The sequence below is a fragment of the Phyllobates terribilis genome, unplaced genomic scaffold (genome assembly GCF_046119375.1).
Source record: "Phyllobates terribilis strain yellow unplaced genomic scaffold, ASM4611937v1 Scaffold_9__5_contigs__length_417890890, whole genome shotgun sequence".
Lineage (NCBI taxonomy): Eukaryota > Metazoa > Chordata > Amphibia > Anura > Dendrobatidae > Phyllobates > Phyllobates terribilis.
Window position 1 is genome coordinate 208,643,779 of NW_027362769.1, and position 144,179 is coordinate 208,787,957.

At 46.0% G+C, this 144,179-nt stretch overlaps 1 protein-coding gene across 2 annotated transcripts; it reads right to left on the reverse strand.

The window, feature by feature from the left end:
- Window positions 1–16,634: 16,634 nt before the first annotated feature.
- On the reverse strand, window positions 16,635–79,543 carry LOC141162013 (uromodulin-like). Of its 2 annotated transcripts, none has more exons than XM_073647628.1 (18): window positions 79,420–79,543; window positions 78,683–78,763; window positions 77,584–77,628; window positions 61,829–61,984; window positions 60,428–60,666; window positions 59,751–59,873; window positions 50,513–50,690; window positions 45,499–45,636; window positions 41,822–41,836; window positions 40,860–41,660; window positions 39,096–39,200; window positions 35,620–35,828; window positions 32,644–32,801; window positions 31,782–32,027; window positions 23,428–23,590; window positions 23,231–23,309; window positions 20,109–20,144; window positions 16,635–17,481 (listed from the first exon to the last, which is right to left on the reverse strand). In XM_073647628.1, exons 2-18 carry the CDS (start codon window positions 78,753–78,755, stop codon window positions 17,414–17,416), a joined length of 2,832 nt encoding a protein of 943 aa, XP_073503729.1. In that variant the 5' UTR covers window positions 78,756–78,763; window positions 79,420–79,543; the 3' UTR covers window positions 16,635–17,413. The 2 variants fall into 2 exon arrangements, with proteins under 2 accessions (XP_073503729.1, XP_073503730.1); XM_073647629.1 differs by having other exon boundaries at window positions 79,424–79,487.
- Between the last annotated feature and the right edge of the window lie 64,636 nt (window positions 79,544–144,179).

A 144,179-nucleotide genomic window follows, 5' to 3' on the forward strand; every position in this document is an offset into this window, starting at 1 on the left:
TTCTTTGAGAAGTAGTGCCGACTGGGCATCTGGTACTGGGGCACTGCGACGGACATAAGGTCTCGAAAATCCTCTGTGTCCACCAGGCGGAAAGGCAGCATTTCTGTAGCCAAGAGCTTGCAGATGGTGAAATTCAACCTCTTAGCTTTCTCATGGCTAGGAGGAAATGGTCTTTTACTTGTCCACATCTGAGGGACCGAGGGCTGGCTATTGTGCTTAGACGGGGTTGATAAGGGTGTCCCCGGCAAACTGCCGGTCTGTGAGGAAGATGCAGGCGGACATGTTAGGTTGCCTTGATCCAAAGGTGGTGCTATCGATGTCGGACAGCGCTCAACACCAGCTGGTGTTACCACCTCCAAAGAAAATGATGACCTGCCAATCACGCTGGCTGTTGCGGGTAAAGAGGTGGCAGGTCTGCGCCCCAAAACAGGTGTGACTGCTGTCCCCCCAGTCACAGAGGATGAAGAGGCCGCGGATGCACAAGATATGGCAGACGGTGGTTGGCCCGGCCGGCTAGGCCGCATTGTAGCACACTGAACTTCCCACTGCAACTTATGCTTCATGTCCATGTGCCGGTTCATGCATGAAGTACTCAAACTATGTATTTTTTGGCCTCTACTTAGCTTTTGCTGACAAATGTTACAGATAACACGAGTTGGGTCATCTTTATCGATCTGAAAAAATGCCCAGGCTATGCAAGGCTTAGCACCCATGCGACCTGAAGAGCCACCACGACTTGTGGTAAGAGGCAGAGTTGTGTTTGAGGATGCAGTTGTTGACGTGCTTCCAGTACTACGTCTCTGTCCAGGAAGGCGCAACCTGACCTCGTCGTCACTAGCATCTTCCTCCACCTCCTCTGCTGACCTCATCTCTTGGCTGACTGTGGGTTGACAGTAAGTGGGATCTCCAACCTCATCATCATCACCCTGTGCGTTATCACACCCGTCGTCCTCAGAGCCAACCTGTTCCTGCCCTGACAAAAAACTAAAGTTGTCGCTCCAATCAGGTATTTGAGTCTCATCATCGTCTTCCTCATTGTCTCCACCAACAGGAGTTACAGTTTGGGAATGAGGGTCTACATTATGGTCAGAACCTTCTGCGTCTGGTCCTGGATCCGACTCATAAAGATTCTGGGCATCAGTGCAGATCATTTCCTCGTCTGGATTCACAGAAGCGCTGGAGTCGACCTCTGATTCCCAGGCTATAGTATGAGTAAACAGCTCTGCAGACTCAACCATCTGTTCTACCTCATACTCAGACGGGCAGCTGGAGATTTGGGAGCTGTGAGGAAGCAAGTGCGATTGGGGTGACACCTTTGAGGACTGGAGTATTTGTGATGTTGAAGTTGATGTGGAGGAGAGCCCACTTAAAGGAGCACTTGATATCCATTGAAGCGTCTGCTGTTTTTGTGCCTCATCTGGAATTTGTAGCGATTGGCGTGGCCGTAAGAAAGGGATCTTATCACATTGTCCGCTAAAAGAAGTAGACATTTTAGTTTGGCTGGAAGACGGTCTTTCTTCTGCAGATGTTACTGTTGCTTTAACACCTACCCCACGGACACAACCTTTTTTCCCCTTCCCAACACGCCTATTCCCCTTTCCACCAGCAGCAGGCCTTTTTCCACTCATTTTGGTGGTTAACTAATTCACAACTCTGGAGTTGTTTGCACAAAAAAACAATGGATGGTAACCGAGCAGAGCTGAGTGGCCAAACTGTGGTATTAGGCCAAAACTATTGGCTGGGTTAGATGGAGAAAAAAATTATATTCGATTTGCAACCTGATGGAGGTCAGTATAGATGGACTAATAGAAAAAGTCCCACACACAGCTAGAAGCCCAAATATTTTTTCAGAGGTAGATGCAGAAAAAAAATATATTCAGTTTGCAACCTGATGGAGGTCAGTATAGATGGACTAATAGAGAAAGTCCCACACACTGCTAGAAGGCCAAATATTTTTTCAGAGCTAGATGCAGACAAAAAATTATTTTGAATTTGCAACCTGATGGAGGTCAGTATAGGTGGACTAATAGAACAAGTCCCACACACTGCTAGAAGGCCAAATATTTTTTCAGAGCTAGATGCAGAAAAAAATTATATTCAGTTTGCAACCTGATGGAGGTCAGTATAGATGGACTAATAGAACAAGTCCCACACACAGCTAGAAGCCCAAATATTTTTTCAGAGGTAGATGCAGAAAAAAATTATATTCAGTTTGCAACCTGATGGAGGTCTGTATAGATGGATTAATAGAACAAGTCCCACACACTGCTAGAAGCCCAATATTTTTTCAGAGGTAGATGCAGAAAAAAAAATATTTTTAATTTGCAACCTGATGGAGGTCAGTATAGATGGACTAATAGAGAAAGTCCCACACACTGCTAGAAGGCCAAATATTTTTACAGAGCTAGATGCAGAAAAAAATTATATTCAGTTTGCAACCTGATGGAGGTCAGTATAGATGGACTAATAGAACAAGTCCCACACACAGCTAGAAGCCCAAATATTTTTTCAGAGGTAGATGCAGATAAAAATTATTTTTAATTTGCAACCTGATGGAGGTCAGTATATATGGACTAATAGAGAAAGTCCCACACACTGCTAGAAGGCCAAATATTTTTACAGAGCTAGATGCAGAAAAAAATTATATTCAGTTTGCAACCTGATGGAGGTCAGTATAGATGGACTAATAGAACAAGTCCCACACACAGCTAGAAGCCCAAATATTTTTTCAGAGGTAGATGCAGATAAAAATTATTTTTAATTTGCAACCTGATGGAGGTCAGTATATATGGACTAATAGAGAAAGTCCCACACACTGCTGGAAGGCCAAATATTTTTTCAGAGCTAGATGCAGATAAAAATTATTTTTAATTTGCAACCTGATGGAGGTCAGTATAGATGGACTAATAGAGAAAGTCCCACACACTGCTAGAAGGCCAAATATTTTTTCAGAGCTAGATGCAGATAAAAATTATTTTTAATTTGCAACCTGATGGAGGTCAATATAGATGGACTAATAGAGAAAGTCCCACACACTGCTAGAAGGCCAAATATTTTTTCAGAGCTAGATGCAGAAAAAAATTATATTCAGTTTGCAACCTGATGGAGGTCAGTATAGATGGACTAATAGAACAAGTCCCACACACAGCTAGAAGCCCAAATATTTTTTCAGAGGTAGATGCAGATAAAAATTATTTTTAATTTGCAACCTGATGGAGGTCAGTATAGATGGACTAATAGAGAAAGTCCCACACACTGCTAGAAGGCCAAATATTTTTTCAGAGCTAGATGCAGATAAAAATTATTTTTAATTTGCAAACTGATGGAGGTCAGTATAGATGGACTAATAGAGAAAGTCCCACACACTACTAGAAGGCCAACTATTTTTTCAGAGCTAGATGCAGAAAAAAAATATATTCAGTTTGCAACCTGATGGAGGTCAGTATAGATGGACTAATAGAGAAAGTCCCACACACTGCTAGAAGGCCAAATATTTTTTCAGAGCTAGATGCAGACAAAAAATTATTTTGAATTTGCAACCTGATGGAGGTCAGTATAGGTGGACTAATAGAACAAGTCCCACACACTGCTAGAAGGCCAAATATTTTTTCAGAGCTAGATGCAGAAAAAAATTATATTCAGTTTGCAACCTGATGGAGGTCAGTCTAGATGGACTAATAGAACAAGTCCCACACACAGCTAGAAGCCCAAATATTTTTTCAGAGGTAGATGCAGAAAAAAATTATATTCAGTTTGCAACCTGATGGAGGTCAGTATAGATGGACTAATAGAACAAGTCCCACACACAGCTAGAAGCCCAAATATTTTTTCAGAGGTAGATGCAGATAAAAATTATTTTTAATTTGCAACCTGATGGAGGTCAGTATAGATGGACTAATAGAGAAAGTCCCACACACTGCTAGAAGGCCAAATATTTTTTCAGAGATAGATGCAGATAAAAATTATTTTTAATTTGCAACCTGATGGAGGTCAGTATAGATGGACTAATAGAGAAAGTCCCACACACTGCTAGAAGGCCAACTATTTTTTCAGAGCTAGATGCAGAAAAAAATTATATTCAGTTTGCAACCTAATGGAGGTCTGTATAGATGGATTAATAGAACAAGTCCCACACACAGCTAGAAGCCCAATATTTTTTCAGAGGTAGATGCAGAAAAAAAATGTATTCAGTTTGCAACCTGATGGAGGTCTGTATAAATGGATTAATAGAACAAGTCCCACACACAGCTAGAAGCCCAATATTTTTTCAGAGGTAGATGCAGAAAAAAAATATATTCAGTTTGCAACCTGATGGAGGTCTGTATAGATGGACTAATAGAGAAAGTCCCACACACTGCTAGAAGGCCAAATATTTTTTCAGAGCTAGATGCAGAAAAAAATTATATTCAGTTTGCAACCTGATGGAGGTCAGTATAGATGGACTAATAGAACAAGTCCCACACACAGCTAGAAGCCCAAATATTTTTTCAGAGGTAGATGCAGATAAAAATTATTTTTAATTTGCAACCTGATGGAGGTCAGTATAGATGGACTAATAGAGAAAGTCCCACACACTGCTAGAATGCCAAATATTTTTTCAGATCTAGATGCAGATAAAAATTATTTTTAATTTGCAACCTGATGGAGGTCAGTATAGATGTATTAATAGAGAAAGTCCCACACACTGCTAGAAGGCCAACTATTTTTTCAGAGCTAGATGCAGAAAAAAATTATATTCAGTTTGCAACCTGATGGAGGTCAGTATAGATGGACTAATAGAACAAGTCCCACACACTGCTAGAAGCCCAAATATTTTTTCAGAGCTAGATGCAGAAAAAAATTATATTCAATTTGCAACCTGATGGAGGTCAGTATAGATGGACTAATAGAATGATGCTATGCCCAAAAGATTTTACTTCACTAGGTGCAGTAAAAAAATTGGTATTCTATACACAGTTGGTATATCTTGCAACACAGATAGGCTACTCCACTGACTAACACACTCTGCAATAGGCCAAAAAGGATTAGCTTTGCTAGATTCAGCCAAATGCTGTGGAAAAAACTTGCACAGCACTGGCACAGACCTGCCTGGCAAAAACTGATAGGAACTGATGTAACCTAGTCCTGAAAAGGACTGCAATTACAATTAGTCTTTACTCCCACAATCTATCTATTTAAGAGCACAGACCTGCCTGATAAAAGTCGTAGGAAATGCTGTAACCTAGTCCTTAAAAGGACTGCAATCACAACTATTCCCTACTCCCAAGCTATCTGTAGATTTGTGCGAAAATTGGCTTGAAATTAACAAGGTATAGCGCACACAGCAACAGCGGTGCCGTCTAACACGCAGCTGCAGCAGTGAGAAAATGGTGGCGACGGGGAAAATGGCTTGGTCTTATAGGGCAAGGACATGTGACATACACTGCCAATGACACATGCCCTTGCTTGTGTGAAAAACAGCAGTTCGCTCCGTGTGTGCGCTGCTGATAGGCTGACAGACTGCACCTCCCCACTGCAAATGCGGGAAAGAGAAAAAAAAATGGAGATCTTCATTATTCCTGCAGAGATCCATCCCCTGCCCCTCCCCCCACCCCGCTGTACACTCAAACTGCGTATTAACATTAATTTTCATCATTACTGAGAAAAAATCCAGTTATGATTTTGGTGCACGAACAGTTATCGAACATAACCTCGAACAGCCGAATTTTTCTCACATCGTTCGTGTTCGCCGAACGGCTCGAACACCGCCCAATACAGCTTGAATTTGAGATTGGCGAACAGTTCGAGTAGAACAACGCTCATCTCTAATACTCACCTTCCGATTAGTGTTGAGCCACCCCCGTAGTGTTCGAGTTCGGTTCGGTTCGTCGAACACCCGTGTGTTCGCCGAACTGTTCGTCGAACTGTTCGTCGAACACCTTCGAACACCGTTAAAACCAATGGCAGGCAAACAAAAACACATAGAAACACATAGAAAACATCTTCAAAGGTGTCCAAAAGCTGACAAACTGCTCAGAAGACACAACTAACACATGGAAAAGTGACAAGTACATATAGTCATGCGAAAAGAAAAGAGGTGGAGGAGTAAAAGGAGGGGGAGACACAAATATAGGCATGTCATGCCCTTCTAAAATCCAAAAAGTGAGAAGCCGACACGTTCAGTCCGCTCCTGCCCGTGCCACCTCCGTGTCGCCGGGTTTGTGCCAGAGCCGCGGTGAACCCTGACGGCCAGCCCCCCTCTCCCAATACTGGTGCCTGTCCGCTGGTGGGTCGAGCGAGCCCCCCTGTGGTGGAGGCAGCTCTAAGCTTTTTAATTTAAATTGTCTCTCTAATTTGAATGAATACACTTTAAATCCATTTACAAGGATCTATTGGAGGGCAAGTCTCATGCCAGCAGCCGCGTAATTCCAGCTCCAGTAGCGTCCACTAAAGCTGCTGCAGTTAAAAAGCTTTTATAAGGATCGAGCTCGGCTGTCCACCGCAAGGCATCCTACTGCCAGTCCCAGCCCCTATGCCTTGGGGTGCCTCCTGATGCTCTTCACTGAGTATCCCGTGGTCCCGAAGCATTTCCTTTGAAAAAATTAAGTGTCCAAACTACAGGTGGTGTAGCTTGCTTAACAGCCGGGATAATCCGCTGACTAGCAGACACTGCTACTAGGCACAAAGTATTTCCTGGGCTAGATGCAGTTAAAAATTTGTAATTAGATACTCTTGTTGGATGCTGAGAAAGCATTCCATAGAGTCTCCTGGCACGCCATATATGATTCTCTTAAAAAGCTTGGGGTAGGGGTCTAGGGGACCCTTTTATAGCCAAAATCACGGCCCTGTATCACAATACGTCACCTAGGCTGTAGATGAATGGAACTGTAGCACCCTGAGTTCTCGGTTGCTACAGAGGTATTGCACCTCACCCAGAGGTGTGATATCTCACTCTCAGGTAAGGATGGAGTGTGGATCAGGACCCGACACCTGCATGCATTACACCACATTGCCGTGGGGCAGGGCGACCAATATGCCTCTGAGATGGGCACGACAGTCCCTGTCCCTGGCTGGAGTGGGTGGAGGGAACACTGAGGAAGGGGAACCCTGTAGTGCAGGAGCAGGGAGGAAGCAGTTCCTGGGTGCATTGAGAAGGGAGTATAAAAGGTGGGCACCATCTTAGTTCAGTGCAGAGAAGTCTGAGCAGAAGTGGCAGGGAGCAGGGGCTCTGCATGAGCTCTGCTCCGGAGGCGGGCCTAGTAACAGAGGCCCAGGCCTGGAAGAGGGAGAAGGAAGGAAGAGGAGCGGAGAAGGCTCCAGGAACGAGGAATGAAGGGATCCCAGGGGTGCGGACGGGCGAGTCGCCACCGCACGCCCGAATCCACCTGCGTGGAGGGGTCAGGCCAAAGGGGCAGACCGGTCCCCGAAACTAGTGGAGGCAGGAAACGACCCTCAGCTAGAAACCAGAGGCTCTGACATTTTACGTGGCGCAGCCCCTCGCTACACCCGCTAGGAAGGCACCACATAGGGTCAGGGAAACTGGCGCCAAGTTTACCAAGAGGAGGCCCGAGGCAGCCGGACAGAAGGGTTGGTAAGAAAGGCCAGACAAAGGACACACAAAGGGGGTCCTGTGAAGCGCTCCAAAGTTATCTGGGAGTTGTCTGAGCCCCTCACCTGGTGAGCACAGTACGACGTGGGCAGCCGTTACCTGCAGACGTGGTCTGGATAATAAGAACTGTGAGTAAAGGCCCTGGACTGCATCACTGACTCCGTGTCGTTACTGCTGCTGCCCTGCACCATCACCCCCATCCTCCGCATACACTGCCCTGAGGCTATACTCCTCCCGTGGGGAGTTATGCTACGCTCTGCTGCACCTACAACACCAGCCTCAGCGGTCTGCCCTGCAGCGGCGGTTCACTCTGACCGCAATCCACGGGTGGCGTAGTCGGACATTTAAACATCAAAACCACATAAATAGTTCCGCCACTGGTTTGACCACCCTGAGCCACGGAACCGGGTCGCCGCCACGAAGACTACAACCACCAGCATTCACCAAAAAGGGTCCGGCTCCGGGTGTCCTAAGGCCCAGGGGGTGCATCAGAACATTTTCATCACCTTTCACAATCACCAATGGGACAAGGCAGGGATGTCCTCTGTCCCCTCTCTTATACATCCTAGTGACGGAGCACCTGCCCTCATCAATTCGCCATAACCCCAATATTAGGTGTATTGAGGTGGGAGGCACCGAGTACAAGTGCTCTCTATTTGCTGATGATGTCCTAGTATATATCACTCAATCACATATATCCATCCATGCTGTTATGGCTGAAATAGATCACTTTGTTACATGGTCAAATTTTAAAATCAATGCAGCGAAGTCTGAGGCCCTCGATGTCTCCCTCCCCAAATCCATATAGGATTCCATCCAGTCCAACTTTCCCTTTGCCTGGCCCTCACAGGGTATCAAATACTTAGGAATTCCTATTCATAGAGACCTCTCCCATCTATGTTATCTTAATTTTGGGCCCTTTATTGAACAACTACATACAGACCACGGTTGGCAAGTTAGAACTGTAAGATTCACTACGTGAACCACTGGTGTTTTGTGAAAAAGCACATGTACACTGTGTTCCAAATTATTATGCAAAAAGTGTTTAGGAGTGATAAGGGAAGAATTTGTTTGTTTGTCAGTTAAACTCATTGATGGTGATGTGTGTCAGGGCTCTTTATATCACTGTAAGCAATTGCAGACACCTGTGCTAATTAGTTTGGCAGGTGTGTCCAATGAAAGGCAAGACTACTTAAGAAGGCTGTCTCACATTATTAAGCAGCCTACACTGCTACACTGGGAAAGAAAAAGGATGTGTCGGCTGCTGAGAAGCAACAAATTGTGGAGTGTTTAGGTCAAGGCATGACTACAATCAACATTGTGCGATGATCAGGATGAAGTGTCTTGGCAATCAAGAAGTATGTAGCTGATTCACAGTACACACGTGTGCGTGCTGATAAGGGCAAATTGAGGACTCTTTGCTACAGGCAATTACGTCAGGTTAAAAGAGCAGCGGCAAAAAAGCCTTGTCATAGCAGCAGACAAGTTTTTGAAGCTGCTGGTGCCTCCAACGTCCCCCGAACAACAAGATGCAGGGTCCTTCAGAGGTTTGCAGCTGTGCATACGCCATCCTGTCGACCTCCTCTATCCACTTCACACAAGCAGAAACGGCTCCAGTGGGCTAAACATTACATGAAGACTGATTTCAAAACTGTTTTGTTCACGGATGAGTGCCTTGCAGCGCTCGATGGTCCAGATGGATGGAGTGGAGGATGGCTGGTTGATGGACACCCCACGCAAACATGGCTACAGCGCCAACAAGGAGGAGGTGGAGTAATGTTTTGGGCTGGAATCATGGGGAGAGAGATTGTCGGCCCCTTTAGGATCCCTGAAGGCGCTAAAGATGAACTCCATAATGTATGTGGATTTTCTCAAACAGCACTTCCTGCCATGGTTCAAGAAGAAGAACCGTGTATTTCACAGCAAGATCATTTTTTTGCATGATAATGCACCATCTCATGCTGCACATAAAACATCTGCATCTCTGGCTGATATGGGCATAAAAGGGGACAAACTTATGGTGTGACCCCCATGCTCCCCTGACCTCTACCCCATTCAGAACCTCTGGAGCATCATCAAAAGGAGTGTCTATGATGGCGGGAGGCAGTTCACATCTAAGCAACAGCTCTGGGAGGGTATTCTGTCCTCATGCAAAACAATTGAAGCAGAAACCATCCAAATCCTGACAAATTCAATGGACGAGAGAGTTCAGAAGCTCCTTTCGAACAAGGGGTCCTATGTGAAAATGTAACATCACCTAGAATAAAGTTTTGAGTTGAAAACTGTTTGATTTCAGTTTCTAATAACCTGCTAATGCTTATAATTTCAAAAATGACCATTTTTTTGGTCTTTATTAAAATGAAAAGGTTGATCGAAAAGTTTGGGGGATCTAAGAGTGTGGCAACCCAGTAGTCATGATTACTTCGAATTCTGACAATATGAGGGTCATGTTGCAGGTAGTGCAGCAAGAAGGCACTTATGTGTCTTGCGCATCTCGGAGCCCCAAAATTATTTTCCGGGCTAGATGCAGCTAAAAATTATTATTAATTTTAAATCTGGTGGAGCTTAGTATAGATGGCCTAATAGGATCAGTGCTGCACACTGCTACAAAGCCCAAATTATTTTCCAGCCAAGATACAGATAAACATGATTAGTAATTTTAAATCTGGTGGAGCTTATTATAGATGGCCTAATAGAATCAGTGCTGCACACTGCTACAAAGCCCAAATTATTTTCCAGCCAAGATACAGATAAACATGATTAGTAATTTGAAAGCTTAAAACGGTTGGTAGGGTGATTTTAACCAATCATCAAGCTTTTACTCTCCCCAGGATGACACAGGGGTAGAAAAGTCGTTTCGGATCCATGATTTGTTCATCTTTATGAACGTCAGTCTGTCTACATTATCAGTGGAGAGCCGCGTGCCCTTATCTGTCAGCACACCACCAGCAGCGCTGAACACACGTTCAGACAGAACGCTGGCTGCGGGGCATGACAAGATCTCCAAGGCGTAAGTGGCTAGCTCCGGCCATTTATCCAGATTGGAAGCCCAAAAAGAGCAAGGGTCCAGTGACACAGTCATGGCTTCAATGTTTACTTGGAGATACTCCTGTACCATCATCTCTAGGCCTTGACTATGTGTCAGACTTCTTGTCTCCTGTGGCCTTGCAAAGGATGGGCTAAAAAAGTGGTGAAATGATTCCGCAAAATTGATGTTACCAGCAGATACTGTGGTTCTGTTACGGTTTGAGTGCTGAACACTTGACGGTCCCACGGTTGGCAAGTTGGAACTGTGAGATTCACTACGTGCACCACTGGTGTTTTGTGGAAAAGCACATGTAAGATTCTGCAACAGTCTCTGCTGATACTCCTGCATGCGTGCATCCCTTTCTATGGCAGGAATAATTTCGGCAAATTTACTTTTGTACCGGGGATCTAACAGTGTGGCAACCCAGTAGTCAGGATTATTTCTAATTCTCACAATTCGAGGGTCATGTTGCAGGTAGTGCAGCAAGAAGGCACTCATGTGTGTTGCGCATCCAGGAGCACCAAGTCCCTGTTGTGTTGGTGGTGAGGTAACAATCATGCTTCCTTCCTCTGTCCTCTCCCCCCAACATCGCACAACAGAAATGTGATCAAGGTCTCCCTCATCTGATGAGTCTTCCATCAGTTCGTCCTCCACTTCTTCCTGGGCTCCTGCACCTTCCTCACTAGTTTGGCTGCTACCATGCGCCCTGGTAAAACCATCTCCCCCACCCTCACATGACTGCCGCCTTGGTGCTGCCGACCGTCTGGACCTTGCAGATGTTAGCCCTTCCGCATACAACTCCTCCTTCTCTACTTCCTCCACCTCCTCTTGTGCCACCACCTGACTCCGAATTCTGTTTAACATGTGCCCCAGCATGTAAATCACCGGAATAGTCATGCTGATAATGGCATCGTCAGCATTAAACATCTTCGTCGCCATTTCAAAACTGTGCAGAAGGGTGCATAGGTCCCTGATCTGAGACCACTCCTCCAGCGTGATTTGCCCCACCTCTGGATCTCGTTGTCCCAGGCTATACGTCAGAACGTATTGCACCAGGGCTTGTCGGTGCTGCCACAGTCGCTGCAACATGTGCAGAGTTGAATTCCACCGGGTAGGCACATCGCATTTTAGCCGGTGAAGTGGCAGGCCCAACGACTTCTGTAGAGATGTAAGTCGCTGAGCTGCGGGATGCGAACGGCGGAAGTGAGCACACAGCGACCGTGCCCTCTGCAGAAGGCCATCTAGTCTGGGATAGTGGGTTAAAAATTGCTGGACAACCAGGTTCAACACGTGAGCCATACAAGGCACGTGTGTGACATTGCCCCGGCGAAGGGCCGCACCCAGGTTTGCAGCATTGTCGCACACGGCCTTCCCTGGTTTCAGGTCCAGTGGAGACAACCGTTCATGAAATTGGTTCTCCAGAGCTGACCACAACTCCTCAGCTGTGTGACTCACATTTCCCAGACATTTCAAAGTAAAAGCCGCCTGATGACGTTGAGTCCTACTGCCAACATAGTAAGGAGGTGTGCAGGATCCCTTCTGTGCAGTTAGAAAGCTTGTGGCATGACCAGACAGGCTTTGGGTGCAGGTGGAAGACCGAGAGGAGGTTGAGGAGGCAGAAGCAGTGGAGGAACTTTGACATAAAGAGGATTGACGCACAACTCGTGGGGACGGCAAGACTTGGACAGCAGCCCCTTGTCCTGCTGTCACCATAGTTACCCAGTGCCCAGTCAGCGACATGTAACACCCCTGTCCATGCCTACTCGTCCAAGTGTCTGTGGTGAAATGCACCCTGTCACACACAGAGTTTCTCAAAGAAGCGGTGATGTTGTGTGCGACATGCTGGTGGAGCGCAGGCACACCTTTCTTTGAGAAGTAGTGCCGACTGGGCATCTGGTACTGGGGCACTGCGACGGACATAAGGTCTCGAAAATCCTCTGTGTCCACCAGGCGGAAAGGCAGCATTTCTGTAGCCAAGAGCTTGCAGATGGTGAAATTCAACCTCTTAGCTTTCTCATGGCTAGGAGGAAATGGTCTTTTACTTGTCCACATCTGAGGGACCGAGGGCTGGCTATTGTGTTTAGACGGGGTTGATAAGGGTGTCCCCGGCAAACTGCCGGTCTGTGAGGAAGATGCAGGCGGACATGTTAGGTTGCCTTGATCCAAAGGTGGTGCTATCGATGTCGGACAGCGCTGAACACCAGCTGGTGTTACCACCTCCAAAGAAAATGAAGACCTGCCAATCACGCTGGCTGTTGCGGGTAAAGAGGTGGCAGGTCTGCGCCCCAAAACAGGTGTGACTGCTGTCCCCCCAGTCACAGAGGATGAAGAGGCCGCGGATGCACAAGATATGGCAGACGGTGGTTCGCCCGGCCGGCTAGGCCGCATTGTGGCACACTGAGCTTCCCACTGCAACTTATGCTTCATGTCCATGTGCCGGTTCATGCATGAAGTACTCAAACTATGTATTTTTTGGCCTCTACCAACAGGAGTTACAGTTTGGGAATGAGGGTCTACATTATGGTCAGAACCTTCTGCGTCTGGTCCTGGATCCGACTCATAAAGATTCTGGGCATCAGTGCAGATCATTTCCTCGTCTGGATTCACAGAAGCGCTGGAGTCGACCTCTGATTCCCAGGCTATAGTATGAGTAAACAGCTCTGCAGACTCAACCATCTGTTCTACCTCATACTCAGACGGGCAGCTGGAGATTTGGGAGCTGTGAGGAAGCAAGTGCGATTGGGGTGACACCTTTGAGGACTGGAGTATTTGTGATGTTGAAGTTGATGTGGAGGAGAGCCCACTTAAAGGAGCACTTGATATCCGTTGAAGCACCTGCTGTTTTTGTGCCTCATCTGGAATTTGTAGCGATTGGCGTGGCCGTAAGAAAGGGATCTTATCACATTGTCCGCTAAAAGAAGTAGACATTTTAGTTTGGCTGGAAGATGGTCTTTCTTCTGCAGATGTTACTGTTGCTTTAACACCTACCCCACGGACACAACCTTTTTTCCCCTTCCCAACACGCCTATTCCCCTTTCCACCAGCAGCAGGCCTTTTTCCACTCATTTTGGTGGTTAACTAATTCACAACTCTGGAGTTGTTTGCACAAAAAAGCAATGGATGGGAACCGAGCAGAGCTGAGTGGCCAAACTGTGGTATTAGGCCAAATCTATTGGCTGGGTTAGATGGAGAAAAAAATTATATTCGATTTGCAACCTGATGGAGGTCAGTATAGATGGACTAATAGAACAAGTCCCACACACAGCTAGAAGCCCAAATATTTTTTCAGAGGTAGATGCAGAAAAAAAATATATTCAGTTTGCAGCCTGATGGAGGTCAGTATAGATGGACTAATAGAGAAAGTCCCACACACTGCTAGAAGGCCAAATATTTTTCCAGAGCTAGATGCAGATAAAAATTATTTTTAATTTGCAACCTGATGGAGGTCAGTATAGATGGACTAATAGAGAAAGTCCCACACACTGCTAGAAGGCCAAATATTTTTTCAGAGCTAGATGCAGAAAAAAATTATATTCAGTTTGCAACCTGATGGAGGTCAGTATAGATGGACTAATAGAACAAGTCCCACACACAGCTAGAAGCCCAAATATTTTTTCAGAGGTAGATTCAGATAAAAATTATTTTTAATTTGCAACCTGATGGAGGTCAGTATAGATGGACTAATAGAGAAAGTCCCACACACTGCTAGAAGGCCAAATATTTTTTCAGAGCTAGATGCAGATAAAAATTATTTTTAATTTGCAACCTGATGGAGGTCAGTATAGATGGACTAATAGAATGATGCTATGCCCAAAAGATTTTACTTCACTAGGTGCAGTAAAAAAATTGGTATTCTATACACAGGTGGTATATCTTGCAACACAGATAGGCTACTCCACTGACTAACACACTCTGCAATAGGCCAAAAAGGAATAGCTTTGCTAGATTCAGCCAAATGCTGTGAAAAAAACTTGCACAGCACTGGCACAGACCTGCCTGGCAAAAACTGATAGGAACTGATGTAACCTAGTCCTGAAAAGGACTGCAATTACAATTAGTCTTTACTCCCACAATCTATCTATTTAAGAGCACAGACCTGCCTGATAAAAGTCGTAGGAAATGCTGTAACCTAGTCCTTAAAAGGACTGCAATCACAACTATTCACTACTCCCAAGCTATCTGTAGATTTGTGCGAAAATTGGCTTGAAATTAACAAGGTATAGCGCACACAGCAACAGCGGTGCCGTCTAACACGCAGCTGCAGCAGTGAGAAAATGGTGGCGACGGGGAAAATGGCTTGGTGTTATAGGGCAAGGACATGTGACATACACTGCCAATGACACATGCCCTTGCTTGTGTGAAAAACAGCAGTTCGCTCCGTGTGTGCGCTGCTGATAGGCTGACAGACTGCACCTCCCCACTGCAAATGCGGGAAAGAGAAAAAAAAATGGAGATCTTCATTATTCCTGCAGAGATCCATCCCCTGCCCCTCCCCCCACCCCGCTGTACACTCAAACTGCATATTAACATTCATTTTCATCATTACTGAGAAAAAATCCAGTTATGATTTTGGTGCACGAACAGTTATCGAACATAACCTTGAACAGCCGAATTTTTCTCAAATTGTTCGTGTTCGCCGAACGGCTCGAACACCGCCCAAAACAGTTCGAATTTGAGATTGGCGAACAGTTCGAGTAGAACAACGCTCATCTCTACTTCCGATATCCTCCCGGTGTTTTGTCCACGCCGTCCGGTCTCTGGCAATGATCGCGCTGTTGTGAAGGACCTGCCATGACGTCACTGAGTCATGTGACCCATCACATGACTCAATGACATCACCATGGGTCCTTCACACCACCGCGAGCATTGCAAGAGACTGGACGGCGTGGACAAAACACGGGGAGGACATTGGAAGGTGAGTATAAACTTTATTTTTTATTTTTTACCATTCTTATTCTTTTTTTTAACTATTACTTGGTCACACTATATAAATCCATGCTGGTTGCATGGATTTATATAGTGTGACCAACTTGTCAAGCAGTTTCCAAGTGATGCTCAAAATCGCTTGGAAAACTGCTTTAAAAAATGCATGCGAAAACGCATGTAAAAACGCTTCTCTCTGGCAGAAAAAATGCATGTAAATCTGCATGCGTTTTTTTCTGCAAGAGAGAGGCGAAAACGCTCTGCATCAAATCTGCTACGTGGGCACATAGCCTTATTGTTGTCCATGATATCAGGGGTATCACATTCCCTGGAGAGGAGAAGAGATATTTATCCAGGACACAAATGTACAATATTCTCAATGAGAGACATAGCAGCGACTTCAAATTCATTTATGCAGTAACACCCATAGATTTCATTTTTTTAGTTTCCTTCCTTCTTCTGCTGCACAGCTTAAACGGAAAATTCTGCCTCAAATAATCAATGGTGATTTGTGTAGACATTGACTCTAGTGCCTGAATTCTGGAAATGCCATTGAACTCTGGACAGTGATGAAAATATATATATTGTTTACAGTGGAATGCTCCATTTAAGGTTTCATCAGAAAATATCCCCCTGTTTAAATAAAGTTTTTGACACAAAACATATTTTTAAAAAATTTGATAAATGTGTTTTTTATTTTATTTTGCATATCACTATATTAAAGAAAAACAGAACTCTTGCCCTTATCATGCTGCCCATTAAGTCAAGTATTTGATTAAAACTTCTTGATCTTTACAAAAGACCGTAAGTAGTCTCAGGATTACTATGAGAGGTAGCACATCTTTATACAGTATATAAAATAGGATCCACCACTCAAATTAGGGGATGGTCACAGCTCACCACCATTTCCTTTAAAGGGGTTGTTCGCGATTAGAAAAATAAAGTTGAATTTTTCCTTTTTTTCTGTGCTTTATCTTTATACAGCCTATCCTTATATTCTTCACCCTCCCCAAAAACCCTACTGATCGGCTAAATGTTTTCCTAGGCACAATTGGTTTATGTTGGAGAAAGTAGAAATAAATTAGTCTTCAGAGATTTTTAGACTCATGCATGTTTATTTCAATAGGGGAAGGGGAATACGTAGCTGTTACCATACATATCTTGTGTCCGGAAAAGTGATTGAAGGTGTCAACGCCAATCATGATAATATAGGTGGGTTAAAAAATTTTCCCTAAAGTGTATGGCCAAATTTAGGAATCTAAGACACAGACATGGGAGATGTTTTGCAAAGTCATCAACCAAGAGAGATAATGTTACAGGTGATTTTTTTCCTATGGACTAATAAATGGTGGCACAAAAAGGAAAATCTCTGGCCAACAAATATAAAGGATCTTTAATAGTATTGGTCTTTTCAGATTGTCCAGAGAGACCATTTGGGCTGAAGTCAGTCAAAGCAGAAATCAGTCTTACCAGTCTCTCAGTTCTAACTTATAAAATGTGGTCCTAAGCGGGAAGGGGGGGAGGGATGCTCTATAATAAGTATATGCTTTATAAATATGAGAATACAGAAAAGGGATTTCTTCATGTGTAAACTCCTTCAATTATATTCAATTAGTTTATGCAAAGTTGCATCTAAAATGTTTTTTTTATTGAATGAATGGTTTATTAGTATGCTAAGTACAATGCATAATTTTTAATATGTAGAACCTGCTTTAAAGCACTGATTAATAAAATAACAATGAATTAAATAATATCCTAGACTAGTACATAGTAGTAATATAAAGTTACTCCTATAATACGCAAGTGTACTGTACATAAGAGATGAGCATGGTGAGAATATAGAAGTCAGTCCAATTAATGATTCATCTGAAGATCTAACCAAACCAAATTTGGGCCATCAGCAGGAGGACAAAGCCAAAGAGCGCAGAAGATTCATGTGTGCCTGGAAAAAAAAAAGAATCCTTTTTATAGTAAGAATTGTAATATCTAATTTAGTTATAAATGTGTTTTTTAATAAAACACATTGTTTGCCTATCTGCAATATGACAAAATATTATATTGCTTTAAAACATCCTACTATATTTTATGTGCTTGGTCATCTACTACAGCACGGTGGCTCAGTGGTTAGCACTGTTGATTTGCAGCGTTTCAGTCCTGGTTTCAAATCCCACCAAGGACGACATCTGCAAGGAGTTTGTATCTTCTCACTGTGTTTGCCTAGGTTTCTTTCCACACTCCAAAGACATACTGATAGGGAATTTAGATTGTGAGACCCAATGGGGACAGTGAGGATAAAGTCTGTAAAGCGCTGAAGAATATGATGGCGCTATATAAGCATGAATAATAATAATAATACTACAAACAAACCCTGTTTATAATCTGATCCTGAACTCAGGAGTTCTTCCCTTCCAGTATCTTAAAGGGAATATATCAATAGAAAATGATCAATTGTATAAATCAGGTTTTTATGTATGGATTTTTAAATGTTTTTCAATTTTTCATATCACTATTCGTATTATTAAAAAAATAATAGGCCACACTTAGTTCTCCATACAGAATACTAGCTCCACATAGGGGTGGTGGTCCTGGTGTCGCAGGCCAACTAAAGCCAATCTGCGGGCCAGAGTTTGACACGTATGTGCTAGACTTACAATTTTTATTTTGTACATAATACTTATTGGCAATTTCGTTAGCATGCCAGACAGGATGAAAGGTGACAACTTACGTACAGTTGATAGCACAGGATCCACTATTATTATTAATTTTAGAGCACCATTGATTACATGGTGCTATACATAAGAAGGGGTTACATATAAAATACAAATATAAATTACAGTCAAGAAACTAACAATGACAGACTGGTACAGAGGGGAGAGGACTTTACCCTTGCGGGCTTACATTCTACAGGAATGGGGAAGGAGACAGTAGGTTGAGGGGTTGTGGCCGTTCCGGTGGGGGTGAGGTGGGTTATAGCAGGCTGTAAGCTTTCTTGAGAGGTTGATTATTCAGACAGCGGAGTTAAGGATGGACTGGAGAAGTGTGAGATTGTTAGCAGGAAGGCCACAGAGGATGATATTGCAGTAGTCGAGGCCGGAGATGATGAGGGCATGGACCAACATTTTGGTAGGTTGAGAGTTGAGGAAAGGAAGGATTCTGGAAATATTTTTGAATTGGTGAAGGCAGGAGGTAGTAAGAGCTTGGATGTGTGGTTTGAAGGGCAGGGCAGAGTCGATGGTTACTCAAAGTCATTGGACTTCCGGTACAGCGAAAAGCATTGTATCATTAATTATGATAGAGTGACAGAATGATCGATTGGGTAGGGGGTTTAGGTGAGATAGAGAAAAGATGATAAGTTCAGTTTTGACGACACTGAGTTTATAAAGCAAGAGGAGAAGGAGGATATGATAGATCTGAGTGTCATCCCCGTAAAGATGGTACTGGAAGCTACAGGATTTTTTGAATTGCCGCAGGCCAAAGGTATAGATTGAGAAAAGTAGGGGTCCCCTATTTGGCATGTGGAGCAGTGAATATTAATTTTCTTTAATAGCGGGCATACTGTTAGCTGCATCCTCTGACTCATGCAGCTTGTGAGCGATCATGTGTACCTGCTATTAAAGAGAATGAATATTCACTGCTCCCCAGGCCCATAGTCCTACACACCTCTGCACTGAAGCCGGCGCAGAGAGGTGGGTGAGTAGGACTATGGGTGTGGGGAGCAGTGAAAATTCATTCTCTTTAATAGCAAGCACATGTGATCGCCCAGCCGCTGCCGGAGCCGGTGGCTGTGGCTAACAGTGTGTCTGCTATTAAAGAAAATTAATATTCACTACTCTCTACTCCCATAGTACCGCGCGTGAGGAGCACTAAATATTCAGGCAGCTGACCTCGACATTTGGGGGCGCATGACAGTGACATCATGCGCTGCTTACACACTGCAATCAGCTGCTGGCAGCAGAACAGGATGCAGCGCTGTGAGGAAGCAGAGGGAAGGTGAGTAGAATCATTTATTTATTTATGGGTGCAGCATAATGGGGACTATATATACCAGGATGTGGATGAGGGGGCCATGTATACAATGATGGGGATGAGGGACCGTGTATACCAAGATGGGGGTAGGGGCCATGTGTACCAGGATGGAGATAAGGTGCCATGTATGCCAGGAAGGAGGGCCATGCATACGAGGATGAAGGGGGTCATGTAAACCAGGATGTTGGGCATGTATACCTGTATGGGGACATATGTACCAGGATGGGGATCATATATACCAGGATGGGGATCATATATACCTGGATGGGGATCATATATATCCCAGAATGGGGGATATTAGTACAGAATTGGGGGACATTACCCCTATAACAGTGTCAGCAGTTGTTCCCCCCATAACAGTGCGTCATGACCACATTTTTTGCTTCAATTTTTCTTATATTATCCTCCTCTAAAACCTAGGTGCGTTTTATGGTCTGAAAAATATGGTATACATACAGTACTTATATTATGGCAACAAAGAGAAACTGGTGGTAAAAGTGCAGATATTCTTCAGGAATATGTACCACTGAGTGTCATACTTACCAATACAGCCAGAAGGTGTAGTGCCTATTACTTCATCTGTAAAGTAATAGATACATGAATTATCCAGAGAGTATGAAATAAATTACCAAACAAAGAAATGGCCGGTGAATTGAAAAGGCCTTTGTATCTGGACAGACAACTCCCAGAAGAAAGGTGACATCTGAAGGCTCCTTCTTCATGATTAGGATCTGACATTCCCCCAGTAAGGCTTATTTAATTATTTTTTCCTGGATTACATGAAGCCCATGTAAATTTATTTATTTAACATCTTTTAGCTCCATCTCGAGCCATGAAGACTTGATGGATGAACACGCAGTAGGAAGATCGATCTTGTGAAAGCCTAGATAGGTCCACTATGTAAATACCTTTATGAAACAAATTTATACTTAATAAAACTGATTAGCTGATCTCTTGCCTCTGTATTCTCTGCTCATCTCTAAGCTAACACTAGTATGTGGAAAACATTTCTTCAGTTTTCACAAAACGGCATTCACCAATAGATTGCCACTAGATCAATTACAGTGGTGATCTGACCTCTGTGAAGAATAAACAAAGATATAGTGGGTGCAGAGGTAGCAGTCACATGTGGACCCTGATCTACTAAATGGCCCTCCTATCACATAATAAGTAGTGATGAGCGAGCACTAAAATGCTCGGGTGCTAGAAGCTCGGGTCGAGCACATTGGAATACTCGGGTGCTCCACCCGAGCAACGAGCCCAATGTAAGTTTATGGGAAACTCGAGCATTTTTCTGGCGGTCCCCCCCGGCGGTCTGCAGAAGGCCTAAGATTGCCCAAATCGATGGGAGCAGTGCTCAATTAAATGTCAGGCAGGCAGAATATATAGTCAGACAGGCAGGCAGGGTATATAGGAACACACTAGTGCCCTCCGATTTTCATGCACCCGTCTCTTTAAAAAAGCCAGCCGGCAATTCATCAGCGGCATACACCAGTACCCGACAATTTAGAACAGAAAGAATAGAGCATCACACATAGATTAGATAGATAGAAATATGTCAGTCACATATATAATAAGTACAGCGACAGTGTTGGTTACTGTACTTGTCATTTAGTGTTAAAAAAAAGGATTTATTAAAAAAAAAATTGGCGTGGGATTCCCCGTAATTTTAGTCTCTAGCGGAGGTTAAGCAGACGGCTGGGGTAGATGTTTGAAGCCTGGGAAGGGGGTGAAACCCACAGAGCTTCCCAGGCTACTAATATCAGCCCCCAGCTGAATACCTAGCCTTTACTACTATTTACTATTTTAATATCTAGCAAAGGCTAGGCAGACAGCTGGGGGCTGATATTAATAGCCCAGGAAGGGTGCCATGAATATTGGCCCCCTCCCAGGCTAGGAACACCAGCCGTCAGACGCCCCAGAAATGGCGCATCCATAGGATGTGCCAATTCTGTCACTTAGCCTCGCTCTTCCCACTGCCCTGTAGCGGTGTCAGTGGGGTAATAGGGCTGGGGTTGATGTCAGCTTATAATGCCAGCTGACATCAAGCCCAGGTTAGTAATGGAGAGGCGTCTATAAGACACCCCCATTACTAACCCCATAGTGAAAGTGAAAAAAACACCAACACCCAGAATAAAATCCTTTAATTGAAATAAACACACATTCCTTTAAAGTTCTAAATTAAACTCTAATAATAGCATTATAAGCTGACATCAACCCCAACCCTATTAGCCCACTGACACCGCTACAGGGCAGTGGGAAGAGCGAGGCTAAGTGCCAGAATTGGCGCATTCTATGGATGCGCCATTTCTGAGGCAGCTGAGGGCTGGTGTTTCTAGCCTGGGAGGGGGCCAATATTCATGGCACCCTTCCTGGGCTATTAATATCAGCCCCCAGCTGTCTGCATAGCCTTTGCTAGTTATTAAAATAGGGGGACCCCACGTCATTTTTTTTGAGTTCCCCATTTTAATAGCTAGTAAAGGCTAGGTATTCAGCTGGGGGCTGATATTAGTAGCCTGGGAAGCTCCGGGGGTATTACCCCCTTCCCAGGCTTTAAACATCTGCCCCAGTCGTCTGCTTAACCTCCGCTAGAGATTAAAATTATGGGGATCCCCAGGCTTTTTTTTTTTTTTTTAATAAATCCTTTATTTTGACACTAAATGGCAAGAACAGTAACCAACACTGTCACGGTACTTATTATATATGTGACTGACATATTTCTATCTAATCTATGTGTAATGCTCTATTCTTTCTGTTCTAAATTGTCGGGTACCGGTGTATGCCGCTGCTGAATTGCTGGCTTTTCATGTTTCACTGTGAACACTGTTCCCATCGATTTGGGCAATCACTGTAATTCCACAACCACCATGGCTGTGACATTACAGTGAGTGGCAGACAATCCCTGCATGATTGGTGTTCTAAATAGCGCCAAACATGCAGGACGAGGACCCGAGCTCCCGCCCGAGCATCTCGAAAGTCCTCGGCGAGCTCCGAGCATCTCGAGTACTGAGATGCTCGGGCGAGTACCGAGCAGTGGCGAGCATGCTCGCTCATCACTAATAATAAGTAAATAGTTACGGATTTGGCTTTGGGCCTAGAAGAACAAATTATGCTATTGAGTATACTTTAGCACCATGTTTTTTTTGGTCTCCACCAGAGACTCTCATTAGTAAAATGCAATTCACAAAATTTTCTTCTAAAAATTACTCTACGTTCATCAAGAACACGACAAAACAGTTGGTATCCTTTTAATTTTGGAAAAATTGCCTAGTTCCTCTGGATCACGGAATAAATATTGCTGCCACCAACGATGATGATTAGAATATACGTAGTAGAAGAAATCCATCTCAACGGTTTAAAATCTTTATGAACTCATGAGTAAGGGCGCTAAGTGCACCAGAAACTCATAGATGTTCTTATCTATTGACTAATGATGAATGTGGAGATGTTTTAATCACATACAAATAAAGTTGAAGATTTTATACGGTTGAGCTGGATTTCTTCGACAATATACTTTTCATCTTGTCCTTCATTCTGCACACCCTCCCTTTAAACTATGTCTCATTGAAGTGGTAATTGCAAAGTAGCATAAAAAGACCTTTCATGGGGAATCAACACTTTATAGTATTTGAACATTTTTATCATCACACAACTGATATACTGACCTTTACGACGAATTGGACCCAGACTTAGCTGATAACTTTTTTCAGCTGCTGAACTTTGGGACCGAATTCCAGAACATGACTGCAATAATAATAATGGTATCATTATTAAGCAATTGTTAGTTTTTTAAACTCATACAAAATGCAAACTGCAAAGAAGCAAAACCTAGTAAGGCACAATAATGCACAGTCATACTTACAGGGGCGCAGGATCCAGTAGTGACGTCACATAGACTTACAGCGCAGTGAATGTAGACATAGCTGTGATTGCCAACAAATTTAAACACTTGCAAAGACAGACGACCTTTTTTTGAAACACCATTTTCTGGTACGCTAATGGTTGAGTCTTGTTTGTTAGGACAGCTACAGAGGAAAGTAATACAAACACCAGTTACAGTAATAATCAATATCTGAAAGTATGAAGTTTTACTATGTCTAAACCAATATGCCTCTCAGGACCATACTCCTGTGGCATACAAAGAAGATAAGGGGCTTAAATGGACACTTCCAGCAAAATTTGTTATCCCTTGTTTAGCCGTCAGTCTGTGAAATGTCATGACATTTTTCACAATCACTGTAAACTTCTTAAAGGGGTTTTCCCACGAACTAAAGCTGATTTTAATCAATAGATCTTAGAATAATACACTGTGTTCCAAATTAATATGCAAATAATATTTTCTCAGATTTTCCCAAATTACCTATATGAATTGCAGTCATTGTAATTTTCCAGTCAAATAACTATTAGAGTACAATTGAAAGGTTTTTGTACAAACTGCCTATGATAACAGTATATTTTTTAAAAAATAAAAAACTCAAACTGCACTCAAAATGCATGTTCCAAATTATTATGCACAGCAGAGTTTTCAACTTTTTCATTTTAATAAAGAACAAAAAAATTTTCATTTTTGAAATTATAAGCATTAGCAGGTTATTACAAACTGAAATCAAACCGTTTTCAACTCAAAACTTTATTCTAGGTGATGTTACATTTGCACATAGGACCCCTTGTTCGAAATGAGCTTCTGAACTCTCTCGTCCATTGAATTTGTCAGGTTTTGGATGGTTTCTGCTTCAATTGTTTTGCATGAGGACAGAATACCCTCCCAGAGCTATTGCTTAGATATGAACTGCCTCCCGCCATCATAGACACTCCTTTTGATGATGCTCCAGAGGTTCTCAATGGGGTTGAGGTCAGGGGAGCATGGGTGCCACACCATAAGTTTGTCCACTTTTATGCCTATAGCAGCCAGAGATGCAGATGTGTTATGTGCAGCATGAGACGGTGCATTATCATGCATGAAAATGATCTTGCTGCAGAATGCACGGTTCTTTTTCTTGAACCATGGAAGGAAGTGCTGTTTGAGAAACTCAACATACATTATGGAGTTCATCTTTACCCCTTCAGGGATCCTAAAAGGGCCGACAATCTCTCTCCCCATGATTCCAGCCCAAAACATTACTCCACCTCCTCCTTGTTAGCGCCGTAGCCGTGTTTGCATGAGGTGTCCATCAACCAGCCATCCTCCACTCCATCCATCTGGACCATCGAGATCATTTTATGCATGATAATGCCCCGTCTCATGCTGCGCATAACACATCTGCATCTCTGGCTGATATGGGCATAAAAGGGGACAAACTTATGGTGTGGCACCCATGCTCCCCTGACCTCAACCCCATTGAGAACCTCTGGAGCATCATCAAAAGGAGTGTCTATTATGGCGGGAGGCAGTTCACATCTAAGCAACAGCTCTGGGAGGGTATTCTGTCCTCATGCAAAACAATTGAAGCAGAAACCATCCAAAACCTGACAAATTCAATGGACGAGAGAGTTCAGAAGCTCCTTTCGAGCAAGGGGTCCTATGTGCAAATGTAACATCACCTAGAATAAAGTTTTGAGTTGAAAACTGTTTGATTTCAGTTTGTAATAACCTGCTAATGCTTATAATTTCAAAAATGACAATTTTTTTGTTCTTTATTAAAATGAAAAGGTTGAAAACTCTGCTGTGCATAATAATTTGGAACATGCATTTTGAGTGCAGTTTGAGTTTTTATTTTTTAAAAAATATACTGTTATCATAGGCAGTTTGTACAAAAACCTTTCAATTGTACTCTAATAGTTATTTGACTGGAAAATTACAATGACTGCAATTCATATAGGTAATTTTGGAAAATATGAGAAAATATTATTTGCATAATAATTTGGAACACAGTGTAATAACTTCCACAATTGGATGGGTTTTAAAAAAATGTTCCTGTGCTAAGATAGTCTTATAAACATGCTCCTGTGTAATGGCTGTGTCTGACCGTGTACAGAACATGGTCTGATCATACCACATCTCCTGGGCAGGGGAGGAAGTAAAAGAGTATACAGACATTACAGCACGGGATCACACCTGATTCTTTCTGTGAGGTAAATTTCACTGCTTGTTTTTAAACAATGTTTTTCTTCAAAGAAAGAATCAGCTGTGATCCCCTGCTGTAATGTCTGTATACTCTTTTACTTCCTCCCCTGCCCAGGAGATGTGGTATGATCAGAACGTGTTGCGTACACAAGCAGACACAGCCATTACATAGGGGAACGTTTATAAAATTATCTCAGCACAGGAACATTTTATGTAAACACATACAAGTGTGGAAGTTAATAGTATTCCAAGATCTATTGATTAAAATGAACTTATATTTGTGGGAAAAAACCCTTTAATGTCCTTGGTGCCTTCAACTTTCTCCCTGGAAGCACAGCAATGACTTTCCAGCTGTGTGTTTGACTAGTTGGACAACCCCTTCTTGAACTAAATGTTTGGCCTCAATAAAATAAAAAAGCTTATACTCGCCTCCGGTGCTGGCATCATTCCAGTGGTGTCAGCACACACAGTCTTGGGGCTGTGATACGGTGAAATGTAATGTAAGGCTGGCGCCCAATCAGAGTTGGCATCACTTTATCTGCCTTCGGACAAATTGAACATGAAGAGGAAGTCCAGTCTACAGCTGATCTGTGACTTCCTCTTCATTTTCAATTTGACGGGAGGCAGAGACAGTGACGCCAGCGCTGATTAGGCGCCGGGCACCATGTGTCATGCCACCGCATCACAGCCCCGAGACTGCGAGTGCTGATGACGCGCCCCCTGGGCCATGGGGTCCTCGGTAGCCGGGCCGGTCGATGCTGGGGGATGTCACAGTGGCGGTGACCCGGTCCGTGACCCAGGGCGGTCAATAAAAGGGGTTTTAAAGAAAAAGGGGATAGAGTTTCTATTTATAATGTTCGTGATGCCACCTGTGGTATGTGGCTATATGGAGCCGCCGCTGCGGAGCAGGCCCTCTGGAGCTGTTGTTAATGCAGCAGAGTTGGTTCAGCTCTCCACAGGTAGAGCTTAGCTCCAAGGCAGAGAAGTGGGGACGTAATAGATGTTGCTGTTGTGCAGGGTGGTGCAGGGGATGATGGCGCAGTAATAATTCATAGAGACAGTGGGGTGCAGTCTTCAGGGTCATACTCCAGGTTACAGTTACTGGTGTAAAACCTCCCACGTCATCCTGTGTTTACTCAGGGAGGGGTTCAGCAAACCCACAGGTAATTCCAGAGCACCTACCGGGACCCCGTTCTGTGTGCCTTTTCTGGTCGACTTCCTGCACTGGCTCTCACCCTCCTGCCCTGCGCCTCACACCCAGTGTCCCAAGCCAGTGACCGCGGACCTTGTCGGGCGACGTCTTCTCTGTCCCCTGGGTCCTGTATGGTCACTTTTTTAGTGATTAGATGTGGCTGTTGGCTGCAGCACCTGAAATGCTGCACCCTCCAGTTATCTAGTTGAGACTTGAAGAACTCTGCTAGTTTAGGGGCTGGTCCCCTCTCTGGGGCCTGATCCTTCCACTCCTGGTGGGTTCGGGCGCACGGGTGGCATCCGCACTGCCCGTGCCCCTGAGATCCTTTCTGTTCTGGAGCCTTCCTTCTCACTCCTCTCCTCTCTGCAGTCTTTCCTGGGCCTCTCTCACTAGGCCCTCCTCCTGAGCAGAGCTCCTGCTGAGCCGCCGACGTCAGCGGTCACGTGACCTGTCACAGGACTAATGACATCATGGAAGGTCCTTTTACACCATCGCGAGACGCCGGGGAGCCAGGATGCATCATACAGGAGACCAGGGGACATCGGAAGGTGAGTATAATGTTTATTTTTTATTTTCAATTCTTTTTTTTACAGTTACTATGGTACCCAGGTCTGGAGGAGAGTCTCCTCTTCTCCAGACCCGGGTACCATCTGCACATTGAATTGCTTAATATCTGCATGTGCACATGTAGTCATGCTGATATTAAGCGATTCAATGCAAGTCAATGGCGGCAATTACGCTGAGTGTCCGCAAAATTAATGGACATGCTGCGGATTTTTCCGCAATGATAATCTGCAGCAAAAATTTCCGCAGCATGTGCACAGCACACGCGGATTATTATTGGGGACCATGGGGCACGTATTACCAAGCGTTTTTTAAGCGTTTTCGCTGCGGAAACTCCGCAGCAAAAACGCTTGAAAAACGCATAGTGGGCACGCAACCTTACTGTGAAAGCTGAGTTACAGCTCAGTGACAATACTTTAATAGACTACTTCTTTTGCTGGGAAAGGTGGGTCACAGCTCAGTGATAGTAACTTCTAAGATTGTGAGGCTGGGAAGGACGGATTACGGCTCAGCGATGGCATGTTCTATGGCTGCTCTTGATATGTAGGTGTCAGCTAAGTGACACTTTATTAGACTGCTGTTGATGGTGGCGAAGAAGAGTTGCATTAGGACTGCAGCTCAGGAGATGATGCTCCTATGTAAGACTGTAGGAGCAACAACAGAAGAGACTGCATCACACATGATAGGATTAGATACATGGCTCAGAACTCTGAATCACACATGACTGTATTAGATGCATGGCTCAGCAGATTGTGTCATAAAATATAGCATTAGATACATGGCTCTGTGGACTGTATCACACAAAATGAGATTAGATACATGGCTCAGAGAACTGTATCACACATAATGGGATTAAATACAAAGCTTAGTGGACTGTATCACACATGATGGGATTAGATACACTCTCAGCAGACTGTATCACACATGATATGATTAGATATACAACTTAGGGTGTTTTCACATTGCGTTTTGGCACCCATTTTTATGAACCCCCCACAAAACTGGATTTGGACTTATGAGCCGACAGGGCCAAAGACTCTAATGGTGCTGACAGAGCGAACGTGTGCTTTGACGTGCATCATTTTTGGTCTACTGGAGGCTGACACTCAGACGTAACAGACTGCGCTTGGGTGTCCATCTCCAGTAAGCATAAATGCCCAAAAATGATGCACAACACAGTCCACACTCACTCTGTCTGCACCATTATAGTCTATAGTCCCGTTGTCGTGTGTGACTCCTGACGCTCGCCTACCAGGTAGCAATGGGTAATTCCTTCCTTTGCTGCGGGCACGCGATCCTGCCGACTACGCCAAGTTTGTGAGACTCCTGACGCTCGCCTACTGTAAGCCCTACCCTGGGAGATGGGGGACTCGGAGCCGGGTCCTGTGATGTAGATGGGGTGCAGCCGTGGCCCGGACCCGCTCCGTGCCCAGGGCCGTCACACTAAAAAAAGAGATGGTACGGGCTTATCCGGGTTGAGTGGCTGATCTCCACTACGCCACCTGTGGCACCTGGTGAAGGCCACCAGCGCTGTTGAAGTCCGCTGAGGCATGGTGTTATCGCAGCCATCGTTGTTACTACTCCCCACAGGCGGAGCAGGGCCTCAGGGCAGAGGGACAGGATGGAGGGGGTAGTAGTCTAGGAGGTCTGGTGCTGCGTAGTACGGTGTAGTGCAGAATAAGAGTCCGGAGGCCATAGGGGTTAACTTCCAGGGTTTTTACTCACGATGGGGATGGCAGTAGGAAGGCGTCTCACTGCTCCTCGCGGAGTTCTGCGGTCACCAAAGACGAGGGTCCGACAACCTCCGAGTAAGTCCAGTGTTCAATCAGGACCCCGCACCAGAGTGTTCCTAGACTTCAGACCGGGTCCTTTCCTGTCTGTGTGTGTGTAGATAGGCCGGGTCTCCCTCTGAACTTCACTCAGAAAAAGGGTACGGGTGGCAGCTCCGCTCTTTCCGTTACCCGGTGGGATCCTATGGGCCTACCGGGCTTCCCTGACCAGGACGTGGAGTAGCAAGGTCAGGTATTGGGGGCTGGTACCCCTCTTGCAGCCGGAATCCCTCTGAATAGATCAGGTTGGCCAGGACAGGTGGCGTATACCGCTCCGTCTGCATCCCCCTGGGATCCATTTGCGGTGGAGCTACACTCCTAAGCTCCAGGCCTTCTTGGTCATGGTCCTTGACCAGGTTGAGACATACATTATCAGCAACCTGCCCCTCGACCCAAGGCCAGGGTACGAGGGCCGTGCCTCCATCCTCTGCAGGTCCACACAGGATCCACACTCAGGGAGGGAGATCACAATCAAAAAGAACAAGAACCAAGATGGCTGTGTATTAAATATGAAATTTACAGTATCACTAAAATGTGAATCCTCCACCCTCACCCACTAATTGGTTCCCCTATCTCTTGGTTCCCCTCTCTCCCAACTCCAGTAGGGGCAGCAGCTGGTGCATAATAGCCCCCTCTGGTGGGAGAAGTGTGGTGTTGGATGTGGAGGTGGGGTCCTGACCATCGCACTGTTCTTACCTCAGAGGAGGAACACTACACTCCATTAGAGAAGTGCAGCATCCCTGTGGCGGTCGAACCCTCAGGGGCGCCACATTCGCATACACCCAAATCCCGTTTTGCAGGGTGTTCAGATGTAAGACCCGACGGGAACAACGAACAGGTGCCAAATGTATTGTGAAAGCACCCTTAGCGGACAGTATGATGGGATTAGATACATTCCTCAGTGAACTGTATCACACATAATGGGATTAGATACATGGCTGAGCAGATTGTATCACACATCATGAGATAAGATAGATGGTTCAGTAAGTTGTATCACATGTAATGAGATTGGAGGATGTAAGGCTCAGCGGACTGGGTCGCACATGATAGGATTAGATACATAGTTTAGCAGACTATATCACACATGATGGAAGTAAATACATGACTCATCAGACTGCATCAAACATGATGGGATTAGATACATGGCTCTGCTCAGTCAGTGTAAAGCCTGATTCAGATGTCAGTAATACAGGGACATCTGAATGAGGCTTCGCTGAAGCAGCAGTAGAGCTTCATTTAGATGTCCCTGCTTTACAGACATCTGAATGAGGCTTTACACAGACTAAGCAGAGCTGAATCAGTATGAAGAGCACATCAGCCTGATATTTGCACTATTGTGCTCCGAACACTGTATTGACAGTAGCAGTGAGCATAGGTAAGGCAGCCTGACATTGTACTACGAGGCTACCAAGCTTCTCTAACCATTGTAAGAAGTTACCTCTACAGCCTTGTTCTCACTGCTCAGAGCAGGATAGCAGTGAATACTTCTTCCTACAGTGAGAACACGTCAGTAGCCTGGTATTTGTAGTACAACACCAGGCTGCTTGACCTGTGCTCCCGCCAATGCCCCTGACTGACTGTCACCGCTTGGTCAGAGCACATCTCTGGACTACAATAGAATGGTGCCTGGCTCCACCTTCAGCTGTGAACTGGGCAGTCCAGGTGTAAGCGCAGTTCCCAGCTGAGGCAGCCACAGTACAAGAGATGCGGTCATACACCGACTGCAGTCTCTTATGCCCAAAGGCTGACATATTTGCGGTGTGTAAGTGTTGAGCAAAAACAATTTACTCACTGGCAAATACAAATGGCAGCCCCAAATGGCTGCAAAAAAATAAAATAAAATAAATGTTTAAACAGTGAATTTAATTTTCTATTAAAAATAAATGACTATATAATCTGGCTTTTAAACTGACTTAAAAAATTGTTACTAGCAGCACTCTGTCCTTTGTAAACAGGTGGTGTGGTGCTGATGACAGCATAGGAATACTTAGGTAAGAAGAGGCCGCTCCCATTGCTATCCAACATATCTTTCTGATCTAATAATGGGTTACTAGGGGTATTGAAGTAAGAAGAGGCTGCTCACACTGCTGTCCACCCTGTCTATATAATTTAACACTTAGGCCATGTTCACACGTTCAATATTTGATCAGTATTTTACATCAGTATTTGTAAGCCAAAATCAGGAGTGGAACAATCAGAGGAAAAGTATAATAGAAACACATCATAACTTCTGCATTTTTCATCCACCTTTGGTTTTGGCTTATAAATACTGATGTAAAATACTGACCAAATATTGAGAGTATGAATGTGGCTTAAAGATACCAGGAGTGCTGAGGTAAGAAGAGGCTGCTAACACTGCTGTCTAACCTGTCTGTCTAATTTACTACTGGAGCGGTAAGGAGAGGCTGCTCACACTGCTGTTCTGCCTGTCTTTCTAAATGACTATACAAGGTATAGATATCTTACTTTAGTTATTTAGTTTTTCATTCCCAGAGAATTCCTTGATGTAAAGTAATCAAATTTTGCACTTAAATAAATTATTTAATTCAGAGATTATCAGTGAATACCTGTCTTTAATGATGTAATACTTCAAGGGATCATCTGCATTTGGTGAAGGCGTTGCGTAACATGTCCTCATTACAAGAACATACTCAAAAGCATCTCCTCCATGAACAAAGACACCAATGTACAGCATTGACTTGGTTGAGAGCTCAACTTCTGTTCCTTCATATGGAGTTACATAATTGCTGTCTTTATAAAGAGCCATGTATGCCGTGAATTGTCCAGTCCCTCCAACAGTGATATTTGTGGAGCTGTAGATATGAAAAAGTGAATATGTGCATTATACCATATTTAAATCTATTAAAACAATAGTGAAATAGAAAAAAATAAAAATAGTGGTTTTTTTTTTTAGAAACAGTCTATGACCTGCATGTTGTATTGCGGCTCAGTCCAATATGCTAGACATTTATTTCTAGACATATAGCAGAGCAGAACTGTTTCTGGAAAAATAAGGCTCCTTAGGAGCTCGTCATACACATTAGTCAAAAATCTTCAGAACCCATGGATTTAGGCCTCGCGACTGCTCCCAGACAGCAGATGTCAAGGAAAGGAAAGATTGGCCATGGTGAAATTTAATACACTCGATCCTTTGTTCCTGGCAGAGATAAGCAGCTGCCAGTTTACATTCCCTATGCATTTGTATGGCCAGCACAAGATTTGCAATTTCTATTTCCAGAAGACATCTAGTCTGCTTCATTTATTGGGGATGCACTCTACAGATTAAACCTTTTGCCTCCAAAGTAAATCTCAGAATAAAGGATGCAGTCTCCTCAACCATAACATGCAACTAAGCATCAACTTGCACTAAGTAGACCACATCCAAAATAAATAGGTCAAATATTGAGAAGAAAGTAGCAAATTAGTTACCTAAAGAATGGATTCACGGCTATGTTGAGACTGACCATCATGTCCAGCAGGTACGTACAATATATTGTCACACTCAGTTCTTCATCTCTTGTTATTAACCCAGTAGATTCCAACATAAGATATAGTCTGCTTATATAAGTTACATGAGTTGTATTTGCCTACGTAAATATAAGATATAGTCACTATTACTTTATGAAGAAGTGAATCAGAGGCTTATACAGCAGTGAAATGTTACATGAACTAATATAATTTACCAATATTTAACCGAATTTGTTATAATAAAGTTACAAACATTAAAATAAGTAGTAGATAAAAGCTAAAAATTAAAACTTTCCACATTTAGGAGTACCGTTTCCCAGATTTGTACAAAATTGCCTGGTCTTCAATTTATTTGAAAATGAATTTGTATCATCATTAGAGTAGAGCGAACACGAAATGTAAAGTTTGGGATTCGTACCGGACACCTAGTACACCCCGAACACTTGACTTCTTTGTACGTCTGTGTTACTGCTCGGGTTCAGCAGCCTAATAAAGCTTGTTGAAAGGCTGCAGCAGAGCCAATCAACAAATTTCAAGGCTGTGGGCACTTCCGATCCCATCACAGCCTTGCCAAGTAATGGCATGGCTGTGATTGGCTTGCAGAACACGTGACCCGGCCTGACAATGTAAAATAAATAATTAAAAAAAAAACTATATGCGGCTTCCTCTATTTTTATAACCAGTCAAGGAAAAGCAGACAGCTGTGAGCTGGTCTTATTATGCTGGGAAGGGGCCAATATCCATGAACCTTTTCAGCCTATTAATATCAGCCCCCAGCTGTCTGCTTTGCCGTTGCTGGTTATTAAAAATGGGGGAGACCCTAAAAAAATTACATGGGTCCTCGTGAAATGATGAGCAGTGATCGCAGCAATAAGTTGAAACAAACACTGATGTATATTACTCTACAGAGAAATTCATCACTGATCATGTTACATTTATAAAATTCAAGCAGTGGGAGGTCTGTTGTATACATCACATAGGAGACGCTGACATTGCTGTATACATCACACAGGAGACACTGAAACTGCCATATACATCACATAGGAGACACTGACACTGCCATGTACATCACATAAGAGACACCAAAACTGTCATATAAATCACATAGAAGATACCAAAACTGCTGTATATAGATCCCATAGGAAACACTGAGACTGCTGTGTATACAGTGGGGAAAATAAGTATTTGATACACTGCTGAATTTGCAAGCTTTGCCACCTACAGAGAATAGAGAGGTCTTTTAATTTTTATCGTAGGTACACTTCAACTGTGAGAGACTATAAAACTGTTACACTTCAACAGTAAGATAATCAAAAAATAAAAACCAGAAAATCAAATTCTATGATTTTTAAATAACTAAAATGCATTTTATTACATGAAATTGTATTTGATCACCTACCAACCAGCAAAAATTCTGGCTCTCACAGACCTGTTAGTTTTTCTTTAAGAAGCCCATCTACTCTGTACTCATTACCTGTATGAATTGCACCTGTTTGAACCCGTTACAAATATAAAAGGCACATGTCCACACAATCAATCAATCACACTCCAACCTCTCCACCATGGCCAAGACTAAAGAGCTGTCTAAGGACATCAGGGACAAAATTGTAGACCTGCACAAGTCTAGGATGGCCTACAGTACAACAGTCAAGCAGCTTGGTAAGAAAACAACTACTGTTGGCACAATTATTAGAAAATGGAAGAAACACAAGATGACTGTGAATCTTCCTCGGTCTGGGGCTCCATGCAAGTTCTCCCCTCGTGGGGTAAGAATGATTCTGAAAAAGGTCAGGAATCAGCCCAGAACTACACGGGATAACCTGGTCAATGACTTGAAGAGAGCTGGGACCACAATCTCAAACATTACCGTTAGTAACACACTACGCCGTAATGGATTCAAATCCTGCAGGACACACAAGGTCCCTCTGATCACGCCAGCACATGTCCAGGCCTGTTTGAAGTTCACCAATGACCATCTGGATGATCCAGAGGAGGCATGGGAGAAGGTTATGTGAACAGATGAGACCAAAATAGAACTTTTTGGTATCAACTCCACTCATCATGTTCAGAGGAAGAATAAGGATGAGTACAACCTCCTTCCCTCAGTAAGATTATTGAAGATGGGCCGTGGCTGGGTCTTCCAGCATGACAATGACCCAAAACACACACAGCCAGGGCAACAGCCCTGAAAGATCTGGAGAAAATCTGTATGGAGAAGTTGGCCAAAATCCCTGTTGCAGTGTGAGCAAACTTGGTCAAAAACTTTAGGAAACATCAGACCACTGTAATTGCAAATAAAGGTTTCTGTACCAAATATTAAGTTCTGTACTTCTATTCTATCAAATACTTATTTCATGCAATAAAATGTAATTTGATTGTGTAAAAATCATACAATGTGATTTTCTGGATTTTTTTTTAAGATTCTGTCTTTCACAGTTGTACCTATGACGTCTCCATTCTTTGTAGGTGGGAAAACTTACAAAATTGGCAGCGTATCAAATACTTATTTTCCTCACTGTATATCACATAGGAGAGGTGTGGCCTGCTGTATACACATCACATAGCATACACTGGGGCTGGAGTATGTAAAATAGGAGACACCTGAGGACATAATCCTTCAGTGCCGCAGCACTCAGTAAATGAACGCTGAGTGAGCATGCTCACAGTGCAAGAAGAAGTTGGATGGCCAACAAAACAGGTCTGCCGTTCCCCTGGTATCTGACTAGGGGCTGGAGAAAAGGTCATAAATGGCCCACGTGCTGGAGGTTCCCCACCACTTTTCTAAGGCAATGCATCATGTGCAACTAAGGCAGGGAAGAAGATGACCGGAAGCTAGACTAGAAATGTACCAATCACCAAGCCTCCTAAATAAGGACATAGTAGGGCATGAGCTACTTGCTCTATGAGTTGAAAGAAAAGTAATTAACTGTCACATACAATTATCTGAAGGCCACATGCTCCTGCACGGATTGGAGATGTTATAGTAATTGTGTTCATGCTCGGATCATCACGAAATCCAAAGCATTCGGCATCTTTCAGAGTAACGCTATTGGCATTGAAGTCCAAACCCGTCAGCTGACATTTTTGAAATACAGCTCTCATGTCGTAGACATCACAGGTCAGCGCAGGACGTATGGCTTCAAGAGCTACAACACAAAGAACATAAATGTTATTTACTTTCCATTCAGCTGTGAAACCTTTTCTTTCCAAGACCACAATGAGGATCCTTATCCTATGTTCCCATGATGAGCTTTTGATGTTGCAAATTTTCTGCAGCATTTCTGCATCCATTAAGTAAAATAGATTACTTGAATTTTTTCAAAAATACGCTGCGTCAAAAACTCTTTGTAGGAACATAGCCTTAATCAGACATTACAATTACCTAAAATGATTAAGACCCAGAAGCGGGAATGATCGCAATGCCGATAGGAAGGGAAATGCAGAAAGGACATAAACATGCAAACTTAAAAAGGTTTTTACATGTCATGAACTGGGTAAAAATGCAAAGTGCTTGAAAAAAAACAGACAACTTTGCAAATTACCTTTTATTGAAAATCTTCATTTTCAAGAAGGGAAGGATTTTTAATTCTATACTGTGTTCCAAATTATTATGCAAATAATATTTTCTCAGATTTTCCCAAATTACCTATATGAATTGCAGTCATTGTAATTTTCCAGTCAAATAACTATTAGAGTACAATTGAAAGGTTTTTGTACAAACTGCCTATGATAACAGGATATTTTTAAAAAAATAAAACACTCAAACTGCACTCAAAATGCATGTTCCAAATTATTATGCACAGCAGAGTTTTCAACCTTTTCATTTTAATAAAGAACAAAAAATTTTTTGAAATTATAAGCATTAGCAGGTTATTACAAACTGAAATCAAACAGTTTTCAACTCAAAACTTTATTCTAGGTGATGTTACATTTGCACATAGGACCCCTTGTTCGAAAGGAGCTTCTGAACTCTCTCGTCCATTGAATTTGTCAGGTTTTGGATGGTTTCTGCTTTAATTGTTTTGCATGAGGACAGAATACCCTCCCAGAGCTGTTACTTAGATGTGAACTGCCTCCCGCCATCATAGACACTCCTTTTGATGATGCTCCAGAGGTTCTCAATGGGGTTGAGGTCAGGGGAGCATGGGTGCCACACCATAAGTTTGTCCCCTCTTATGCCCATAGCAGCCAGAGATGCAGATGTGTTATGTGCAGCATGAGACGGGGCATTATCATGCATGAAATGATCTCGATGGTCCAGATGGATGGAGTGGAGGATGGCTGGTTGATGGACACCCCATGCAAACACGGCTACGGCGCTAACAAGGAGGAGGTGGAGTAATGTTTTGGGCTGGAATCATGGGGAGAGAGATTGTCGGCCCTTTTAGGATCCCTGAAGGGGTAAAGATGAACTCCATAATATATGTTGAGTTTCTCAAACAGCACTTCCAGCCATGGTTCAAGAAGAAGAACCGTGCATTCCGCAGCAAGATCATTTTCATGCATGATAACGCCCCGTCTCATGCTGCACATAACACATCTGCATCTCTGGCTGCTGTAGGCATAAAAGGGGACAAACTTATGGTGTGGCCCCCATGCTCCCCTGACCTCAACCCCATTGAGAACCTCAAGAGCATCATCAAAAGGAGTGTCTATGATGGCGGGAGGCAGTTCACATATAAGCAATAGCTCTGGGAAGGTATTCTGTCCTCATGCAAAACAATTGAAGCAGAAACCATCCAAAACCTGACAAATTCAATGAATGAGAGAGTTCCGAAGCTCCTTTTGAACAAGCGGTCCTATGTGCAAATGTAACATCACCTAGAATAAAGTTTTGAGTTGAAAACTGTTTGATTTCAGTTTGCAATAACCTGCTAATGCTTATAATTTCAAAAATGACCATTTTTTGTTCTTTATTAAAATGAAAAGGTTGAAAACTCTGCTGTGCATAATAATTTGGAGCATGCATTTTGAGTGCAGTTTGAGTGTTTTATTTTTTTTAAATATACTGTTATCATAGGCAGTTTGTACAAAAACCTTTCAATTGTACTCTAATAGTTATTTGACTGGAAAATTACAATGACTGCAATTCATATAGGTAATTTGGGAAATTCTGAGAAAATATTATTTGCATAATAATTTGGAACACAGTGTATAGTGTATAGTATATTGCCAAGGTTACTGACCACATTGATCCATATGGAAAAAGTCTTCGTTCCTATACTATATTTAGACATGTCAAATCACCTATTTACCTGGAGTCACCTGCTCTTACAGCTTTCTTTCTTTGTCATTCAGTCAATTATAATTTACATCTGCATTATGCAGCTTGTGGAAGTGAAGCACAAACATCCTAAATATTTTTTTTGCTTGTTTTTGAGTCTGTTAACTGATGCTCATTTGTGGAGATCCAACTGCCTGTTATGGGATCCGAGATCTTTTTCTACCCGGCTGCTCCCAATGTTCTGCTACACATTTTGGAGCACCAGGTTAATCTTCTATCATCACCCCCAAATGAATTGTCATCAGGAATCAGTAGTAGTTGTAGGGTGAGTGACACCAGCGCAAACTTCTGATGATGATTCGTTTGAGGGCGGTGATAGAAGCCATGGGGCGATGCTGGTGTCATTCACCCTGCTCCTATCACCACCTTCTGATGATGTCTCACTTCACAGAAGGCAGAAATAGAAGCAGAGTGTCAGCGCTGCACTCACCTCTCCCACAGCTTCCATTAGCACCATGGATCCCGGACATCTTCAGAGGGCGGCGATTAAAGAAACTGTAGTAAGTAACTGCAGCGCTGCCTCCTGATGATGTCCTGTTCCAGGAGAGGTGATAGACGCTTGCTGGAAGTGAGTGCAGCCCCAGCTTCCGGTGGCTTCCCATTTGAGACTCCTCCCAAACGAAACATCACAGGAAATGAAGTAAAAAAAAAAAAAACACATTTAGGGATTAGCAGGATAGGGATTTTATAATAAAGTATATGACAAAAGTTCTGGGGTGTAAAGATAGATATTCATAAAGGACATTTTAGGTACCGGACCAACTGGGTAGTCTGGGTCTGATAATAATTAACAGGTCTGGTCTGGGGTTTAATAGTAATTTAGGAATGACTAATTATATTTAGTCACACCCCTTTGTACATGTCACACTATCAAAAGGTAATTTTCATTTTTGGTGCAAATGTCACAGTGTTAAGGAATTTCCCAGGTAGAAATCACTGATATTGTACATATAAGAAGGTTTCTATAGCACAAGCGGTAATATAGCACAAAAATATTAGTCATTATTTCAGAAGGCTTTTTATCATTATGCCAATTATATCACTGGCTCAATCATTTCCCATCCTATGCAAGAAATGAATATCCAGGACATATCCTGTACATGTATCATATTCTCAATGACAGACGTACTGGAAACTTCAAATTCATCTTTGCAGTAACATCCATAGACTCCATCTTTTAGTTTCCATTCTTCATCTGCTGCGCAGAGCGAGTTATTAGTTGATGTGGATGGATCTAAAAAAGAGAAAAATTCTGCATCAAACATTCTTCAGATTAGTGATTGGTGAAAACTATAAGATGACACTACATGAATTTTGGAAATTTCATTGATCATTGGACTGTGGTGAGATGTTTCAAATGTACTTTCGCTCTAAAATCAGCTCCAAATATATGCCTGAGTTGTGTCTGGTATTGAAGCTTAGAGCCACTGAGCTGAATATGGCTGAGTTGTAATATCAGACATAATATGTGGATTCTTGAAAGCAATCACGTTTATCTTATCGTGTTGCTATCTGAAATGGGACAGCATAATGTAGGGAAAGAGACCCTGATTCCAGTGATGCATCACTTAGTTTACTGGGTGCAGCAGTTGTGATATACATTTTTTGATGCAGCAGAGCTCAGAAAGGTATTCCCACCCACACCATCAATTAGCAGCTTTCTGTGTACATTGTATATTGATAGTAAGCTGCTAATCAGTGGTGGGGCGGAGTTGGACCAGGATGCACATGGGCAGCTAGTCCTGTAGTGATAATTTCCTGCTGGTAAAGCACTTATTGAATTGAAACATCAGCACACAGCCTAATAAGTGACACATTGGTGAAATCAGTGTCTCAGCCCCTATCTCATAATGCCCTTAGCTTGAATAGCAAAATGCTGCTGACAGATTCCTTTTAAGACTCAATGGATGAAAAAAAGTTCAGACAGTCTATCTCCTACAGTTTTTACAAATGGGTGGAAAAAAGAGATGCAACACGGAGGAGACAATATAGATGACACATGAGAGAAACACAGTCTGCTTTACTTGGATATAAAATAGCCTTGGATGTGTGAATGTAGCCTTATTTGTATGTTCCACCTTTAGGCATTAAGGACACAGATAGTGGAGGGGGGAGGTTGGCAGGGTCCTGAACTGGAAATAAATAAAATGGATAATGGGTATCAACAGGACTAAAAAAGATGGTGACCCCATTAGGATAAAGATCCACTAAATAGATAATTATAAAAAAAAGGGAAAAAAATGATCCCACTAATCAATCCCATAATTTTCTATTTTCCAATTCTGCAATCAAAGTGAGAGATCAATGAAACATTCTACGCCTTTGTGTCTATAGCCATGGCCATTACTGATTCTCCCTATGTCTGGTGGTAGAACAACTTGCTGTACTAAGAGCCCTCCTCCATAGATCTGACTGCAAGAGGAGAAAATCATTTGAAACCACGCCTTTGCTTAAGTCCCACCCATTTGTTCATCCAGATGACTATGGAAGAGATTAGATAGAAATGATCTCCTGTGCTCTCCGCAGGGATTTCTGGTAGAAAGTGATGACAAGTCTGTTTTTTTTATCATTTATGTCTGTGTTCCTTTAAAAATCCAAATATGTATTTTTGACCTTTCAGTGTGTGAGATGGTAAAGGGGAAATTATTTGACTAAGGCCACGGCCCCACTATCAGTATTTGGTCAGTATTTGGTCAGTATTTTTTTTAAGGAATGGAAGTCAAAACAAGGCAAGGAACAATCAGAGAAAAGGTATAATAGAAACAAGTGACCAATTCTGCATTTATCACCCACTCCTAGTTTTGGCTCCCACTCCTGAGAAAAAATACTGACCGAATACTGATAGTGGGGCCGTGGCCTAACAGTCTTTATGAAAAAAGTAACTATTACCTACCTGTGCAATAGGACAAAGAGCATGCACCACTTGGGGTTCCTTCCAGTTTATATACATGATATCCTCCAGGACAGGCTCTTATCTGGACAGATGATGACCAATAACAGCAGGATCCCAACCAGCTAGCACACACTGATTGAGTCACTATACCATCACTTAGCATTGGATGTGTGCCACGTAACCACATTCCAGCATGGGTACCACAACCATTTTCTGGTGCACAACTTTCTGGTATGCGAACTCCCCCACTGCCAATAAAGCGATACCATCCATATTTGGAACTGTCACAGTTAGGCGAGTAATAATGCATATTGGATGTGCTTCTCCAGGGCTCATCGAGAACAATGTGGTTTGAACATGGATCGGAGCAGTGGTAAGACCCAAGCGATTTTATACATTCAGTCCCCAGGCCACAGACGCCATTTTTGCATTCATCAACTTCACAATGGAAACCATCACCAAAATAATTATTCGGACAGACACAGGAATAGTAGCCGTGGTAGTTACTACACAATGCAGATGGATGACAACTGTTTAGATCCGGACTGGCACATTCATCTAAGTCAACACAGCAGCCTTCTGAACTTAAGATGAAACCGCTTGGACAAGCACAAGTGTAGGAGCCAATAGTGTTTTGGCACATGCCTTCTGAGCAATTATTTGACCAAGAGTAGGCACATTCATCTATGTCCGAACAATTGAAACCATCTCCAATGAATCCGTCCTTGCAGTTACATTCAATGGAACCAAAATATTCTTCACATAGAGCATTTGGATGACATTTGGAACAATCTCCTGCAGCTGTAACAAAAGCAAACAAAATACTTTAGTGCACCTCTATGCACCAGAAAGGAACATATGTCGAATGTCCTCCTTATACCACTTCACACCATTCTCCTCCATCGTCCATCTTCACTCCTATTTATGCCTTGACTCTTAATGTCAATTATTGTAATACTTACATGAAATATTCGTAGCTGAAAAAGAAACAAGAAGAAGTTTAGTTTATTTATTACATCAAATTATATTAATGCATAATAATTTAATAAATATACTAGGAACTAAAAATAGCCTTGGCAAATTTATTGGCTATCTATTTGAAATACATTGTAAATACGCTGACTTGTTGTCTGGGGTCTGAAAATGTTCATTTCTTCCATGACTATTCTCCACCATTGGTCATGGGTTGGGTTGTTATTTTGTATGAAGGATAACCTATCAGCAAGCTAGGACTGGGCTACCGGAGAGCAGGTAAATCCCCTGGTGGACCACTGTACAGGAGTAGGCTCCCCATCCTTTGTATATGAGCAATAGTTGAATCGCTATATACAGACAAGACAGCATCCAATCATACATTTAACAAACTCCTCAGTTTATTGTTATATAGAAGAAAGGTAAATTTGTATATGAGAGTAATGTAATATTTGCATGTAACTGAACAATAACCCCAGAGTCAATGTTACTGGTGAGCCCTTGGTATTCCAGTCTGGCACTGCCTTTCAGGACAATTTATTAATTAACATGGGGCTTCAGTGCTTGATTCCTCTGTGCTGTCACATCAGATTACAACAAGACAAGTATCATTTTTATTGTTGTACTAGAACTTATACAATCAAACCAACAGTACTAAAACACTAAAGTAAAACATTAGTGTTTTACTCAGTAATAAAGTCGTCTTGACAGTTTCTTCCTAATTTGATTGAATCTAATCTGCAATATATGTGAAATAGTTACTAAACTACAATGTGTGTACAATTATTAGACAAGTGAGTATTTTGACCATATCGTCACTCTTATGCAGATTTTCCAACTCCGTGCTGTATACACATAAATGCTGATTGGATGAAGCAGATCAGGTGATGTGTATTTGTGTAATGAAGGAGGGTCCGGCCTAAGGAGATCAACATTCTTAATCAAAATGTTTGAATTATTAGGCAGCTTGTTTTCCTCAGGCAAAATGGGCCAAGACAAGATTTAACTGACTCTGAAAAGCAGGGTTGGACTGGCCCACAGGAGAAAAGGAGAATCCTCCGGTGGGCCCCTGTGTAGGAGTGAGCCACCACCCTCTTATATGAGCAGTACTTGACACAATATACTGGAATGTACAGACAAAGGCAGCATCTTATTCATATAACAATCTATCCAGTTCATCATTATATACATTGGTGGTTGAGGATAATGTCACATTTGCAAGTAGCTGAAAAGTAGGGCCGTGGAGTTGGTTACTGGTGGGCCCTTGGCACCTCATTCCGACACTGCTGAAAAGTCAACAATTGTTAAGTCTTACAGAAGGATACAGTACTCTTGAAATTGCTAAAATATTGGGTCGTCATCACAAAACCATAAAAATTTTTGTTGAAAATAGTTAATAGGGTGGCAAAGAATATTGAGAAGAAAAGACGCAAATTAACAAATTCTTTGAGAAGAATAAAATGTGAAGCGACCAGGAAGCCATTAACTCCCTGGAGTGCCCAGAAGTACAAGGTGTTAAGTGCTCAGAGACATGGCCAAGGTGAGGAGGGCAAAAGCCAACCACCAATTGAACCAGACACAGAAGGTGAAACTTCAAGACTGGGCCAATAAATATCTGAAGACAGATTTTCCAAAAGATTTTTTTGACTGATGATGAGATGAGAGTAACTCTTGATGGACCAGATGGATGATCTGGGGCTGGATCATTAACGGGCACAGACCTTCACTGTGACTCAGATGTCAGCAAGGTAGAGGTGTATTATTAAAGATGAGCTAGTTGGACCTTTTAGGGTTGAACATTTACTTAAATGAACTCCTAAACCTACTGTCAGTTGTTAGAAGAAACTTTCTTCAAGCAGTGATACAGGAAAAAGTCTGCATCTTTCAAGAAAACCGTGATTTTTTATATGCTGGAAATTACTCTCCAAAAAGTTGATCTTCAACAGATTTTGAAACTGACAGACGCCATGGATGGAAGGCTCATGATTAGCAGACAAAAGAAATTTGTTAGTGTGCATGAGGCCGATAAAACCTACGACATATTCTCCAAACAATTTCAAACTGAGATGTCCCCTGATTGAAAATCTACAACACTCACCACGACATTGAGAAACAGAAACACACAAACAACTATGGCGCTGCTTCTGGGAAATTAAAAAGTTTTTTTTTTCTAATATATATCAATGTAAATAGTGAGTACATAGATAGATGATAAGATAGATATATAGATATGTGGCACCCCAGGCCAGGTTGCCACAAATGTGATTAATCTGCGTCTGAGAGCAGGAGGGAGGTTCCCTGGTTAGGGACAATTAGAATGCCCCAGGCCTAATGTCCCAGGCCAGTAGGGGGAGCTGGCTGCCCTATAAAAGCTGGAACTGGGGCAGGGTTAGAGGGACAAGAACCCACTTCTGAAGTGGCCAGAAGGGTTTCTTAGAGGAAGGGACAGGTCAGCAGCAGCTGAGGAGTCCGTGAGGCAGAGGAGAGACTGCAAGCCAGGGACAGAGGCGACGAGAGCCGGTCCTGGCTGAGAATCAAGCTAACCGGACATTGGGATCCGAGGCTGTCCGGGTTATCATTCCCAGCAGCAAAGAACCAACCCACAAGGGATTTCAGGTCCCTTGGCCTAAGAAGCCTGGAGGCTCTGCCACCCAGAGGGACCAGTACAGTGAGGAGAAAGCAAAAGGTACCCAAGGCCCGAGTCGCAAGCCATACAGTACACGGCAAGCTCGGGGACGTGGGCTATTACACCACGAAGAGGGGGATAGTCAGAAAGAGCATAGAGAGAACGGTAGGTCTACACACTCACCCTGACCAGTGGGGCTCCCCCGAATGCTCTCAGAAACCCAGGCCCATTCCTAACCGGTACTCCTGTTGGGTCATTAATAACATCTACAATAAAGACCCAGAAATGTTTTGAAATGGGCTCTGAACTTTTACTATTGCGGCCGGCACTATCACCCCCAGCATCCACCTACACTGCCCTGAGGCTACACTCCTCCCGTGGGGAGTTATCCTACCCTTGAGCTGCACACCAACACCAGCCTCAGCGGTCTGCCTTGCAGCGGCGGTTATCTCTGACCGCAATCCACGGGTGGCGTAGTCGGACATTCACAAATCTATAAATAGGCTGCCACAACATTGGTCTGACCACCCTGAGCCACGGGACCGGGTTGCCACTACTACCCCCATCAGCACCGTACACCAGAAGACCCGGTTTCGAGTACCCCACGGCCCAGGGGGCGAGTCAGATATATAGAGATAAAGAAAAAATATAGGTGAAAGCCCAGGAAAAGCTAAAGGGAATGGTGGGTGCAAAGCCTCCCAGGTAAAACCAAACCTCAATTATATCCAAAAATAGAGAAACCACTCCAAAGTCTAAAAAAATAAAAATGACTTATTGGCCCGTGGTGAAAATGGCGACGTTACATTCCAAATGAGCTTGCGAAAGTTCTTTACTTGGAATGGAATGAAACGTCACCGTTCTCAGCATGGGCCAATAAATAATTTTTCTATTTTTAGACTCTGGAGTGCTGAGATAGATAGATAGATAGATAGATAGATAGATAGATAGATAGATAGATAGATAGATAGATAGATAGATAGATAGATAGATAGATAGATAGATAGATAGATTTACATATAATGGGAAAAGATAGTAAAATACCTTTCAACCCCTCCACTCGTAAAGAATATCGACTTCCTGCATATATCGCAACAGTCCAAATTCCATGTCCTGGGTTTTTCAGCAGATACATTGAGCCCCAAAGTTCTGCAACTATTGGTTTTAGTGGAGATTCAAGAGCTGCACATAAAAGAAATAGATATGTAACTATACATTAAATATTTTCTCTATGAGAGGATAGTCACTCTCAGGCCACATTCATGCATTAAGTTTTTGGTGAGTTTTTTTTCCTCAGTATTTGTAAGCCAAAACCAGGAGTGGAACAATCAGACGATAAGTATAATGGAAACACGTCACCACTTCTCTATTTATCACCCACTCCTGGTTGTGGCTTACAGATACTGATGTAAACTACGGATCAAATACTGAATATGTGAACGTGGCCTTATAAAAACAATTGCAAACTGTGTTGGCTAAAACAGACGCTCTTTCTTCACCAACCAATGGCAAAAATACCCTCATCAACATTGAAATTGCAATATCGGAAAAGTTGTGTAATTATAAAAATCACAAAATGGATACACATATTAATCTGTTAACGTTGATCTGCAAATGATGGCAAAATAGAAACAAAATTTTCATAGCAGCTGGATTTTTTCAGTGCCGAGTATATGAACGCCACGCAAAGAAATCTGCCCACTTACAGCCTTGTCTGCTATTAGTGAGGTTTTTAATGGTTGTCTGAGAAATTTTCTGCCATGCTGAATGCACTTGGTTATCAAGATCTGCTGCTGGCAGATCCTTTTGTATTGTTCCAGATGTGCCCGATGGTAGACAAATCCGGAGACCATGGTAGCATGTTTAGGCGAGGCAGGCTTCTCACAGTAGCACATGCCACATGCTGCCTGGTGTGGTCATGCTGAAAAAGCTACTACTGCCTTCAGCCCAATGATGCTTTTAGGATGAGCAAGCCTACTGTATCCCAAGCTCAAATGCAGTTTTAATGATTAGAATATGGTCATATTCCAAATATAATATAAAAAGGATTAAAGCATACGGCACAGCAACACTCATCTTAGGATTCAAGACTTTTATCAGTGATGAGGACGTTTTCTTCACTCTATCAGAGGCAAAAAACCACAACTAATTTGTCAGGAACTTCTAAATGGCAGCGGTGATCCATTAAGGAGCTCCTAAAAAATTTTTCATCTGTTTGCTCCAAATCTGCTCCAGACCTGAAGATCTGCAGGGAACCAGGGCCTTAGTTCCCCAATGGACGCTCAAGACACTAGTCACATATGCTGCTAAGAAAGCTGGAGTGCATTCTCTTTAAAGAGAGTTCTCACAAAGTGGTGTACCGGCTCAATAAAAAGTCCACGACACATACAACTCTCAGTGTGTGCACTCATACAGCACAGGTGACAAGTCTTTCGGGCAATTGTTGGGTTCTCAAAACTTACTCTTATCTCTAGGCCTGTCACATGGCAGAATTTTTTCTATAGCAAGGCTATAGCAGCTTTTGCTATGTAATCTGATGAAAGCATGAGGTAGGGGTTGAAACACTGAATTCAGCGATGTGTCACTTATTAAGCTGTGTGCTTGTTTATTTCTAATGAAGGTTTTATCAATAGGACATTCCTTGCTGTGATTATCTGCCATGTGAGAAATTGTCCAACCACACCCCTCCTGTGATTAGCAGCTCACAGTCAATACACAATAAACATAGAGAGCCTGGCGTGGGCGGGGTTAGCTTTCTCAGCTCTGCTTCCTGTTACATCTAAGAACTCAGATTGTGTCACAACTGCTGCACCTAGTAAATTAAATGATACATCTTTGGATTCAGTTTTTTTTTCTCTACATTATGCTGCTCTCAGATGAGGTAGCAAAAATCTTCTGACAGATTCCCTTTAAAAAACTGTCATTGATCAAAGGAGGGAATCCAGAGATTAGTGCTCCATGTTGTACCATGTACTTTAAAAGGAACCGATCAACTGATTTATTTTGCCCAAACATCATCTAACAGGGCCTGGCTGAATGTTTGCAGTCAGGTATACTTTTCTCTGATAAACTCATGTTTTTTGAGAAAATACTCTATAAATATTTGACGAAACAATAGCTGGAAGTGAGAATAGTCCAGTGCTGCCCCTGATCAGCTTCTCCCTGCACTGCTCCAGGTGATTGATAGGTTTCTCCCGTGTATGTACATAGGTAGAGACCTGTCAATCACCTTTAACCAGGGCTGGGTACAGACTAGTCTCATCTCTGGCTAAATCTTTACAGAGAATCCGTAGCCAGTTTTTTGCTGATAGCAGTATGATGTAGATGCGTCACTTACTGGGCTGCTCAGAGGGGTATATAGGGGGGCGAGCAGCTCCAGACATGTGCAGGGGGTCTAAGTCCGGCCGCCTAATGCGGCAGGCCGAAGTGTTCCTTTTGGCGGCTGCATTCTGCCGCCCCCCAGACTAAGAGTCGGCAGTTCTCTGAGCCAGCTGTCAAGCTGACAGCCAGCTCACAGAACCTGCAGCGCTGTGGCTCCCAGAGTCCAGTGATCAGTTGTACTTGCATCTTTCAGACATAAGTACACTTGAAGCTCTGACCCCCGGGTCAGGGTGATGTCAGCAGCGTGATCAGGTCATGTGATAACGCTGCTGACATCATTCGCCGGTGCAGCAGACAGAGGCACAAATTGGGGGAAAGTGCTCCACACTGGAGCTGAAGACACCAAAGATTAAATGTACCGGTGAGGAAGATTTAGTGTAACAGGGCTGAGGGAGGTTTACTGTGTATGGGTATTTACCATGTGTGGGGGGTATTTACTATGTGTGTGGGAGGTATTTACTATGTGTGGGGGGTATTTACTATGTGCATGGTAGGTATTTACTATGTGTACGGGAGATTTACTCTCTGTGGGAAAAATTTAGTGTAACGGGGATAATTTGAGGACTCAAGATTGGAGAGCAAAGAAGGGACAGGTGCAGACACAATATGGGGAGCGGGAGAAATTTGAAGACACAATATGAGGAGCAAGGGTTGAGATGAGGGCATGTATGAGAAGATGAGTGCGGACATAGTATGGTGAGTGGAGGTATAGGTGCAGACACAGTATGAGAAGTGAGAGGAAAATGTATGCGGACATAGTATGAGGAGTGAGGGTGATTTGATGGGTGCGGACAAAGTAAGGGGAGTCGGGGGGATGTGTGAAGAGGCAGTATGGAAAGTGAGAGGGTAAATGTATGAGGAGGGAGGGGGAGACAGTATGGGGGAGAAAAGTGTGAGTGGGCACAAAATAGAGATTGAGTAGTGTGGAGGGGGAGGTAGCATTGGGGTACAGTGTAAGGGCAAAGCCAGGAGGAGACAGTATGCCAAGGAGGGGGCGTGTGAAGGGAGGAGCACAGTATAGAGACTGGGTCCTATGGGGGGGACACAGTGTGAGAGGACAATGTGAAGAGGGGGGCCTAGTATGGCGAGGAGAGGGCAGTGTGAAGATCATGTACCATAAGTGGGACAAAGTGTGGGTCATATTTTATGCAGGGAATATAGTGAAGGGCAATTATTTACTCAGGAGCTCAGCATAGGGCAGATATTTTAATTGAGGAGCTTTATACTGATACTGCTATCTTTAAGGGCATCGTGTGGGATGAGCAGCAGAAGACCGGAGAAGTCTTCAGAGATGGACTGTGGATGAGAAAATGCGTCATGGAGTCTGGACAAGATGAAGAAAAGAAAGAGAACGACTCCAGAGACAAAGTCATCTATCAGGTACCTGGATATAAATGTTAATTGTGATACTGACTAATTGTCATATTTTTATCTATATTAGGAGCATTAAAGGGGTTGTCCAAGTTTGTGATGTCTCCGGTCATTCTATGTGACTGTAGACTTCTGACTTCTCACGGTGCACACTGCACGCTGTTAGGATTCTCTCGTGCCGGCGATTTACAGTACATACATGCGGTCATGAACCGAATAGACATGCATGGCCTCATTCAATGAAAATGAATTGAGTGAGGCCGGACACGTCTAGTCGGAATGTGGCCAGACGTATACAAATCACATACTTGTGCAAGGGAGAATCCTAAAAGTGTGCACTGTATGCGCTGTGAGAATTCAGAAGCCTGAAGACACAGAGTGACTGCAGAATTTCATCTCAAACCTTGACGAGACCTATAATTATAAAATGAAGCCCTGTAGCCAATCCTAACAGTGTGTAATATCCTCACTGTCAGGATTCAGCTCTGCTTGCAGGTTCCAGCAGTCATCACATGGCCACTTCACTCACATGTGGTTTTCATACTTCCGATCACGTGACAACGAGCTTCTCTTCCTGCTTCTCTGTTTTTCACTGAACATTGAGAGAATTGGGGAGAGCAGCTCATCGGCACATGACTAAGTGTGCAAATCACATGTGTACTGGGGGGGGGGAGGCTCCAAACTGAATTCTTGCCCCAGGTGCCAGAAAACCTAGATACCCCTCTGGGGCTGCTTGATGTGGTTTTAATAAATTAATTCTTTTATCTGATGCAGATCTAGCATTTCTCTGAATCCTGAGCTGTGTACAACCGCACCAACACCACTGATTGGCAGCTTTCTGCATACACTGTGCATAGGCAGAAAGCTACCATCTATGGTGGGGGCAGAGTTGTACAGAGTTCATGAATATAGAGGACTGTTTAGCAGCAGGATTACAAGTCCTCTAATGATAATATTCTGATGATTTTATTAAAGAAAACTACAGCAAGCAGCCCTGTAAATGAAACATTGGTGGAATCAGGGTCTCTGTCTCGACATTATGCTGCTCACTGATTAGTTGGCAAAACCTGTTGACAGATTCCTTTGAAAGTCTATTTCCTCTGAAACGCCAGTGAAAAATATGCCAGGCTGCAATGGTGTGGTTTGGGCGACATGAATCAGCGGACAATTCCCTTTTAATCTGTTATATATAGATATAGACATTGCATTTACATTACAGGTACAAAGCAATAATCAAAACAGATCAGCTCTAAGGGGAAGAGTAAAATGCTTACACCCCTTACATGTCCATAATTAGGGTACTTACAGTCAGGCCCCAATACTTGTATGGAATAGATCACCCCATCTGTGGTTATTATTACAGATGTAAAATTGTCTTCAACAGCAAAGCTTCCAGAATGAGATCCTTCAGTATACTCCCCAGAGAAGAGCCGCACCGAGCTGTTTAATGGTCTTGAAAGGGTGAGGTCCAAGTAATGAAAGACCTGAAAATGAGGCACAGTATATGGAGAAGTTCAGATAATAGGAGGCTTAGCCAAATCAGCATGGAACATCTAGAACTGGCAATCTTTGTCCACTTTTCCTTGCAATACCGCTCTAAATTTGACCAATTGGGTCATCTCCTCTGTACAGCGCCCTCTTCAGGCTACACACAGATTTCTAAATTGACTCTGGGCTCTGGCTGGGATATTCCAAAACTATCAGAGGAAAGTACTACATTTTTATCTTGTTCACTTTTTTTACTTTATCATTAATTACCAATATTGTTTCTTTTATTATTGCACTGTTTTGTATTTCAATTTTTAACTAAGGGAATCCCTTTGTTTGTTCGTATTTTTTATCCAGATATTTTTCAGTATATTTTAATTTCTTAGCCGTATAATTTGATGTTTTATTGTCAACCATGCTTTCAGTAATTCTATTTATATTCTAATGATTTCAGCAATTATATTTTTATTGTAATCATCTTCAATACAAAACATATATATATATATTTTTTATATTGGGTTATGGCATAATTTAAATTAATTAAATATTTATTACCCATATTATTATTTTTTTTCTGAGTGGCAATTTATCACTGCACCAGCAGATGGCACCATGTTACACATCATTTTTACCAACATGGGCTTGTTGCAAATATTTTCATTAATCACGTTAATACATTATAATAGACTATTATTTTAATTAAGTGATTCCATTATTCTAAATGCTGATCTTTTTGAACACTTTATATATTCTTTTGTGACTTTTTCCCTTCATCTTTCCTTTTTCAAACAGGTCACACTAGGCATCGGTGTTGTGCAGATGCAGGTCGTGTCGCCACTTCTGTAATGCGCAGTGCAATATTCAGGATGCAGTATTGGGCAGATGACATGCGTCAATGACAGTACCCAGCATTCATTATTGAGTGTATACTATAAAATATCGCAGAGGGCCAGTGGCATACCGGCAATCACGGTAGACCACGTGGCCACTATGGTGCCCGTGAGGAGCGGGGGCTCGTGAGTCTGGGGGGCCCAATACCAGTGTCCCCACCTTCTGGTAATGCATATTCAACTGTATCAGCATCTTGGTTACAGTTGAAAGTAGCGATGAAAGAAGGAGCCATCTGCTCCCTAATCCATTATTCTCCCTCGGCATCTGAGATCTGACGTCTCAGCGCAGCGGTCTTGATGACATCATTTAATCGCACCTGCTATACCGAGCAATGAAGATAAAGCTTCAAAACACTCGCTGCAGTGGGTTAACGAGGAGGAGATGCATTGTATTGTTTTATTTTTTAAAATCAGTGAGTACATTGTGGTGGCCAGAATACTGTATGAAGGACTAAGGGGAGTGCATTATACTATATTTAGGACTATAGGGAGTGCATTATACTGTATGGAGGAGTATGGGTGTGCATCATATTATATGAAAGAATATGGGGAGTGCATTATACTATATGGAGGACTATTGGGGATGCATTATACCATAAGGAGGACTATGGGGGTGCATTATACTATCTGGAGAACTATGAGGGGTGCATTATACTATAAGGAGGACTTTTGAGGGTGCATTATACGCTCTGGAGGACTATGAGGGGTGTGCTATACTATAAGGAGGACTATAGGTGTGCATTATATTATATGAAAGACAATGGGGAGTGCATTATACTATATGGATGACTATGGGCTGTGCATTATACTATCTGGAGGACTATGGAGGGTGCATTATACTATATGGAGGACTATGGGGTGCATTATACTATATCGAGGACTATGGGAGTGCATTATACTATCTGGAGGACTATGGGGAGTGTATTATACTTTATGGAGGACTATGGGGATACATTATACTATAAAAAGGACTATGGGGAGTGCATTATACTATATGGAAAGCAATGAGTGGCTATTATACTATATGGAAGGAAATCAGGCGTCCATTATTCTGTATGGAGGACTATGGAGAGTGCATTATACTATATGAAGGAGTATGAGTGTTCATTATACTATATGGAGGACTATGTGGTGTGCATTATACTATATTTAGGACTATAGGGAGTGCATTATACTGTATGGAGGAGTATGGGTGTGCATCATATTATATGAAAGAATATGGGGAGTGCATTATACTATATGGAGGACTATTGGGGATGCATTATACTATAAGGAGGACTAATGGGGTGCATTATACTATCTGGAGAACTATGAGGGGTGCATTATACTATAAGGAGGACTTTTGAGGGTGCATTATACGCTCTGGAGGACTATGAGGGGTGTGCTATACTATAAAGAGGACTATAGGTGTGCATTATATTATATGAAAGACAATGGGGAGTGCATTATACTATATGGATGACTATGGGCTGTGCATTATACTATCTGGAGGACTATGGAGGGTGCATTATACTATATGGAGGACTATGGGGTGCATTATACTATATCGAGGACTATGGGAGTGCATTATACTATCTGGAGGACTATGGGGAGTGTATTATATTTTATGGAGGACTATGGGGATACATTATACTATATAAAGGACTATGGGGAGTACATTATACTATATGGAAAGCAATGAGTGGCTATTATACTATACTAGATGGTGGCCCGATTCTAACGCATTGGGTATTCTAGAATATGTATGCGGCAAACCGGGCGCAATCAGCAGAGCGGTGTTTAAATTTGGCGCCAAAATCGCTGATTGGTCGCGGCCGGCAACCGCGACCAATCAGCAAAGCGGTCTTGAAATTTGACGACTAAATCGCTGATTGGTAACGGCCGGCGGTCGCGACTAATCAGCAGAGCGGGGTTTAAATTTTGTGCCAATAATGCTGATTGGTCGCGGCCAGCGAACGTGACCAATCAGCAGAGCGGGGTTTAAATTTTGCGCCAATAATGCTGATTGGTTGCGGCCGGCGGTCGAAACCAATCAGCAAAGCAGTGTTTAAATTTGGCACCAATAATGGTGATTGGTCACGGCCGCGACCATTCAGCAGAGTGGTGTTTAAATTTGGCGGCAATAATGCTGATTAGTCGCGGCCGGCAATTTGGCGCCAACAATGCTGATTAGTTGCGGCCGGCAACCGCGACCAATCAGCAGAGCGGGGTTTAAATTTGGCGCCAAAATCGCTGATTGGTGGCGGCCGGCGGTCGCGACCAATCAGCAGAGCGGTGTTTAAATTTGGCGCCAAAATCGCTGATTGGTCGCAGCTGGCCACCGCGACCAATCAGCAGAGCGGTGTTTAAATTTGGCGCCAATACTGCTGATTGGTCGCGGCCGGCAACCGCGACCAATCAGCAGAGCGGGGTTTAAATTTTGCGCCAATATTGCTGATTGGTCGCGGATGGCGACCGCGACTAATCAGCAGAGCGGGGTTTAACTTTGGCGCCAATACTGCTGATTGGTCACGGCCGGCAACCTCGACCAATCAGCAGAGCAGGGTTTAAATTTGGTGCCAATACTGCTGATTGGTCACGGCCGGCAACCTCGACCAATCAGCAGAGCGGGGTTTAAATTTGGCGCCAATACTGATGATTGGTCGCGGACGGTGACCGCGACCAATCAGCAGAGTGGGGATTAAATTTGGCGCCAATACTGCTGATTGGTCGCAGCCGGCAACCGCGACCAATCAGCAGAGCGGGGTTTAAATTTTGCGCCAATATTGCTGATTGGTCGCGGACGGCGACCGCGACTAATCAGCAGAGCAGGGTTTAAATTTGGCGCCAATACTGATGATTGGTCGTGGACGGCGACCGCGACCAATCAGCAGAGAGGGGTTTAAATTTGGCGCCAATACTGCTGATTGGTCGCGGACGGCGACCGCGACTAATCAGCAGAGCGGTGTATAAATTTGGCGCCAATACTGCTGATTGATTTCGGCCAACGACCACGATCAATCAGCAGAGCGGTGTTTAAATTTGGCGCCAATAATGCTGATTAGTCGCGGCCGGCATCCGCGACCAATTAGCAGAGCGGGGTTTAAATTTGGTGCCAAAATCGCTGATTGGTCGCGGCCGGCGGCCTCGACCAATCAGCAGAGCGTTGTTTAAATTTGGCGCCAATCTCGCTGATTGGTCGCGGCTGGAGTCCGTGACCAATCAGCAGAGCATTGTTTAAATTTGGCGCCAAGCTCGCTGATTGGTCGCGTCTGGCGTCCGCGACCAATCAGCACAGCAGTGTTTAAATGTGGCGGCAAGATTGGTGATTGGTCGCGGCCGCTATTTAAATGTGGCGCCCAAATTGGTGATTGGTCGCGGAGAGCGCGACCAATCAGCGAATCGTATTGCTGAGGACCGGGGAGCGGAATCGTATTAGAGAGGACCGGGGAGCGCCGCTGCCTGTGCGGCTACTTCCGCTGCGAGAAGCCGGGAGATGAGCGACTGCTAGCAGCAGAAGTATCCCGACCCGCAGCGCCGCTCCCCTGTCCTCCCTTGACACCCTAGCCGCTGATGTCCCCACAGTATCCGCATGGTGTTACAAAGGTCCGGACATTTGTGTTAAAAATCGCTGATTGGTCGCTGGCTCTGCCGGTGACCAATCACCGATTTGGGCGCCAAATTTAAATATCGGCCGCGACCAATCACCGATCTTGGCTCCACATTTAAACACCGCTGTGCTGATTGGTCACTGATGCTGGGCGCGACCAATCACCGATTTTGACGCCACATTTAAATAGCATCCGCGACCAATCAGTACAGCGGTGTTTAAATGTGGAGCCAAGATCGGTGATTGGTCGCGGCCGATATTTAAATTTGGCGCCAAAATCGGTGATTGGTCGCGGGCAGCGTCCGCGACCAATCAGCATAGTAGTGTTTAACTTTTGCGGCAAGATCAGTGATTGGTCGCGGGCCAAGGCCGCGACCAATCACCAATTTGTGTCACATTTAAATAGCGGCCGCGACCAATTGGATGTCAGCGCCGCTCCCCGGTCCTCCCTTCACACCCTAGCCGCTGATGTCCCCACAGTATCCGCATGGTGTTACAAAGGTCCGGACATTTGTGTTAAAAATCGCTGATTGGACCATGACATCCATGCGGCTAGGGTGTGAAGGGAGGACCGGGGAGCGGCGCTGACATCCAATTGGTCGCGGCCGCTATTTAAATGTGCCGCACAAATCGGTGATTGGTTGCGGTCATGGCCCGCGACCAATCACTGATCTTGCCGCAAAAGTTAAACACTACTGTGCTGAATGGTCGCGGACGCTGCCCGCGACCAATCACCGATTTGGGCGCCAAATTTAAATATCGCGGACGCTATTTAAATGTGGCGACAAAATCGGTGATTGGTCGCGCCCAGTGTCGGCGACCAATCAGCACAGCGGTGTTTAAATGTGGAGCCAAGATCTGTGATTGGTCGCGGCCGATATTTAAATTTGGCGCCCAAATCGGTGATTGGTCGCGGGCAGGGTCCGCGACCAATCAGCACAGTAGTGTTTAACTTTTGCGGTAAGATCAGTGATTGGTCGGGTCCGAAGACCGCGACCAATCATCGAATCGTCTTGGTGAGGACCGGGGAGCGGCGCTGCCTGTGCGGGTACTTCCGCTGCGAGAACCCGGGACATGAACGGGCGCTCGCAGCAGAAGTATCCCGACCAGCAGCGCCGCTCCCCAGTCCTCCCTTCCGCATGGAGGTCAGCGGCGCCGGCGGTCCTTCTGCTGCCACCGGCCGGGAGATGAGCGCCTCGCGTCGGTCATCTCCCGGCTGCATCTCCGTCCCGCAGATGGGTCCAGCGGTCGGGGTCCTTCTGCTGTTACCGGCCGGGAGATGAGCGCCTCGCGGCGCTCATCTCCCGGCTGCATCGCCGCTGAGCTCCGTCCCGCAGATGAGCTGCTAACGGCCGCCATCTTTTTTCAGAAATCCCGCGGCGCTGATTGGCTGCTGACGGACTAATGAGCGACGCGGGAATTCCAGAACAGACAGACAGACAGACAGAAAGACAGACAGACAGACAGACAGACAGACGGGATAAGACAATTATATAGTAGATGGAAGGAAATCAGGGGTCCATTATTCTGTATGGAGGACTATGGAGAGTGCATTATACTATATGAAGGAGTATGAGTGTTCATTATACTATATGGAGGACTATGGGGAGTTTATTATACTATATGGAAGGCACTGTGGGGCCCATTATACTGTATGGAGAACTATGAAGAGTGCATTGTACTATATGGAGGGCTATAGGGGACATTATACTACATGGAGGACAATAGGAAGTGCATTATACTGTGTGATGGACTATGTGGGTGCATTATACTATATGGAGGACTATGGAGAGTGCAATATACTATATGATGACAACGGGGTGCATTATACTACTGTATATTAAGGACTATGGGGTGCATTATGCTATGTGGAAGAGTGTAGAAGAGACCTGGGATCAGATTTCAGTCAAGACATGCTTGAATCTGATAGAGAGCACACCCATAAGGATCCAGGCAGTCTTGAAAGTGAAAGGTGGATTTACAAAATAATAAAAAATAAAATGTAAATTTTTAGGAGCAAAACAATAACAATGCAGTGACATAACAAGGATCTGCTTAACTAATCATATGCTAAATAATTGCAAGTCAAATTTATGTATGAGATAGCCAAGATGATTGTCTATAGAATGATGATAGTCTCACATTGGAAGCAGTAGTGGATGGTGATATAGTGCCTGAAAGTCAAAAGTTCAAAACATTGTTACCCTTTTGCTCATCACTGTATACAATGGGAAGGTTTGTGTGGGGTCCATCATACTGTGTGGAGGGTTGTGTGGGGGCCATTATACTGTTTGTAATGCTAGTGGGCTCCATTATACAGTGTGGATAGGTGTAGGGGCCATTATATTGTATGTAAGACCATTATACTGCATGGAGGGCTGTGTGGGGGTCAAACTTGGGGGATCATGCAGTGTTGACATCACAATACTTTGCTGGGGGAGTTGAAGGGAATTCACTGTGGGGATATCATACAGTGTTTGTGTGGCAATTTTGTTGGCATCATACTTTATGGGTGCAATGAAAGAGGAATCTAGGGGCATTAATAAGAGGAAAATAATTTTGAAAGGGCTGCAAAGTTGTGTGATATGCTCTTATGTGACCCCTCCAACTATTTTTTTTTGGGGAGGGGCGGCAACTAGAACTTCTGCTATGGGGCCCCCTGATTTCTATGTATGCCCCTGCAGAGGGCACTGCCCCTGTACCCTCTAATGAAGCTATACGCGAAACGCGCATCAGGGTACAGCGTAGTGTAAATCACTTTGTTCACTTATTATGGTGTGCAGTGGGTACTGCTTTATTTGTTGTTTCTAACTCCTTGTGATTATTGGTTCTCATTGTAAGGTTATTAGTTGCCCAGTATAATTTTTTTTTAAATGGCCAGATCATTGTAGGGTGTTATGCACAACATTATATTTAGAATCGTATATCGCTCATTTATATATTATGATTGTCTTAGTGTTCTTTTGTATGTGGTTTTTATTCTTGTACCTGCACTACTGATAAACTGTAATGATGGTGGCTGAATGTAACACTGGTGGGTTTGGACCCAATGCGCCATGTAGGGGCATAACTGTCTACCAAGTATTCACTATAGCCTCTGTTGGTGAGGATAGGATTTGCCACCGGTAGTCACCAGGTACCCCTCAAGGGCAGTCACTGGGTCTGCAGCAGCTGACTGGAGAGTCAGAGGCACGGATGCGAGGTACAAATAGATGAGACAGAGGCGTAGTCAGACAATCCGAGGTCAGGGCAGGCAGCACAGGTTCAATACACAAGATCCACCAATCACAATATATTATGTCACAGTTCTACTGCTCCACCTCCTTTCACAAAGAACTTTGCAGACATTCATTAGATGCTTCAATTCAAAAGATCGGGTGAGAGTTATTCTATTCTTCCTAATGTACATGCAAATTTCTGTAATAGCCCCAATGGCTAGTGAGATAATTGCAGTATTTCTAATTTTCATGTTTAGAGGCAATCTGACAGGTCCCCCATGCCCTCCAACCCACCAGCATTTGTGTATTTGCTGTTAAATCCCCTGCCTAACCAGCCCTTTACAGTGATTATCACATAAATACATGCTTGAAAAAAGTTTTTATCAAGTTTACTTTTCCTAACCTAATTAGTCCTTTGACTAGTTAATACGGTATTGTTTTCCCCTGACTAGTCACAGCCAATGGGCATGACATGCTTGCAGCTTTCTTTGTCCATGTCATTGCGCCTTTGAAGCCACGCAGTGAGGAAGCTGTGCAGCTCTGTAACTGGTTAGTTCCGCCGACACCGGGACAGCTGATCGGCGGTGGTGCATGGTATTGCACCCCCATTGATCAATAATTGATGACCTATACTAAGGATAGGTTGTCAATAGTGATGAGTGAGTATGTTCTGTCAACCCTTTCGGCGAGCATGCTCCAGTGCTCGCCCAGTATCTTCAGCGTGTTCGGCCGTTATGTTTGAGTGCATGATTTGCGACTGTTTGACAGCTTTAACACATGTGAGGAATGCCTAAGAAACAGGCATTTTTCACATGTATTAAAGCTGTCAAACTGTCAAACAGTCGCAAATCATGCACACAGCCAACTCAAACATAACACCCGAGCACACTGAAGATACTCGAGAAACACCGAGCTTGCTCGTAAATCTCGAGTAACGAGCATGCTCGCTCATCACTAGTTGTCAATGTTAAAGTAGTGGACAACTTCTTTAATGTATATTTAAGCACTGTTCACATGTCTGTTTGGCCATACTTTTTGTTCATTATGTGCTACTGAAAAGCGGAATAAGTGATCCATTGCATCAGTTATCCAAATGGAAGCAGCATTGCCCTATTCAGTTAACTGTTCACCTGGGTTCCGTTTTTTAGAACAGAAGACAAAGTTCTGAATTCAGGGCTTTATTTTCCATTCTAAAAAAAACAGCCAATAAACAGACCCCATAATATTCAATGGAGCCATTCCATTTCCATTCATTCCATTCGTTTCTAAAATGAAACGGACAAACGTAATGTCTGAACGAGCACGTGAACAGCGTCTAAATCACCCATACAGAATAAAACGTATAAACCGATGATTTACTTTATTCAGGTCTGACAGGGACACTTGAAAGACGTGTCCAAAACTGGCCGCTGAAATGTCTCTATAGATAAGGAAATCTGCATTATTTATGTTTCCGCACAGGCCGGTTATAAGGAAGAAAACCTGAAAAAGAAAGAAATATAAAATATTTTATACGTTTTCCTAATATAAATTATTCAATTATAGAATATCCAATTATTTATATTAATGGTATATCCTTAGAATTGTAGTGTTTGTAACTGATCTTAATTATTCTGCTGTAAAAAATCATCAGCGGCATTATCTATATATATGTAAACTTTGCCCATTTTTAGTGTTAAGTGAGCAACAATGAGAATTGACGCCCAGCTGATGTATGAAAGAGGTTTACAAAATTAGAAAAATAATGCAGAATTCTTTGAGAAACTGCACCATACCTGACCATGGGTTGGGTTAGGTATTACATCTTTGCATTACTGAATAGTGCTGTAATACCAGGCACAGCCTACGAACAGGGGTGGCACTGTTTCTGGAAGAAGTAGTCAAGATTTGCCAGAGAAAAAGACTGGGAATATAAAGCTTATGTACAATATTCATGACTTCACTGCAACTAACATGTCTAAGGAGGGAAAGTAATGTATAAGATAAGTTAAATCTATTATTATTACCGACAATGAAATACTTTATTATTGTTATACCTGAGATCTTGAGGATGCTAATAGTGAGTAGATTTGGTTTATCAGGGCCGTATCCCAGTAATCTAGAGCGGATGCATCTGTTAGCACCAGGATGAAAGAATTGGGTGGGGTGTTATCCAATGCCAGCTTAAGTCCTTGCATGGCCAACTCTGGACAATCACCACCTCCGGTGGCCACCAGACTGTTAAAGAAATCATCAAATTCTTTGTTTGATTGTGTTATCCTAACAGGTCCAACAGCTGTAAAATAAATGAGAAAAAAAACAATTAGAATACCATTACGAGGATTCTCACCTTGCATAAATTGTATCTGACTCATCTGAAGGTGATTCGTCACGTGAATGATATTGCAGTGAAATATATAATTCATGGCTCTATATAGGCTCAGATTACATCAGAAAATCCATAATAAAGGGTATAGTCAGACTAACGAAAAAAGGCCCTATATTTAAAAATTAAATTTTAATCAGTATTTGTTAAAATAGTTCATCGCAACTGTTTGTGTTGAGATGAACTATTTTAACAAATACTGATTAAAAGTTAATTTTTAAATATAGGGTCTCTATATAGGCTCAACAATCACTTTTATTTACTGTATTTATTTATTTTACTCACTTATATAGTACCATTTATTTCCACAGCACTTTACAGACATCATCCCTGTCCCCATTGGGGCTCACAATCTACATTACCTATCAGTATGTCTTTGGAGTGTGGGAGGAAACCGGAGAACCCAGAGGAAACCCACGCAGAAACGGAGAACATGTAAAAGCGTGTGATATTGACAGTGCGCTCTGTTGTCGGTTTGTCACTTCTGATCTGAGCTGGCAAGAGAGCGCACTGTCATTGTGCACATTGCACAATGACAAGAATCACTGGAATTGACAACTGACGCATGCTCAGTAGAGCAGGGACTAGACTAGTCCCTGAAACGAATGTCATTGAGATGCTTCATTTCAGGGAGGGGACAGAGGCTGCGGCAGTGAACGCAACCTCTATTCCCTGATGATGCTTTTTTTGAGTACCCCAGCATGCACTGGGATTCTGAAACAAAGCGTCATCAAAAAGGAAGTAGTAAAGCTGTTAGATAGTGTAGTTAGGAAAAGATAGAGATTTTTTAATTTATTTATATAAGAAAATAGATTAGATTTTGGCATTAAATAGATAGGGATTTAGGATGAAAATTAATTTGTGTTTTGGACCATCCCTTTAATTTGTAAATGTACATTGGTATTTTGCACCTTTGCAGGATCTTGGTTGTGATATTTTCAAGTATGCCTTATATGCTTTTTTAAACTTATTCAGTACTGATAATAACCTGGCTGCAAAGGTATTTTTAATCTAAATATAAATGTAAATCCAGTATTGCAATGTAAACCCAATGACAGTCATGGTAACATACTTGGATCATTGAACTCCACCATGGTATATTGGCGAACACCACAAGGGAATCGGGCAGTCACTCGTTCCAGGAGCCAACTGTTTACAGCCTTCAACTCTAGAAAATCATCATACATTGACCCTGTGGTGTCCACCAGATAAGTCAGGGATGATGATTCTGGAGGAAACAATAGAATATAATGGCGAATTCATGCTACAAAAGAAACAATGTTGTCATCTAAATATCTTGATCATTTCTTAGAATTTACATTTTATTTTTAACAATTTTAATATTATTATAAAGATCTACAATAAAAAATATATTTTTTGGCACCATTTTAGACAGAAATACTTATGTAAATACTTTTATACCAAAAAAAGCCAAAGCATTCTTGGAGTCACACCTTTATTGGCTATCCGGAAAAATTATATTTGCAAGCCTTTGAAGCACAGAGACCCTTTCATCTGGCAAGTTTATACACTGCTCAAAAAAATAAGGGAACACTCAAATAACACATCCTAGATCTGAATGAATTAAATATTCTCATTGAATAATTATACATTGTTCTGTACAAAGTTGAATGTGCTAACAACAAAATCACGCAAAAATCATCAATGGAAATCAAATTTATTAACCAGTGGAGGCCTGGGTTTGGAGTCACCCCTAAAATTAAAGTGGAAAAACACACTACAGGCTGATCCAACTTTGATGTAATGTCCTTAAGACAAGTCAAAATGAGGCTCAGTATTGTGTGTGGCCTCCACGTGCCTGTATGACCTCCATACAACACCTGGGCATGCTCCTGATGAGGTTGCTGATGGTCTCCTGTGGGATCTCCTCCCATACCTGGACTAAAGCATCCGCCAACTCCTGGACAGTCTGTGGTGCAACGTGACGTTGATGGATGGAGCAAGACATGATGTTCCTGATGTGCTCAATCGGATTCAGGTCTGGGGAACGGGCGGGCCAGTCCATAGCTTCAATGCCTTCATCTTGCAGGAACTGCTGACACACTCCAGCCACATGAGGTCAGCCATTGTCCTGCATTAGGAGGATCCCAGGGCCAACCGCACCAGCATATGGTCTCACAAGGGGTCTGAGGATTTCATCTCGGTACCTAATGGCAGTCAGGCTACCTCTGGCGAGCACATGGAGGGCTGTGCGGCCCTCCAAAGAAATGCCACCCCACACCATTACTGACCCACTGCCAAACCGGTCATGCTGAAGGATGTTGAAGGCAGCAGATCGCTCTCCATGGCGTCTCCAGTATCTGTCACGTCTGTCACATGTGCTCAGTGTGAACCTGCTTTCATCTGTGAAGAGCACAGGACGCCAGTGGCGACTTTGCCAATCCTGGTGTTCTGTGGCAAATGCCAAGCGTCCTGCACGGTGTGGGGCTGTGAGCACAACCCCCATCTGTGGACGTTGGGCCCTCATACCACCCTCACGGAGTCGGTTTCTAACCGTTTGTGTAGACCTATGCACATTTGTGGCCTGCTAGAGGTCATTTTGCAGGGCTCCGGCAGTGCTCCTCCTGTTCCTCCTTGCACAAAGGTGGAGGTAGCAGTCCTGCTGCTGGGTTGTTGTCCTCCTACGGCCCTCTCCACATCTCCTGGTGTACTGGCCTGTCTCTGGACACTACGCTGACAGACACAGCAAACCTTCCTGCCACAGCTCGCATTGATGTGCCATCCTGGATGAGCTGCACTACCTGAGCAACTTCTGTGGGTTGTAGAGTCCGACTCATGCTACCATGAGTGTGAAAGCACAACCAACATTCAAAAGTGACCAAAACATCAGCCAGAAAGCATTGGTTCTGAGATGTGGTCTGTGGTCCCCACCTTCAGAACCACTCCTTTATTGAGTGTGTCTTGATAATTGCCAATAATTTCCATCTATTGTCTATTCCATTTGCACAACAGCATGTGAAATTGATTGTCAATCAGCGTTGCTTCCTAAGTGGACAGTTTGATTTCACAGAAGTTTGATTTACTTGGAGTTACATTCTGTTGTTTAAGTGTTCCCTTAATTTTTTTGAGCAGTGTATATAAATGATTGAGACAAGACCACAACATTGAAAAAATGTTAAAACAAGACATTTTTACATATGGTCTATGGGGTGATGCATCCTAAAGATAAGCCAAGATAATAAAACTGAGATTTTTGTTACAGATGTAGTAGGGCTTATTACTTAAATTGGCCATATACAGTACATGGCTGTTGGCCGAACAATATTTCAGACAATCATTTGGCCGACAGCCATCTCGACCATCTGTCCCATATACAGGAGTGCTCGTTCAGCCGAGCACTACTGTCTTCTCCATGAGAAAGCTGCCAACAGACATAACTGTGAGTGACTTATCTACAGGAGAACAAAGCAGTCTGAAATTGACATCTCTCTTGACGATCAGTTGGCCCCCATAAACATTAGCGTATTGGCCGAACCTGTTGATATTAGCCGACATTAGTCAAATGGGTATGAGGGACTTTCGGAGTTTAATGATCTGGAGTCTGTCTGGTGGAGGTGGCGGAGGTGTATTCCCTTCTCCAATTTCTTATCCCAGTATGTAGTAGGTGTAATAATAATAATATTACCTTCAATTAGAAATGTAGTATAGTTGTTCTGATTAGCTATGTCTCTTTCCTCATGTGCAGGGCATTGCAGTAGCTTAGGTATCCATAGTTATGGCCACTAGCAACTAGCTAACTGTCACTATATCAGTGGTTGTAACCATGAATACCTAAGGTCCTGCAATGCTCTGCACAAGAGGAAAGAGACATAGTGAATCAGAAGAACTATACAACATTTCTAATTGGACATTTTTGCTAATATTATTACACCTACTACATATTGGGAGATGGAAATATCCCTTTAAATTCAAGTGTTAGATTGAGTCCTTTTTCTAACCATGTCTTCACGAGTTTTTCTCTCTCTATCCTTCTTACCCACAACTTACCAAAAAACACAGTCCACATATCCAACACTAAACAGGAGTTTACAATTACTAATGCCTTCTTCTGTACATCCTCCAATGTGGTGTACCTGATACAGTGTACAAGGTGCCCTGGAGGTACCTATGGTATATTGCGAAAACTAAACAAAAACTACAAAAGGAGGATGAATCTATACAGACATACTATAAGGAATAGAGATGACTGTTGGTTCTCATAAAGTTCTATGGTGAACTGTAACCATATCATTTCAGGAGAACTTGCAGCAGGATGTCTGTGTCGGCCTCTAGCTCCTCTACATTGAATTTTATTTAGCACCAAACTGTCATCTCCTGTCTCAGTAATGGGAAAATCTTTTTAACAGATTTTACCCATAAAATGAAACAAGCAAATTTTTCTGCTTTATGTTACAATATAACTTATTTTCATGTGGACTATTAATTTATGAAATAAAAATTAAAGCAATGGCTACTGTAACTATGACTAATGTACTTCAAGTATCCAAATAATATCCAAAAGATTTGTTTTAATAACTGAATAATCTGAATGGTGGCCTCAACCCTCAAGCAATATGACCTATTTTAATTTGGCTGCAGTGGCGTACCACCAATGGTGTCAGGCCACACCACTGCAATGGGGCTCGTGAGCTGAGGGGGCCCGGTGTCAGCACGTGCACCGGGACCCCCCTCCACCTGTCAGCACCCACCCACACAGAATGACGGAGGACCATGGAGGTGCATTATATTGTATGGAGGACCATAGGGGTGCATTATATACAGTACAGACCAAAAGTTTGGACACACCTTCTCATTTAAAGATTTTTCTGTATTTTCTTAACTATGAAAATTTTACATTCACACTGAAGGCATCAAAACTATGAATTAACACATGTGGAATTATATACTTAACAAAAAAGTGCGAAACAACTGAAAATATGTCTTATATTCTAGGTTCTTCAAAGTAGCCACCTTTTGCTTTGATGACTGCTTTGCACACTCTTGGCATTCTCTTGATGAGCTTCAAGAGGTAGTCACCGGAAATGGTCTTCCAACAATCTTGAAGGAGTTCCCAGAGATGCTTAGCACTTGTTGGCCCTTTTGCCTTCACTCTGCGGGCCAGCTCATCCCAAACCATCTCGATTGGGTTCAGGTCTGGTGACAGTGGAGGCCAGGTCATCTGGCGTAGCACCCCATCACTCTCCCTCTTGGTCAAATAGCCCTTACACAGCCTGGAGGTGTGTTTGGGGTCATTGTCCTGTTGAAAAATAAATGATGGTCCAACTAAACGCAAACCGGATAGAATAGCATGCCGCTGCAAGATGCTGTGGTAGCCATGCTGGTTCAGTATGCCTTCAATTTTGAATAAATCCCCAACAGTGTCACCAGAAAAGCACCCCCACACCATCACACCTCCTCCTCTATGCTTCACGGTGGGAACCAGGCATGTAGAGTCCATCCGTTCACCTTTTCTGGGTCACACAAAGACACGGTGGTTGGAACCAAAGATCTCAAATTTGGACTCATCAGACCAAAGCACAGATTTCCACTGGTCTAATGTCCATTCCTTGTGTTCTTTAGCCCAAACAAGTCTCTTCTGCTTGTTGCCTGTCCTTAGCAGTGGTTTCCTAGCAGCTATTTTACCATGAAGGCCTGCTGCACAAAGTCTCCTCTTAACAGTTGTTGAAGAGATGTGTCTGCTGCTAGAACTCTGTGTGGCATTGACCTGGTCTTTAATCTGAGCTGCTGTTAACCTGCGATTTCTGAGGCTGGTGACTCGGATAAACTTATCCTCAGGAGCAGAGGTGACTCTTGGTCTTCCTTTCCTGGGGCGGTCCTCATGAGACCCAGTTTCTTTGTAGCGCTTGATGGTTTTTGCAACTGCACTTGGGGACACTTTCAAAGTTTGCCCAATTTTTCGCACTGACTGACCTTCATGTCTTAAAGTAATGATGGCCACGCATTTTTCTTTATTTAGCTGCTTTTTTCTTGCCATAATACAAATTCAAACAGTCTATTCAGTAGGACTATCAGCTGTGTATCCACCAGACTTCTGCACAACACAACTGATGGTCCCAACCCCATTTATAAGGCAAGAAATCCCACTTACTAAACCTGACAGGGCACACCTGTGAAGTGAAAACCATTTCCAGTGACTACCTCTTGAAGCTCATCAAGAGAATGCCAAGAGTGTGCAAAGCAGTCATCAAAGCAAAAGGGGGCTACTTTGAAGAACCTAGAATATAAGACATATTTTCAGTTGTTTCACTCTTTTTTGTTAAGTATATAATTCCACATGTGTTAATTCATAGTTTTGATGCCTTCAGTGTGAATGTATAATTTTCATAGTTAAGAAAATACAGAAAAATCTTTAAATGAGAAGGTGTGTCCAAACTTTTGGTCTGTACTGTATATGGAGGATCATGGAGAGTACATTGTATTGTATAGAGGACCATAGAGAGTGCGTTATATTGTTTGGAGGACCATGGGGAGGCATTATATTGTATGGAGGACCAGGTAAAGGCTGGAAAGTTGTGAGATCTGCTCTTCTGTGACACCGACAATTATATAAATGGACAATTTTCAATTGTTAATTTAAAGTATATACAGTAATTGACCCATAAATTCAACAATCTCATTGCTAATTAAGACATGGGATAGGCATTGAAAGATTCTCAATTGACGGTCATAAAGCAAACAACTAGAAAACAACAATGGACACTAAGGACCACTTTGAATCAATTTTAACTAATTTTGGATATGGATAACCTGAAACATTTGCAAATGTATGCTTTTTAATACCAACAAAATGATGACGGCACCTCATTTAGCATATTTTAACTAAAGAAGAGCGAGTGGATCAAAGTCTAAGCTAATTTGTGCAAAATTTTTAAGAATTCCCTGAAACCAGCAAATTTGAACAATATGGCATCTGTTTAGTGAAAATTACTTTAAAACCATAGCCATTTTAAGCATTGCTGGAGATTGTATCAACCACATGACCTCTGCAGTGGCCATTTGGGCTTCCTAATAATGCCTAGTAGCTCTTCATCATGTGCTATAGCATAGCCAATCAGTAGGGACTGTCATAGCCTGTACAAAAGTAGAAGCAGGGAATGCAGCAGCAATTTTGTGGTAAACCTGGATAGTGAGAAGAAATCATAGGAGGACACAGCACTGCAGTGGGTGCTCAACTTATACAGAAATCCATCATCCAGGTCTTCTTCTAAAAATGGTTTCTGTTGAAAATCTTTAAAATCCACAATATCCCACGCCAATGAAAGTAGCAAATGAGTTTAGACAAAGTCTAGTCTAAAAAACTTTACTAAAGAATTTGTCTGAAAGGCGTTTCATTGGTGCTGAATATTGTGGCTGTAGCGCCGGCGTCCCTGCCCTCTGCTAGGCAGGGACGCTGTTCCCCTCACCTCTCTGCTCCGTGCCCGGCGTCCTCCTCCCGCTCTGCTGGCAGCGCGCGCTCCTTCCCGGCCACTGTGCTTAGGGCGCGCGCGCGCGCTCTCCCTCCCTCTTAAAGGGGCCGCGCGCGCCGTCCTAAGGAGTCCCCGGCCAATGGCCGGAGGACTTCACCATATATAAGGCACCTCCTCCAAAATGGAGGTGCCCGAGCAATGTTGTTGCACTGTTCACTACTCTGCTTCAGCCCTCAGGTCCCGTTGCCAGTTACCTGCCAGATACCTGCCAGATTCCTGCCAGCTTGCTGTCTTATTCCTGCCTGATATTCTGCTACCTGCCTGCTAGCCTGAGGTCCGACGGTCTGCCTTACAACTCCTGTCAGTCTGTCTAAGGACCAGCTTGCCCGCTCACCTGGGAGCGCACATCAGCTACCTGCCTGCTTGCCTGAGGTCCGACGGTCTGCCTTCCAACTCCTGTCAGTCTGTCTATGGACCAGCTTGCCCGCTCACCTGGGAGCGCACATCTGCTACCTGCCTGCTAGCCTACCTGGAGGCTCCGCCGTCACGTGCAGTGACCACCTGCCTGTCCAGTGACTCCTGCCCGCTCACCTGGGAGCGCTCATCTGCTGCCTGTCTGCTAGCCTACCTGGAGGCTCTGCCGTCACGTGCTGTGACCACCCGCCTGTCCAGTGACTTCTGCCCGCTCACCTGGGAGCGCTCATCTGCCGCCTGTCTGTTGGTCTTCCTGGAGGCTCCGCCGTCACATGCTGTGACCACCCGTTTATCCAGAGACTCTCGCCTGCTCACCTGGGAGCTCACGTCTACCATCAGCCGCCACAGGTCGTACCAACCCTTTACCCAGAGACTGCCCCGGTCACTTGCCGTGACCTCCTGCCCGTTCATCCAGAGACTGCCCCGGTCACTTGCCGTGACCTCCTGCCCGTTCATCCAGAGACTGCCCCGGTCACTTGCCGTGACCTCCAGCCCGTTCACTCAGAGACTGTCCCGGTCACCTGCTGTGACTGCCTGCCCGTCTTCCCTGGTCGCCACCCGCTCCCTTACAAGGACCGCCCCCTTGTATAGTAGCTCAGAGGTTCCGCCTCCCAGACCCGTTACAGTTTGCTCGGGCCATGGAACCCGGTGGCACCCAAGCTCCCTCGCTCTCGGACCTGTGTCATGAACTGTCCCGTCAGAGGTCCCAACAGTAGTCCATCCTGGGTCACCTGCGGAATGTCAATTCTCGCCTGGACACTCTGACTGCTCCGCCAGCAACCTCCGCCAGTGCCAGGACTCGCAATCCGGCAACTCCGCTGTCCACTAATACCATGGTATCCTACCCCGGACCCCGGCTTTCTGCACCTCCTCGCTTCGGAGGCGACTCCGCCCAGGCTCGGGGCTTCATAAATCAGTGCACCCTGCACTTTGAACTCCTGTCCCACCAGTTTAACTCCGACCGGGCCAAAATTGCCTTCATCATGTCCCATCTCACCGGGGAGGCCCTGGCCTGGCTAAATCCTCTATGGGAGAGAGGAGACCCCCTGGTGTCCGACTTGCCTGCCTTTCTCACGGCTTTCCGGAAAGTCTTCGACGAACCCGGACGGAGGACCTCATCCGCATCATCACTGCTACGCCTCCGTCAGGGAAGTCTCACCGTGGGCCAATATGCCATACGGTTCCGTACCCTTGCCTCGGAGCTGGCCTGGGATAACGACGCTCTGGTATCCGTCTTCTGGGAGGGTCTGTCCGGCCTTTGTTGAGCTGATTGGTATATATGTAGCTTACCACGGGCCTAGGTGGTCTGGAGTTGGGACCCGGTCCTATTTGTCTACCCTTTTATATGCATTACTTCAACTTTGATATACAGTAAGGTTTTTAATATAGGCAGTATAGGTACCGTCCCAATTTAGGGTCACCTTGCCGCTGGTGGGACGGCTTGTATACTTTTTTTGATCAAAAATAGTTCACTAAGTACCCTATATTTATTATGCAACTTTGCTTTACATTTATATATAATGATGGTAGGGTGTGAGATATATTTTTGTCTTTTGTAGGTTTTGCTTCTTTTTGCTAGTGTGAACATGCTCCTATTTCTTGCATGTCTACCATCTTAGACTTCAGTTCACATTGCTTGGTTTTTTGTCTTGTTTGCATTCTGTGCAATTTAAGGGTGTGGCATCCCCTTTGTTGAGCTGATTGGTATATATGTAGCTTACCACGGGCCTAGGTGGTCTGGAGTTGGGACCCGGTCCTATTTGTCTACCCTTTTATATGCATTACTTCAACTTTGATATACAGTAAGGTTTTTAATATAGGCAGTATAGGTACCGTCCCAATTTAGGGTCACCTTGCCGCTGGTGGGACGGCTTGTATACTTTTTTTGATCAAAAATAGTTCACTAAGTACCCTATATTTATTATGCAACTTTGCTTTACATTTATATATAATGATGGTAGGGTATAAGATATATTTTTGTCTTTTGTAGGTTTTGCTTCTTTTTGCTAGTGTGAACATGCTCCTATTTCTTGCTTGTCTACCATCTTAGACCTCAGTTCACATTGCTTGGTTTTTTGTCTTGTTTGCATTCTGTGCAATTTAAGGGTGTGGCATCCCCTTTGTTGAGCTGATTGGTATATATGTAGCTTACCACGGGCCTAGGTGGTCTGGAGTTGGGACCCGGTCCTATTTGTCTACCCTTTTATATGCATTACTTCAACTTTGATATACAGTAAGGTTTTTAATATAGGCAGTATAGGTACCGTCCCAATTTAGGGTCACCTTGCCGCTGGTGGGACGGCTAGTATACTTTCTTTGATCAAAAATAGTTCACTAAGTACCCTATATTTATTATACAACTTTGCTTTACATTTATATATAATGATGGTAGGGTATGAGATATATTTTTGTCTTTTGTAGGTTTTTCTTCTTTTTGCTAGTGTGAACATGCTCCTATTTCTTGCATGTCTACCATCTTAGACCTCAGTTCACATTGCTTGGTTTTTTGTCTTGTTTGCATTCTGTGCAATTTAAGGGTGTGGCATCCCCTTTGTTGAGCTGATTGGTATATATGTAGCTTACCACGGGCCTAGGTGGTCTGGAGTTGGGACCCGGTCCTATTTGTCTACCCTTTTATATGCATTACTTCAACTTTGATATACAGTAAGGTTTTTAATATAGGCAGTATAGGTACCGTCCCAATTTAGGGTCACCTTGCCGCTGGTGGGACGGCTTGTATACTTTTTTTGATCAAAAATAGTTCACTAAGTACCCTATATTTATTATGCAACTTTGCTTTACATTTATATATAATGATGGTAGGGTATGAGATATATTTTTGTCTTTTGTAGGTTTTGCTTCTTTTTGCTAGTGTGAACATGCTCCTATTTCTTGCATGTCTACCATCTTAGACCTCAGTTCACATTGCTTGGTTTTTTGTCTTGTTTGCATTCTGTGCAATTTAAGGGTGTGGCATCCCCTTTGTTGAGCTGATTGGTATATATGTAGCTTACCACGGGCCTAGGTGGTCTGGAGTTGGGACCCGGTCCTATTTGTCTTCCCTTTTATATGCATTACTTCAACTTTGATATACAGTAAGGTTTTTAATATAGGCAGTATAGGTACCATCCCAATTTAGGGTCACCTTGCCGCTGGTGGGACGGCTTGTATACTTTTTTTGATCAAAAATAGTTCACTAAGTACCCTATATTTATTATACAACTTTGCTTTACATTTATATATAATGATGGTAGGGTATGAGACATATTTTTGTCTTTTGTTGGTTTTGCTTCTTTTTGCTAGTGTGAACATGCTCCTATTTCTTGCATGTCTACCATCTTAGACCTCAGTTCACATTGCTTGGTTTTTTGTCTTGTTTGCATTCTGTGCAATTTAAGGGTGTGGCATCCCCTTTGTTGAGCTGATTGGTATATATGTAGCTTACCACGGGCCTAGGTGGTCTGGAGTTGGGACCCGGTCCTATTTGTCTACCCTTTTATATGCATTACTTCAACTTTGATATACAGTAAGGTTTTTTATATAGGCAGTATAGGTACCGTCCCAATTTAGGGTCACCTTGCCGCTGGTGGGACGGCTTGTATACTTTTTTTGATCAAAAATAGTTCACTAAGTACCCTATATTTATTATGCAACTTTGCTTTACATTTATATATAATGATGGTAGGGTATGAGATATATTTTTGTCTTTTGTAGGTTTTGCTTCTTTTTGCTAGTGTGAACATGCTCCTATTTCTTGCATGTCTACCATCTTAGACCTCAGTTCACATTGCTTGGTTTTTTGCCTTGCCTCGGAGCTGGCCTGGGATAACGACGCTCTGGTATCCGTCTTCTGGGAGGGTCTGTCCGGCCGTATTAAAGATGAACTTGCCGGTCGGGACATTCCTACCACTCTCGATGACCTAATAACTCTTGCCACCCGGATTGACCTACGGTTCCAGGAGCGTGCCAAAGAGGTCATCCGTGAGAGGAGGTTTCCACGTCTAGCTCCTACTTTTCAGAAACCCGTCACTCCCTCCGTCTCTCCCCAGGTACACTCTCCTGAGCCTATGCAGGTCGACCAGACCAAGATGGTCAAAACCCGTCAGGACTTACGCCGTGCCGAGGGGAGCTGCTTCTACTGTGGCAGTAAGGAGCACCGGATCCGTGCCTGCCCAGAGAGGTCGGAAAACGCCTGTGTCTAGGTTCGCTCAGAGAGGTCGACCTAGACAAGAATAAATCCTCTCCATCTCTGCTGCTGTCAGTCACAATTGTCTGCGGGGAGAACCGTTGTTTCGAACTAGCCCAACTTGACTCTGGAGCAGCCGGGAATCTTATTTCACAGTCCCTGGTAGAGAAATACCGCATCCCCACCAAACCTCTGGCTGTACCCTTGTCTGTTGCTGCCGTGGATGGGGGTCTCTTACCACGCCCCATCCAACTCATCACCGAATCCATTACTCTGCAGGTGGGAATGCTGCATTCTGAGAGTATCTTCTTTCATGTTCTGCCTGGACTCTCTCACGCCCTCTTGCTATGTTTACCTTGGCTCCAGAGACATGCACCCGTGCTTGACTGGCAGACCGGAGAAGTCCTTCGCTGGGGACAGGACTGCCATAAGACCTGTCTGGTTCCCGTCCATCCGGTCCGTCCTTCTCCTACCCCAGCTAATCTACCTGGACTTCCGATTCCTTATTGGTCTTATGCTGATGTCTTTAATAAAAAGGAGGCAGAGACACTACCCCCTCATAGACCATACGACTGCCCTATCGACCTGTTACCCGGTACTACTCCTCCCCGTGGGCGTATTTATCCATTATCCGCTGCTGAGACCCGGTCGATGTCCGAATATATTGAGGAGAATCTGGCCAGGGGATTCATCCGGAAATCTACCTCCCCGGCGGGAGCAGGCTTCTTTTTCGTCAAAAAGAAGGACGGCTCTCTTCGTTCCTGTATAGACTATAGAGGCCTTAACCAGATCACGGTGAAGAATAAGTACCCCCTTCCGCTCATTCCGGAGTTATTTGATCGTCTGAGGGGGGCTAGAATCTTCACCAAACTGGACCTCCGTGGGGCGTACAACCTGGTTCGTATCCGTCAGGGGGATGAATGGAAGACGGCATTCAACACCCGGGACGGCCACTATGAATATCTGGTAATGCCCTTTGATCTCTGTAACGCTCCTGCTGTCTTTCAAGAGTTGGTCAATGACATCTTCCGGGACCTTCTCTACTCCTGCGTAGTGGTGTACCTGGACGACATCTTGGTCTTCTCTCCGGATCTCCAGACTCACCGGAGGGACGTTCGTCAGGTCCTGCTCAGGCTCAGGCAGAATCACCTCTTCGCTAAATACGAGAAGTGCCTCTTTGAGCAGACCTCGCTTCCGTTTTTGGGCTACATTATTTCTCAGACCGGCCTACGAATGGATCCAGAGAAACTGTCTGCCATCGAGAAATGGCCTCGACCGGAGGGGTTGAAGGCCATTCAGCGGTTCCTGGGCTTCGCCAACTACTACCGCCTCTTCATACCACACTTCTCTTCCCGGACTGCCCCAATTTCCGCGCTCACCCGTAAGGGTACTAATCCCAAAGAGTGGCCGCCCGAAGCAGAGGAGGCCTTTCTTTCCTTAAAACAGGCCTTCTCTTCCGCCCCGGTGCTGCATCGCCCGGACGGCAACAAGCAGTTCTTCCTGGAAGTTGACGCCTCCTCCTCTGGAGCCGGAGCGGTACTTACTCAAAAATCATCTTCCGGGAGGATGGTAACTTGCGGCTTCTTCTCTAAACTCTTCTCCTCCTCAGAGCGCAATTATTCCATAGGAGACCGAGAGTTATTGGCCATCAAACTGGCATTGGAGGAGTGGCGTTACCTGCTCGAGGGGGCTCTTCACCCGGTAATAATTTACACTGACCACAAGAACTTGGCTTACCTCCAGCATGCCCAGAGACTTAACCCGCGCCAAGCCCGGTGGTCCTTGTTTTTTGCTCGCTTTGATTTTGTTCTTCATTTTCGCCCGGCTGACAAAAACGTCAAGGCGGACGCCTTGTCTCGATCCTTTCTGGTGTCTGATCTCGAGGAAGATCCGAAACACATCATCGATCCCGCCAGAGTAATGCAGGTGGCTCCCGTGAGTCTAAATCGTCTCCCTCCCAGAAAGACGTTCGTATCAGTACCTGATCGGTAGAAGATCCTTCACTGGGGTCACTCGTCTAAACTGGCTGGCCACGCCGGTCACAAAAAAAGACCCTCCAGCTTATTACCCAGCACTACTGGTGGCCTACCCTGCACAAGGACGTAATAGACTTTGTTTCTGCCTGTGTGTCCTGCGCCCGCAACAAGGTTCCGAGACATCTGCCAGCCAGTCGCCTCCTTCCGCTTTCTGTACCTGCTGCCCCCTAGCAGCATATAGCAATGGACTTTATAACTGACCTCCCAGTCTCTGCCGGTTGTACGGTCATTTGGGTGGTCGCTGTCCACTTCTCCAAGATGTCTCATTTCGTTCCCCTGCCAGGCCTCCCGTCTGCACCCGAGCTAGCTAAAGACTTTATTCGTCACATCTTTCGTCTTCATGGCCTGCCCCTCCACATCGTGTCAGATCGTGGGGTACAGTTCACCTCACGCTTCTGGAGAGCCACTTGTAAACTGCTAGACGTCACCCTGGACTTCTCTTCCGCTTACCACCCACAGTCCAATGGTCAAGTGGAGCGGATCAATCAGAACCTGACCAGTTACCTCCGGCACTTCGTTAATGCCCATCATTCAGACTGGGTGGATCTCCTACCATGGGCCGAGTTCTCTTATAACAATCACGAGAGCGAATCCTCCTCCAAATCCCCGTTTTTTGTAGTCTTCGGTCAGCATCCTCGGATTCCTTTTCCTGTCTCCACCTTTGTGGACAACCCGGCTGCGGAATCTCTCGTTAGCAAATTTTCCTCCATTTGGGAGAGTACCCGATCCGCACTCCTTCAGTCGTCCGAACGGATGAAAAGACACGCTGACAAAAAACGCCTGGATCCTCCACAATTTCGTCCTGGAGATAAAGTCTGGCTCTCATCTAAATATGTCCGACTCAAGATACCTTCTTACAAGTTAGGGCCTCGTTTCATCGGTCCTCTGGAGGTCATCAGTCAGATCAACCCGGTGGCCTATAAATTGAAACTCCCGGCCAACTTACGGATCCCTAACTCCTTCCATGTATCTCTCCTCAAACCTGTGGTTCTTAACTCTTTTTCCAAGTCTACAGGTACGCCTCCTGCTCCGGTTTCTGCTGAGGACGAGTTTGAGGTAGAGAATATTCTTGCCACCAAAAGGGTAAGAGGAAAGACCTTTTTTCTAGTGGATTGGAAGGGGTTTGGTCCTGAGGAGAGAACGTGGGAGCCCCGGGAGAACATCCATGCCCCTCTTATCCTTGCTAAATTTCTGTCTGGCCTAAAAAAGGGGGGCCTAAAGGGGGGGGTACTGTAGCGCCGGCGTCCCTGCCCTCTGCTAGGCAGGGACGCTGTTCCCCTCACCTCTCTGCTCCGTGCCCGGCGTCCTCCTCCCGCTCTGCTGGCAGCGCGCGCTCCTTCCCGGCCACTGTGCTTAGGGCGCGCGCGCGCGCTCTCCCTCCCTCTTAAAGGGGCCGCGCGCGCCGTCCTAAGGAGTCCCCGGCCAATGGCCGGAGGACTTCACCATATATAAGACACCTCCTCCAAAATGGAGGTGCCCGAGCAATGTTGTTGCACTGTTCACTACTCTGCTTCAGCCCTCAGGTCCCGTTGCCAGTTACCTGCCAGATACCTGCCAGATTCCTGCCAGCTTGCTGTCTTATTCCTGCCTGATATTCTGCTACCTGCCTGCTAGCCTGAGGTCCGACGGTCTGCCTTACAACTCCTGTCAGTCTGTCTAAGGACCAGCTTGCCCGCTCACCTGGGAGCGCACATCAGCTACCTGCCTGCTTGCCTGAGGTCCGACGGTCTGCCTTCCAACTCCTGTCAGTCTGTCTATGGACCAGCTTGCCCGCTCACCTGGGAGCGCACATCTGCTACCTGCCTGCTAGCCTACCTGGAGGCTCCGCCGTCACGTGCAGTGGCCACCTGCCTGTCCAGTGACTCCTGCCCGCTCACCTGGGAGCGCTCATCTGCTGCCTGTCTACTAGCCTACCTGGAGGCTCTGCCGTCACGTGCTGTGACCACCCGCCTTTCCAGTGACTTCTGCCCGCTCACCTGGGAGCGCTCATCTGCCGCATGTCTGTTGGTCTTCCTGGAGGCTCCGCCGTCACCACCCGTTTATCCAGAGACTCTCGCCTGCTCACCTGGGAGCTCACGTCTACCATCAGCCGCCACAGGTCGTACCAACCCTTTACCCAGAGACTGCCCCGGTCACTTGCCGTGACCTCCTGCCCGTTCATCCAGAGACTGCCCCGGTCACTTGCCGTGACCTCCTGCCCGTTCATCCAGAGACTGCCCCGGTCACTTGCCGTGACCTCCTGCCCGTTCATCCAGAGACTGCCCCGGTCACTTGCCGTGACCTCCAGCCCGTTCACTCAGAGACTGTCCCGGTCACCTGCTGTGACTGCCTGCCCGTCTTCCCTGGTCGCCACCCGCTCCCTTACAAGGACCGCCCCCTTGTATAGTAGCTCAGAGGTTCCGCCTCCCAGACCCGTTACAGTGGCTTTTAAATATTTTCAATAAACACCATTTTTAAAAGAAGACCTGGATGCTGGATTTGTTTTATCCTTTATGTTCTTTCTAGGACTTGCAGTGCTACAAGATTCCCACGCATCTTGCAACTTCATATGGGTGAGCTGACTTTTTTTTTATCGTTTCTCACCTTATGAAGATGTCAAAACACATGGTATACATATGGGACATCTCTACAAACATTACTTGATTTTCATAGTTTGAGTTTGTAAATTAAGAAATGCATTACAGCAATTCTGACTTTGTCTTACCTGTCTGCGTGGCACAACTCCTTTTATTGTCAGCAACGCCAGGAACTGTAAAGGTGTTAATAAAACAGTGAATGTCAAAAACTTACAAGAAATGTTCCTTATGAAATGTATTAGTACTAGAATCTCAATGAACTTAGATATCTATCAGTCATCTATGGTTCTATCCCTGAAGGTAAAATAAAAAAAAATTCCATCTAACAAAATAAAAGAAATAAGGATATATCATTTTTTTATTTTAAAAATTATTGTCTCAACTTTTCATACCATTCCTATACATTTAGTCATTTTCAATTGTTCACTTGTTGGCACAAAGAAAGAAAATAAAAAAAATCTTACCTTAAGGCCTCTTTCACACGTCCAGATATTTTTGGTACTGGAAAAAACAGTACTGGAGTTATCCATTTCCGTGTGTCCGTGACTACTAGTGTGGGATACATGTGGCAACAATGTGCCACCCGGGTGCCACATCAGGATCACATGTACCAGTGCTCGGTAATCAGCGGTACAGTTCGCGCTGTTCCCAAGCGCCAGGTGCTGAAGGCATCTGTCATCATTGTCCCCTGCTTGCGCTGCGATCAGCATCAGCAGGGGACAATGTTGAGAATTGTATTGTGCCCTCACTGTGTCCAGAAAGTGTTAAAATAAGAATAAAATAAAAACTCTTATACTCATCTGTCCGATATACTGTGCCACGCTGTAATTCATCTGACTGACATTTCTGCATCAGCAGATGACAAATGCCTTCAGCACCCGATGGTTGGGAACAGAGCGAACTGTACACATGATCCGTGGAGACACACTGACATGTGCACAGATGGGTCTACATGTGTCTCCTGTACGTGTAAAAACTCACCACATGTACCAGACACACTGACGTGTGAAAGAGACCTAAGTAAAATAAAAAATAAAACTATCTAAATGCTCTTATATCATTTAATACTTTAGTTGTGCACCTCAATTACAAAGCTGTGCTTTTGTGTTAGTTTACTCAATAATATTTTTTTAAATCAAATATTTTTTTCATAATGTAACACCAGGGTTTACATAATAAGCACTCAATAATATTTAGCTAAAAATACTATTTTACTTGTTTTAATACCTGAGAAAGCAAGACCAAAATGGAATAGCGAGAATAGGTAAAACTTGACTCGCAGATGAGTTACCATTTCCATCTCTTGAGCTACAGAGCAAATACAACAGAATGCAATTTATTAAAAAACTACAGTGTTATATAACAATTTTTCAGAGTTTTTTCTCTGCATTTTTTTTTGCAGGAAAAATGCTACATTTTACATTACCGGCACAGTGAATGAGATATAAAAACTCTCATGCACATGCTCTCTGCTTTTTTTCCCGTCGTTTTTTGAAATCTGCAGCATGTCAATTCCTTTAGCATAGAAAAAAAAGCAAATAAAAATGATACAAAAATGCACATAAAAATGAGGCAAAAGTGCAACAAAACTTCATGTATTGTAAGCATAATTTTTTTCCTGCCACCACTCTCAGAAAAAAACGCTGCAAAAACAGAATGTGTAAACACTCTGGTGGCAAAAAAATGCTGCATGAGTTTTTGTCTCATTTTTGCAGCATTTGTGCTTCGTTTTTTTTCCATACATTTGAATGGGTGAAAAGCGCTGCAAAAATGCTGAAATCAATTGACATGCTGCAGCTTGAAAAAAGCAAGGAAAAGAATGCAGCGTGTGAATGAAATGTTGAAAAAAAAAAACGCTGCAAAAATGCCACATGTGAACATGCCCTACATGAGAAAACTAACTGTAAAAATTAACACTGACACTTATCATTATGAACATAAAAATAATTAAATTCAGGTTTTACCTACAAGGTCTTCAACATTCAAGGTGCCTGTGAATTCTGGGTATGGTTAACTGTGGGCTATTATATACTTTTTTACATAATAGTGGCTCTTTCCTTATTACTTTATTGATCTACATTATATATCAAAATTTGCATATATATCAAAGAAAATCATGAAATACCAAATTAAATTTCTTACAATTATTATAAAAAAATGTGCAGTGTTTGCCAACTCACTTGCTGTTGAAAAACAAGGCAGTGAAGACATATGATATTTGCTCAGCATGAGTAAGAAGACAAATTCCAGGATGTTATCTTAATGATTTCTTTTATTGAAGCTATATCAAAGAAAAAACTTAGCCCGTATTTAGGAGTAATTACAAAAACTGTAGACTAGAGATGAGCGGATTGATCTGCAGAGGATAGAGTTGATGTTAAATTTCCTGAAATTTATGCTTTCATGCAAATTCGAACATTTTGAGATTCGATTTTCAGTTTGCAAAAAAAAACTTGCTCAGCACTAGGGATGAGCGAACCCGAATAGTAAAATTTTGTGTTCGTACCGGATTGTGCTGAACTCTGAACACGGACTTCTCCCGGATGTTACTGTTTGAATGCTTAATAAACCTTGTTGAAAGTCTGCATCAGAGTTAATCAACAAGCTTTTAAGCTGTGGGCACTTCCAGAAACATCACACCCATGTCCCGGTCTGTATCACCGCCGGATCATGGGTGGAGACGCAGCTCGAGTGAGGGACAGTGTAAAATAAATAAATAATTAAAAAAATAATAATGTGGGGTCCTCCTATTTTTAACAACCAGCCAAGGGAAAGCAGACAGCTGGGAGCTGGTCTTATTATGCTGGGAAGGGTCTGATATCTCTTTCACCGATTTTAAAAATAAAAAAAAACACACCAGTCCGCCGTAGTCCACATGGACCTAGCAGAGTACAGCATTAGCCCCGGCAGTGGCTGCTCCTCTAGTCTATGGAGCGCTCAATACACTGGAAGATGGAGATGGGGATTGTCATGAGACCTCCTTGTGGACTACGGCAGATCTTCATGTGGGCTACAGCAGGCTGTTGTGTTTTTTTTTTTAAATAAATGGATGAAAGAAGGAAATTGTTGGGGAGTTCTCTTTCAAATGAATATTTTTTTTAGTGTGTTTATTTCTTTTGACTACTGGGTTAGTAATGGAGTGTCTGTCAGACGTCTCTCCATTAGTAACCTGTGGGCTTGATGTTTGCGCCAGCTGCTGACATCAACCCTATAATCCCATTACCCCGATTGCCACAGCACTAGGGCAATCAGGAAGAGCTGAGTCTAAGCACCCGAATTGGTGCATCTAATGAATGCGGCATTTCTAAGGCGACTAAGGACTGGTCTTATTAGGCCGGGAAGAGGCCAATATTCATGGCCCTTCCCAGCCTATTAATATCAGCCCCCAGCTGTTTGCTTTGCTTTAGATGGTTATTAAAAATAATGGGGACCCCACATAATTGTCCCCTCATTTTTAATAACCAGTGAAGGCAAAGCAGACAGCTGGGGGCTGGAAAGGTCCATGAATATTGTCACCTTTCCAGCATTATAAGACCAGCTCACAGCTGTCTGCTTTCCCTTGGCTGGTTATTAAAACTAGGGGGACCCCACATTATTTATTTATTAACAAGTACAGTAAAATACACATGCAAGGCATTGCTCCACTCCTTCACGTGGACCTCCGCCTCCTGGTTCAAGATATTTTTTTTTATTTATTTTATTCTATATTATTTTAAATCATTTCCCTATTAACATTTGTTTGCAGGGCAATTGTCCTGCTCTTACCCCCATTTTTCTTCCTTTTTCAGCCCCCTAGAATTACTATGACCTCTTTACAGCTATTTTACAGCATCAAAGTTTGGGTCCCCATTTACTTATAAGGAGTTCAGGTCTGGGGTCAAGTTCTTGTACCTAAACCGGACTTTGGACTAAAGTCCGGCCGAACCCAAACTTCCTCGGGTCTGCTCATCCCTACTCAGCACAATTTACCACACTGCTGAAGCACCAGAAAGCAGGTTAATGTCGTGAGCCTACCCATAATGTCTTGCAGCTATGACATCTAGCGGATTATCATACCTTATGCAGTGGTGGTGAGTGCCTGGGTCATCACAGATTAGCTGTTCGTAGCGGAGCACAGTTTGTACAGCAGAATTATTTTCCATCTCCAGAGTCACTGGGTAAGTCTCTCTCTCCTGTAGAGTGTAAGCTCTTATGATTAGCGGTCTTCTCTCTCTCCTATAGAATGTAAGTTCTTATGGTAAGCTGGGTCCTCTCTCTCCTGAAGAATGTAAGCTCTTGTGATCAGTGGGATCCTCTCTCTCCTGTAACGTAGAGCATATGAGGCTAGAAAGAAACGTAAAGCGCAAATAGGGTATTATCCAGTTTATGCAAATTGGGTAAACATTTGGTATGCTCACCTGCTGGGGTTGTGTGTGACACAACCACTTATAGCGTGAAGATAACAGCTGCTGAAGCATCCACGAGAATTCAACATATACAGTAATATACATGGAGACGTGGATTTCAAATGTCAAAAGACAGGATCCGGGGACCAAGGGTGGATAAAAGTGGTTTATTGTCAACGCATTTCAAAGTCAAACCAACTCCTTGTTCAGGACAACCACATGTAAGGTGAACAGTGAAGTTACGTGCAGTTAAATGCATAAAAATTAGGAGCATTAAAATCAATGTGGAAAAGATCTAATAGAAAGATAATGGTAGTAAATTGATTTTATTTCATTTAATAATAAAAAAAATAGTTTAAAGTGAATGTATAAATCACAGGTTCGTCACATTTGACTGTTTCCACCTTCCTTTTCTTTTTGAGCCTTTATTTGTATTTCTTATGTATTTAACAGCACGTATTTTCACTTCTAATTTTATATTTGGTTGTCCTGAAGAAAGGGTTGGTTTGACTTTGAAATGCGTTGACAATAAACCACTTTTGTCCACCCTTGGCCCTTGCATACTGTCTTTTGACATTTCAGCAATACAAAACAAATCCACTTCTGGTATCCTGTAGAGTGTAAGCTCATATAGTCAGCAGGATTCTTTCTCCTCTCCCTCAAGTGTATTTTTCGAGCAATTACAAGCTTTGAGATCGATGCAAATTTATTCACCGCAAATCAAATTTTAGGGGAAAATTCAGCAAAGCCGGTGAATTTGAATTTCAAAATGTCTGCTCATGTTTACTGCAGACATGCCGAGGCACTGCATTGAGCAAATGTGGCGCCCTGCTGCGCAATGGTGCCACAGATCCCAGAGGGGTGCATGGATGGACTTCTCCACAAGAGGCCTTCACAGCATACACACACCTCCACTGACTCGCCCCCTGGGCCGTGGGGCACCCGGAACCGGGCTTCAGTGCAATGTTGGGGGTAGTAGTGGCAACCCGATCCATGGCTCAGGGTGGTCAGACCAAACGTTGTGGCAGTCTATTTGTAGGGTTTTAAATGTCCGACTATGCCACCCGTGGATTGCGGTCAGGGTTAACCGCCGCTGCAGTGCAGACTGCTGGGGCAGATGTAGGTGTGCAGCACTAAGTAGTATAACTCCCCACGGGAGGAGTGTGGCCCCAGGGCAGTATATAGATGGATGATGGAGGGGATGATTCCGATCGCAATAGCCAGGAGACGGAGGCCTCTTAAACAGTTCAGGGTCTTTATTAGAACAGGTGAGACGACCCAAAAACAGTCCTGGCTAGGAGGGGGCCTGGATGTCTGAGAACAAGTGGGAAGCTGGCTCTGGTCAGGGTGAGGGTGAAGGCCTACCGTATTCTCTGCGCTCTTTCTGGCAATTTCCCTCCTGGTGGTGTAACAGCCCACGTTCCTGAGCTCGGCGTGTCTTTTCGCCCGTATGGCTTGCAACTTGGGTTCCTTTCTATCCTTGGCCTGGTGCAGCTTTGCTGGTCCCTTCTGCTGTGGCGGAACCTCCGGGCTTCTTAGGCCAAGGGACATACAATCCCCTGTGAACTGGTTATTAGCTGTAGGACTTGGAATCCTAACAGCCTCGGACACCAAAGTCCGGTAGTTCAGTTTCTCTCTCAGCCAGGACAGGCTCCCCGCGCCTTCCATCCCTGGCTCGTGGCTCCTCTACTGCCACTCGTCCTCCTCAGCCTCAGCTGAACTGGCTCTCCCTTCTCTGGGACACCTCTCACTCCAGAGACAGGTCGTCCAGAACTCTCTAACCCTGCCCCCAGTTCCAGCTTTTATAGGGGCAGCCTGCTCCCCCTACTGGCCTGGGACAGGAGGTGCTGCATGCTAATGGTCCCTGACCAGAGAACCTCCCCCTTGCTCTCAGACACAGCTTTATTATACATTTGTGGCATCCAGGCCAGGGTGACACATCCCCCCTAGTGAAATTTAGTACTCAGGGACTAAACAAGAAACAAGAGTAATATGCATGACCATTAAAACATTATAAGGCATGTAGAAGCAAATGACGCACAGGTTGAGTTCTTAAGGTCACAGTGTGGTCTGTGACCGGGTGTCCATTTCACCAACAACAACGGGGAGCTTTAACCAGGTGGGGGGTCTGCCGTAGCCCCCAGTCTTTGACAGTCCTTGTTCCTCCCATTGGTTAAGCTCCAAATGTATTTACAGGAAAGTCTCGGTTACTCACAGTTCATAACCTGTTAGTCCATGTTTTAACTGAAAGAAACTGAGAAAACGCGTAGTTACTGGTCATGCAATTATATTTTACACAATTCAACATTTTGCAGGCTGTTTACATTTGCTATCACACCCTACACTCTCCAGCGAGCTGGTATTTGCCCCTTAGTGCTCCGGGTTGACCTATGTAGCCCACTGTCTGGTGGTGGTCTAACCTGGTTTTTCTCACTAGTGCTCGGGGTGCAATCACTGGCTAGACTTACAGGCAGGGCAGGCAGCTGTCTGCGGGTCCTCTGGCTTACGGCAGGCATGGCAGGCTCACTGTCAGCAGAGGGTTGATTCTCCTGGGCTGCTGGTACAGGCTCTTCTGCCTCTGGAACTGCTTGTTCTTCTCCACCTTCCCGCTCTGGTGTAGATTGCTGCTGAGTTGGTTGCAGGAAATGCAGGACGGGTACCACTATGGCATCGTTTATCCGAGTCCAGGTCCTGGGGAACTCTCCGAGAATGGTGCTGATCATTTCTTCCTTGTCCTCTGCGGGTTCAAGGTCTCTCTGATCCTCTTCTGCATTCCGTAGTTGCTCGGGGAACCTTTTTAGGTGGTCTCTGGAGACGGTACTAGTGGTTTCTCCTCCATCCTTAGTGACCACGCATACCTTCGGGTTGTCGTGAGCAGACTGCAGTACTGTGTTGGGTTCCCTTTCCTACTGGTCGTCCAGCTTGTGTAGCCTTCTCTTTCGCTTCAGGACCTGCTCACCAGTAGTGTTGAGCCACCCCCGTAGTGTTCGGGTTCGGTTCGGTTCGTCGAACACCGGGATGTTCGAGGAACTGTTCGTCGAACTGTTCGTCGAACACCTTAGAACACCGTCGAACACCGTTAAAACCAATGGCAGGCAAACAAAAACACATAGAAACACATAGAAAACACCTGCAAAGGTGTCCAAAAGCTGACAAACTGCTCAGAAGACACTCTCTTTAAAAAAGCCGGCCGGCAAATTCAGCAGCGGCATACACCGGTACCCGACAATTTAGACAAGAAGGAATAGAGCATCACACATAGATTAGATAGATAGAAACATGTCAGTCACACATATAAGAAGCACAGTGACAGTGTTGGTTACTGCACTTGTCATTTAGTGTAAAGGATTTATTAAAAAAAATATTAGTGTTTTCATGCACCGTCTCTTTAAAAAAGCCGGCCGGCAATTCAGCATCTGTACCCGAGAATTTAGAACAGAAAGAATAGAGCTTCACACATAGATTAGATAGATAGAAACATGTCAGTCACATATATAATAAGTACAGTGATAGTGTTGCTTACTGTACTTGTCATTTAGTGTAAAGGATTTATTTAAAAAAATAATAGTGTTTTCATGCACTGTCTCTTTAAAAAAGCCGGCCGGCAATTCAGCAGCGGTACCCGACAATTTAGAACAGAAAGATAGAGCATCACACATAGATTAGATAGATAGAAACATGTCAGTCACATATATATGAAGTACAGTGATAGTGTTGGTTACTGTACTTGTCATTTAGTATTAAAATAAAGGATTTATTATTAAAAAAATTGGCGTGGGGTTCCCCTTAATTTTAGGCTCTAGCGGCGGTTAAGCAGACGGCTGGGGCAGATGTTTGAAGCCTGGGAAGGGGGTAATACCCACGGAGCTTCCCAGGCTACTAATATCAGCCTCCAGCTGAATACATAGCCTTTACTAGCTATTAAAATGGGGGACCCCCCAAAAAAAATGACGTGGGGTCCCCCCTAATTTAATAGCTAGCAAAGGCTAGGCAGACAGCTGGGGGCTGATATTAATAGCCCAGGAAGGGAGCCATGAATATTGGCCCCCTCCCAGGCTAGAAACACCAGCCGTCAGCCGCCCCAGAAATGGCGCATTCATAGGATGCGCCAATTCTGGCACTTAGCCTCGCTCTTCCACGCTGCCCTGGTGCGGTGGCAGGGGGTAATAGGGTTGGGGTTGATGTCAGCTTATAATGCCAGCTGACATCAAGCCCAGGTTAGTAATGGAGAGGCGTCTATAAGACACCCCCATTACTAACCCCATAGTCAAAGTTAAAAAAAACACAAACACCCAGAATAAAGTCCTTTAATTGAAATAAAGACACAATCCTTTATTGTTCTAAATTAAACAATACTTACCATCACGCCCATTCCAGCTGAAGCCAACGATCTCCTGCAATAAAAGAAAAATAATAAAGCAACCTCATCCTTACCTTTCCATGGTTCCCACGACAGCTTCAGCTCTGCTACATCGAGATGACAGGCTGGACCGCAGCAGAACGCTGCCATCCAGCCTGTCATCCCGCAGACACTGAAAAGCGCAGGCTTGCTTGCGCTGCTCAGCGTCTCTCTGTGACGACATCCAGATGAGCCGAGTTCATGTCCAATGAACTCGGCTCACCTCATGCACGTCACTGACAGCGTGGGAAAATTCTCACGCTGAAGCGCTGATTGCAGGAGAATTTTCCCACGCTGTCAGTGACGTGCAGGAGGTGAGCTGAGTTCATTGGACATGAGCTCACCTCATGCACATCACTGACAGCGTGGGAGTATTCTCCTGCACTCAGCACTTCAGCGTGAGAATTTTCCCACGCTGTCAGTGACGTGCATGAGGTGAGCCGAGTTCATTGGACATGACCTCGGCTCATCTGGATGCCGTCACAGCGAGACAGTGAGGAGCGCAAGCATGCCTGCGCTTCTCAGTGTCTGCGGGATGACAGACTGGATGGCAGCGTTCTGGTGCGGTCCAGCCAGTCATCTCGATGTAGCAGAGCTGAAGCTGTCGTGGGAACCATGGAAAGGTAAGGATGAGGTTGGTTTATTATTTTTCTTTTATTGCAGGAGATCGTTGGCTTCAGCTGGAATGGGTGTGATGGTAAGTATGGTTTAATTTAGAACAATAAAGAATTGTGTCTTTATTTCAATTAAAGGACTTTATTCTGGGTGTTGTGTTTTTTTTAAATACTTTACTAGAAATTCATGGCGGTCATGTCTAATACTGGCGTGACCCCATGAATTTTGGGCTTGGGGCCAGCTGATAATACCAAGCTGGCCCTAACCCCTTTATTACCCAGTGAGCCACCGCACCAGGGCCCTGGATGAGTTGGGTACAGCGCCAGAAGATGGCGCTTCTATGAACGCGCCATTTTCCGGGGTGGCTGCGGACTGCAATTTGTAGCGGGGGGGGGGGCCCAGAAAGCTTGGGCCTCCCTGCGCTGCAGATTCCAGCCCCCAGCTGCCTAGTTGTACCTGGCTGGACACAAAAATAGGGCGAAGCCCCACGTACTTTTTTTTTAATTATTTCATGAAATTCATGAAATAATTAAGAAAAAAAGGGCTTCCCTATATTGTTGTGTCCGGCCAGGTACAAATAGGCAGCTGGTGGATGGGGGCAGCCCGTTCCTGCCTGCTGTACCTGGCTGGACACAAATATAGTGCGAAGCCCCACTTCAATTTTTTTTAATTATTTCATGAAATTCATGAAATAATTAAGAAAAAAAAGGGCTTCCCTATATTGTTGTGTCCGGCCAGGTACAAATAGGCAGCTGGTGGATGGGGGCAGCCCGTTCCTGCCTGCTGTACCTGGCTGGACACAAATATAGTGCGAAGCCCCACTTCAATTTTTTTTAATTATTTCAGGAAATTCATGAAATAATTTAAAAAAAATTGACGTGGGGCTTCGCACTATATTTGTGTCCAGCCAGGTACAGCAGACAGGAACGGGCTGCCCCCAACCACCAGCTGCCTATTTGTACCTGGCCGGACACAACAATATAGGGAAGCCCTTTTTTTCTTAATTATTTCATGAAATAATTTAAAGAAAATTGACGTGGGGCTTCGCCCTGTTTTTGTGTCCAGCCAGGTACAACTAGGCAGCTGGGGGCTGGAATCCGCAGCGCAGGGAGGCCCAAGCTTTCTGGGCCACCCCCGCTGCAAATTGCAGTCCGCAGCCACCCCGGAAAATGGCGCGTTCATAGAAGCGCCATCTTCTGGCGCTGTACCCAACTCATCCAGGGCCCTGATGCGGTGGCTCACTGGGTAATAAAGGGGTTAGGGCCAGCTTGGCATTATCAGCTGGCCCTAAGCCCGAAATTCATGGGGTCACGCCAGTATTAGACATGACCACCATGAATTTCTAGTAAAGTATTTAAAAAAAACACAACACCCAGAAAAAAAGTCCTTTAATTGAAATAAAGACACAATTCTTTATTGTTCTAAATTAAACCATACTTACCATCACGCCCATTCCAGCTGAAGCCAACGATCTCCTGAAATAAAAGAAAAATAATAAAGCAACATCATCCTTACCTTTCCATGGTTCCCATGACAGCTTCAGCTCTGCTACATCGAGATGACAGGCTGGACCGCAGCAGAACGCTGCCATCCTGCCTGTCATCCCGCAGACACTGAGAAGCGCAGGCTTGCTTGCGCTCCACAGTGTCTCTCTGTGAGGGCATCCAGATGAGCCGAGTTAATGTCCAATGAACTCGGCTCACCTCATGCACGTCACTGACAGCGTGGGAAAATTCTCCTGCACTCACCGCTTCAGCGTGGGAGAATTCTCACACTGAAGCGCTGAGTGCAGGAGAATTCTCCCACGCTGTCAGTGACGTGCAGGAGGTGAGCTGAGTTCATTGGACATGAGCTCACCTTATGCACGTCACTGACAGCGTGGGAAAATTCTCCTGCACTCAGCGCTTCAGCGGGAGAATTCTCACGCTGAAGCGCTGAGTGCAGGAGAATTTTCCCACGCTGTCAGTGACGTGCATGAGGTGAGCCGAGTTCATTGGACATGAACTCGGCTCATCTGGATGTCGTCACAGAGAGACGCTGAGCAGCGCAAGTAAGCCTGCGCTTCTCAGTGTCTGCGGGATGAGAGGCTGGATGGCAGCGTTCTGCTGCGGTCCAGCCTGTCATCTCGATGTAGCAGAGCTGAAGCTGTCGTGGGAACCATGGAAAGGTAAGGATGAGGTTGCTTTATTATTTTTCTTTTATTGCAGGAGATCGTTGGCTTCAGCTGGAATGGGCGTGACGGTAAGTATGGTTTAATTTAGAACAATAAAGGATTGTGTCTTTATTTCAATTAAAGGACTTTATTCTGGGTGTTTGTGTTTTTTTTAACTTTGACTATGGGGTTAGTAATGGGGGTGTCTTATAGACGCCTCTCCATTACTAACCTGGGCTTGATGTCAGCTGGCATTATAAGCTGACATCAACCCCAACCCTATTACCCCCTGCCACCGCACCAGGGCAGCGTGGAAGAGCGAGGCTAAGTGCCAGAATTGGCGCATCCTATGAATGCGCCATTTCTGGGGCGGCTGACGGCTGGTGTTTCTAGCCTGGGAGGGGGCCAATATTCATGGCTCCCTTCCTGGGCTATTAATATCAGCCCCCAGCTGTCTGCCTAGCCTTTGCTAGCTATTAAATTAGGGGGGACCCCACGTCATTTTTTTGGGGGGGTCCCCCATTTTAATAGCTAGTAAAGGCTATGTATTCAGCTGGGGGCTGATATTAGTAGCCTGGGAAGCTCCGTGGGTATTACCCCCTTCCCAGGCTTCAAACATCTGCCCCAGCCGTCTGCTTAACCTCCGCTAGAGCCTAAAATTAAGGGGAACCCCACGCCAATTTTTTTAATAATAAATCCTTTATTTTAATACTAAATGACAAGTACAGTAACCAACACTATCACTGTACTTCATATATATGTGACTGACATGTTTCTATCTACCTAATCTATGTGTGAAGCTCTATTCTCTCTGTTATAAATTGTCGGGTACAGATGCTGAATTGCCGGCCGGCTTTTTTAAAGAGACGGTGCATGAAAACACTATTATTTTTTTTGATAAATCCTTTACGCTAAATGACAAGTACAGTAAGCAACACTATCACTGTACTTCGTATATATGTGGCTGACATGTTTCTATCTATCTAATCTATGTGTGAAGCTCTATTCTGTCTGTTATAAATTGTCGGGTACAGATGCTGAATTGCCGGCCGGCTTTTTTAAAGAGACGGTGCATGAAAACACTATTATTTTTTTTGATAAATCCTTTACGCTAAATGACAAGTACAGTAAGCAGCACTTTCACTGTACTTCGTATATATGTGGCTGACATGTTTATATCTATCTAATCTATGTGTGAAGCTCTATTCTTTCGGTTCTAAATTGTCGGGTACCGGTGTATGCCGCTGCTGAATTGCCGGCTTTTCATGTTTCACTGTTGGCACTGTTCCCATCGATTTGGGCAATCACTGTAATGCCACAACCACCATGGCTGTGGCATTACAGTGAGTGGCAGACAATCCCTGCATGATTGGTGCTCTAAATAGCGCCAGACATGCAGGACACGCTTTTGGTGCACGAACAGTTATCGAACATAACCTCGAACAGCCGAATTTTTTGCAAATCGTTCGGGTTCGTCGAACAACTCGAACACCGCCAAAAACAGCTCGAATTTGAGATTGGCGAACAGTTCTAGTCGAACACCGCTCATCTCTACTCACCAGGTTCTAGGGGACCAGCAGGGGCGTGTTGGTTGAAGAGTCTCTCTTGCCTTTCTCTCACCTGGGCCAGGCTCTTCTCCACACTCTCCTGTACCTTCTTGTACTGCAGTCGCCTTTCCGTATCCAAGTCAGCTTCTGGGGAGGTGTCCTCGCTAGTGTTGAGCCACCCCCGTAGTGTTCGAGTTCGGTTCGGTTCGTCGAACACCCGTGTGTTCGCCGAACTGTTCGTCGAACTGTTCGTCGAACACCTTCGAACACCGTTAAAACCAATGGCAGGCAAACAAAAACACATAGAAACACATAGAAAACACCTTCAAAGGTGTCCAAAAGCTGACAAACTGCTCAGAAGACACAACTAACACATGGAAAAGTGACAAGTACATATAGTCATGCGAAAAGAAAAGAGGTGGAGGAGTAAAAGGAGGGGGAGACACAGATATAGGCATGTCATGCCCTTCTAAAATCCAAAAAGTGAGAAGCCGAGACGGCCAGTCCGCTCCTGCCCGTGCCACCTCCGTGTCGCTGGGTTTGTGCCAGAGCCGCGGTGAACCCTGACGGCCAGCCCCCCTCTCCCAATACTGGTGCCTGTCCGCTGGTGGGTCGAGAGAGCCCCCCTGTGGTGGAGGCAGCTCTAAGCTTTTTAATTTAAATTGTCCCTCTAATTTAAATGAATACACTTTAAATCCATTTACAAGGATCTATTGGAGGGCAAGTCTCATGCCAGCAGCCGCGTAATTCCAGCTCCAGTAGCGTCCACTAAAGCTGCTGCAGTTAAAAAGCTTTTATAAGGATCGAGCTCGGCTGTCCACCGCAAGGCATCCTAGTGCCAGTCCCAGCCCCTATGCCTTGGGGTGCCTCCTGATGCTCTTCACTAAGTATCCCGTGGTCCCGAAGCATTTCCTTTGAAAAAATTAAGTGTCCAAACTACAGGTGGTGTAGCTTGCTTAACAGCCGGGATAATCCGCTGACTAGCAGACACTGCTACTAGGCACAAAGTATTTCCTGGGCTAGATGCAGTTAAAAATTTGTAAGTAGATACTCTCGTTGGATGCTGAGAAAGCATTCCATAGAGTCTCCTGGCACGCCATATATGATTCTCTTAAAAAGCTTGGGGTAGGGGTCTAGGGGACCCTTTTATAGCCAAAATCACGGCCCTGTATCACAATACGTCACCTAGGCTGAAGATAAATGGAACTGTAGCACCGAGGGCTCGGTTGCTACAGACGTATTGCACCTCACCCAGAGGTGTGATATCTCACTCTCAGATAAGGATGGAGTGTGGATCAGGACCCGACACCTGCATGCATTACACCACATTGCCGTGGGGCAGGGCGACCAATATGCCCCTGAGATGGGCACGACAGTCCCTGTCCCTGGCTGGAGTGGGGGGAGGGAACACTGAGGAAGGGGAACCCTGCAGTGCAGGAGCAGGGAGGAAGCAGTTGATGGGTGCATTGAGAAGGGAGTATAAAAGGTGGGCACCATCTTAGTTCAGTGCAGAGAAGTCTGAGCAGAAGTGGCAGGGAGCAGGGGCTCTGCATGAGCTCTGCTCCGGAGGCGGGCCTAGTAACAGAGGCCCAGGCCTGCAAGAGGGAGAAGGAAGGAAGAGGAGCGGAGAAGGCTCCAGGAACGAGGAATGAAGGGATCCCAGGGGTGCGGACGGGCGAGTCGCCACCGCACGCCCGAATCCACCTGCGTGGAGGGGTCAGGCCAAAGGGGGAGACCGGTCCCCGAACTAGTGGAGGCAGGAAACGACCCTCAGCTAGAAACCGGAGGCTCTGACATTTTATGTGGCGCAGCCCCTTGCTCCACCCGCTAGGAAGGCACCACATAGGGTCAGGGAAACTGGCGCCAAGTTTACCAAGAGGAGGCCCGAGGCAGCCGGACAGAAGTGTTGGTAAGAAAGGCCAGACAAAGGACACACAAAGGGGGTCCTGTGAAGCGCTCCAAAGTTATCTGGGAGTTGTCTGAGCCCCTCACCTGGTGAGCACAGTACGACGTGGGCAGCCGTTACCTGCAGACGTGGTCTGGATAATAAGAACTGTGAGTAAAGGCCCTGAACTGCATCACTGACTCCGTGTCGTTACTGCTGCTGCCCTGCACCATCACCCCCATCCTCCGCATACACTGCCCTGAGGCTATACTCCTCCCGTGGGGAGTTATGCTACGCTCTGCTGCACCCACAACACCAGCCTTAGCGGTCTGCCCTGTAGCGGCGGTTCACTCTGACCGCAATCCACGGGTGGCGTAGTCAGACATTTAAACATCAAAACCACATAAATAGTTCCGCCACTGGTTTGACCGCCCTGAGCCACGGAACCGGATCGCCGCCACGAAGACTACAACCACCAGCATCCACCAAAAAGGGTCCGGCTCCGGGTGTCACAAGGCCCAGGGGGTGCGTCAGAAAATTTTCATCACCTTTCACAATCACCAATGGGACAAGGCAGGGATGTCCTCTGTCCCCTCTCTTATACATCCTAGTGACGGAGCACCTGCTCTCATCAATTCGCGATAACCCCAATATTAGGTGGATTGAGGTGGGAGGCACCGAGTACAAGTGCTCTCTATTTGCTGATGATGTCCTAGTATATATCACTCAATCACATATATCCATCCCTGCTGTTATGGCTGAAATAGATCACTTTGTTACATGGTAAAATTTTAAAATCAATGCAGCGAAGTCTGAGGCCCTCGATGTCTCCCTCCCTAAATCCATATAGGATTCCATCCAGTCCAACTTTCCCTTTGCCTGGCCCTCACAGGGTATCAAATACTTAGGAATTCCTATTCATAGAGACCTCTCCCATCTATGTTATCTTAATTTTGGGCCCTTTATTGAACAATTCTATACAGACCACGGTTGGCAAGTTAGAACTGTAAGATTCACTACGTGAACCACTGGTGTTTTGTGGAAAAGCACATGTACACCGCGTTCCAAATTATTATGCAAAAAGTGTTTAGGAGTGATAAGGGAAGAATTTGTTTGTTTGTCAGTTAAACTCATTGATGGTGATGTGTGTCAGGGCTCTTTATATCACTGTAAGCAATTGCAGACACCTGTGCTAATTAGTTTGGCAGGTGTGTCCAATGAAAGGCAAGACTACTTAAGAAGGCTCTCTCACATTATTAAGCAGCCTACATTTTCTGCCAAAATGGGAAAGAAAAAGGATGTGTCGGCTGCTGAGAAGCAACAAATTGTGGAGTGTTTAGGTCAAGGCATGACTACAATCAACATTGTGCGATGATCAGGATGAAGTGTCTTGGCAATCAAGAAGTATGTAGCTGATTCACAGTACACACGTGTGCGTGCTGATAAGGGCAAATTGAGGACTCTTTCCTACAGGCAATTACGTCAGGTTGAAACAGCAGCTGCAAAAAAGCCTTGTCATAGCAGCAGACAAGTTTTTGAAGCTGCTTGTGCCTCCAACGTCCCCCGAACAACAAGATGCAGGGTCCTTCAGAGGTTTGCAGCTGTGCATATGCCATCCTGTCGACCTCCTCTATCCACTTCACACAAGCAGAAACGGCTCCAGTGGGCCAAACATTACATGAAGACTGATTTCAAAACTGTTTTGTTCACGGATGAGTGCCGTGCAGCGCTCGATGGTCCAGATGAATGGAGTGGAGGATGGCTGGTTGATGGACACCCCACGCAAACACGGCTACAGCGCCAACAAGGAGGAGGTGGAGTAATGTTTTGGGCTGGAATCATGGGGAGAGAGATTGTCGGCCCCTTTAGGATCCCTGAAGGCGCTAAAGATGAACTCCATAATGTATGTGGATTTTCTCAAACAGCACTTCCTGCCATGGTTCAAGAAGAAGAACCGTGTATTTCACAGCAAGATCATTTTTCTGCATGATAATGCACCATCTCATGCTGCACATAAAACATCTGCATCTCTGGCTGATATGGGCATAAAAGGGGACAAACTTATGGTGTGACCCCCATGCTCCCCTGACCTCTACCCCATTCAGAACCTTTGGAGCATCATTAAAAGGAGTGTCTATGATGGCGGGAGGCAGTTCACATCTAAGCAACAGCTCTGGGAGGGTATTCTGTCCTCATGCAAAACAATTGAAGCAGAAACCATCCAAAACCTGACAAATTCAATGGACGAGAGAGTTCAGAAGCTCCTTTCGAACAAGGGGTCCTATGTGAAAATGTAACATCACCTAGAATAAAGTTTTGAGTTGAAAACTGTTTGATTTCAGTTTCTAACAACCTGCTAATGCTTATAATTTCAAAAATGACCATTTTTTTGGTCTTTATTAAAATGAAAAGGTTGATCGAAAAGTTTGGGGGATCTAAGAGTGTGGCAACCCAGTAGTCATGATTACTTCGAATTCTGACAATATGAGGGTCATGCTGCAGGTAGTGCAGCAAGAAGGCACTTATGTGTCTTGCGCATCTCGGAGCCCCAAAATTATTTTCCGGGCTAGATGCAGCTAAAAATTATTTTTAATTTTAAATCTGGTGAAGCTTATTATAGATGGCCTAATAGGATCAGTGCTGCACACTGCTACAAAGCCCAAATTATTTTCCAGTCAAGATACAGATAAACATGATTAGTAATTTGAAAGCTTAAAATGGTTGGTAGGGTGATTTTAACCAATCATCAAGCTTTTACTCTCCCCAGGATGACACAGGGGTAGAAAAGTCGTTTCGGATCCATGATTTGTTCATCTTTATGAACGTGAGTCTGTCTACATTATCAGTGGAGAGCCGCGTGCGCTTATCTGTCAGCACACCACCAGCAGCGCTGAACACACGTTCAGACAGAACGCTGGCTGCGGGGCATGACAAGATCTCCAAGGCGTAAGTGGCTAGCTCCGGCCATTTATCCAGATTGGAAGCCCAAAAAGAGCAAGGGTCCAGTGACACAGTCGTGGCTTCAATGTTTACTTGGAGATACTCCTGTACCATCGTCTCTAGGCGTTGACTATGTGTCAGACTTCTTGTCTCCTGTGGCCTTGCAAAGGATGGGCTAAAAAAGTGGTGAAATGATTCCGCAAAATTGATGTTACCAGCAGATACTGTGGTTCTGTTACGGTTTGAGTGCTGAACACTTGACGGTCCCACGGTTGGCAAGTTGGAACTGTGAGATTCACTACGTGCACCACTGGTATTTTGTGGAAAAGCACATGTAAGATTCTGCAACAGTCTCTGCTGATACTCCTGCATGCGTGCATCCCTTTCTATGGCAGGAATAATTTCTGCAAATTTACTTTTGTACCGGGGATCTAACAGTGTGGCAACCCAGTAGTCAGGATTATTTCTAATTCTCACAATTCGAGGGTCATGTTGCAGGTAGTGCAGCAAGAAGGCACTCATGTGTGTTGCGCATCCAGGAGCACCAAGTCCCTGTTGTGTTGGTGGCGAGGTAGCAATCATGCTTCCTTCCTCTGTCCTCTCCCCCCAACCTCGCACAACAGAAATGTGATCAAGGTCTCCCTCATCTGATGAGTCTTCCATCAGTTCGTCCTCCACTTCTTCCTGGGCTCCTGCACCTTCCTCACTAGTTTGGCTGCTACCATGCGCCCTGGTAAAATCATCTCCCCCACCCTCACATGCCTGCCGCCTTGGTGCTGCCGACCGTCTGGACCTTGCAGATGTTAGCCCTTCCGCATACAACTCCTCCTCCTCTACTTCCTCCACCTCCTCTTGTGCCACCACCTGACTCCGAATTCTGTTTAACATGTGCTCCAGCATGTAAATCACCGGAATAGTCATGCTGATAATGGCATCGTCAGCACTAAACATCTTCGTCGCCATTTCAAAACTGTGCAGAAGGGTGCATAGGTCCCTGATCTGAGACCACTCCTCCAGCGTGATTTGCCCCACCTCTGAATCTCGTTGGCCCAGGCTATACGTCAGAACGTATTGCACCAGGGCTTGTCGGTGCTGCCACAGTCGCTGCAACATGTGCAGAGTTGAATTCCACCGGGTAGGCACATCGCATTTTAGCCGGTGAAGTGGCAGGCCCAACGACTTCTGTAGAGATGTAAGTCGCTGAGCTGCGGGATGCGAACGGCGGAAGTGAGCACACAGCGACCGTGCCCTCTGCAGAAGGCCATCTAGTCTGGGATAGTGGGCTAAAAATTGCTGGACAACCAGGTTCAACACGTGAGCCATACAATGCACGTGTGTGACATTGCCCCGGCGAAGGGCCGCACCCAGGTTTGCAGCATTGTCGCACACGGCCTTCCCTGGTTTCAGGTCCAGTGGAGACAACCATTCATGAAATTGGTTCTCCAGAGCTGACCACAACTCCTCAGCTGTGTGACTCACATTTCCCAGACATTTCAATGTAAAAACCGCCTGATGACGTTGAGCCCTACTGCCAGCATAGTAAGGAGGTGTGCAGGATCCCTTCTGCGCAGTTAGAAAGCTTGTGGCATGACCAGACAGGCTTTGGGTGCAGGTGGAAGACCGAGAGGAGGTTGAGGAGGCAGAAGCAGTGGAGGAAAAATGACATAAAGAGGATTGACGCACAACTCGTGGGGACGGCAAGACTTGGACAGCAGCCCCTTGTCCTGCTGTCACCATAGTTACCCAGTGCCCAGTCAGCGACATGTAACGCCCCTGTCCATGCCTACTCGTCCAAGTGTCTGTGGTGAAATGCACCCTGTCACACACAGAGTTTCTCAAAGAAGCGGTGATGTTGTGTGCGACATGCTGGTGGAGCGCAGGCACACCTTTCTTTGAGAAGTAGTGCCGACTGGGCATCTGGTACTGGGGCACTGCGACGGACATAAGGTCTCAAAAATCCTCTGTGTCCACCAGGCGGAAAGGCAGCATTTCTGTAGCCAAGAGCTTGCAGATGGTGAAATTCAACCTCTTAGCTTTCTCATGGCTAGGAGGAAATGGTCTTTTACTTGTCCACATCTGAGGGACCGAGGGCTGGCTATTGTGCTTAGACGGGGTTGATAAGGGTGTCCCCGGCAAACTGACGGTCTGTGAGGAAGATGCAGGCGGACATGTTAGGTTGCCTTGATCCAAAGGTGGTGCTATCGATGTCGGACAGCGCTCAAGACCAGCTGGTGTTACCACCTCCAAAGAAAATGATGACCTGCCAATCACGCTGGCTGTTGCGGGTAAAGAGGTGGCAGGTCTGCGCCCCAAAACAGGTGTGACTGCTGTCCCCCCAGTCACAGAGGATGAAGAGGCCGCGGATGCACAAGATATGGCAGACGGTGGTTGGCCCGGCCGGCTAGACCGCATTGTAGCACACTGAGCTTCCCACTGCAACTTATGCTTCATGTCCATGTGCCGGTTCATGCATGAAGTACTCAAACTATGTATTTTTTGGCCTCTACTTAGCTTTTGCTGACAAATGTTACAGATAACACGAGTTGGGTCATCTTTATCGATCTGAAAAAATGCCCAGGCTATGCAAGGCTTAGCACCCATGCGACCTGAAGAGCCACCACGTCTTGTGGTGAGAGGCAGAGTTGTGTTTGAGGATGCAGTTGTTGACGTGCTTCCAGTACTATGTCTCTGTCCAGGAAGGCGCAACCTGACCTCGTCGTCACTAGCATCTTCCTCCACCTCCTCTGCTGACCTCATCTCTTGGCTGACTGTGGGTTGACAGTAAGTGGGATCTCCGACCTCATCATCATCACCCTGTGCGTTATCACACCCGTCGTCCTCAGAGCCAACCTGTTCCTGCCCTGACAAAAAACTAAAGTTGTCGCTCCAATCAGGTATTTGAGTCTTATTGTGACACCCCAGGGGTCTGGTTGCCACAGTGATAGAGATATTATGTCTGAGAGCAGGTGGGAGGTCCTTTGGTCAGGGATCCTGTGCATGCCACACCTCCTGCCCAGTCTTGGGAGGGGAAGAACTTCCCTTATATAAACCCGGGGCTGAAGCAGGGTTAGCAGTCAAGGAGAGTAGAGACAAGAAACAGTCACAGGAAGAAACAGCAGAAGCTCAGTGGGAGCAATACTACTACAAGTCAGGGGCTGGCAGCTGCAGAGCTCGCCCTGACTGAGAAGCTTTCTTACCGGACCCGGCGTCCGAGGCTGTGGGGACTAACTCTTACCCAGCAGCAGAAGCCGACCGGCAGGGGATTTCAGGTCCTCAGGCCCAGAAACCCGAAGGCACGGTCACACGCATGGGACCAGCACCGCCATCGTGGAGCGGAAGCCATTAGAAGGCCCCGAGTCACCGGCCATACGGGTGAGCACCACACGGTACACTCAGGGACGTGGGCTACTTATATCCGCTTCTAGCAAGGTAGCCAGAAGAGTACAGTCAGTTTGGGAGGCCTACAACTCCGCCTGGCCAGGGGAGATCCCATCTGCTCAAGGACTGACCAGGCCCCGTTCACTAGCAAGTACTCCGGGAGGGTCTATCGTTGTTACCAGTAAAGACCCTGAATTACACCGCACCGTCTCTGAGTGGTTCCTGCTACCCCCATCATCCACATCTGCTGCCCTGAGGCCATACCCCTCCCGTTGGGGGTTATACCATCTACGCTGCACCATCCATCCACCGGCCTCAGCGGACTGTCCTGCAGCGGCAGCTCCATAGCTGCATTCAACGGGTGGCGTAGTCGTACAACATCTACCGCCGATACATCGCCGCTCAGTTTGACTCCCTGGGCACGGACCGGGTCGCCGCCACGAGACTACAACCCTCAAGAGATCCGGCTCCGGGTAAGCTCCCGCGTGCGCAACGCAGCGCGACACAGGCCCAGGGCGCGTCATTATCATCGTCTTCCTCATTGTCTCCACCAACAGGAGTTACAGTTTGGGAATGAGGGTCTACATTATGGTCAGAACCTTCTGCGTCTGGTCCTGGATCCGACTCATAAAGATTCTGGGCATCAGTGCAGATCATTTCCTCGTCTGGATTCACAGAAGCGCTGGAGTCGACCTCTGATTCCCAGGCTATAGTATGAGTAAACAGCTCTGCAGACTCAACCATCTGTTCTACCTCATACTCAGACGGGCAGCTGGAGATTTGGGAGCTGTGAGGAAGCAAGTGCGATTTGGGTGACACCTTTGAGGACTGGAGTATTTGTGATGTTGAAGTTGATGTGGAGGAGAGCCCACTTAAAGGAGCACTTGATATCCGTTGAAGCACCTGCTGTTTTTGTGCCTCATCTGGAATTTGTAGCGATTGGCGTGGCCGTAAGAAAGGGATCTTATCACATTGTCCGCTAAAAGAAGTAGACATTTTAGTTTGGCTGGAAGATGGTCTTTCTTCTGCACCTACCCCACGGACACAACCTTTTTTCCCCTTCCCAACACGCCTATTCCCCTTTCCACCAGCAGCAGGCCTTTTTCCACTCATTTTGGTGGTTAACTAATTCACAACTCTGGAGTTGTTTGCACAAAAAAACAATGGATGGTAACCGAGCAGAGCTGAGTGGCCAAACTGTGGTATTAGGCCAAAACTATTGGCTGGGTTAGATGCAGAAAAAAATTATTTTTAATTTGCAACCTGATGGAGGTCAGTATAGATGGACTAATAGACCAAGTCCCACACACCGCTAGAAGCCCAAATATTTTTTCAGAGCTAGATGCAGAACATTTTTTTATTCAATTTGCAACCTGATGGAGGTCAGTATAGATGGACTAATAGACCAAGTCCCACACACTGCTAGAAGCCCAAATATTTTTTCAGAGCTAGATGCAGAAAAAAATTATTTTTAATTTGCAACCTGATGGAGGTCAGTATAGATGGACTAATAGACCAAGTCCCACACACTGCTAGAAGCCCAAATATTTTTTCAGAGCTAGATGCAGAAAAATATTATTTTTAATTTGCAACCTGATGGAGGTCAGTATAGATGGACTAATAGACCAAGTCCCACACACTGCTAGAAGCCCAAATATTTTTTCAGAGCTAGATGCAGAAAAAAATTATTTTTAATTTGCAACCTGATGGAGGTCAGTATAGATGGACTAATAGACCAAGTCCCACACACTGCTAGAAGCCCAAATATTTTTTCAGAGCTAGATGCAGAAAAATATTATTTTTAATTTGCAACCTGATGGAGGTCAGTATAGATGGACTAATAGACCAAGTCCCACACACTGCTAGAAGCCCAAATATTTTTTCAGAGCTAGATGCAGAAAAAAATTATTTTTAATTTGCAACCTGATGGAGGTCAGTATAGATGGACTAATAGAACAAGTCCCACACGCTGCTAGAAGCCCAAATATTTTTTCAGAGATAAATGAAGAAAAAAATTATTTTTAATTTGCAACCTGATGGAGGTCAGTATAGATGGACTAATAGACCAAGTCCCACACACTGCTAGAAGCCCAAATATTTTTTCAGAGCTAGATGCAGAAAAAAATTATTTTTAATTTGCAACCTGATGGAGGTCAGTATAGATGGACTAATAGAACAAGTCCCACACGCTGCTAGAAGCCCAAATATTTTTTCAGAGATAAATGAAGAAAAAAATTATTTTTAATTTGCAACCTGATGGAGGTCAGTATAGATGGACTAATAGACCAAGTCCCACACACTGCTAGAAGCCCAAATATTTTTTCAGAGCTAGATGCAGAAAAAAATTATTTTTAATTTGCAACCTGATGGAGGTCAGTATAGATGGACTAATAGACCAAGTCCCACACACCGCTAGAAGCCCAAATATTTTTTCAGAGCTAGATGCAGAAAAAAATTATATTCAATTTGCAACCTGCTGGAGGTCAGTATAGAAGGACTAATAGAACAAGTCCCACACACTGCTAGAAGCCCAAATATTTTTTCAGAGCTAAATGAAGAAAAAAATTATTTTTAATTTGCAACCTGATGGAGGTCAGTATAGATGGACTAATAGACCAAGTCCCACACACTGCTAGAAGCCCAAATATTTTTTCAGAGCTAGATGCAGAAAAAAATTATTTTTAATTTGCAACCTGATGGAGGTCAGTATAGATGGACTAATAGACCAAGTCCCACACACCGCTAGAAGCCCAAATATTTTTTCAGAGCTAGATGCAGAAAATTTTTTAATTCAATTTGCAACCTGATGGAGGTCAGTATAGATGGACTAATAGACCAAGTCCCACACACTGCTAGAAGCCCAAATATTTTTTCAGAGCTAGATGCAGAAAAAAATTATTTTTAATTTGCAACCTGATGGAGGTCAGTATAGATGGACTAATAGACCAAGTCCCACACACTGCTAGAAGCCCAAATATTTTTTCAGAGCTAGATGCAGAAAAAAATTATTTTTAATTTGCAACCTGATGGAGGTCAGTATAGATGGACTAATAGAACAAGTCCCACACGCTGCTAGAAGCCCAAATATTTTTTCAGAGATAAAAGAAGAAAAAAATTATTTTTAATTTGCAACCTGATGGAGGTCAGTATAGATGGACTAATAGACCAAGTCCCACACACTGCTAGAAGCCCAAATATTTTTTCAGAGCTAGATGCAGAAAAAAATTATTTTTAATTTGCAACCTGATGGAGGTCAGTATAGATGGACTAATAGACCAAGTCCCACACACTGCTAGAAGCCCAAATATTTTTTCAGAGCTAGATGCAGAAAAAAATTATTTTTAATTTGCAACCTGATGGAGGTCAGTATAGATGGACTAATAGAACAAGTCCCACACGCTGCTAGAAGCCCAAATATTTTTTCAGAGATAAATGAAGAAAAAAATTATTTTTAATTTGCAACCTGATGGAGGTCAGTATAGATGGACTAATAGACCAAGTCCCACACACTGCTAGAAGCCCAAATATTTTTTCAGAGCTAGATGCAGAAAAAAATTATTTTTAATTTGCAACCTGATGGAGGTCAGTATAGATGGACTAATAGACCAAGTCCCACACACCGCTAGAAGCCCAAATATTTTTTCAGAGCTAGATGCAGAAAAAAATTATATTCAATTTGCAACCTGCTGGAGGTCAGTATAGAAGGACTAATAGAACAAGTCCCACACACTGCTAGAAGCCCAAATATTTTTTCAGAGCTAAATGAAGAAAAAAATTATTTTTAATTTGCAACCTGATGGAGGTCAGTATAGATGGACTAATAGACCAAGTCCCACACACTGCTAGAAGCCCAAATATTTTTTCAGAGCTAGATGCAGAAAAAAATTATATTCAGTTTGCAACCTGATGGAGGTCAGTATAGATGGACTAATAGAATGATGCTATGCCCAAAAGATTTTACTTCACTAGGTGCAGTAAAAAAATTGGTATTCTATACACACGTGGTATATCTTGCAACACAGATAGGCTACTCCACTGACTAACACACTCTGCAATAGGCCAAAAAGGATTAGCTTTGCTAGATTCAGCCAAATGCTGTGAAAAAAACTTGCACAGCACTGGCACAGACCTGCCTGGCAAAAACTGATAGGAACTGATGTAACCTAGTCCTGAAAAGGACTCCAATTACAATTAGTCTTTACTCCCACAATCTATCTATTTAAGAGCACAGACCTGCCTGATAAAAGTCGTAGGAAATGCTGTAACCTAGTCCTTAAAAGGACTGCAATCACAACTATTCCCTACTCCCAAGCTATCTGTAGATTTGTGCGAAAATTGGCTTGAAATTAACAAGGTATAGCGCACACAGCAACAGCGGTGCCGTCTAACACGCAGCTGCAGCAGTGAGAAAATGGTGGCGACGGGGAAAATGGCTTGGTCTTATAGGGCAAGGACATGTGACATACACTGCCAATGACACATGCCCTTGCTTGTGTGAAAAAAAGCACTTCGCTCCGTGTGTGCACTGCTGATAGGCTGACAGATTGCACCTCCCCACTGCAAATGCGGGAAAGAGAAAAAAAAATGGAGATCTTCATTGTTCCTGCAGAGATCCATCCCCTGCCCCTCCCCCCGCCCCGCTGTACACTCAAACTGCGTATTAACATTAATTTTCATCATTACTGAGAAAAAATCCAGTTATGATTTTGGTGCACGAACAGTTATCGAACATAACCTCGAACAGCCGAATTTTTCTCAAATTGTTCGTGTTCGCCGATCGGCTCGAACACCGCCCAAACAGCTCGAATTTGAGATTGGCGAACAGTTCGAGTAGAACAACGCTCATCTCTAGTCCTCGCGTGTTAGGACTCCCATCTCCAGGTCTATGGGCAGCTTACCTGGTCTGGCTCGCATCAGGTAAGCAGGGGTGCAGTTTGTAGCATTCACCCGGATATGGTTGTATAAGTCTATCCGGTCAGGCAGTTTTTCTGGCCACAGGCTGCGTTCCTCCAGGGGCAACATCTTCAGGAGATCAATGACTATATTGTTCATTTTCTCACACATCCCGTTGGTTTGTGGGTGGTAAGGCGTTGTCCGAATCTTCTTACAGCCATAGAGGTTGCAGAACTCTTGGAAGATTTCAGCCTCGAACGCTGGACCCTGGTCTGTCAGGACCTGTTCCGGATACCCGTGTGGGCGGTAGAAGTGTTGCTGGAAGGCTCTGGCCGCCGTTTGAGCTGTCAAGTCTTTTACAGGGACCACCACTAGAAATCGCGAATAGTGGTCCACGATTGTCAGAACATAAACGTATCCTGACCAGCTTGGAGCCAATTTGACGTGGTCCAGAGCTACCAGCTCAAGAGGCTGCTTGGTGACGATGGGCCTCAAGGGTGTCTTCTGGCTGGTGCGGTCCTTCCTCCTTAGATTACAAGGGCCACAGTCTCTGCACCACTTCTCTACAGCCCCTCTCATGCCGATCCAGAAGAACCGTCCTCTTAGCAGGAACTCCAGTTTCTTCCAGCCGAAGTGCCCCGCTCTGTCATGGTAAGCCTCCAGGACCATAGCTGCATCTCGCCTTGGGACCACGACTTGCCAGGTCAGCTCGTGCGTCCGGTGGTTGACGAGTCTCCTGCACAGCTTACCTTCATAGAGGTACAGCCTGCTCTTCTCTTTCCATAGCTGCTTGGCTTCCTCTGGAGCATCCGGATCTAGACGGGCGTCTTCCCGGGTCAGCAGGTCTTTCACCATGTGGATCGCAGGGTCACTATCTTGGGTCTCGGCCCAGCTGTGGTGAGGTAGGGGATTGATCATGATGGTTGTTAAGTCTTCCTCCTTCACACGGTGGGAGTATTGAGTGGCTCCATACCGGTGAAACGCAGGAAGTTCTACCTCCTCCAGCTCTTCTGGGTCTTCGCCTCCATCAGGTAAGTGAGGCATTCTTGATAGGGCGTCAGTGTTGGCATTGGTTCTGCCTGCTCGGTACTTGATCGTGAAGTCATAATTCGAGAGTCACGCCATCCACCGCTGCTCTAGGGCACCTAGTCTTGCATTGTCCAGGTGTGTCAAGGGGTTGTTGTCCGTGTACACGGTGAACTTTGCGGAGGCCAGGTAATGCTTAAACCGTTCTGTCAAGAATTCTAGCTTGAAGGAGCTGTAATTCTCCCGGCTTCTTTCAGTGGGCCTCAGCTTCCGGCTGGCATATGCGATCACCCTTTCTTTGCCCTGTTGGTTTTGTGACAGTACGGCTCCCAGCCCCACATTACTGGCGTCTGTGTGGAGGATAAAAGGCTGGCCATAATCGGGGTAGGCCAGGATCCTATCTCCCATGAGGGCCATCTTCAACTGGTGGAAGGACTCCTCTTCCAGCTTGTCCCACTTGAAGGGTGGCTTTTGACTTCTGGATTTGGATTGACCTATCAGGAGGTCCTGCATTCGAGCTGCCATCTTAGTGAACCCGGGGATGAACCTTCGGTAGCCTACCAACCCGAGGAACTGCCTCACTTCCTTGATGTTTGAGGGGCTTGGCCGGCTCTTGTTTACTGTGACCTTGTCAGGGTCGGGGGCTACTCCTTCTGCACTCACCACGTGCCCTAGGTATTGGACCTTCGGTTTCAACAGGTGACACTTTCATGGTTTCACCTTCAGGCCATAGCCTGCTAGGGCTTCGAACACCTCTGCCAGGTGTTTTAGATGGTCCTCGTAGGTCTTTGAATAGACGATCACGTTGTCCAGGTAAAGTAGGACCGTCTCGAAGTTTCGGTGCCCTAGACAGCATTCCATCAGCCTCTGGAAGGTCCCTGGTGCGTTGCAGAGCCCGAAGGGCATACAGTTGAACTCGCTCAGTCCCATCGGGGTGGTGAAGGCGGTCTTCTCCTTGTCAGCCTCTGCCACAGGAACCTACCGGTACCCGCTAGTAAGGTCCAAACTAGAGAAGAAGTTAGCTGATTTTAGGGCTGCTAAAGACTCCTCTATCCTAGGTAGCGGATACGCGTCTTTATGGGTGATACGATTGACCTTTCTATAGTCCACACACATTCTCATGGTACCGTCTTTCTTTTTTACCAAAACTAAGGGAGCTGCCCAGGGGCTACAGCTATCTCTAATGACCCCAGCTTCTTTCATGTCTCTTAGCATGCCCTTTGTGTTCTGATAATGTGCAGGGGGTACAGGTCTGTGCCTCTCTTTTATTGGTGGGTGGCTCCCCGTGGGGATGTGGTGTTTCACTCCCTTTACTCGGCCGAAGTCTAGCGGGTGTTTACTAAAAATTCTCTCGTACTCCTTAACCACCCGGTAGACTCCTTGTTTTTGGTGCAGGGGAGTGGAGTCAGCACCCACGTGGAGTTTCTGGCACCAGTCCTCCTTTTGTTTCTGGGAGCCATTACCCTATGCCTGTGGAGATGGAGGCAAAGGTTCCACGGCCCTGATAGCTTTGTGTTCAACAGCAAACAGTTTGGCAAATGTAGCGTACCTGGGTAAGTGTACCTCCCTCTCCCCAATGTTGAGAATGCGAACGGGCACCCTCCCATGACGGACATCAACCACCCCCCGGGCTGTCAAAATGGTGGGCCTGCTGTCTGAGTACACGGGTTCTACCATGGCTTGGTAGTCTCTGCCTCTCAACCCGATTGCAGTCCGACACCAGATCATCATTTCACTTTTGGGAGGCATGGAAATGGGGAATGGGTCACTCATTCTTACGCTACTGATCTCACCACCAGACAGTTCTACCTGCTGCCGCCTCATCAGAGCCTTTATCTCTTTGTTGAGGACTCTCTGTTGGCTGGAACTAGCATTCATCGCCACCTGCTGCAAAATCATAATTACTTCTGAAAGACTGTTTTCAATCACGTTAGTACCCACAGTTATTTTAGGGTGACTCTCACGGTGATCAATGTCCACAATGATCACTCCCTGTGCCAGCAGTTCAACCTTACCAATCTTGATGGTCATCTCTCTGAACCCCACTTGCGGCACAGGTTGGCCATTGCAGGTGATGATGCTTAAGTCATCGTCTGGATAACGGGTTATATCCGCGTCATTCCAGTACCGCTTGAAAAGTACGTAGGGGATGGTAGTCACTTGAGACCCGGTGTCCAGCAGTGCACTCATGGGGATACCGTCCAGCACTACGGGTAAGACCGGGCGTCCCCCCACGTACTTATGACGCCAATTAGACGGGCCTGGTGACCTTATGCCTGGGGGTTCGCCCTCTGCCCCAGGTCGGGCCCATTTAAAGTACAGTACCTTGCTAGGTGTCCTGGCTGACTGCAACGGCGGCAAATCGGCTGTCCATCCTCAGTGTAGCGGTCAGCGGGCCTCCCACTGAATGGCGGGATCCTCCTTTGTCGACGCCACGGGACATCCTCCGGACTGGAAGCCAGCTTGATGGGTCCTGACGGGTCCACCTGAAACGACTGTACGGTCCTGGTCAATGCAGCAACACTTCTGGTTAGCTCCTGGACCTGATGATGCAGGTCTGCAGGCGGGGATGGGCTTGAGATCTGCGTATCAGCCCCCACAAGGCCTGCAGGGTAGGGCGCCGCCCCCTGGTGGTAAGTAATGGCTGGGCGCCGGGAAGTTACAGCGCCACTTGGTGGGGGCTCTCGGAGCACCTGGATGGCCCTATCCTTGAACTGCGCAAAAGACAAATCGGGGTTCTGTAGGGCCATGAGGCGCAGCTGGGTCCTGTGGGCGCTGGACAGCAGACCTTCTAAGAACTGGTCAGTTAACAGCTTATCGGTGTCCTGCACGCTACCAGGGTCAGCTTGTTTGATAGCTCTCAGGGCTTCTTGCAGGTTCAAGGCATAGTCTCTGATACTATCCTGGGCTCGCTGCTTACAGCCATAGAACCGCATTTTAATCTCTGCTGAGGTACGGGTATCAAAGGTACTCCGCAGCCGGGTCAGAATGTCCTTTACTGTCCTTTTCTCCTCATCTGACCAGGATTTCACCTCCTGCTGGGCTGCACCGGTTAGCTGCCCCGTCAGAATGCTCACTTTCTGTACTTCTGTCAGGGGATAAACTTTAAATAAACTGTGCAGTCTTTCTTTAAAGTCAGTCAATGTATGGGATTCCCCTGAGTATTGGGGCAGCCAGGCTGCTCCGGGGATGTAGGGCATAGAGAATGGCATCACCGCTGCTGCAGCCACACTGCTGGTCGAGGGTCTCTCCGCGTCCGTCGTCTTCTTCCCCCCTAGTTAAGCGTGGCCTACCTTCCGACGATCCTCTTCTGTAGGCCGCGGCTCCGCTGGTGCTGCTCCGGGCAAGGACCTTGCGTCGCGTCCTGGTGACGTCAGCGTCGCTCTCTCTCCCTTCCAGGACCTTGTGCAGCGTCGGTGCGTAGGGTGGAGCTTCAGGTCTCGCGCGGTTTGGACATCCACGCCCCTCTTCTTCCCGCGCGGCGTCCTGCAGATGGCGTCCGATGGCGGGAAAACGGCTGAAGATGGCAGGAAACTGCTGAAGATGGCGGGAGACGGCTTAAAATGGCGGGAAACTGCTCTGAGTGACGGGAAACCTCTTTTTCAGGTAAGTATGAAGTCTTTTCCAGGCACGCAATACCCGTTTGTGGCGGGTTGGTCACAAGCCGACTACGCCAAAGCTGACTCACCCCCTGGGCCGTGGGGCACTCGGAGACGGGCAACAGGGCAATAATGGGGGTAGTAGTGGCAACCCGGTCCGTGGTTCAGGGTGGTCAGTCCAAACATTGTGGCAGTCTATTTGTAGGGTTTTAAATGTCCGACTACGCCACCAGTGGATTGCGGTCAGGGTTAACCGCCGCTGCAGTGCAGACCGCTGGGGCAGATGTAGGTGTGCAGCACTAAGTAGTATAACTCCCCACGGGAGGGGTGTGGCCCCAGGGCAGGATATAGATGGATGATGGAGAGGATGATTCCGATCGCAATAGCCAGGAGACGGAGGCCTCTTAAACATTTCAGGGTCTTTATTAGAACAGGTGAGACGACCCAAAAACAGTCCCGGCTAGGAGGGGGCCTGGATGTCTGAGAACAAGTGGGAAGCTGGCCCTGGTCAGGGTGAGGGTGAAGGCCTACCGTATTCTCTGCGCTCTTTCTGGTTATTTCCCTCCTGGTGGTGTAACAGCCCACGTTCCTGAGCTCGGCGTGTCTTCTCGCCCGTATGGCTTGCAACTTGGGTTCCTTTCTATTCTTGGCCTGGTGCAGCTTTGCTGGTCCCTTCTGCTGTGGCGGAACCTCCGGGCTTCTTAGGCCAAGGGACATACAATCCCCTGCGGACTTGGAATCCTAACAGCCTTGGACACCAAAGTCCGGTAGTTCAGTTTCTCTCTCAGCCAGGACAGGCTCCCATCGCCTTCCGTCCCTGGCTCATGGCTCCTCTACTGCCACTCATCCTCCTCAGCCTCAGCTGAACTGGCTCTCCCTTCTCTGGGACACCTCTCACTCCAGAGACAGGTCGTCCAGAACTCTCTAACCCTGCCCCCAGTTCCAGCTTTTATAGGGGCAGCCTGCTCCCCCTACTGGCCTGGGACAGGAGGTGCTGCATGCTAATGGTCCCTGACCAGAGAACCTCCCCCTTGCTCTCAGACACAGCTTTATTATACATTTGTGGCATCCAGGCCAGGGTGACACACCACCCCACCACCTCAGACCACCAGAGGGAGCCCGGATAGGGACATATATATATATATATATATATACGGAGGGTGGAGATAGGCAGGCAGTTCCTCTAGTGCAGTCCTCTAGTGAAGGAGTCTAGAGTGGAGCTCAGTGCAGTCAGAGAGCTCAGTTAGAGCCTAAGGCATGCCGACACCATAAGAGCGGCGAAGCGCAGCAAACCTGCTGCTAGTGTGTAGCCTAGTGAGGGCCTCGAGTGAGGCCGAAGGCTAGTGGAGTGAGTAGTATTGGGGGAAGAGGAGCTTTACACGCTCACCCCAGAAAACATATACCGGACACCGGGTCCGCGTCTACAGGGCCCTATATCCCCTGTAGAGACAACCGGAACCCCTGGAAGACTTCAAGTCCCAGGATCACCCAAAAGCTGATACGTACCAGAGCCAGGAGTCACGGAGGCCCCTCAAGCAGGGAGAGTGATCTCCAACCAAAGGCCCTACCACAAGATCAGCCGGTGCAAGACAGAAACCAAGTTAGGCCTAGCCCCAAGCAAGTCAGAGACTTACTAAAGAAAGGCAAGAAACAGGAGGCCCTATACTCGCTTACTGGGGAGAGTCCTGATATGCACCCTTCACCCTAGAGCGCCCTGGATCGTGCCTCAAACACCACCAGTAAAGGTACTGAAGTGAACTGTTGTGTGCGTGCCTATTCTTGCTCTGACCCGGCTGGGTCCCCTCCGTCCTGCACCCCTACGCTTACGTTGCCCTGAGGCCCTGCTCCACCTGTGGGGAGTAATACTATCTAAGCTGCCTAACACCGGCCTCAGAGGACTGCCGCAGCGGTGGTGATCATCACCAGACACCACAGCTGGCGTCACGAACATTTAAACCACAACTTAAATTGTCCCTTTTTAAGAGATACCCCAGGGTACGGGCCCGGGAGCCGACTACCGCGACATCCCCAAGACCAGGCAACAAGGCCCGGACGCCGAGTCGTCCCCATACCCTGGGTGCTTCATCTCTCACTGGCGTCACGAACAGGATTGCGTGCCTGCGGCAACGACAGAGTGTTGTGCCCATTGCCACCGGGTACTGTGCGCCTTTAATAACAAACTGTATACTGAACTGTGGCGAAGATTTCCGCCATTGTTACGTCACCGCGCGAGAAGAAGGGCGTAATCGCTGGAAAACTGAGAGGCGTACCTGAGGAGCGCGCAAAGTCCCAGACATGCCCCATGCACTGACGCTGCGTCAGGTCCTGGCAGGAGCCCGAACGAGCGCTCTGACGTAGGACGCGAAGCGACACAAGGTCCTATCAAAAGACCGTCACCTGCGGAGCTGCGGCCTATAGAAAAGAAGGTAGGCCACGGTTCGCTCGGGGGGCGCCAGGATATCGGAAGAGCAGCACGACGCCGGGGCCCCGGTCAACAGCCCCGATAGTCCACCCTCGGCCACCGCGCAGGCCAAAGTAGCCGCTCCATCAGCAGGGCCTGTAACTCCTGTCGTGCCCATGGCCCTACCGTATGTCCCTGGAGCGAAGTGGCTCCCCCAGTACGGCGGCAAACCAGTTACCCTGTCAGGGTTTAAGCAGAAAATATGCGGTATATTGGACATGTACTCTATGATGGGCAGACAAAGAGCCGCTGTTGTTTTGGGACAATTGACTGGTGCTGCGGAGAGAGAAGTGGAGACCTGGTCGGCCGCAGACCAGGAGTCAGTGTCCACCATCTTTAAAAAGTTACAGACTGTCTTTGAGGATCGCACTGAGACAGACCTCAGGATGAGGTTCTACCACTGCTCTCAGAAACCGGAGGACAGTGTTCGGGACTATGCCTGGCGTTTACAAGGGGCCCTGCGAGCTCTGAAACAGGTTAGTCCAACCAGCATAACTGATGAAAATAAAATGCTAAAATAACAGTTTGTCCGGGGGCTGAGGTCCCAAGAAGAGAGCAGGACTGTGCGTTGGTGGTCCTTAGGTCATCCAGATGCCACCTTTGACACCCTTAAGGACATGGCTATCAAGGGACGGCAACTCCTGGAAACAGATACTGCTATCCAATGTTACCAGGGTGGGGCCACTCCAACGCCTGCAGCACCCACCTTTTTCCCATTGGCTGCTGAAGCCAAAGTGCAAGCAGCGCCCCCTAGTGAGCTGGTCAGTCTGTGCTCAGAAGTGCGCCAGCTGACTAAAAACCTGGCCACTGTGATGAGTGCCCTGCAGCTGCAGACGGAGCCAGAGACGGAAGGAAGGATCCTGCTAGCCGACAGCCCTGAGGATGTCCCCTGGATGAGCCGGAGGAGGAGGACAACGCCGCCCCGGAGGAGGACAACGCTGCCCCGGAGGAGGACAACGCCGCCCCGGAGGAGGACCAACGACCAACGACACCCTCAAGAAGAGTTCACCTGTCACTGCTGCCGAAAGGCAGGCCACACAGCAAGGAACTGTCCTTTAAACAAGCAAACCCTGGGGCCGAGGGCCAACACCCAGAAGTAGACCCTCCAGGCCCATCAGACTGGCACCGCAGGTTCGTGGGAGGAAGACCTTTCCTGTCCATTAGACTGGACGGCATTGTGATACCGGCCCTGCTGGACACTAGATCTCAGGTAACCATCATGAATGATGTCCTCTACAAAAGGTTCTGGTCCATGGACGATCTCCACCCGACAGATCCAGATCTTTCCGTTTATGCCTCAAACTGCCTCCCCCTTAACCTGATTAGGGTTAAGGATGTGGCAGTAAAGGTGGGGAGAGTGGAGCTGAAGGACTAAGGACTCATTGTAGTAGAGACTACTTCTGCTGATTCAGGACTGTATATGGTACTTGGCACTAATATTGTTGGTAACTGTTTGGGAGAAGTTTTGTTTTTGCTCCAACAGATAGCTAACACTGCCAGACCAGGGCAGAGAAGGGCGCTCCAGAAAGAGTTTCGAGCCCTGATGTACCAGCAACAAGTAAAGCTATCCGGTGGTCAGATTGGTAATGTACGGGTGACAGACCCGATACCCATTGTGATTCCCCCTATAAGTGAAATGCTTATTTGGTGTAGAGCAGCAATAGGTTTCAAAGGACGGAGCTACCAGGCGGTAGTAGAACCCCTTAGCTCAGAACACAGACCTACACTCTTAACTGCCAGAGGGGTAGTGGATGTATGCAATGGGAGGGTCCCCGTCTGCCTTCTTAACTGTGGGGAAGATGAAGTTAGATTACCACGCTATGCCACTGTTGCCAAACTATACACTGTGAATAACAACTCTGTTATGATCTGCTACAAGCACTAAGGAAAGACAGGAGAACTGTCCCTACAATAGAACTAAACTAGATCCCTACGATGTAACGGGGAACCTGATCCTGCGATCAGACCCGCTAAAGTCCTCGGCTAGTCTGTACGAAGACCTATAGATGTGAGGGAGGGATCCCTACAAGAACTAGGGACTGGGATAAGTTGGACACCTCCTAGCAGAAATAGTAGCAGTCAAAGACAAACACACAACAAAAAGCATAGAGGTCAGAAGACCTAGCAAAACTAACAGAGAACGGCAACAGAGCACCAAGCTAGCTCAAGAGTAGTAAATACAATGAAGTCCAGCAAGACCAGGAGGGCGGAGCCGGATTAAATAGGCAAAAATGGTCATGTGACCAGCAAACTAAAAAAAACCTAACAGGAGAGTTCTAACAGTACCCCCTCTTCTAAGAGGATCCTCCGGATCCCCTAGGCCCAGGCTTACCAGGAAACCTCCTGTGAAATGCTCTGACAAGTCTGGAAGCAGAAACATCATCCGCCCTCACCCATGAGTTATCCTCAGGTCCGAAACCCTTCCAAGCGACGAGATACTGCAAACTCCCTCTATACCGTCTAGAATTTAGTATGCGGGAAATTTCATATTCCCCGTCCTCCACCACCGGAGGAACAGTGGCAGAGGCGTCACCATCCGACACATCAGCTTTTTTCAACAGAGAAACATGAAACACCGGGTTAATCTTCCAGGACGTAGGAACCTCCAACCTAACAGCAGATTGGTTAACTATCTGAAGCACCTTAAAGGGCCCTATGAACTTGGGACCCAATTTTTTAGAAGGAATCCTCAATCGCAGATTCTTAGAGGACAACCAAACCATGTCACCAACAGCAAACAAAACCTCTTGCCGTTTCCTATCAAAGTACCTCTTAGATTTTTTGTTAGCCTCCTGAAGATTACCACGCACATCCGTCCAAACTCTCTCCAAATCACCGGAAAAACTCTCCTCCTCAGGCACAGCCGAAACCAATTTGGAGAATGACCCAAAAGACGGATGTCTCCCAGAACAACAAAAAAAAGGTGAACACCCAGCAGAAGAGGATGTATGGTTGTTAAGAGCAAATTCAGCAAGTGGCAGAAACTCAGACCACCCCTCTTGATTGTCTGCCACAAAACAACGCAAGAACTGCTCAACATCCTGGTTCTTCCTTTCTGTCTGGCCATTAGACTCAGGATGATATCCAGATGAAAACGACCATGTAGTCTGACAATTTCCTTGACAAAGGCCTTAGCGAGTGTCTTAGCGCAAGGCAGTTTGATGAAGGGAACCAAGTGACACATTTTGCTAAAACGGTCCACGACCACCCAGATGACCGTGAAACCTTCAGAGGGGGGAAGGTCAGTAATAAAGTCCATAGCCAGAGGTGTCCAAGGTGCACTAGGAACCTCAAGAGGGCAAAGCAACCCCGCTGCAGGAGCATGCGAAGACTTGGATCTAGCACACACAGTACATTGACGCACCCACTTAATGACTTCCTTCTGCCATCCAGGCCACCAAAAACTGCGACCCACAAGTCTCTTGGTCTCAGAAATTCCTGGATGACCTGCCAACCGAGACTCATGACACTCAACAAACAAATCTCTCCTAAAGGTCCTAGGCACAAACAACCTCCCATGGGGAGTGTTAGATGGGGCATTCTCCTGAGCTTTAAGAATCTCATCCTCCAAAACGGAGTCCAAAGCAGCAATCACAACACCTTCTTGTAAAATGCTCTCCTCTTCCTCCTCAACACCGACCATGGGAGAAAAGCTGCGAGACAAAGCATCCGCTTTAACATTCTTGGTACCCGGGATGTAAGTAACGGAAAAATTAAACCGCGAGAAAAAAAGTGCCCACCTAGCCTGACGGGCATACAAGCGCTTGGCAGCATCAAGATAGATCAGATTTTTATGATCAGTGAAAACCTGAATGGGAAATTCAGCACCTTCCAAGAGGTGACGCCAGTGTCCAAATGCGAGTTTAATCGCCAGCAATTCCCAATTACCAATATCGTGATTAAGTTCAGTCTCAGAAAATTTTTTTGAAAAAAAGGCACAGGGATGTACTCCATCCTTGTTTTCCTGAGACAACACCCCACCGACCCCCACCGAAGAAGCATCAACCTCAACCAAAAACGGCTTAGTCACATCAGGCTGCATAAGGATGGGAGCAGAGGTGAACCTCTCCTTTAGAAACACAAAAGCTTCAATGGCCTCAGAAGTCCACTGAACCGCATTAGCACCTTTCCTGGTGAGATCGGTCAGCGGTTTGACAATAATAGAAAAATTTTTTATGAATTTTCTGTAATAATTGGCGAAACCCATAAACCTCTGTATCGATTTCAAACCAATAGGCCTAGGCCATTCCTGCACAGCTTGAACTTTAACCGGGTCCATCTCAAAACCTTCACTGGAGATAATGTAGCCCAAAAAACTAATTCTCTGTACAGCGAACTCACATTTCTCCAGCTTAGCAAAAAGCGAATTGTCCATTAATAACTGTAATACCTCACGTACGCTCCGCCAATGAGACTCCAGATCAGGCGAATAAATCAGAATGTCATCCAAATACACAACCACATTTTGGCCGATTAAAGGTCTAAGGATGTCATTAATAAGATTCTGAAAAAATGCTGGAGCATTGGTAAGACCAAAAGGCATAACCAGATTCTCAAAATGACCCACAGGAGTGTTAAAAGCAGTCTTCCATTCATCACCCTCCTTCATGCGCAACAAATTGTATGCCCCCCGGAGATCAATTTTAGAGAACCACTTGGCCCCCACTAACTGGTTAAATAAATCAGGAATCAATGGCAGTGGGTAAGGATTGCGTACAGTAATTTTATTAATCTCACGAAAGTCCAGACAAGGACGTAAACCGCCATCTTTTTTTTTTACAAAAAAAAATCCAACAGCCACAGGAGACTTGGAAGGCCTAATGTGACCGGCGGCCAAGCTTGTCTGTATGTATTCCTCCAAAGCCTTTCTCTCAGGAATAGTAAGATTAAATAAACGACTTTTAGGAAGAGTCGCTCCAGGGACAAATTCAATGGTACAATCATAGTCTCTATGGGGAGGCAAAATTTGTGACTCCTCCTCAGAAAAAACTCTCCAAAAATCCTGAATAGGTACAGGCAATTCCCCTTTATCCACAGCAGCAATACGTCCGTTACAACACTTGTCATAACACTTAGGGCTCCAGGACTTAATTTCATTGGTAGACCAATCCAGTACAGGATTGTGCAATTTTAACCAGGGTAACCCCAATATTACTGCAGAAGGCAAATTATCCAATACCACCAAATCCAAATTTTCTTGGTGAATACCATTAATAGTGAGGGGAAATTCACAGACCTTATGAGTAACACTCTTCAAGGGAGAGCCATCGACAGAAACCACAGCAATAGGGGATGACAAAGTTTTAGGTTGTAATCTAAGTTTTTCCAAGAATCCTCATCAATCACATTCAGAGTAGAACCACAATCCACAAATACCCGAAATTCAATTAATTCATCCTGAGCAGCAGTAGTGGCAGATAGGAATACTCCCTTAGAATTTAAACAGGCAATACGGGCATAACTGACCATTTTTTTTTCTTTCTTCATACGAAGCACGCAGTTCTTAATAAAATGACCAGAATTTCCGCAATAGAAGCACAAGCCTTCAGAAAGCCTGCGGTCTTTTTCCTGACAGCGGGGTGTCATCGCCCCAATCTCCATCGGCTCTCCATTGTCAGCACAGACCCTCTCAGGACTCGGAGCTGACATAGCAGAGGATTTGCTCTCATTAACCCTTGCATGCAGTCTCCTGTCCACCCGTATAGCTAATTGCATTGCCTCCTGCAAGTTTCCAGGTGTGGGATAAGCAATCAGTAAATCCTTAACCCTTTCACCTAGCCCTGCAAGAAACAAGCTTTTCAAAGCTGAATCGTTCCACCCCACCTGGGCAGACCACCGACGGAAGTGAGAACAATATTTTTCCACATTACCTGATCCCTGCCTCAAACGTCTCAATTCCGACTCAGGAGATGAGACACGATAAGGATCATCATACAACAAACCCAAAGCAGAAAAAAAACTATCCACTGATCTAAAGCACGGATCACTAGGTTGGAGAGAGAAGGCCCATCCCTGAGGATCTATGCGCAAAAGTGACATTATGAACCCTATGCGCTGTGATTCATCACCAGAGGATCCGGGTCTCAAACGAAAATACAATAAACAAGCATTTTTAAAAGAAAAAAAATCTTGTTGTTCGCCAAAAAATAGATCAGGCAGACGTACCTTAGGTTCCACAAAATGCGCTCCAGAACAGCTACTCACGTGTTGTTGGAGCTCGGCCACCTCCAGAGAGAGTCCCTGCAAGCGTTGAGCCAAATCTTGAACCGAGACCATGATGGAAAACTGGAGGTCTTTCCTTAGAGAAAATTTTTTTTTTTTTTTTTAGGGCTGGACTTACTGTTATGATCTGCTACAAGCACTAAGGAAAGACAGGAGAACTGTCCCTACAATAGAACTAAACTAGATCCCTACGATGTAACGGGGAACCTGATCCTGCGATCAGACCCGCTAAAGTCCTCGGCTAGTCTGTACGAAGACCTATAGATGTGAGGGAGGGATCCCTACAAGAACTAGGGACTGGGATAAGTTGGACACCTCCTAGCAGAAATAGTAGCAGTCAAAGACAAACACACAACAAAAAGCATAGAGGTCAGAAGACCTAGCAAAACTAACAGAGAACGGCAACAGAGCACCAAGCTAGCTCAAGACTAGTAAATACAATGAAGTCCAGCAAGACCAGGAGGGCGGAGCCGGATTAAATAGGCAAAAATGGTCATGTGACCAGCAAACTAAAAAAAGCCTAACAGGAGAGTTCTAACAAACTCCATACACACGGCGGAGTCCTTAACCTCACCAGACGAAGTGGAGGATAATGACCCGGCAACCCAGGTGGAGGATTGGTGTCAACAGCTCCATGTTGGGACATACACCACTCCTGCCCATCAGAAACAGGGGGTACACCGGGTGGTTAAGGAATACGCGCAGGTATTCAACAAACACCCACTTGACTTTGGGAGAATTAAAGGGGTACAACACCCTATCCCCACAGGTGACCATCCACCCATCAAAGAACGTTACAGGCCTATACCACCAGCACACTACCAGAAATCCAAGGAGATGCTGCATGACATGAAGAAGGCGGGGGTAGTAAGGGATAGTTGTAGTCCCTGGGCAGCGCCCCTAGTTCTAGTCAGGAAAAAGGATGGACGCATGAGAATGTGTGTAGATTACAGACAAGTAAATCACATTACACATAAAGATGCATACCCTTTACCACATATAGAGGAATCCCTGGCTGCCTTAAAGTCTGCAAATTACTTTTCCACCCTTGACCTCACTAGTGGGTACTGGCAAGTAGCTGTTTCTGAGGAGGACCGGGAGAAGACGGCCTTCACCACCTCGATGGGACTCTGCGAGTTCAACAGTATGCTGTTTGGACTCTGCAATGCCCCCGGAAGGTTCCAGAGATTGATGGAGTGCTGCCTGGGACACCGCAACTTCGAGACTGTACTACTATACCTGGATGACGTGATAGTGTACTCCAAGACGTATGAGGACCACTTGAAGCACCTGGCGGAAGTATTTGAGTCACTGTCCCGGTATGGGATGAAGCTGAAGCCCTCAAAGTGCCACCTGCTCAAGAGAAAGGTACAGTACCTGGGGCCAATGGCGTACCGCCAATGGCGGCAGACCACGTGACTGCTATGGGGCCCGTGGCCGGAGGGGGCCCGTGAGCCGGCGGGGCCCCATAGCAGTCGCCCCCCTTCTGCAACCCCCACTCCGCTGTTTGATTGCCGCCGGCACTGTGTTCAGACATGGCCATGCGCTGTGCGGCTGTGTCTTGTAGTAATGACGGCAGGAGCGACACTGCACCTTTAATTGTGCTTGTGTCGCCCCTGCTGCGTCATTACTACAAGACACAACCGTACAGCGCGCTGCGCGCGGCCATGCCTGACCACAGTGCCGGCGGGCGGCGGCAATCAAACAGTGGAGCGGGGGGGTGCAGGAGGGGGGCCCCGATGGAGGGGGGGCCCTGTTCAAGGGAGACCCCGTGGGGGGCGTTGATGAATGGAGGCCCCGAGGGGGGGCCCTGATGAAGTGCCCTCCCTGCGGAGATGCTGGGGAGGCGGTGTGGGCCCAACGGCGGGTGGGCCTCTCTGATGGTCCAGGGCCTGCGATGGCCATCAGGTAAGCCGCGGCCCTGCACAGCTGGACCGGACACAGGACAAGGGGCAGGTAAGTGAGGCTTGTCGACAGATTCCCCATATTAAATATATTTCTAATGTGTCTTGTGTGTATGTCAGTGTGTATGACTGTGTAAATATATATATATATATTTATGTCTGTCTTATGTGTTTTTAAGAATGTGTTCAAATATGTACGTATATGTGTGCATGCATGTCTGCGTACTATGTGTGCGTGCATGTCTGCATACTGTGTGCGTGCATGTCTGCGTACTGTGTGTGTACAAGCATGTCTGCGTACTGTGTGTGTGCATGTCTGCGTACTGTGTGTGTGCATGTCTGCGTACTGTGTGCGTGCATGTCTGCGTACTGTGTGCATGCGTGCATGTCTGCATACTGTGTGCGTGCATGCATGTCTGCGTACTGTGTGCGTGCGTGCATCTCTGCGTACTGTGTGAGTGCCTTCATGTCTGTGTACTGTGTGCGTGCGTGCATGTCTGCGTACTGTGTGCGTGCGAGCATGTCTGCATACTGTGTGTGCATGTCTGCGTACTGTGTGTGTGTGCATGTGTGTGTCTGCGTAGTTTGTGTGTGCGCGCATGTCTGCGTACTGTGTGTGTGTGTGCATGTGTGCGTACTGTGTGTGCGTGCATGTGTGCGCACTGTGTGTGTGCGAGCATGTCTGCGTGCATGCATGTCTGTGTACTGTGTGTGTGCATGCATGTCTGTGTACTGTGTGTGTGCATGCATGTCTGCGTGCTGTGTGCGTGTACGTGCATGTCTGCATATGTGAAGGATGAGGGGGCAGGCTGGGCCCTGTGTTGTATACCTACATTTCTCCGCCGTATCTGTGCATCATGAATGGTGTATGTATTAAAGGGGCCACTGAGACTCTTTCGCCCGGGGCCCACGAAAACCTGGAGCCGGCCCTGGTTGAAAGCAATGATGGAGGAGGGAACGTCATGTGACACTCCATAGCCCATCATTGCTCCTCTGCTTCTGACGCAGTGGCGTGATGACGCACCACGCTGTGTCAGACAGTGGAGCTGGCAGCTGCTGTGGTTTTGAGAGAGACGCGCTGCAGAGACTGAAGCAGCGGGGAACGAGGAGCCGTAAGTATGTATTTATTTATTTATTTTTGTAAATCAGTGAGTACTGATGATACTGGAGGACTGGGGCTGCATTTTACCCTATGCTGGGGGCTGCCTTTTACCCTATGGTGGGGGCTGCCTTTAACCCTATGGGGGGCTGCATTATACTGCATACAGAACCATAGGGAGTGCATTATACTGTGTGGAGGACCACGGGGAGTGCATTATACTGTGTGGAGGACCATGTCGAGTGCATTATACTATGTGGAGGACCACGTCAAGCACATTATACTGTGTGGAGGACCATGGGGAGTTCATTATACTGTGTGGAGGACCATGGGGAGTTCATTATACTGTGTGGAGGACCATGTGGAGTTCATTATACTGTGTGGAGGACCATGGGGAGTGCATTATACTGTGTGCAGGACCATGGGGAGTGCAATATACTGTGAAGGACCATAGGGAGTGCATTATACTGTGTAGAGGACCATGGCGAGTTTATTATACTGTGTGCAGGACCATGAGGAGTGCATTATACTGTGTGCGGGACCACGGGGAGTTCATTATACTGTGTGCAGGACCACAGGGAGTGCATTATACTGTGTGGAGGACCATGGCGAGTGCATTATACTGTGTGGAGGACCATGGCGAGTGCATTATACTGTGTGGAGGACCATGTCGAGTGCATTATACTGTGTGGAGGACCATGATGAGTGCATTATACTGTGTGGAGAACCATAGCGAGTGCATTATACTGTATGGAGGACCATGGGGAGTGCATTATACTCAGTGGAGTGTGGAGAGGTGTGGGGGCTATTATACTGTATGTAGGCCCACTATACTGCATGGAAGGCTGTGTGGGGGTCACAGTTGGGGGATTATACTGTGTTGGGGTCACCATACTTTGCCCTGGGAGTTGAGGTGGGGTACAGTAGGCAGAGCTGTGAAGTCAGTAAGCCAAACCTCCGACTCCTCAATTTCCATGACACCGACTCCCTCATACATGGCTCATGTTTATGTGATAAATTTACTGTAGCACAGATTCATCTCCGCTAAAAGTCCAGACCCTGAGATCAGGAATAGGACAGACATTTATAGGACATTTCATAACTTTCCCAAATTCTTATGAAAAAAATATTCCACACAAACTGCATTGAACTACTGTACCCAATTTATTATATATTTTAGGAGTCGGTCCATTTTATACCGACTCCCACTCTGACTCCGACTCCACAGGCCTGACAGTAGGGTCATTACACTGTGCATGTGGAGGCTAATGAGGAGGAACTCACCATCGGGGTATCATACTGTGTTAAGGGGGACACTTTTGTTGGCATCACATTTTATGGGGCTATGAAAGAGGAATCTAGGAGTTCAGCAAGGAAGAAAATTGCTATGCAAAGGCTGGAAAGTTGTGAGATCTGCCCTTCTGTGCCCCCAACAATTATTTACATTTTTTTTTTGGGGGGGGGGGCACCATTAAAACTTCTGCTATGGGGCCCCATGATTCCTATGTACACCCCTGCACATTGTCAGTCAGTCCCGAAGGGGTAGCACCAGACCCGGAGAAGGTCACTGCCATCCAGAAATGGCCGGAGCCGAAGAGCCTCAAGGAGGTACGTCAGTTCCTGGGACTAGTAGGATACTACCAGAGGTTTGTGAAGGACTATACCAAGAAAGCAGCGCCTCTGCAAGACCTCCTGGTAGGACAGTCCCCCAAAGGCAGAAATCCCCCGTTCCAGTGGGGTAAGGAGCAAGCTGAATTTTTAAGGAGATGAAGGATATCCTGACTGGCGAAGAGATCCTAGCCTACCCTGACTACAGTCAATCATTCCTGCTGTATACTGACGCCAGCAATGAAGGACTAGGAGCTGTCCTAAGTCAGAAGCAGAATGGCCAAGAGAAGGTGATCGCCTATGCAAGCAGGAAACTCCGCCCGACTGAGAGGAACCCAGAGAACTATAGCAGCTTCAAGTTAGAGTTCCTGGCCCTGGTCTGGGCCATCACTGAAAGGTTCAAGCACTACTTAGCCTCCAGCAAGTTCACTGCCTACACAGACAATAACCCCTTGACTCATCTTGAAACAGCCAAGCTAGGAGCCATGGAGCAATGATGGATGGCTCGGCTATCAAACTACCAATTCACTATTAAGTACCGGGCGGGCCGCAAGAACGCCAACGCCGATGCCCTGTCCAGGATGCCTCACCCGTCAGACACTGAAGAAGAAGTGGATGACCTGGAGGAGATTGAGTTTCCTGCCTTTCACCGGAATGGGATGGTCCACGAGCAACGAGCTTCCAGGAGGCAGCGTGGTAAGACGTTGAACCCTTTGCCTCACCACAGCTGGAAAGAGACCCAGGACAGTGACCTGGTTGTCAGCCGTATCAAAGAACTGATAACCCAAGAAGGTTCCTCCCTGGAGAAGGATGCGTCTCTCCAAGCAAAGCAGCTGTGGACTGAGAGAAGCCGGCTGTTCATCTATAGAGAGAAGCTGTGCCGGAGGTACGCCAACCCAAAGACCCATGAGATGGTATGGCAGATAGTAGTCCCCAAGACAGACATCCAAATACAGTGTTGGAGGCCTACCAAATCAGGCAGGGCACTTTGGCTGGAAGAAGCTAGAAACCCTGCTGAAGTGTCGGTTTTACTGGGTGGGAATGCGCAGCTCCATTGAGAGGTGGTACCGGAACTGTGGACCCTGTAGCCTCAGAAGAAAAGACTACAGCAGCCAGACTGCAGGCACCCCTGCAACCCATCAAGACGACTCGACCCTTGGAGATCGTGGCCCTGGACCATGTCAAGCTGTCACCCAGCAGGTCAGGATATTCTTATGCCCTGACCATGGTGGATCACTACTCCTGGTGGTCGCCCCCGTCAAGGACCTGACAGGAGAGACAGCAGCGAAGACGTTCCAAGCGTACTTCTGCAGACCCCATGGATACCCTGAGCAGGTGCTGACAGACCAAGGCTCAGCCTTCGAAGCCGAACTGTTCAAGGAGTTTTGCCATCTGTACAGGTGTAAGAAGATCAGAACTACACTGTACCACCCCCAAACCAATGGTCTCTGTGAAAAGATGAACAACATCGTCATCGACCTGCTGAAGACCTTACCACTTGAGGAGAGAAATTAGTGGCCAGACCTACTACCTGACCTGGTAGATCTGTACAACTACATACCTGTGAGTTCCACCAATTGTACTCCAGCATATCTCATGCGAGCAAGACCCGGAAAATTGTCCATGGACCTGGAGCTTGGTGTTGTAGAACCGGAAGCAAATATGTCCACTGAGGACTGGGACACGACCAGACAGGAGCAGTACAGAAGAGTACAGGCCTGTGTCGAAGACAGTCTTACTCGGGTGAGGGACAAGCAGGAAGCCCACTACAATAAGAGTGCGCCAGCAGAACCCTTCACACCAGGAGAAGTGGTGTTAATGAGGAAGAGAAGAAACCACAAACTTGATGACCAGTGGGAGAGAGAACTCTACACTGTGTTGAACTCAAGGTTTGATAACAAGAAGACCTGTGTAATTAGCAAAGATGGAGGAAGGACGACTGCAACGGTATCTAGAGACCACCTGAAGTTGTGTCCAGACCAGCTAAAGCCCCAGGAAGATGCGCCTCTCATTGTACCGGAGGAGCCTAAAGAAGCAGTAATACATAATGAATTAGGAGACTTCCCGGCAGATTGGCCTCAACTAGGAGGAGCAGTAATAATCCCTGTAATCCACTTCTTCCAACAGCCAGAAGACCCTCCACAGCAAGTAGAACCTGTAAATGCTGTAGAAGAGCCTGCTCAGGAAGAATCCCCGGAAAAAGGATCCCCAGTTGGAGCAGAGCAAGAAGGCCCAACCAATGGTATACTTGCCAGGCCCAAAGGGAGGTTAAGGCAGTTTTACAATCTACTCACACGTAGAACTGACAGGGTAGCAGAAGATGCAGACACTGATACCACACAGACCCCCGCACTACGCAGATCAACACGTAGCACGAGAGGCCAACCCCCTGTCAGGTATAGAGAGTAGAAAGTAGAAACTCTGACAGTGTAGATAGTTGCCCCTGGGGTATTGTATAGTATTGTATGTATTATATTGTGTTTTGCCATGTTATGTATTTATTAACTTATATTTTGCCTTTACAATGGACAATTCAAGTGAAATGGACACTTTCCTTTTATTTGCTTCCCATTACCCGTAAGGGTACATAAGAACTCTGTGGCTGAGGACTTTGTGCAGCCCAAAGACATTCTCTTGTAAATAATTGCACTCCCTGGAGTGCCCCTTTAGGTGACCTCACCGGAAGAGACTTGGACTTCTCAGGTTGCCTATTGCATTGGTGCATATGTACATATTTACTTATTAATGTTTTATATGCAACGTTTAAGAAAAAGTGCCTCCCGTAAAGGGAAGATTGCTAATGTTGGTTATTGTTATAAAAAGTACTTCAGCCCGGGAGTGCTGAGCCTTGCTAGGGGGGAATGTGGCACCCTGCTGCGCATTGGTGCAACAGATCCCAGAGGGGTGCATGGATGGACTTCTCCACAAGAGGCCTTCACAGCATACACACACCTCCACCCTACCACCTCAGACCACCAGAGGGAGCCCGGATAGGGATATATATATACGGAGGGTGGAGCTAGGCAGACAGTTCCTCTAATGCAGTCCTCTAGTGAAGGAGTCTACAGTGGAGCTCAGTGAAGTCAGAGAGCTCAGTTAGAGCCTAAGGCATGCCGACGCCATAAGAGAAGCGAAGCGCAGCAAGCCTGCTGCTAGTGTGTAGCCTAGTGACGGCCTCGAGTGAGGCCGAAGGCTAGTGGAGTGAGTAGCATTTGGGGCAGAGGAGCTTTACAAGCTCACCCCAGAAAACATATATCGGACACCGGGTCCGCGTCAACAGGGCCCTATATCCCGTGTAGAGACAACCGGAACCCCTGGAAGACTTCAAGTCCCAGGATCACCCAAAAGCTGATACGTACCAGAGCCAGGAGTCACGGAGGCCCCGCAAGCAGGGAGAGTGATCTCCAACCAAAGGCCCTACCACAAGATCAGCCAGTGCAAGACAGAAACCAAGTTAGGCCTAGCTCCAAGCAGGTCAGAGACTTACTAAAGAAAGGCAAGAAACAGGAGGTCCTATACCCGCTCACTGGGGAGAGTCCTGATATGCACCCTTCACCCTAGAGCGCCCTGGATCGTGCCTCAAACACCACCAGTAAAGGTACTGAAGTGAACTGTTGTGTGCGTGCCTATTCTTGCTCTGACCCGGCTGGGTCCCCTCCGTCCTGCACCCCTACGCTTACGCTGCCCTTAGGCCCTGCTCCACCTGTGGGGAGTAATACCATCTAAGCTGCCTAACACCGGCCTCAGAGGACTGCCGCAGCGCTGGTGATCCTCACCAGACACCACAGGAGGCATCACGAACATTTAAACCACAACTTAAATTGTCCCTTTTTAAGAGATACCCCAGGGTACGGGCCCGGGAGCCGACTACCGCGACATCCCCAAGACCAGGCAACAAGGCCCGGACGCCGAGTCGTCCCCATCCACTGGGCGCGTCACAAACAGCAAATTATCACTTGCAGTGAATACAGGTGTGGCACCCCAGGGGTCTGGTTTCCACAGTAATAGCAATATTACGTCTGAGAGCAGGTGGGAGGTCTCCTGGTCAGGAATCCTATGCATGCCACACCTCCTGCCCAGTCCTGGGAGGGGAAGAACTTCCCCTATATAAAACTAGGGCTGAGGCAGGGTTAGTGAGAAGAAGAGGAGTCCCAGACAGAGACACAGTCTGGTCTGGAGAGGAGCAGCTATAGGAAAGAAAGATCAGGAGCTCTGTGGGAGCTGTGCTAAAAGAGATCAGGGGCTGGAAGCTGTAGAGCTCGCCCTGATTGAAGAGTTCTCACCGGACCCGGAGTCCGAGGCTGTGGGGACTAATCCTTACCCAGCAGCAGAAACCGACCGGCAGGGGATTTCAGGTCCTCTGGCCCAGAAACCCGAAGGCACGGTCACACGCAAGGGACCAGCACCGCCGTCGTGGAGCGGAAGCTACCAGAAGGCCCCGAGTCACCGGCCATACGGGTGAGCACCACACGGTACACTCAGGGACGTGGGCTACTTTTACCCGCCTCTAGCAAGGTAGCCAGAAGAGTACAATTAGTTGGGGAGGCCTACAACTCCGCCTGGCCAGGAGAGATCCTATCTGCTCACAGACTGACCAGGCCCCGATCGCTAGCCAGTACTCCGGGAGGGTCTACCTTTGCCACCAGTAAAGACCCTGAACTACACCGCACCGTCTCTGAGTGGTTCCTGGTGCCTGCGTGCAACTCTGCTAACCTCATCATTCACGTCGGCTGCCCTGAGGCCATACCCCTCCCGTTGGGGGTTATACCATCCACGCTGCACATCCGTACCACCGGCCTCAGCGGTCTGCCCTGCAGCGGCGGCTTCATAGCCGCATTCAACGGGTGGCGTAGTCGAACACTCTAACATCTACTGCTAAAGACTGCCATTTAGTTTGACACCCTGGGCACGGACCGGGTCACCGCCACGAGGACTACTACCCCCAACAGATCCGGCTCCGGGTATTCCCCGCATGCGCAACGCTGCACCACAGCACAGGCCCAGGGGGCGCGTCAACTTTGGCGTAGTCGGCAGGATTTCGTGCCCGCAACCACCGGGTACTGCGCGCCTGAAAAAGAGACTTTTCAACTTACCTGTGGTGAAGATTCCCGCCATCCGACGCCATCTTCTACCTTCTTCCCGCCATCCGTGGAGTTTTCCCGCCGTTGGACGCCATCTTCTGCCTTCTTCCCGCCATCCGTGGAGTTTTCCCGCCGTTGGACGCCATCTTGAAGACGCCGCGCGGGAAGAAGAGGGGCGTGGACTCCGAAAAGCTCGCGAGAACTGAAGCCCCACCTCACGTCCGGACGTTGCGTAAGGTCCTGGAAGGAGCCCAGCAGACGCCGACATCACAGGAGCGCGACGGAAGGCCCTCGACCCTGACGATCCACTGCGGAGCCGCGGCCTACGGAAGAGGATCATCGCAAGGTAGGCCACGGTCGACTAGGGGGGAGGAGGATGTCGGATACGGAGGAGAGCTTCACTGCCACAGCCACCGCTGCAGCGGTCATGCCTTTCACGATGCCCTATATCCCGGGGGCAGCCTGGCTACCCCAGTACTCAGGGGAGTCACAAACCCTGAATGACTTTAGAGAAAGGCTGGATAGCCTCTTCCAGGTGTACCCCCTCACAGAAGAGCAAAAAGTGAGCATCCTGGTGGCCCAACTAACCGGGGCAGCCCAAAGGGAGGTAAAGTCCTGGCCACCTGGGAGGAGGACACCTTTGATACCCGCACCTCAGCCGAGATTAAGCTTAGATTCTACGGGTGCAAACAGCGAGCACATGAGAGTATAAGAGACTATGCTTTAAACCTACAAGAGGCCCTGAGAGCCATTAAGCAGACCGACCCTGACGGCGTGGGAAACGAGGACAGGCTGTTGACCGAACAATTTATAGAGGGACTATATTGCAATGCCCAACGAACCCAGTTGCGGGCAATGGCCTTACAGGATCCTCATCTGGACTTTGCACAGTTCAAGGACAGAGCCATTCGGGTGCTCCGAGAACCGGCACCGGGTGGCGTTGTGGCCCACAGGCGCCCTACTACCGCTTACCACCAGGAGGCGGCGCCCTTGTCGGCAGGGCCTGTGGGAGCTGATGCGCAGGCTTTAAACAATGACCTGGCTACAGACCTGCACCATCAGGTCCGAGAGCTAACTAAAAGCGTTGCCGCGCTAACCCGAACTGTGCAGTCTTTACAGGTTTCTACTCCAGGGAAGATCCAGCTGGCATCCGGACCGGAGGATATCCCGTGGCGCCGACCAAGGAGGACCCCACTGGCCAGAGGAAGACCCAGCGACCGATACAACGAGGACGGACAACCCATCTGCCGCCGCTGCAATCAACCCGGACATATGGCAAGGTACTGTCCTTTAAAACTGGCACAACCTGGGGTAGAGGGCCAACCCCTAGGAATAAGATCACCAGGCCCATCGAACTGGCGTGACAAATACGTGGGAGGACGTCCAGTCTTGCCTGTAGTACTGGATGGCATTCCTATGAGTGCCCTACTTGACACCGGGTCACAGGTCACCACCATCCCGTACGTGCTCTTTAAGCAGTACTGGAATGACTCGGATATAACCCGAAACCCTGACGACGACTTGAGTATCATCGCCAGCAATGGTCAACCCGTGCCACAGATCGGATTCAAAGAGATGACCATTAAAAATGGTAGAGTCGAACTGGCAGCACAGGGACTGATCATTGTAGACATTGACAAGCGCGAGAGTCACCCAAAGATAACGTTAGGAACTAATGTGATTGAAAATTGTCTTGCAGAGGTGATTTTCATTTTACAGCAGGTTGCCAAGAACGCCAGCTCCGGCCAGCAGCGAATGCTCCAAAAAGAGATCCGGGCACTGATGCGACGGCAACAGGTGGAACTCTCCGGTGGTGAGATTGGTAGCGTGAGAATGTGTGACCCTTTCCCTATTGCCATGCCCCCAAAAAGTGAAATGATGATTTGGTGCCGGGCAGCTATTGGTCTAAGAGGTAGAGACTACCAAGCAATGGTAGAACCCGTCTACTCAGACAGTAGGCCCACCATTCTGACAGCACGGGGGGTGGTTGATGTACGCCATGGGAGGGTGCCCGTTCGCATAATAAACATCGGGAAGAGAGAAGTACACCTGCCCCGGTATGCCACGCTAGCTAAATTGTTCACCATAAACCAGAATTCTGTACAGGCCGTGGAACCCTTGCCTCCATCTCAACCAGAGGAAGGTAACGGCTCTAAGAAACCAATGGAGGACTGGTGTCAGCAACTACATCTGGGTACTGACTCCACTCCCTCACACCAGAAACAAGGAGTCTATCGGGTGGTTCAAGAGTACGAGAGAGTGTTTAGTAAACACCCGTTAGACTTCGGGCGAGTAAAGGGGGTAGAACACCACATCCCCACGGGAGACCATCCTCCCATAAAGGAGAGATACCGACCCGTACCCCCTGCACACTACCAACACGCCAAGGGGATGCTTAGAGACATGAAGGAGGCTGGAGTAATCAGGGATAGCTGTAGCCCCTGGTCAGCTCCACTAGTCTTGGTTAAAAAGAAGGACAACACCATGAGAATGTGTGTAGATTACCGGAAAATCAACCGTATCACACACAAAGATGCGTACCCCTTACCAAGGATAGAGGAGTCTTTGGCCGCTTTAAAATCTGCTAACTTCTTCTCTACTTTGGATCTCACTAGCGGGTACTGGCAGGTTCCTGTAGCAGAGGCGGACCGGGAGAAGACCGCATTCACCACCCCGATGGGACTTAGCGAGTTTAGCTGCATGCCGTTCGGACTCTGCAACGCACCAGGAACCTTCCAACGGTTGATGGAATGCTGTCTGGGACACCGAAACTTCGAGACGCTCCTGTTATACCTGGACGATGTCATCGTCTACTCCAAAACCTACGAGGACCACCTGAAACACCTGGCAGAAGTGTTCGAAGCCCTGGCAAACTACGGCCTAAAGGTGAAACCCTCAAAGTGTCACCTCCTGAAACCAAGGGTGCAGTACCTGGGACACGTGGTGAGTGCTGACGGAGTGGCTCCCGACCCTGATAAGATCACCGCAATTAAGGAATGGCCAAGCCCCTCCAGCGTAAAGGAAGTGCGGCAGTTCCTCGGGTTGGTAGGCTACTACCGAAGATTCATTCCCGGTTTCACCAAAAAGGCAGCTCCTATGCAGGACCTCCTGATAGGCCAGTCCAGGAAGGCCAAGAACCAGAAGCCACCCTTCAGATGGGAGAAGCTGGAAGAAGAGTCCTTCCGCCAGCTGAAGATGGCCCTCACGGGGGATGAAATCCTGGCGTACCCTGATTACAGCCAGCCCTTTATCCTCTACACCGACGCAAGTAACATCGGGCTAGGAGCCGTACTGTCCCAGATCCAGCAGGGGAAAGAACGGGTAATTGCTTACGCCAGCCGAAAACTGCGACCCACCGAAAGAAACCCTGAGAATTACAGCTCATTCAAGCTAGAATTCCTGGCAGTGGTGTGGGCAGTCACCGAACGCTTTAAGCACTACCTCGCCTCTTCCCGGTTCACCGTGTACACGGATAACAACCCGTTGACACACCTGGATACGGCAAGACTCGGTGCCCTGGAGCAGAGATGGATGGCCCGCCTGTCCAACTATGAGTTCACGATCAAATACCGGGCAGGACGCTCCAATACCAACGCGGATGCCCTGTCCAGAATGCCAAACCTACCGGACGTAGGGGAAGATCCAGAGGAATTGGAAGAAGTTGAACTCCCCGCGTTCCACCGTCATGGGACTATCCAGTATTCCCACCGTGTAAGGGGTAAGCAATCCGCTACGTTCAACCCCTTACCTCATTACAACTGGGCGGAAACGCAAGACAGTGACCCCGCCGTCCGACTGGTGAAGGAGATGCTGACTCAGCCAGATGCCCGCCTTGACCCAGACGCTCCGGAGGAGACCAAGCAACTGTGGGCTGAGAAGAGTCGACTGCTCCTTTACAAGGGGAAGTTGTGCCGCAGAATGGTTAACTCCCGGACGCATGAACTGATCTGGCAAGTAGTGGTGCCAAGAAGAGACGCCGCTATGGTACTGGAGGCATACCACAACGGAGCTGGGCACTTCGGATGGAAGAAGCTGGAGTTCCTGCTGCGCGGGCGGTTCCATTGGGTAGGCATGAGAGGAACCATCGAGAGGTGGTGCAGAGACTGTGGCCCATGCAACCTAAGAAGGAAGGACCGTGCTAGCCAGAAGACTCCCCTGCAGTCCATCGTCACCAAGCAGCCGTTGGAACTTGTAGCCTTGGATCATGTAAAACTGACCCCCAGCCGAAGTGGCTACGTCTATGCGTTAACCATCGTGGATCACTACTCCCGGTTCTTGGTTGTCGTCCCCGTCAAGGACTTAACGGCTCAAACAGCAGCTAGAGCCTTCCAGCAGCACTTCTGCCGTCCACACGGATACCCAGAGCAGGTGCTGACGGACCAGGGACCTGCCTTTGAAGCGGAGGTCTTCCAGGAGTTCTGCACTCTGTATGGCTGCCGGAAGATAAGAACAACACCCTATCATCCGCAAACCAATGGACTCTGTGAGAAAATGAACCAGGTGGTGTTAGACCTTCTGAAAACATTGCCCCTGGAAGAACGCAATCTGTGGCCTGAGAAACTGCCTGATCTGGTGGACCTATACAACCACATCCCGGTAGGTTCTACCAACTGTACCCCGGCTTACCTAATGAGAGCAAGACCTGGTAAGCTCCCTGTTGATCTGGAGATGGGAGTCCTGACACCCGAGGACACTTCACCAGAAGCAGACTGGGACACAGAAAGGCAGCAGCAGTACCGGAAAGTATAGGAGAGCGTGGAGCGAAGTCTCTGTCAAGCTAGAGAAAGACAGGAGAAGACTTACAACCAGTATGCTCCCGCTGTTCCCCTGGTACCTGGAGAGCAGGTCTTGAAGAGGAAGAGACGCCTCCACAAGTTGGACGACCAGTGGGAGAAGGACCCGTACACCGTACTGCCCTCAAGCCATGAGAACCCGAAAGTCTGCATAATCAGTAAGGACGGAGGAGAAACCACAGCCATTGTATCCCGAGATCATCTGAAGAAGTGTCCCGAGCAGTTACGAAACCCTGAAGAAGATCAAGAAAATCCTCAACCCGTAGAGGAAAGGGAGGAGATGGTTAGTACTGTACTCGGAGACTTCCCTCGGTCTTGGACTCAAGTCAATGGCGCTGTTGTGGTACCCGTCCTCACCTTCCTCCAACCAGCATCCCAAGTGCCTACGGAGAAACAGGTAGAGCTGGAAGAGCAGCCGGTCCAGGAGGCAGAAGACCCCACACAAGCAGACCAGGAGGATCAACCCTCTGCTTATAGTGAGCCTGCCATGCCCCTAGTGAGCCAAAGAGCCCGTAGACAGCTGCCCAGTTTATCTTTGACAGCTCCTACACCCCGTAGCTCAGGACCAGTCAGTCAGCTCCGTAGGTCTACTAGGGTCACTAGAGGCCAGTTGCCCGTACGTTGGAGGATTTAAAGTGCTCAAACTGTTTTATTTGTATTTACCTGTTTATTGTTGCTGGTGAATAATTGTGTATTTTTAGTTATTTTATAGGTGTCGTTTAGGGATTATCCGGAATCCTTTGTACATATGTTTGGAGCGTAACCCAGGAATGGACTAAAGACTGTTAAGGACTCGGGGCAGGACAGACCCCTACCTGGTTACGGCTCCCTGTTCCTTGGTGAAATGGACACCCTTGTTTTCTTCAAAAACTGCACCCGGTTGCGGACACGCCGTGACCATCCTAATGTGTTTTTCTTTATTATGATGTTTCTGTTTATACTTGTTATGTTTACAAAAAAAAAAAAAATATGTTTAGTCCCGGAGTACTAAATTTTACTAGGGAGGAATGTGGCACCCCAGGGGTCTGGTTTCCACAGTAATAGCAATATTACGTCTGAGAGCAGGTGGGAGGTCTCCTGGTCAGGAATCCTATGCATGCCACACCTCCTGCCCAGTCCTGGGAGGGGAAGAACTTCCCCTATATAAAACTAGGGCTGAGGCAGGGTTAGTGAGAAGAAGAGGAGTCCCAGACAGAGACACAGTCTGGTCTGGAGAGGAGCAGCTATAGGAAAGAAAGATCAGGAGCTCTGTGGGGGCTGTGCTAAAAGAGATCAGGGGCTGGAAGCTGTAGAGCTCGCCCTGATTGAAGAGTTCTCACCGGACCCGGAGTCCGAGGCTGTGGGGACTAATCCTTACCCAGCAGCAGAAACCGACCGGCAGGGGATTTCAGGTCCTCTGGCCCAGAAACCCGAAGGCACGGTCACACGCAAGGGACCAGCACCGCCGTCGTGGAGCGGAAGCTACCAGAAGGCCCCGAGTCACCGGCCATACGGGTGAGCACCACACGGTACACTCAGGGACGTGGGCTACTTTTACCCGCCTCTAGCAAGGTAGCCAGAAGAGTACAATTAGTTGGGGAGGCCTACAACTCCGCCTGGCCAGGGGAGATCCTATCTGCTCACAGACTGACCAGGCCCCGATCGCTAGCCAGTACTCCGGGAGGGTCTACCTTTGCCACCAGTAAAGACCCTGAACTACACCGCACCGTCTCTGAGTGGTTCCTGGTGCCTGCGTGCAACTCTGCTAACCTCATCATTCACGTCGGCTGCCCTGAGGCCATACCCCTCCCGTTGGGGGTTATACCATCCACGCTGCACATCCGTACCACCGGCCTCAGCGGTCTGCCCTGCAGCGGCGGCTTCATAGCCGCATTCAACGGGTGGCGTAGTCGAACACTCTAACATCTACTGCTAAAGACTGCCATTTAGTTTGACACCCTGGGCACGGACCGGGTCACCGCCACGAGGACTACTACCCCCAACAGATCCGGCTCCGGGTATTCCCCGCGTGCGCAACGCTGCACCACAGCACGGCGCGTCACAGGCAATTCTTCCTTTCTTTAAGGGTGGGTCGGGAGAGATTTTACATCATTTTTTTGTATTATAAAAATGACCTGGCAAATGATTCCTCAGGCCAGTAAGTATATAGTGATATTAAATTGGTTATCTTACAAAGTTCATTTTAATAAATAGATCTTGGAATAAAAATAATTTCCACAACTGGATGTGTTAAAAATATGTTTCTGTGCTGAGATAATCTTATAAATGTATAATTTAAAGAGAACAATGAAAAGTGGCACTCACCACAAACTGCAATTTTAACAGTCCTTTATTCCAGCATACATGTGTGGAGGAGGGGTAGGCAGGGGTGGTGCGGGAGTGGGAAGAAGTGGACAAGGGCTGTTTCATGTTACAACCAGCGCTTCTATGGATCCAATGAATGCTGGAATAAAGGACTGTTAAAATTGCAGCTTGTGGTGAGTGCCACTTTTCATTGTTCTCTTCTAATTATTCATGTGATTTTTATATTGGGAAGCACCGCCAAGTATTGCTGCATCAGGAAATTGCTACATATAAGAGGACATGTAGATGAGACATAGGACTAGTACCTACGTAGCTTCACTTCACAACATAATCTTATAAATGTGCCCTTGCTATGTACTGTGTAATGGTTGTGTCTGATCATATAGAGCTGCTCCAGTTCATGGTCAGCACATACCACAGCTGCTGGCCAGTGTACTGAAGTAGAAGTCAGCTATGTAAGTGAGTATACAGACGACAAGGGGTCAGTCATTTGGTCAGAATTCGGTCAGTATTTTTTCTCAGGAGTGGAAGACAAAACCAGGAGTAGGTGATAAATGCAGTATTGGTGCACTTGTTTCTATTATACTTTTTATCTGATTGTTCCTCACCTGGTTTTGGCTCCCACTCCTGAGAAAAATACTGATATAGTGATAGTGAGGCCATGGCCTTAGGCTACGTCCCCATGATCAGGAACCAGAAGCGCTTGGGACGCAGCATATTTTCGCTGCGTTCTAATGCCGCAATTGTTTTTTCGATTGCAGATATTGATCGATTGAATGTCAGTATATGTGACCAATATATGATCGATATCTGCAGTGGAGACTCAGCGTCTCCGCCTCAGAAATTGACATGCTGTGGCTCATAAACCCGCGCTGCGGGTGAGTTTAGGCAGCTTTAAAAACAAAAAGAAAAATCAGAACAAAACCGGTCATGAAAGTAGAAGTAAATAGACTCAAATAATCATGGTTACCCATGTGACCAAAAATAAAGTTTTTTTATTTGATTTTTTAAGTCTATTTACTTCTACTTTCATAACCGGTTTTGTTCGGGTTTTTCTTTTGGTATTCAGTTTGTTCCGAATAGTCAGCCATTCTACATATGTCCAAATTTATGTCATATGTCACTAATATCTCCATAAGTCTGAGGTACTATAACATTAATCCTATGACATACTATATTTGCTGAGAACAGTGTTTATTTTATTAAGCGTTAAAAACAAGAACAGTGGGCATGGGTTTTCTATAAATCCCATCCACTGTGCTTGCACTGTAAAGCACAGCGTTTTGGATGCAGAACAGGTGAGCTGCGTCCAAAACGCTACTATTCCTGATCGTGGGCATGTAACCTTAGATTTTGTTTTCTTTACAGCATCCAGGCAAAATTAGGTGATTTCAGCAGAATGCTTAAGTCCCCTAACTTCAGCAGGCAATCAAAGGCCATAGCCCGCAACAGTCCAGTTGCCTCTTAAACTTTGAAGTTTCCCTTCCAGTGTATACACAGACTGCAGAGCGGCCTGTGCTGGATCTAGGTAAATGCTGGTAGATAGCCTCGATTGTTATTCTTAATATAATAATATACTAGTAAAATTGTAATTTTGCCCGGACAACCCTCTGGCTGTTCCTGCTAGAGGCAGATGCTAGCTGTGTAACACAGTTCTTGAGCCCACTCCACTCACCCCAACCCTCTCCATGATGGATACATCCATCATGTACAATAGCTGGGCTCAGGGCTACCACAAAGTATTTTGGTGTCCTATACAGATAGGGCAACCTCTGTCCATAGGACCACATTAAGACTATGTTCACACGCAGCGTTTTTGCAGCATTTTTTTTCTGAAGCCAAAACCTAGTCTTTTGGCAATAAAAATGCTGCATTTAAAACAAACGTTTGCGTTTTTCGCTGTGTTTTCGGCATGCTTTTCAAGACCAGTCTACAGTACTTTATCCACAAAAAAATCTTAAAAAATGTTCCAAAAAATACTGCTGCTTTTTTTTTTTTGCAGAATTTTTTTCACTTTTTCATTGCTTTCTATGAGTGAAAAAACACTGCAAAAAGACTGAAAGAATTGATATGCTGCAGATTTCAAAGACGAGAATAAAAAACAAGTGTGTGCATGAGATTTCTGGAATCTCATAGATTTTTCTGGCACCAGTAAAACTTCAACTTTTAATCTACATAAAAAAATCAAACACTGCAAAATGCAACGTGTGAACATAGCCTTACCCATTTAATGCCATAATACAGTACTTTTCTCATTTGCCAGGCAGGTGTTTATCGGTATTTTTTTTCTACAGTGTCATTCTTTAAGGAGTCATGCAGTAAAAAATACTATATGTCAGTGGAGGTAACCAGGAAATCCTAATAAATACATTGGTAAACATTGTAAAAAAGCTGCTACATGATTCTCATCCTCGATGCTAATAATTGGTCTATGGAAAACAGAAGGCTACATAAATCAGTAGGGAGTCACATGGTGAGGTTAAACCTTGGCTAATTGCCACAATTACAGCAAAATCTCCTTAAAAACAGAAAAGGGAGCGGTTCAAAGCTATGGCCAAACTAGGACTGGTCGATATGGCCTAAAAATAATATTTGCATAAATTAAAAAAAACTAAGACTTATATAGACAATTATCAATTGTAATCTCAGATTTCTTTTTGCTAATCTTCGGGTCATAACTAGAGATGAGCGGTGTTCGACTAGAACTGTTCGCCAATCTCAAATTCGAGCTGTTTTGGGCGGTGTTCGAGTTGTTCGACGAACCGAACGATTTGCAAAAAATTCGGCTGTTCGAGGTTATGTTCGATAACTGTTCGTGCACCAAAAGCGTGTCCTGCATGTCTGGCGCTATTTAGAGCACCAATCATGCAGGGATTGTCTGCCACTCACTGTAATGCCACAGCCATGGTGGTTGTGGCATTACAGTGATTGCCCAAATCGATGGGAACAGTGCCAACAGTGAAACATGAAAAGCCGGCAATTCAGCAGCGGCATACACCTGTACCCGACAATTTAGAACCGAAAGAATAGAGCTTCACACATAGATTAGATAGATATAAACATGTCAGCCACATATATACGAAGTACAGTGAAAGTGCTGCTTACTGTACTTGTCATTTAGCGTAAAGGATTTATCAAAAAAAATAATAGTGTTTTCATGCACCGTCTCTTTAAAAAAGCCGGCCGGCAATTCAGCAGCGGTACCCGACAATTTATAACAGACAGAATAGAGCTTCACACATAGATTAGATAGATAGAAACATGTCAGTCACATATATATGAAGTACAGTGATAGTGTTGGTTACTGTACTTGTCATTTAGTATTAAAATAAAGGATTTATTATTAAAAAAATTGGCGTGGGGTTCCCCTTAATTTTAGGCTCTAGCGGAGGTTAAGCAGACAGCTGGGGCAGATGTTTGAAGCCTGGGAAGGGGGTAATACCCACGGAGCTTCCCAGGCTACTAATATCAGCCCCCAGCTGAATACATAGACTTTACTAGCTATTAAAATGGGGGACCCCCCAAAAAAAATGACGTGGGGTCCCCCCTAATTTAATAGCTAGCAAAGGCTAGGCAGACAGCTGGGGGCTGATATTAATAGCCCAGGAAGGGAGCCATGAATATTGGCCCCCTCCCAGGCTAGAAACACCAGCCGTCAGCCGCCCCAGAAATGGCGCATTCATAGGATGCGCCAATTCTGGCACTTAGCCTCGCTCTTCCACGCTGCCCTGGTGCGGTGGCAGGGGGTAATAGGGTTGGGGTTGATGTCAGCTTATAATGCCAGCTGACATCAAGCCCAGGTTAGTAATGGAGAGGCGTCTATAAGACACCCCCATTACTAACCCCATAGTCAAAGTTAAAAAAAACACCCAGAATAAAGTCCTTTAATTGAAATAAAGACACAATCCTTTATTGTTCTAAATTAAACCATACTTACCGTCATGCCCATTCCAGCTGAAGCCAACGATCTCCTGCAATAAAAGAAAAATAATAAACCAACCTCATCCTTACCTTTCCATGGTTCCCACGACATCTTCAGCTCTGCTACATCGAGATGACTGGCTGGACCGCAGCAGAACGCTGCCATCCAGTCTGTCATCCCGCAGACACTGAGAAGCGCAGGCATGCTTGCGCTCCTCACTGTCTCGCTGTGACGGCATCCAGATGAGCCAAGGTCATGTCCAATGAACTCGGCTCACCTCATGCACGTCACTGACAGCGTGGGAAAATTCTCACGCTGAAGTGCTGAGTGCAGGAGAATTCTCCCACGCTGTCAGTGATGTGCATGAGGTGAGCTCATGTCCAATGAACTCAGCTCACCTCCTGCACGTCACTGACAGCGTGGGAAAATTCTCCTGCAATCAGCGCTTCAGCGTGAGAATTTTCCCACGCTGTCAGTGACGTGCATGAGGTGAGCCGAGTTCATTGGACATGAACTCGGCTCCTCTGGATGTCGTCACAGAGAGACGCTGAGCAGCGCAAGCAAGCCTGCGCTTCTCAGTGTCTGCGGGATGACAGGCTGGATGGCAGCTTTCTGCTGCGGTCCAGCCTGTCATCTCGATGTAGCAGAGCTGAAGCTGTCGTGGGAACCATGGAAAGGTAAGGATGAGGTTGCTTTATTATTTTTCTTTTATTGCAGGAGATCGTTGGCTTCAGCTGGAATGGGCGTGATGGTAAGTATGGTTTAATTTAGAACAATAAAGGATTGTGTCTTTATTTCAATTAAAGGACTTTATTCTGGGTGTTTGTGTTTTTTTTAACTTTGACTATGGGGTTAGTAATGGGGGTGTCTTATAGACGCCTCTCCATTACTAACCTGGGCTTGATGTCAGCTGGCATTATAAGCTGACATCAACCCCAACCCTATTACCCCCTGCCACCGCACCAGGGCAGCGTGGAAGAGCGAGGCTAAGTGCCAGAATTGGCGCATCCTATGAATGCGCCATTTCTGGGGCGGCTGACGGCTGGTGTTTCTAGCCTGGGAGGGGGCCAATATTCATGGCTCCCTTCCTGGGCTATTAATATCAGCCCCCAGCTGTCTGCCTAGCCTTTGCTAGCTATTAAAGTAGGGGGGACCCCACGTCATTTTTTTTGGGGGGTCCCCCATTTTAATAGCTAGTAAAGGCTATGTATTCAGCTGGGGGCTGATATTAGTAGCCTGGGAAGCTCCGTGGGTATTACCCCCTTCCCAGGCTTCAAACATCTGCCCCAGCCGTCTGCTTAACCTCCGCTAGAGCCTAAAATTAAGGGGAACCCCACGCCAATTTTTTTAATAATAAATCCTTTATTTTAATACTAAATGACAAGTACAGTAACCAACACTATCACTGTACTTCATATATATGTGACTGACATGTTTCTATCTATCTAATCTATGTGTGATGCTCTATCTTTCTGTTCTAAATTGTCGGGTACCGCTGCTGAATTGCCGGCCGGCTTTTTTAAAGAGACAGTGCATGAAAACACTATTATTTTTTTAAATAAATCCTTTACACTAAATGACAAGTACAGTAAGCAACACTATCACTGTACTTATTATATATGTGACTGACATGTTTCTATCTATCTAATCTATGTGTGAAGCTCTATTCTTTCTGTTCTAAATTGTCGGGTACAGATGCTGAATTGCCGGCCGGCTTTTTTAAAGAGACGGTGCATGAAAACACTAATATTTTTTTTAATAAATCCTTTACACTAAATGACAAGTGCAGTAACCAACACTGTCACTGTGCTTCTTATATGTGTGACTGACATGTTTCTATCTATCTAATCTATGTGTGATGCTCTATTCCTTCTTGTCTAAATTGTCGGGTACCGGTGTATGCCGCTGCTGAATTTGCCGGCCGGCTTTTTTAAAGACAGTGTCTTCTGAGCAGTTTGTCAGCTTTTGGACACCTTTGCAGGTGTTTTCTATGTGTTTCTATGTGTTTTTGTTTGCCTGCCATTGGTTTTAACGGTGTTCGACGGTGTTCTAAGGTGTTCGACGAACAGTTCGACGAACAGTTCCTCGAACATCCCGGTGTTCGACGAACCGAACCGAACCCGAACACTACGGGGGTGGCTCAACACTAGTCATAACTAACAGAAAACAGAAAAAAAATTCCCTAAAATCACAATTTTATTATTTATTCGATAGAGCTTAGGTGACCCAAAGATTATCACTTCATATGATATCACATCACTTCTTCTGTTAACTCAGTTATATAATTATATTATAGAAGCGCAGAAATAATTATATATTATGTAACCCATGCCTTCACATGTCTGCACATTGTCAGACATTTCAATGTACAGTTCTAGTATTAAGGTGGATGTTTTTCTACATTTCTATTGCACAATAGAATTAATAGAAATAAAAAATACATTTTGTGTGTTGCGGCATCCCAAGAATTAAACTTTTTCAATTTTTTCTCTGAACTGATGAATGAGGGCTTTTTCTGCAGGAATACTATTTTCTTGCTTTCCAATTCATTTTTTTATTCCAGCTTTTGTATGGAGGGTTGCTAAGAAAATAGGTATTCCGGCATTGTTTTCCGGGTGCTTTTTAAAAAAATTTGAATGCAAAAAAGGTGTTAATTTTTATAATAAATAAGAACAATACTGCACCTTCCCCACCCACTCCTATTCACATGATCATATTGGGAGAGGGGATGTAAAAGACAAGGGCCTCGATTTATTAACGCTTTTATGCCAGAAAGTGGTTATATGATGTAAGGATACAGTAAATAGTTAGAAAATATATATTTTAGGTGCCAGGCCACTCCTTTAAGTAAACTTACAAAGAGGCAGCATATTGCCACCTCTAATAGACACGTCGGACCCATCACCACCACTTATACGTGTATGGGGGCCAGAATGGGGAACATTACAAGTATATGAAAGTCAGTGTTAGTGTACAATTAGTATACGAGGTCTGCAAGGAGATGTTACCCTTTAGACACTCTTAACTCCACTAAACATGTTACTTTTGATCTAGAGTCCACTATTCATCTGATAGTTGGCATTGTGCTTGGTGATGTAAGGCTTGCAATCAGCTGCTCAGTCATGGAAACTGTGGAAACACATGGGTCAGTGGGTGCGCTCATCCACTTGCCTGGCTGTCTTCTTTAGAAAGAACACACGGACCAGGGCTCATTCCCCTGCACAACCCGTACTCCTTCCCCGTGGGTAGAATACAAGTCAGACAACACAGGGTTAGGGTAACACAGTACGGTAATAATTTATTAGATCAACAACAGTCAATAACATATAGTATATTCACAGCAAGTGCACAAGATGGTACAAATGACAGAGTTTCACTCTTCCACTAGCTCACTGGTAATTAGAACATTTGCAACTTCAGGGCTTCAAGGGCCAACTACCTCAACCAGTAGCACCTCGCTTTTTGTGGACAACCACTTAGAGGAGGCAGTGACAAGCTTAGGAAGCTGACAGAGTCCATTGAGGTACGTGGCCAGGTGACCTGATTGTCCCAACAAGGGTTCTCCAAACATCTACATGGACTCAGTGATGGGCAGTGTATCAAATTTGTATTCCTCAGGCTGCTGTCCTCTGTAGTCTGGATGCAGAAGGATAGAGGTCCATTTTATACCTACAGCTGTTCTTCGGGCCATTATCCACAGGTTTGGGGGGAGGTGGGAGGAGGTCATCTCTCATAGTTCGAGTGTTCAATTAACCTGCATATTTTGTCCTTCGTTGTTTGAAGAACAACAAGCTGCATGGACTGACACAATAGGTAGTCTCCAGGTATTCAACAAATTAACAAACATCGATTGTTCAATTAACCTGCAACTTTGTCACTCAAGGATAGCAGAACAATAAGCTACAAGGACTGATACAATAGGTAGTAAGCAACCATTCAACAAACATCAATTCAACCTACAAAAATAGTCAACGTTCAGACTCATATGAACAATAGATCAACACAATTCTGAGCCTCAATTCACAGTTCAGAAACAAAGAAGAGAAAAGGAAGTGTACATAAAAAGTCAAATCTTTATTGATAAAATTACCTCTACCTGTGGACACATTAGCCATTGAATTCCTTGCACTGTGCACCTTACATTGGCTTCCCCAGGCAATTTGAAGATCATCGTTTTTCCTATAGCCTCTTTTTAGGCTTTGAATACTTTTATTTCTGTTTCTTGAGAAGACTAAGTATATAATGGGCACATCCGTTAGGTTTGGGGTTTATCATTATTTTTGTGACACCACTGATTATTGGAGCCATAGCTCTTTCTGTTGTATTGTTATTTTTTTGAGTCTATATGTGGACGGGTTAACGATTCCCTTTTTATACATTTTCTATCATGTGATTTTTAATTTTATCAATAAAGATTTGACTTTTTATGTACATGTCCTTTTCTCTTCTTTGTTTCTGAACTGTGAATTGAGGCTCAGAATTGTGTTGATCTATTTAACTTGTTTAAAGGTGTTGCAATACTAGTCTTTTGGCATTTGTGTTAACTCATATGAGCAATAGCTCATGTCCCTGGGCCTACTGAATAACATGCCTGGCATAATTAAGAACAAACGCGAAGTCACCACAGAAAACCAAGCCGATAAGTTCCAAGTACAAAGTTTTTGCTTTGATGTTGATGCCAATTGATGTTTGCCTTTGTAGTTATGGTGTCAGCAGAGCCTTGGCGACGTTTATGCACTTTGCTCTTCAGCACTCATTGACCCCGTTCTGTAACATTATGTGGTTTCCACTTCATGAATGAGTTTCTGCAGTTTCTAAACCCTTCCACTTTTCAATAATCCCACTAAGGCCGTGGCCCTACTATCAATATTTGGTCAGTATTCGGTCAGTATTTTTTCTCAGGAGTGGGAGCCAAAACCAGGTGAAGAACAATTAGAGAAAAGGTATAATAGAAACAAGTCACCAATTCTGCATTTATCACCCACTCCTGGTTTTGACTCCCACTCCAAGGGAAAAAGTACTGACCAAATACTGATAGTGGGGCCGTGGCCAACAGTTGATATTTAGAAGTGAAGAAATGCCATGAACTGACTTGTTCTACCGGTGGCATCTTGGTGCAAGGTCATACTAGTATCAGTGATGTCTTCAGAATGAGTAATTCTGTCACACGCGGTAGTAAAGGCAGACGGCATGGCAAGGTGCCGGAAGTTATACACCGGGGACAATGAGACTGAAGGAAGCACCAGAATTCAGTGAGTAAGAAGATGTCCTAATACCTTTGTCTATGTAATGTTTATGAACAAGGAACTGTGTTGCTTTAACTGTCTCTGTGGCGCCCAGCTGCGCTAGGTACCACAGATCCTAGAGGGGTGTATTACCAGATTTCTCCACAAGAGGCCCCCACAGCATACACACATCTCCACCTTCCACCTCAGACCACCAGAGGGAGCCCAATAGGGATATAAATAGGGAAGGTGGAGCTAGGCAGTTCAGTTCCTAGCCTGCTAGAGTACAGAGCAGCTAGGGAGTTCCTGCTCAGACACAGAAGGAGTCAGTGCAGTCGAGCCAGAGCCTAGCAGTTCCTGCAGAAAGAGTTCAGTATAGTCTGTAGAGTGAGTCCAGAGTAGAACTCACAGAGCTCAGGATAGAGAGCTAGGAGTGTGCCGACACTCTGAGAGCGGCGAAGAAGAGCAGCGTCCCGGCTGCAGTGTGTGTAGCCTAGTGAGGGCCCGAGCGGGGCCGAAGGTGAGTGGAAAGTGAGTAACATAGGGGGCAGAGGAGCTTAACCAGCTCACCCCGAAGCATATACCGGACACCGGGTCCAAGAGTCTACATGGATCTTCCTGACCAGTAGAAAACAGCCGGAACCCCTGGTGAACTACATGTCCCAGGATCACCAAAAGCTGATACGTACCAGGGTCAGGAATCACGGAAACCCCAAAGAATAGGGAGAGTGATCTCCAACAGAAGGCCCTATCACCAAGTCAGCAGGTGCAGAACAGAAACCAATTTAGACCTAGCTCCAGGCAGGTCAGAAACTTACTACAGAGAGGCAAGAGACAGGAGGCCCTACACCCGCTCTCTGGGGAGAATCCGGACATGCACCACTCACCCTACAGTGCTCCAGGACGTGCCTGAATTTCCACCAGTAAAAGGTACTGAAGTGACTTTCGTGTGTGCTCCTATTCTTGCTCTGACCCGGCTGGGTCCCCTCTGTCCTGCATCTCCCGCTCCGTACGCCGCCCTGAGGCCTAGCTCCACCTGTGGGGAGCTATACCATCGAGCTGCCTTATCACCGGCCTCAGTGGACTGTCGCAGCGCTGGTAATCCTCACCAGAAACCACAGGTGGCGTCACGAACTTTCATAAAATTAACAAACAATCCCCTTTTAAAAGCTGACCCCAGGGTACGGGCCCGGGAGCCGACCACCGCGACATCCCCAAGGCCAGGCAAAGGCCCGGGTACCGAGTCGTCCCCATCCCCCTGGGCTAGTCATCTCCACATGCCATGA

Coding starts and splice junctions, on each gene's coding strand:
- LOC141162013 (XM_073647628.1), bottom strand. CDS start 78,755: ATGGAAATGGTAACTCATCTGCGAGTCAAGTTTTACCTATTCTCGCTA. Junction 32,028..32,643: donor GCCGTGAATCCATTCTTTAG/GTAACTAATTTG, acceptor TCATATCTACAG/CTCCACAAATATCACTGTTG. Junction 23,310..23,427: donor CTACTGGATCCTGCGCCCCT/GTAAGTATGACT, acceptor TTATTATTGCAG/TCATGTTCTGGAATTCGGTC.